This window comes from Xyrauchen texanus, chromosome 26, assembly GCF_025860055.1.
Source record: "Xyrauchen texanus isolate HMW12.3.18 chromosome 26, RBS_HiC_50CHRs, whole genome shotgun sequence".
In the NCBI taxonomy this organism is placed as follows: domain Eukaryota; kingdom Metazoa; phylum Chordata; class Actinopteri; order Cypriniformes; family Catostomidae; genus Xyrauchen; species Xyrauchen texanus.
In genome coordinates, this window is record NC_068301.1 from 32,539,004 (window position 1) to 32,683,182 (window position 144,179).

The 144,179-nt window shown below is 39.5% G+C and overlaps 4 protein-coding genes across 4 annotated transcripts; 1 reads left to right on the forward strand and 3 right to left on the reverse strand.

Moving 5' to 3' along the window:
* Window positions 1–204: 204 nt before the first annotated feature.
* si:dkeyp-92c9.2 (uncharacterized protein LOC571482 homolog) lies at window positions 205–9,850 on the reverse strand. The gene is made up of 2 exons (XM_052093424.1): window positions 9,320–9,850; window positions 205–6,663 (listed from the first exon to the last, which is right to left on the reverse strand). Exon 2 carries the CDS (start codon window positions 6,541–6,543, stop codon window positions 5,584–5,586), a length of 960 nt encoding a protein of 319 aa, XP_051949384.1. The 5' UTR covers window positions 6,544–6,663; window positions 9,320–9,850; the 3' UTR covers window positions 205–5,583.
* Window positions 9,851–15,491: 5,641 nt separating this feature from the next.
* On the reverse strand, window positions 15,492–50,073 carry thbs3b (thrombospondin 3b). The gene is made up of 23 exons (XM_052093419.1): window positions 49,767–50,073; window positions 43,767–43,973; window positions 42,902–43,155; window positions 40,939–41,041; window positions 38,395–38,421; window positions 38,203–38,285; window positions 37,725–37,776; window positions 36,403–36,551; window positions 36,087–36,224; window positions 35,616–35,690; window positions 34,335–34,487; window positions 34,016–34,126; window positions 33,105–33,212; window positions 32,808–32,967; window positions 32,605–32,723; window positions 30,482–30,534; window positions 30,046–30,239; window positions 29,629–29,807; window positions 29,435–29,483; window positions 17,636–17,832; window positions 16,876–17,048; window positions 16,558–16,697; window positions 15,492–16,274 (listed from the first exon to the last, which is right to left on the reverse strand). The coding sequence occupies exons 1-23, from the start codon at window positions 49,849–49,851 to the stop codon at window positions 16,219–16,221; spliced, it is 2,865 nt and encodes a 954-aa protein (XP_051949379.1). The 5' UTR covers window positions 49,852–50,073; the 3' UTR covers window positions 15,492–16,218.
* A 3,910-nt stretch (window positions 50,074–53,983) lies between these two features.
* mtx1b (metaxin 1b) lies at window positions 53,984–84,636 on the reverse strand. The gene is made up of 8 exons (XM_052092625.1): window positions 84,613–84,636; window positions 74,005–74,107; window positions 64,206–64,285; window positions 62,977–63,069; window positions 57,644–57,826; window positions 56,793–56,869; window positions 56,542–56,699; window positions 53,984–55,284 (listed from the first exon to the last, which is right to left on the reverse strand). Exons 1-8 carry the CDS (start codon window positions 84,634–84,636, stop codon window positions 55,076–55,078), a joined length of 927 nt encoding a protein of 308 aa, XP_051948585.1. The 3' UTR covers window positions 53,984–55,075.
* A 2,651-nt stretch (window positions 84,637–87,287) lies between these two features.
* Window positions 87,288–91,077, forward strand: txnipa (thioredoxin interacting protein a). Its single transcript, XM_052093423.1, has 6 exons — window positions 87,288–87,764; window positions 88,268–88,343; window positions 88,448–88,595; window positions 88,906–89,265; window positions 89,383–89,697; window positions 89,810–91,077. The coding sequence occupies exons 1-6, from the start codon at window positions 87,509–87,511 to the stop codon at window positions 89,855–89,857; spliced, it is 1,203 nt and encodes a 400-aa protein (XP_051949383.1). The 5' UTR covers window positions 87,288–87,508; the 3' UTR covers window positions 89,858–91,077.
* The last annotated feature ends 53,102 nt before the right edge of the window (window positions 91,078–144,179 follow it).

Here is a 144,179-nt window from a genome sequence, read left to right on the forward strand (position 1 = left end):
AATACATTTTTAAAATCAAAAGTTGTATGTTAACATTAGTTAATGGATTATAAACTAACATGAACTAACAATGACATTTCTTTTGAAATAAATTAAGATTTTCTAAGATCAATAAATATTTAGGCCTATATATATATATTGTTCATTGTTAGTTCATGATACCTAAAGCATAATTTCATAATTTTTCTTACAGGTTTTGTGAGGATCACCTAGTTTTCAAAAACTGAAAGACAAAATATAATTTGAATACCTTATTACATTTTTTTAAATCAACTGAAAAAATAATAATAATAAATTCTACCGTCAGAAGTCACATTTTGAACATTATTTTTTTCAAGTTGTCCAAACAACAACAGCATCACTCTGTGAGCTACAGTATATTCATGTGTACTATTTCACTGTGCCAACAGGAGTATGGGAGGTTTTCGAAACTACACCACTGACGGTGGTTTAAGAGGACAGTTTGGTATATACATGACCAGTCGTGAAGTTTTTGTGTCCAGTTAATGAGTTCCATCCTAAATAATCCAGATTGGCTTGCTCTTCAAAAGGCCCTCCACCAAAAGCCTTTTTGACTCAACAAATTGTTTGTCTGTGTTTTTGAAGATTACTCATGATGTCAATGAAACCCAATAGACTGAGGAAATGATTTAGCACCCGGTCTCAGAGAACAGAAAATAATCTAAGACCACTGCTGAATTAGAGGTAAGACAGTGGAAAAATTATTTTTGAGGCCGTCTCGCACATGATCAAATTGACAAATCTTAGTTATAGCTGATACTCTTCTCATACTTGCTCCCAATTGAATGTACAGAGACAACTATGAGTAAGTAAGCCATTCGTAGGCTGTGTAAACACTGTGGCCCTGTCAGTCATTGCTCTGATTGAGCAGCTCAACTCAACAGCATTGGCTCAACCAATGGTGTTAGTTTGGGGCTGGACTATCTATTTGTCTAACCAATGGAAAACTTTTGGGAAACTGTTTGGGAAATTTTTGGTTATATTCTCAATTCTGGTTGATGCCGCTATCCGTGCAGAAATTGCACATAGTGGATTTAAAGGTCTTAGTGAGTTTGTGTTTTGCTAAGCCATATTGAGTTAACCTATACTGCATGGGAATTACAAAGGAAATGACAATGGTGGTGGGTCACCAGTTATGCATGCAGCTACCTTAGTGTGAAGCCTTAGCGCTATAAATGCTCAATTTTTCATTTAATTTCAGTATTCAGAGACATTTACAATAATTGCCGACGTGCACAGAGCAAGCTGTCCCTGAAATAGAAATAAAGAGATACACTTTCTAATACTGTTTACATAAGATGTCCCAAACTTGGGAAGAGCAGATAATATCTTTCAGTAAAAATAATAATAACAATTATTAGAATTAAAACAATAAAATATCCATTTAACTTTAAACTGAAATACAAACTGAAGAAAATAACAATTAATAAAAAAGTGTTTGACACATACACCACTACAGTAGCAATTCCTGAATGATATACATGCAGTTTTCATATTGGTACAAACAGCATATTTACACCACACTGAGAGACTCTACTTGGAGTTCCTTTTGAATATTACATACATTTAGCAGCATAGAATACATTGAAAAGTCTTAGCAGCCATAACTCATAGAGTAATGGCAACTTGCAGTGTACAATGGAGTCTATTTAACATCCAGATCCTGAGTGACCAAAGTGTCTTAATTCAGTAGTTTAAAACATAAGTCTATCTCAACTCTCAAAACTGAGTGTCATTTGTCCCTTTTGCTTTGTGCTAAAGGTTCCACATCCAGAAGTTTATGTTTGTCTAAGGACAGAAATGGTCTTCATTGGAAAATCAATAAGCCCCCTGCCAGGCTTTGAGGTCTTTGTAAGTTTGTTGTGTCACATTAAAAGTATCTATATAAAGATCTATTAAATATTTGAGGTGTAGTGAGGATGGTTGTGCAAGCACATCCTTCAAAGTTGATTCAATGGTTTCAGGTCCTTTTGAAAATGATTGACTGTCAACAGAGTAAATGGCTCTGCTAAAAAAGTAGCATTGGTGGAGTTTATCATTTAAAAGGAAAATGGCTCATGAATTGGCTTATGATTATTCTACACAGCCTGAGTACATTACAAGTTCTGCCTCTATAACCACTACTTTTCATGGATTTCCTTGAGTTTCTACCAAGTGTGTGTATTTTCCTCAAAGGGCCACCAAATGTGGTTGCTACCAAAGCGATATTCAATATGTTGGGAATTTATAACCTGCGATGGACTGGCGACCTGTCCAGGGTGTCCCCCGCCTTTCGCCCAATGTTAGCTGGGATAGGCTCCAGCCCCCCGTGACCCTGTACACAGGATAAGCGGTTGACGATGGATGGATGGATGGATGGGAATTTATAACCAGATCAAGGCACAAGATAATTATCACCATTCTTTTATCACCATTCATCCCATATCTCAACCACATGTACATGAGGATACTTATGTTGCCTTAAGGAAAAAACTTATTTATGAGATAAGTGTGCATGATTGGCACAACAATTGAATTTACATTTCAAATTCTAAAAATAAGTTTAGTTACTGGTTTTCAATTAAGCTGGATTACTTTTAAGTAAATTACTTGAGGTACACATTTCGAAAATAGCATTATTTATGTATGTATGTCTCTTTGCGTTTGTATGACAGCTGAAGGGTGTACGCCCCCATGTGTGATGCCGAGTGAATGACTTCAGTGCAACAATGAACAAGGAGAAAATATACTGTAGATATTATTTTGAATTCGTTAACCAAAAAAAATTAAATACTGTTCTCTGAAAAGTGTTTTAGAAAGTAACTTATGTAGTGATGGGATTACTTTTTTGTGTATGTAATCAGAAAAGTAGTGATGGGATTACTTTTTTGTGTATGTAATCAGAAAAGTAATCTTATTACAATTTATTGAAGTAAATAGTAATTTGTAGTGGATTGCTTTTTTGAGTAACTTACCCACCAGTGTATTTCACCATGCAAATATGTAAAAGACAGCATGAAATAGTTCAAAAAAATAAAATGTTCTTTCCTGTGTTGATGTATTTCTTTTGTAACAGGAAATTGAGCTCTGACATTTCAAAGTGCTTGTCCTTTTTTTGCCCAAAGGCTTTTGCCAAGCCTTAAGTTTTAGTTGGACTCTGGCAAAACCATGATTTGTTATTGCAGCATTTTCAGCTCACTCTACCTGATTGGTGGTAAGGATCAAGAGAGGATTATCGCTTCTGTGTGTGGGAAAAGGTGTGTGCATATTCATGTACGTATCTGTGTGTTTATGATTACCAGCTTGAAAATGTATGCATGGTGGTTATTGGTGGATTTGAGTAAGCATGTGCACATATATGAGAGCATGTGTGGGCTGAAGTATGCGTTTAAAGTCGGCTTTTGCAGGGGAGCCGGAGTATGGCGCCAATGGCCCTGCTATAAAACTCTACAATAAGATTAACGAGTGATTGCCATGCCACATGCTGCTGTCGCCTCTATTGCGTCTGGGCTAGCTGAGCGGTGACACTTGAAACCCCAGATCCAGAGGGCATCTGTTGTGTTTGCATGTGTACGTGCAAGTGCTGCTATGTAGGTTTTAAATCTATTACAGTTAAAAGAACGGTTAATTTGCAGTTTTTGAAAATAGTCTGATCTCTCTTTTCACACCTTATTATGCAAGTAGAAGGTCAAAGATGAGAGATAACTATTAAGCTGAACAGACGGTGCTGTTTTGATTGGTCAATATTCAGAATATACAGTATGTGTCCTCCTCAAAGTCTATGGTGGTTAACGCCCGGGTAAATGGGGTCAATTTTGATTTCCAGTTGACTATAAAGGAATATTCTGGGAATAAATACAAGTTATGCTCAATTGATTGCATTTGTGATATAATGTTGATTACCACAAATAATAATTTAGACTCCTTCCGTTTCTTTAAAAAAAGTAAAAATGGAAGTTACATTGAGGCACTTACAATGGAAGTGAATGGGGCAAATTTTTGGAGGGTTTAAAGGCAGAAATGTGAAGCTTATAATTTTATAAAAGCACTTACATTAATTCTTCTGTTACAAATTGTGTATTATTTGAGCTGTAACTTTGTTTCAATTGTCATTTTTAAAGTTACGCCTAGTTATAATGTCGTCATGGCCACGAAGTTGTAAAATTGGCTATAAATTTACTCAGGTTTGTAAGTGATTTTATCACACTAAACACGTTAACACATATTATTTACATTTTGTGGCTATAGGTTACTATTTTAATGTTTACAGATTGGCCACACATCCATTGTAAGTGCCTATTGTAACCCAGATTTTTGCTTTTTTTTTTAAAGAAATGTAGGGACAAGTCAAAATAATTTTTGTGGTAATCAATATTATGCCAAAAATGACGTCAATTGAACTTAACTTGCATTGACCCCAGACTAATTCTTTCTAAAACAGAAGTCAGACATTTATTTCAAAGAAACTGATCTTCAAGATAATACTGGCCAGAATCTCCACAAACTTGCAATCATCTGAAAACACTAAAACTGTCTTTGTTAATATCCTTCATACTCATAGCACCCTAATTCAAACCTGACACTTACACTGTACTGCTGTGTAGATGACAAGAAACTCCGGACAGAACATATACTAGGACTGTGCATGGCCTACATGGATTAGCCACTCAAACTAAAAGGCTGGGGAGCAAGGAGAGGCACTGAGAACTGAGTGGGTGTGTCTATGTGTGCATGTGTGACACTAATCTGTTAATCTTGTTAATGCCACTGCAGCTGGTGTCCTAACGTCCAGCTCATGAAATAAAGGAAGGACAACTCAATAACCAACAGCTGTTTATCCTCAAAGATTGCCGTCTATCACATACACACTCCCACTTCAATTTTCTTTGTTGGATGGTTTCATTTGGGGTGTCAGACTAAATGAAAAAAGTTGGGAATTGTTTGCAAGGCAAAAAAAAATCTACTGAAAAGAGCTGATGCTGGAAGTCATGCTACTAACCAGATGCAATGCAACAAGTTCCCTGCGACAAGCAATTTGTCAATCCACGCTGAACACATAACTGCTGTGCAAAGTGATACAATCACAGCCAATCAGAAGATGTTTGATGTTTAATATACAGCTGTGAAGAGCAGGATTGTGGACCTGTGGGGTTTCACTTTAGGCGGGGCTACCCACCAATGCAGCAGAAATGGAAAACAAGCAACCAACAAAATTCAGATTTACATGGAAGAGGTGCTTTAGTCACTTGTCGCTTTGTTGCATCACATTGCATCTGGTTAGGACATGGTGTAACAGAAAAAACAAAACTGAGTGTTGCATTAATGTTTTAGCTACGATATTTGAATTAGAGGCAAAAGAATAACTTTGGGGAGAAAATTTGTTGTAAATGCAGTGCTATTTTTCCAATTCTACTCCATAGACTCTTATCCATGTTTGCATTTTTCAGTTTCTTTCAGAATTATCAGCAAAAGTCTCGTCACTAAGTGAAATGGCATATGGGGGCGCCAAAAAGATGGAATGATGGTAACATCAGGGGATGATGGTGGTTTAACGTAAGAACAGACAATCTGCAATTACTATTTTCATAAGTCCAAAACTCTAGCATAGTCTTGCAGTCCGCAACCTCCTTCACTCTTCAGATCAGCGAATATTTGCGTGAAGAAATGTGGGTCTGCATTGATGCGCAGCATCTTGGCACTGGTGACATCGATAATGGCCAGACAACGGTCCCAGAATGCCTCTTTACCTGCCTCCACGAGGAAGGGCTTGAGCGGATACGAGATCTCGTTGCCCATGTAGGAGTAAGACAAGTAGAGGCAGGTCAGTAGAATTGCTTGAAGCTCGTGCTCTGAAGACACAAGGTTACCATCCACCACATCACGACACAACATGTACACAAAGACCACATTGGCTGGAGTGACAAAGGCCTGGTCCTGCCAGCCCTGGAGCAAGAGCGAGCGGTCTACAGCTCGCAACCACAGAACCGGATCAACAGGGGAGAGATGCTTGAGCCGATAGCAGCGTCCACACAGAAACTCCCCCAGGCAACGAAGCAGCTCGCTGGTCGAGGCCTGGACGATCACACGTTTGGGTGAAGAAGTGCATGTAGGTGGAACCTTCTTTACGGAGGAGATCTGCTTAGATTTGCCATAGCCAACACTCCGACCCATGCCCAAGCCCAGACCTGCTGGACCGTCATAGCTGGTGAGGTTGGCACAGGAGAGTGACTTCTTCACATTCTCGTGGTTGAGGTGCAAAATCGGATCCTTCTGATAGATGTTATTGTTGTTTAGTGGAGCCCGGAGAGCTGCCTGCCCTCCAGGGTAACCTTTCTTGGTCTCGCCTCGCTTCTTTGTGGAGGCCACCAGCCGTTTCCATGTGAGAGCAGGGAGGAAGATGGAATGGCCACGTTTGAGACTGTGGTCCTTCTGAGTGTTCAAAGAGCGGCTGCTCAGGCTTGGATAATGGCTTAGGGAACCGGGCCGGTCATCATAGTAGCCAGATTTTCGGGGACCCGGCGAGAGGGACAGTACAGTACCCATGAGTCCACTGAGGTGCTCAAGCAGCCAGATGTGTGGGATTATGTACCTCAAAATTAAAGTGCTTGTTCTTCACTGTTCAGGAAGGTCAAGACTGGGGTGGTGAGGGGCATGGATGAGTTCCTGAGGAAATTATATGTAAATTACTTAAATTAGCATTATAATAAATAAAGGACACCTCCATATGAAGCTTAAAACATTTAAATTCATGTAAATAAAGTGGGAAGTCTCTGACATTATTTTCTGTACATACAGTGGGTTCAAAAATCTGAGACCTCTGAGACCTTTTTTTTTTTAATTTAAGGGAAATTTCACCCAAAAAAAAAATGTCATAATTGACTCACCTTCATGACATTCCAGGTGTGTATGACTTTCTTCTGCTGAACACAAGCAAAGAATATTAAAAGAATATTTCAGCTCTGTAGGTCCATACAATGCAAGTGAATGGTGACCAGAACTTTGTGGCTCCAAAAGCACAAAAGTAATCCATGAGACTCAAGTGGTTTAATCCAAGTCTTCAGAAGCGATCCAGTTGGTTTTGGGTGAGAAAAATACCAAATTATAACTCCTATTTCACAGTACATCTTGCATTTGCAGTCTCTAGGTATACGATCATGATTTCAAGCTTGATTCCTAGTGTTTGACGCATGCACAGAGCGCTAGATGGCGCTATAAAAAGTGTAATCAATCAATTTATAGTCAAAAATATGTGGTGTGCGGATTGGTGATGGCGTAGTGGGCTAAAGCACATAACTGGTCATCAGAAGGTTGCTGGTTCGATCCCTACAGCCACCACCATTATGTCCTTGAGCAAGGCACTTAACTCCAGGTTGCAGGGGATTGTCCCTGTAATAAGTGCACTGTAAGTCACTTTGGATAAAAGCATCTGCCAAATGCATAAATGTAAGTGTAAAAAAAGAGTTACATTTTGGTCAGTTCTCAGCCAAACTGGATCACTTCAAAAGACATTTATTAAACCTGGAGTCTTATGGATTACTTTTAAGATGACTTTATGCCCTTTTTGGAGCTTCAAAGACTTGATCACCATTCACTTGTATTATGGACATACAAAGCTCAAATATTCTTCTAAAAATCTTATTTTGTGTTCTGCAGAAGAACAAAGTCATACACATCTGGGATGGCATGAGTGTGAGTAAATGATTTTGGGTGAACTATCCCTTTAAATCTGGAAGTAAACAAAGTTTTGGGATTTTGCTACATTTAATATGGGCCTAATAGGGTAGCCTTAAAGGGTAGCCTTAAAGCCTAAAAGGACCTAAATAGCATTTATTTATTATAATTAGCATTATAATAAATAAATTACACCTTGAAATGATGGTTAATAAATGTAAATTCATGTAAATAAAGTGTTATTTTTTAAATAAAGTGTTATTCATAATATAAAAAAAAATTATATACAGTGGGTTCAAAGGTCTGAGACCACACTGAACATTTTTATTTTTAAAATTTGAACCTGAAAATATACAGAGTTTAAATACATTTTTTAGGTTCCCATGTTCTGATTCTTATGCTGATAATATCATTTGTAATGTAAAATGTTTTATGCTGTAAATTAGAAAAGAATGCAAACTTGAAGCATTTTCACTAGTGGTCTGGTCTCAGACTTTTGAAAATGTGCAGTTGTTACATTAAGAAGCAGTTTCTACCTGATCTGACCCATAACATTACTTTGTAGAAACTTTTGACAGTTTTGACTTGAATGAAACCAGTAGATGTTATAACATGAAACACATTTTTAGGTTACCTGACAAAACACGAATGTGTATGTACATGAATGTGAGAGTTTTAAATGCAAAAAAATTTACTGATATTGTAGCTAGGCATATCACTTTAAAACATAATAACCTCCAACTCTTACCTTAAATAGCTATTTCTACCTGCTCTTACCCTTAAAAATAGTTTGTTTGTGTAACCTAATGTATTTAGGTTGATTCAGTGATGATAAATAATATTATTGACATGAATCAAACAAGTTAATTTACAAGTTACCAAATGAAGCACATTTTTCAGGTGAACATTTTTCCCAGTTTATTTGTAGGTATTTTTTCTAAGGCCTTCTAATGAGTCTCATGAGAAAACAAGATGGAGTGTGACCTACTTTAACTAGATGGTCATTTGAACCACAGCAAACATATATATATATATATATATATATATATATATATGAATTATTTCTTTACACACACAAACACACACACACACACACACAGACACACACTCACACAAACTGTTTTTTATATAATTGTGGGGACTCTCCATAGACTTCCATGTATTTTATGGATTTTATCTAAGGATAATTTCTATCCCCTAACCTTACCCTCACAGAAACCTTTTTGCATTTTTACATTAAAAAAAACATTGTTAAGTATGTTTAATAAGTCATTTCCCTCATTGGGACAGACTGGGCCTCACAATATAGGTGATCTCAGGTTTTAACATAAGGTTGTATTTGTTAAAATTATTTAACATTATTTAACATGAACTTACAATGAACAATGCTCATTTCAACATTTACTAAAACATTTTTAAAATCAAATGTTGTATATGTTAACATTAGTTAATGCACTATGAACTAACAATGATTAATAGCATTTTTATTAACTAGCATTAACAAATATTAATAAAAACTGTAAAAAAAAAAATTAAAAAAAAAAAAAATGAGTTCATTGTTAGTTAATGATACCTAATGCATTAACTAATGTTAACGAATGCATCTTACTGTAAAGTGTAAGCGGCAAATGTTTAATGTGGCGCTCACCTGTACGGCGGACATCAGAGCACAGTTGTCCAATCATGCGACTCCGCTGCGTTCTGCACATCTTCTAAATGCGTTCAAACGCGCAACACATGCTTAATGCATCAATGTTGTTATTAAATATCCTTTGTGTAAAGCCAGTCTCATTACGATGATGAAGTTATCAAGAGCGCACACACCAGGAGCAGCAGTGTTCTCCCGACCTCCGCGCGTGCTTGGAATCCTTCACGTTCACCGATGTTGCTCCGTTTTAAATATGTATATTGTTCAGAATGACCTAAATTACGTAAAGAATCCACATTTGAACACGAATTAAATGCACAGAGAGCGCATTTAGATGATCAAACTTTCATGGAAGTGCAGTTCAATCCCTCATAGTCCGCTTTGTGCTGTTTGAACAACAGTTTATGAAGTGTCTGTTTGTGTCAGTCGCATAAAATCACAGAAATATATATGCAAAGAAGTATTTATGCATTTAAGAATGTATACAGCCTCCAGCTCTGGTGCTGAGAGCAGGATGACTTTGCGCCGTTGCTCTCCTCCAGTACTGCTCTGTGTAATAATGCGCTGCTCAGCACATCAAACTGTTTCGTTAGCGGAGGCTCCTCCTCGCGGCGCGCACGCCGTGTGACGCACCAATGGCATTGTGTTTACTGTCATATACATGAACACATCTATAGCATGCACGGGTCATTCCTTTTGTGCAGTACATTTCAGTGTCCCCATTATGTCTTAATATATTGGATAAAATATTAAACTCACAATTTTAGAGACATAAGTCAAATTAGGGGTTTCTTCTACAACTAAAGGGATAGTTCACTCCAAAATGATAATTGTCTCGTTATTTACTCACCCTCATGCCATCTCAAACTCCTATGACTTTCTTCTGCGGAACACAATGTTATTTTGAAGGACGTGTGAGGTGTTTTCAATTCAGTGGGGTTAACGACTTTCAGAAAAGAGCATAAAGGTAGCATAAAAGTGATCCAAGTGGTTTAATCCATGTCTGAAGCGATACAATCACTATGGGTGAGAAACAAAGCAAAAATGTGTTCCAGTTTACGCATCCTTGCACTTGACACAATGCTCACATGAGAACTGACGATATGCAATACAATCGTAAGTTCTCACATAAACATTTATTAAAATCGGCATGAAATAAAAATTCACCCTATCTATTTTTGAAATGCATGTTATTGATCTTATTGTGAACGATTCATCCATGCATTTGTTTTATTTTATGATATTTTTGACCTTGTGATCTTTAATCAAAATGTCATAACTCGATCTTCCGGTGAAACGTTGTGTGGCATATTCTCTCTGGTGACATATGCAGGACTTCTCCAATCCTTTAGCCCTAATGGCCCCTGCATGGGCCATTTACACTAAGTTTTCAACTAAAAACGGACGTTTTATTCGTTTTGGCTGTTCGTTTACACAAAAATGGTGGTATGGGGACTGAAAACGCAAACTTTTGAAAATGGGTTTCGAAGAACAAGTTTATGAGAACGATGCCTTTATCGTCTCCATGTAAACATACAAAAACGCGAATTAGTGAAAACAGTGATGTCATGCGCACGCAAATTACGTGTTCAGTCTATAGGTATGCGCGCGAGTACTTCAAAACAATGCGCGAGACATTCAAAACTACAATGGCGGACTGCAGGACTGTGTTTATGCTGCAAAAGATTTTATTGTTTATTGATGCTTCTCCAGTAAAATAATTGTAGTAATAAAGCAACCTCATCATCTGTCCATAAAAATTGCTCGATGCTTTCGCATCGCACAGTTTGTATTCACGGCTTTGTGGAGGAATGCTTATGTTCGCAGGTGCGTAGTGTTTCTTTACAAAGTTACATTGCCAACTAATGGCCTGGCAAGCATAATACAGCGCTTCTAGTTATTTTCGTGCATCCGTGTGAACGTGGATCGTTTTGACAATGTTGTCTTCTGTACGCGGAACTTCTCAAAAATGCAAACGAAAAACTATTCAGTTTTTAGTACATCATTGTTGAGTAAAAGTACTCTTAGTCCGCTTAAACCCCACCCCTTTCTTATAAATACCACAACCTTGCGTAGAGTTGAACGAAATGTCAATCGCGTTGTGTATCCGCTGTAAACTCACAATTAGATCTGCCTCCTTTCCGTTGTGCAATGCCCATATTTTCACAATCCAATCAACAACCAATGGATAAAATAAAATTTCCTGTTTAATAAACTGTTTCACTCGGAAATAGGTGATAATATAGAAGTCCGTCGCAGCTATTAATTTATTGACGGTAGCGCCATCTTTGATTTTTAATGATGACAACGAGACTGTGAGGAATACATTTACCATCTCTTCAATGGCACACACAGTATAAAGCTGTAAAAAGCTCTTAGATCACATCTGATGTTCCACTACTCATGTTGTTGTTTTTTTTGCTACTGTTCTTAGAAAGATATTTTTTCAATGTGTACTGACGCACAGTGGCTGCCGTCGCAGGTGGATGCTGCACACTAGTGGTGTTTGAAGAGAGTCCCGTTCACTGTGTAAAGCACTTTGAGTGTACTGTGAGAAAAGCGCTATATAAATGTAATGTTCATTCAATGTTTTATCCACGGAACGATTCAAAAACACTTTAAACTGCAATACAGTCCATTGAAGAGATAGTACGTCTATCCCTCACCACATTTGTCACTCCTTACAAATCAAAGATGGCAGTGCTGTGAATAAGGTCATTTGTCAGTGTATGTACTGCTGTTTGATGAAGGACGCACTTCTCGGCTGGTAAAACAGTAGGCCTACATTCTTTAGGTATACATGTTAATATGCTTAGATTCCAGACATACTCGAGGATGTGTGCATTCACCCTTACATAATGTAATAACAACAAGTAGAAAACGCATTTTGTAAAAAAAAAAAAAATAATAAAATAAATACAAATAAATGCCACTAAAAAATGAAAGTGATTCTTTGATATTACAGTTTTTCTCAGTCGATTTTATAAATTTCTCCAAACTATAAGTGCTCTCAAAACAATTCACACAGCGGTCGAAACAGGCACTCAAGTTTGCAGAACAATTCAATTTCACTGCAGAATGAAGCAACATATTCTTTCCTGATAATGCATTTATTAAAACTAAATACTAACATCAACACTATAGATGTGCTCTCTGTTGAATTCATAACATTTTCAGCTAGACACACAACTCTATGATTGAAATAACACATTTATCATAACAATACCCAATAAAAACCTTTTTCCATTTGTTTTCATAAAATGCTCACAAAAACAAACACAAAACAACAACAAAAATAGCAGTCTTGCTCAATTGTATGGACCTAAAGCAGCACTATAAGCACAGATGGTATACAGTAATTGTGGACACCTTTTCTTCCTCCAATTTCCTCTTTACCCATTCTCTTCTCATTTGGCACCTCTTTTTCGCATTGCTCTTCCTCTTCTTCCTCATTGTTTGTTTGCTCTGAATTTTCATATTTGACCCTTTAATAGATAGCAAAGTCATGACAGTTGTGTAAAAAAAAATGTAAATTACATTTTCTTATGAATTTTCTTATCAATATGAAGGCATTTGACAATCTGGCGTGCATTTGAGAGTATGACTTTAATTTAGTTGTTTGTGTTAACTGTTTTAAAAGCATGAATTTTAGATTTTAGAAATTTGTATATAGTGTTTCGAGAAAATGAAGAAAATCAAGAAAAATTCACAATCTGTTTAGGACAATTACAAAGTGTTCAGATGGCTGTGTTAACTGTTTTGAGAGTTTAGAGAAATTCATAACATTGATTGAGAAAAACTGGAAGACTTTGACTTCTTCTCTTCTTTGTACCTTTGAGTAAGACACTTAGCATCAGGTGGCTTTATGGTGGACTGTATTTGAACTAATCTATAAAGTGGATAAATATGAATGACTTTTGAATGAACAATCTCAAAGACCTGCAAAGTCTTTCCAGTCTCTACCAGAGAGAAAACTGCATAAGAAAACTAATGCGAAAGATCAAGATCACAGATTTGCGAATAAATCAAGATTATTTCTGATTAACATGGGGATAATGTGTAGGCTATTACAATTAATCATAATGAATATAATAGTATGTATAAGAATAAATATAGCCTATAATATAATCAATTATATGATATACTTTTATGCAATATAATTATTTTATATATTTATTCTGTTACAATTTTATGTCACAACACAAAAAAAAAAAAATCTAATTTTTTGCGGTTCTGTGACTTGCTGAAGAATATCACGCAAATGCAGAACAAATCGACATATTCAGATGTATGCTACCCTCCAGTGACAGTGATGGAAATTACATTTGAAACATTTTCAGAATGGCAGGCTCATTTTGCTTACTAAATTTAAGGCTAATTTTAAAGCTAGCGTGTGTAATCATAAATACACAAATTTTTTTGCATAATTAAAAATGTAACTTGTACACAATAATAAGAGAAATCTGTCCACAGGTGACATTTACCTTGATTTTTCTTATTTGTTTGGTTTTGGTCGTGGTGGAAATTACGCTGCAGTTAATATTGAAATTGTTTATGTTTACTTCACTCTTTGTTAAGATTATGAGTTTTTAAAATACAATATTTTTATGATGAATTTTCATATTTTAAGATTGACAGTGTCGGTCTGGGATTGTAAAATAATTACATATTCCTAGCTTTAATGTGACCATCATATAGCAAAAAGTATATCATCTTTTTCATATTAACCCATGACATAAAATGGCCGTGGATAAAATATATATATATATATATATATATATGAATTGTGTTGTAATTATATTGGTGATGTGGAACCGCATTGCGGTCAAGTCCTGGAACTACTTCATAGCCGTGTGTTTCCTTAAAATTAATTGCACGCGTTAGAACGTCCATCAACCAATCACAATCAAGCATTCAACACACCCGTGATATATATATAAATATATGCCAAGGCCATGAGCCTTTTTTCTGGTTATAGAGGTACAGTCAGTTTCTACTCAGTTATGACATTATATTGGAGGTAAAGCAGCTGCTAATCGTCTAGATTCACGGATTTCCGCAGGACTCTTGTTTGCTTTATGGCTGTCACTTAGATCACATCAGGGAGGACTTCGAATCAGGTCAAAGCAGATACACAAAAAATCAAAGACAACTACAAAACTTTGTGTAGAGTCTGAACAGCTCTAAGAAGAGATCAGAGATGCTGCTTCAGAGGATTCAGTAGTAGAGAAAGCTTTGCAAGATAACTCCAAAGATACTCAACAGGACGAGATTGTGTCATGGACATGAGTATGAGGATAAATCAATGTACAGACGAAGACAGTGAGGTATCCCACCTGAAAAAGGAATTTGTATCTTCGAAGAAGCAGGTCATCAGATCAAAACAGCAGATCCATAAGGGACCAAAATTTCCTACAACACCTCAGAGGCCTTATGTTGATACTGTGAACCGGCATGCTTACAAGCAAATGGAGGACCATCCAGTCATTTGCCAAAAACAAAAATTACAGTATTACTGTATGTCACGCCATGGTAGCTTCATCTCTTTAAATCTCCACAAAACTGCAGAAAATGCGCCGTGATGCGCTTTTCTTAAAGAGACAGTACCATATTAGCAGTGTCCATAACATTTATGCAGTTTCAAAAGAAACTACATACATAGAGAATTATGCTAGAAAAAATAAATAAAAAAAAAAAAACAGAATTGAATAAATACATGATATTTTGAGTCTTATGTGATTTGCTGTATTAACATGTAATAACAATGAATCAGTTATTTAACCAAATAACATTCTACTATTGAAATGAGTGTCACCCTCATCCTCCTGGTGGCTCTCTGGAACTTTGCCTTTAATTCCAGAGGCCTTCCATCTATTCCCTTCTATGTGTGGCGCACACATACTGTGTGAACAGTCCCTTAGACCTTTGTTTTTATACCTGCAAATACACTTCTATACATTCAAAGATAAAGGAAATAAAGTTATTGATGCAGACAATGCACTGTACTAAAATACTATGTTTCACACTCTCGTTCAGTTTTGACAGTTGGCATCCTCTTGACTTATGCTTTTTCTGTTGGTCAATGCTTACACCCCTGAATTGAATTTTTTGGTTTGTTTTTCCATGCGCAATGCATTAGGCACACATCAGTTATATTAGATGAGCACACTGAATACCCTTGCATTAAAAGTGCATAAATCACTATACATTGATCGTGGAAAAATATATTTGTATATTTCATGATAAACAAACATGGAATAGAATGCACATTTCTGGCTTGGACTTATTTTATTTTATTCTATTAATATATTTCAAGTGTAGCATACAAAAACGTAAAGATTTTAAATGTCACAGTCATACCTTACTGCCATGGCTCCTAAAAGCAAGCCATTTATAATTGTATAATGGCTTACATCTAGGCTAATTCAGGAATATATCTGTTAACCGTGTTTGTAAATGCCCTTCATCTGTTTTCTCCGCTAAATTCTGTGGCATGCTACATGGCTAACAAGAGCCTTGTCCATGGTGCTGAATTTACAAATCAGCCAATCTAGCTTATTCACTCAATCAACTAGCTTTCATTGACCACAATCTAGCTTTTACAGAACAGACAACACATTATGGGGGGTTGAAATTAAACACTACAGTGCAAATTTGTGGAGTACAAATGTATGTCCCTGAATACGGTTCAATTACATCAGGATTTATTATGCACACTGTTTGAAAGATGTTCAGTTATTTAGTCAGTTGTATGACTACCTTTAAGTCATAATTTCACAACATAAAAAAAAAAAAATATTTCAAAAACTCTCTTTTAACACATTCACATTTACCCAAACCAACAAATAAGGTAGACACAGTTTGTTGACATCTTGAGGTAAGGAGATGCTGAGTGAGGCTTATGTCCAGAGAATCAGCTGTTTCTGGAACAGCATGAAGTCATCAGGTATGGAATCTGAGAAAATACAAGAAGCAGAGGAAAAAATTTACTTTTATTTTATTAAACATTGACTATATTCAGCAAGCAATATAAAAAAATTAAAAAACACCACATGTTTAGTAAACAGTTGCTTTTTTGTTTAATAATTATTAGGAATAAACAATGTATTTGCACTCACAAGTGTACGTTAATAGTTATTTTAAAATGGCTTTGAAAATGGCTCATCCAATCCAAATTTAGAGTTTGAACTATACATTACATTTTATATTCAGAATGCCTCGCACATCGTGATACTTACCGTTGCATCGATAACCGAGATTAGACCATATGATGTTCTCTTGGGAGAAGCAGAATACACCCAGCCGCCCGCCTCTCATAGTGGTGTCTATCACAACTCCTGAATCTGCCACCAATGCTGTGCCCTCATACAATCTTAACCTGAACCGTGCATATAGAGAACCAAGTCACCCACTACAAAAAACATACTTATTTTATCACAAAAGCATACTTGTGTGAGTCATCATTCTGAGAAACAACTTTCCCCTCGAGTTTGTTCTAGAAAAATCTCTTGTAAGCCTTAGAAATTAAAATCAGATCAGACATAAAGAGCTCTCACCTTATGTAGCCCACCTGCGGGCGGTGACTGAGGTGCCAGCGATAGGACGTCCTATCTCTCCAACCCACATTTCTTGGGTCCTTCCATAGCAATTTAACTTCCCCAGGTGTGTCACCTGTGTGCCAGAGGGCATTACGCAGATACTCACCAGGGCCTGTACTGGACTTCACTGCCTAGAAGAGTGAGGAATGTATGTATTTTGGCAAAACACATTAACTGAATGTACAGTGTTTTAGGTATTCATTCATGTATATTTATAAATTTTTTGAAAAACTCACTGTTAAAGGATTATTATGCCATATGTGAATCTAAAAGACATATGCTGTATGGAAATGAAGCCTAAAAAAGCATTGCAAATAATTAAAGTAAATCAAATTTAGGCAAATATATTCTAAGTGCTTGCTGTTAGTGAAAGAGTAAAATATTTGACCAGGCTTGAATTTGTTTATGTGACTTTAAATCAGCAAATCACACTAAAGTTGGGCTACACAAGTGTTACTTGAATGACTTGAAGAATGAACAAAAATCATATCTGGAAAACTGCTCTTCAAATTATTTTCATATATACAGTAAATTCTTAAAAATCTTAAAATCTTAAATTCATTAATTTTGAGTTTTGTGCTATGGGCCCAAACAGTATTTGATCAAGTGTATGAACCCCCTTTTTTTTAAAATTATGTATAAAAAATAAAAAAAAATTATATATATATATTTATTTATTGGTATAGTAACTTTGTTATTTTTTCACGTCTCCGCTCACCTTAAGCTGTAGTCCAGGCTGTGCTGAGGCTTTGAAGGGTAAGTTCTGCCAGTACGTCTGTTCAGTCTGTTTCCACATCACCACATAGAAGCTTGAAGAGTCCTGATAGCCAAAGATGAAGCCCACGTAATCATCATCAGTGATGGTGTTCACATGGAGCGTGCCCTCAAAATCAACACCATTAAATGCTGTGTAGCCTAAATAAAGAATGAGGTTAATGGGTAGTTGGCATGACATGTGCAGCAGAGACATCAGTATCACACAGTGTGGCATAGCCATAGCCTACTTAATCTAAACTTAATCTAAATAGAAAACATTCTACTTCTGGTAAATTATTATTCATGCCGTTTAAACTCATATACTGTGCTCTGGTCAAAACTGACCGATAAATAATTTCTTTCTTTCTTCTGAGAACCGTAGCTTATTTCATTCAGTCGGAATAAAATTCTATGACTTTGTTCACACAGGGCATTTGAATATGCAAAAAATGCTTTAGATCATTTTCATACAATTTTATTGGTTTTATTTCACTTTGTTACACCTGTGGTGCTCCCAGTCTAAAGTAACCGGCCATTGGAAATTAATTACAGCAATATTACGTTTTCAGGAGCATCCCAATGATTTAGATGAGCACATATGTGGATGTGTGTTTGCACACACAATGTCCTTGGACACGTGCACACACACACAGACACGCACGCACACACACACAATGTGTGTTGAGAGCTCTTTTGCCAACGTCTTTCCATGTACACTCTATGAGGAATATTTCAAGATCTACTTATCATATTATGTTGTGTTTGGGCTCGTTTGAATCAGGATAGTCTGCTGTAAGTTACGATATGTCATTGTGTAAGTCAGGGGTATTCACTTAAAGTTTCAAAAGGTCCAGTCTTTACATTTCCTTCCCAGCAAAGGTTCGGAAAATAATAACTAGCACGATGTCAGTTGTCAGTATGGCTTTGAAATTATGTTCTTTTTTTAACTTTCCATGTTGGCAAAAATAAAAAATTAAACAGTCAAAATAATCTCTTCAATGCAGAGATGAGGACACTGGCCCAGAGACAAAGAAAAAGCAGCGGGTGTGAGGGATTTCATTAGTCAAGGGCACTTGGATATTAATATTACAAGATAAGATCAACATTTGTTTTCAAGCTGGGAGACAGCAGTCCAGTTTTTGTGATTTATATACATTCTGATCTTTTTTTTTTTTTACATTCAGATACCTATATATGGGACATAGGAGGAAATATAGGTTACTGTATAGGGGTTCAGTGGTAACCCCTGAGATAAATTTTAGAACATTTTTTATATTTTCCCAAAGTGAGAATCTAATAACAATAAACTTATAATTTACATCTTAAAAATACTGTTTGCTTAAGTTAAGCATAATTGGGCTGACTCTGAAATAATGGGAACATTATTATCAGAAGCAGAGAAGTCTAACAGGCTAACTAACCATTTCTATTGATTACAACTAATATTGACATCTCAAATTTATTCTCAGAAAATTAAACCAATAAACTGTTTGTCATGAAAGGCACATAACACACTAATTTATAAAGCTAAATTTAGATGGAAAAAGATGTTAGTCAAAAAGGTGGCACGTGAACTTGACCTGTCACAAACCTGCTTTAGTTGAACAGTCATTTATCAGACAGATGAAGAGTTTCACTTTGCTTTATTCTCGTTTTCTGCAGTGTGTTATAGCGAAAGATGCCAGTCTTCATCTACATTACTGCTCACCGTATCTCCGCGCTGTTGTGCTATGTAGCCTAATCAGGCTTTTTGGGACGCCTCGTGTATATCGGGAGTGAGAGAGGCAACAAGCACAGAGCAGTAATGAAGCATGTTCGGCGCTTGAGATTATATAGCTCTGATCGCACCTTTGTGCTTGTGGTGTTTATAGCTCCGTTGTTATGACGCAATGCTCACTAAAACAGTAGAAACATTAAGATAGGACAACCGTTATCATTACCATTGTCACAGTCTGGGGTTCGGACTCGTTTCAGCAAGTAATAAGGAAACAAACATGTGACAAAAAGACACTCCTTTTTATTGCATTTGTGGGAATTTCATACACTCATACTCACTGCAGTTTGGCCTCAGAGTGAAACAAATTTGATCATTGCATTTTACTAATAGAGAACTTTCCAATTATATATATATATATATATATATATATATATATATATATATATATATATATATATAAAACACATGTCTATCTCATCTTATTTATCTTTCTACCAACTCTCAAATTTTCAAATGATGAGAACAAAACAGTTATAATTTGTCAGCAAATTAAAATGCATTATACCACGGTTCTGATGAATGCTTGATTCTGATTGGTTCATGGAAATTCTAAGGTGTGCACTTATTTTTCAATTGAAGGCAGGGCTATAAAGTAGTTACAGGTCTTGACCACATAACGGTTCCATATCACTTTGCCAAATAGCCCTACAGGCTACCACAACAAAACAACCAATTAAAACAAAGACATTGATTAAAGTAAATCGGTTAAGATCATCAAACAATGTCTAAAATATCCAACATTTATTTCAATTTTGGTTAAAAAGAGCCCTTGCGCTCCCTCGTCTCCCCGCAATTACACACACTCATACACACATATGCACACACACACACTGAGAGACTCGAGTCCTGACCAACAAATAGAGCCGCACCCCAGCGACTTGATCAATACAACATTATTACTATTATAATTACTATTATCCGAAATATCTTTCACCCTAATCAGTCTCCACGACGCTTGTGCCAGGCTATGTGCACGTTAAGGCCACGTGAAGTGTCGAACGCCCGCTGGCAGGAGGTCACGGACAGATCCAACCGGTGACAGGGGTCGAATGACTGAGATGACTGGCTGATGCACCACCTGTGCCCCCTACTGTGCCAACTTGCTGTGCTTTAGCCACCCTGCGCTCTGCTCGTTGTTGTGAGCATCGCTCCTCTGCCCTCTGTTGTTGTTGGAGGGCGACTGCCTCCAACTGGCCAGCAGCATCCTTCACAAGCCTCCTCCAAAGAGGCCGATCTTGACACTGCTGGTACCAGTCGTCGGCAAGTCCACTCCGCTCCACATCCTCCTGTACCACATCACTCCATCTCTTCTCCAGCCTGTGCTGCGCCCGCTTAGCCCCCTCTATCCGGCCGAACAAAAACTGTTTAGGCTTGTTTTGGTTGGGCTGATGGTAAGGCCCCATCTCTTAGTGGCAAGCTCCAGGTTCATCAGCAGCGCCTCCAACTCCTCCTCTGTGTGAGCAGCAATCACCAGATCATCAGCATACATAATGTGGTTGACCAATAGGGAGCCATCCCTTGACCGCACCCGGGCATCGATCAACCTCCCATTATATCTGTACCAGATGGAAATTCCTCCAGTACAGCCATCGAAGGCTTCACGAACCACATGGTCGAAATAGATATTAAATAATGTGGGAGCCGGAGGACATCCCTGTCGCACTCCAAGGTGAACAGGGAATGGCTCCGACTCCCGACCACGTAGTTTTACCCAGGCCCGCTCGCCATCATGAAGGTCCTTAATGATCACGAGCAGTGGGTCCGGGACTCCGAAAGCACGAAGAACAACCCAGAGCCCAGGCCTACTGATGGTATCATAGGCCTTGACCAGGTCAATAAAGTAGAGATGTAGGTCTTGCTGGAATTCCCTACACCTCTGCTGTAGCAGACGGACAGAGAATATGGCATCTGTGCAAGACCGCCCCTTCCTGAAACCACACTGGGGCTCCGCAAGTCTCTCCTCAGCGTGCCTGGCAAGGCGATGTTGAATAATCCTTGCCAGAACCTTTCCCGGCACACTGAGGAGTGAGATGCCCCTACAGTTATTACAATCTGAGCGGTCCCCCTTTTTAAAGAGAGGGACCACCAGGGCATACTTCCAATCCTGCGGAACCCGCCCAGTGGTCCAGACTGTTGTTATGATGTCATGTAGGGCAGTCTGTGGACAAACACCTCCCTCCCTCAGCATTTCACTGGGGAGATCATCTCTGCCCGGTGCCTTTCCTGGCCTCAGGCTCTGGATCGCCTTCAGTACTTCCTCCAAAGATGGCACCTCAGCCAGCCACCCACAGGGAGCGACTTCTTCCTTCAATATTTGTGGCCAAATCCTGGACCGAGATCTTTGGACATTGACCAAACGGCTGATTTTGACATCCCAGCGAAGTATGTTGCTTTTACCGGCGCGGGAACTCGAGGTAATATTCCTCCAACAAACATGGTGATAACACCGTGCCTTAAACAGCAGCAGATGAAATTGTTTCAGACTGTAAATCATGCGAGCGTGTTGTGGGACGCAAAAACGAAGCCGAAAGGCATTTTTGGTGGTCATTTGAACATACGTAGCATTATCTCAAAGACCGAACAACTGGAACATTTACTAACGGACTCAAACATCGATTACTTATGCCTCACAGAGACTTGGTTAACCCCAACAACACCTTTATCTGTTTTTAATATCCCAGGGTATAATGTGTACAGACGGGACAGAAGGAAAGGGAAAGGGGGTGGAGTCCTGATATATGTGAAAGACAGCATTCAAAGTCAGCAAATTGTTTTTCCAGAAAACAATTTGGAATGCTTGGGGGTAAAAATTATATTATCTCCCCAAATGTATTTTGCTGTCTTTGCAGTCTACCGCCCTCCTACCGCCACAAATGAATTTTATGATTGTCTAAATGTTATACTTAAACAACATGGAAAAATGGAAGTTCCCCTTCTGTCGCTCTCTTACGTTGTGTCAGAGAACGACACTAGGGGTCTCTCTTGAGCGCCGATATTCACCTCTGTACTATGAAAAAAGGCCAATGAGAGTTGGCAGCCAGTATTTGCATGTCCCGCCCCCGGACATACGGGTATTTAAGCGGCGCAAATACGGGAGTTCATTCAGAAAATTTCTTCAGAGCCGATGGTCGTGTTTGCAGTTTGCTGCGTGACTACACACCGAGTTCCTGCTATCCTCTGCTGCATGCTGTTGGATTCTGCGGCGCACAACAGCGGCTTTCTCCTGGTTGCACGGCTGTGCACTTCCTGCCCCTGAGCGCATCGACAGTTGCAGAAATAAGAAAGATCTCTCACGAGTCTTTCTTTCATAAAAGAGTTATTTCCTTCTTCGTTCTCACGGCACTTTTGTTTCAGGCCTCAACAGTCCCGGCGCCCAGGATGCGGTGCTCCCGCCCTCAGCCCCACGACTGTTCCCCGGCCGGCCGGTTCAGATGAGTCCAGAGGACGCCGACATCAGACCTCCTCCTCTGTCACGAACCCGCCCCCTGCCGGGTGCGCGGAACAAGGTAAGTGCTTTGAGCTTATTCTCAGCGACCGGGCTCCTCAGAAAAATCCTGAATGAACTCCCGTATTTGCGCCGCTTAAATACCCGTATGTCCGGGGGCGGGACATGCAAATACTGGCTGCCAACTCTCATTGGCCTTTTTTCATAGTACAGAGGTGAATATCGGCGCTCAAGAGAGACCCCTAGTGTCGTTCTCTGACACAACGTCTCGTTCCCTCCATCGGGGAACTGAGGTTACATACGTAACCTAGACGTTATTCTTATGGGTGATTTGAATTTAAATTGGCAAGACAAAACACGTAGGAAAAAGCTTAAAGATATTGCCAAAACTTTTCAGATGACGCAGATAATCCATAAGCCTACAAGAATAACAAAATCTTCCCAAACACTTTTAGATGTAATTTTTACAAATAAACCAGATAGAATTAGAAAGATTTATAACCTCATCACTGGGCTATCAGATCATAATCTTACTCTGGTCTCCAGAAAACTGTCAAAAACACGCTTTAAAAATCAGAATTCAATGAAGGGGAAATCCATGCCTTTTATCGCTCCAAAGGACATGGCCTTCATTGAAAATGAGATAAAGCAAGTAAACTGGTATGACACAATTAGTAGTATGCCCTGTGAGCCAGCCTGTGCTGATTTAATGTCGACCATTAAAGACATTATATTAAAATACACCAGGAAAAGAGGCAAGAAAACAAATACAAAATATAATCTACCCTGGTTCAACACTAATCTCTGGGAAATAATGAAAAAAAGGGATGCTTCTTTGAAAAAGTTTTTAAAAACAAAATTAAATACTGATCACCTGATTTTTAAAAGTTTAAGAAATAAAGTTACACAACAACTTAGAAAGGCTAGAGCAAATTTCTTCCTCAATGTTATTAGTGAGGCAAAAGGAAACCCTAAAAAATTATGGAAGAGCATTGACAAATTACTTGGAAGGGGAAAATCAGCAAATAAACACTTAAAACTCGTGGTGGATGGCTGTATTCAGGATGATGATCAGATTATTGGGGAATGTTTTAATGATTATTTTATAAATTCAGTACAAGAATTGAGTCTAAGATTTCCAAAAATTCAACTTACACAAACTTTAACCTGTAGTGATTCTGCCTTCAAGTTCTCTTTAATCAACCCAGACAAAGTGGAAAATGTAATCTCACTTCTATCTAATAGTAAAGCTAAAGATATATATGGTTGTGATACAGCTTTTTTAAAACAACACAAGACATCTATTATGATACCTCTAGCGATGATTATAAACAAGTCTTTTAATGAAAATATCTTTCCCAGTGTGCTTAAATATGCCATTGTCACCCCTGTGCATAAATCTGGAGATACCCAAGTGGTCTCTAACTACCGACCCATCAGTATTCTCCCAGCTGCATCAAAGGTTATTGAAAAGGTTGTGGCAGAACAACTAATAGCACATCTGAACTCTAAGTCTTTTTTCCATCCGATGCAATTTGGTTTCAGGAAAAAACATTCCACTGAAACTGCATGCTGTTACTTCCTTGAGGAAATTAAAATTAGCTTAGATCAAGGAGGAGTGCTGGGAGCAGTCTTCTTAGATTTACGCAAAGCCTTTGATACAGTTAACCATGAGGTACTGATACACAAACTGGGCAAATACGATATTTCAACAAATGTCCAAAATTGGATAAAATCTTACTTGATAAATCGAAAACAATGTGTGCAAATAAATGGAACATTGCCAACGTCTCTTCACTCCACTGTGGGAGTACCACAAGGATCAATTTTAGGGCCTCTGTTGTTTTGCTTATATATTAATGACCTGCCTTTGGTCTGCAAGGGCATAAACATTGTTATGTATGCTGATGACACAGTTTTATATACCCATGGGAGAAGTGCAACAGAAGTAGCCAAAAAGTTATCAAGTGTTATGAGCAAGGTCAGTGACTGGTTATATGACTCATGCCTCACATTAAATGTTGAGAAAACTGTAAATTTGTTTTTCACAAACCGGTCTAAACTTAATATTTATCCGGAAATTTTATTAAGTGGCCAATATATAAAACATGTAGATACATTTAAATATCTGGGGGTAACTTTAGATTTGACACTTAGTTTTAAAGGTCATGTTAAAAATATGTGCAATAAATTGAAATTTAACTTAGTAAATTATAGATACATAAGAAACTCTCTCACTACTGTTGCATCCAGTACATATCTGAATGCAATGATCATTTCCCACCTTTTGTACTGTATTACATCCTGGTCTCAAGCATGTAAGACAGTCATACAACCCATAGAATCCCTGTATAAAAACTGCCTCAAGATTCATGATAAAAAAACACGTCATTATCATCACTGTCATATACTGGTCAAACATGATCTACTTAGTCTTGATAATCTAATAAAACACTCAAATACGTCTTTGATTCATAAAAGCATATATAGTGCTACTGCTCCCCCTCTGAAAAAGTTTGTAACACTTTGCTCCGAAAAAACAGTGCGAACAACTAGAAGTGTCACATGGGAGGAGTGTAGCATCCCACAACGTAAAACACAATTTGGGAGCTCCACCTTCTCATGTGTGGCCATGAGACAGTGGAATACCCTTCCCACAGAACATATCTTATGCACAGATTTTCACACTTTTTCGGGCTTGACAAAAAGTTGGTTGCTAAAGCTAAGCAGGTCGCCAGTGGCTGGCGGTGAAGTCGCTAGTGGGTGTTCCCACTACTGGTTGCCTAGTAACGTTTATAAATGACATTCACGGATGTCATTCCATTGCTGTTGACAGCTAATCTTTTTTCTTGCCACTAAAAACAAACATTTTGGAGGGAAAAGACTAAATATAAATGGGATCAGTACATAAAATGCTTTATATCAAAGATGAATGAGAAACAAGTCGTGCTGTTTGCCAGAGTGGCTGTTTATCTGTGGCGGAAACGCAAACGCCGGTCTGTCTGGGTCCATAAAATCCCCGCGATCTCAGATACACCTTTCCACGCAGTATTTTTCTTTAAAATGTCCTTGTACGTGGGAAGAGACATATCATAGAGCACTGGAAAATTTCTAACAGCAAGAATTAGCCTTTCATCCATCTTTCCGTTACTGCAGGAGCTGAGAGAAAGAGAGAAGGATCACGTGAGCTCTCCCGTCGTCTCTCCTATTGGCTGTCGCTTCTGTTAGTCGCTCCAAAGTTGAACTTTTCTCAACTTTGTCGCGTCGCTGGACACGCCCACATCTAGCGCCAACGGTCGCGACAGCTCGTGTCGCCGGAAGTCGCTGTGCTCGCATTGAAAATGAATGGTATTGAGTTGCTGTCGCGCGCGATGTCGCTGGCAGAGTGTACGCACCTTAAGTAAGCAAGTTTGCACACATCGTTAAGATAGTGTGTGTGTGTGTGTGTGTGTGAGTGAGTAAGTGAGTGTGTGTCTGTGTGTGTGTGTGTGTGTGTGTGTGTGTTGTGTTTGAATGAGTGTCTAGAGTTGGATTGTGCTATAATGTGCTTAAAATGCTGCTAAAACTTTTGTGTGTTTGTTGGGGAGGGGTGAAACAGAGAGTAAATAGGCTGATGGTCTCCCTGTTTCTGTATTGCTAACCTGTATATCTGTAATTACGATGGAAATCACTCTATCCATAATCCTGTGCAATTATTATTTTAAAATCATTTTAAAATTGTCATACCTGCCCAGGGACTACAGGTGGAAATTAGCAATTGTTGCTACAACCTGGCCCAAGACATATTCTCTTGTTTAACAAGTTTAATGTTTATTTGTGCATTGTCCCTGTTTCAAATAAAATAATTTCCATTCCATTCCATGGCACCGCAGCCCCAGCAGGGTCATCCCCACTTTGTCCCACAATGTTTTCCAGGCTCAGGGACTTCCCCTCCCTCAGGACCTCACAGAAATGCTCAGCAAATCTGTAAACCTGTTTCTGGGGGTCGGAGATTGGATCACCATTCTTTCCCCTAATGATGGTAATAGGTGTGGCGCTGCAAGTAACTTTTTTGATAGAATTAAAGAGCGATTTGTGATCGTGGGCCACTGAGGCAGACTCCATCTCCTCAGCAACCCGCGACCACCAACCATCCTTGCAGCGCCTCACGGCTCTCCGAACCTCCGAGAGAAGGCTGCGGTAATCCTCCTCATTCTCTGACGTGGGATGCTGTAGACGATGAGAGTGGGCCTGTCACTTTTTCTCAGCCAGCCTGAACACCTCCTCTGGTCTGGACCGTGTGCCCAAAACTGCCATTGCGGTTACATGAGCCACAGCCCTAAACCTCGCCCATTTTCCCTCGACATCCAGAGGAGTGGGGGACGATGCCAACCCCAGCTGCAAGTGATGCTGAAATTCTCGCATGCAACTTTCATCAGCTAGCCTAGACCAGGCCACTATGGGTTTGAAAGCGGTCCTGGGTTTACACCCACCACCGGAGTGGAAGAATGGCAGGCACATCTTACAGATGACAAGTCGATGGTCAGTGGGCAGATCAGCTCCACGGTAGGTCCTGGTGTCAAGGACATGGGCCCGTATCCGCTGCTCCGTCACTATGTAGGCCAGCAGATGTTCTTGCTTGGACCCGGCATGCATCCATGATGTTGTGTGGATGCGCCGATGACGGAACAGTGTGTTGGTAATTACAAGCCCATGGGCTGCACAAAAATCTAGCAGCCTCCTGCCGTTGTTATTGAGCTGATCAGGCCCATGTCTTCAAATCACTCCTGACCAGGTGCTAGTATCATGACCAACTCGGGCATTGAAATCACCCAACATGATGATTCTATCCCGAGGGGCCACTTTAGCCAACACCTGTGACAGGAGGTCATAGAAGGCATCTGACTCATCGGTCTTTCCCGCATCCCTCCACGGATGTTCATCTTCGGTGGCTACACACGACGACGAACATCCGTGGAGGGATGCGGGAAAGACCGATGAGTCAGATGCCTTCTATGACCTCCTGTCACAGGTGTTGGCTAAAGTGGCCCCTCGGGATAAAGACCGACCGGCCGGACGAGTGTAAAGCAGTCAATGGAAAGGAGGAGGTGAGAACCGGCTTGACAATATAAATAATAGTTTTAATGATAAACTTATCAGACAAACACACACAACGGACATGTCCGCAAACTATCTCTCTCTCCCGCACAATCCTCCGCAGTCGGCCTTTATCCCTCTCGGAGGCTTGATTAGCCTGATAAGCGACCGGGTGTGTAGAATCACGACCCGGCCCCGCCCTGTCACAAAGGGTAATCCCAGAAGCGAGATATCTAATTTTCTGAGTTTCTCTTTTTTGAAACCTCAAATACAAACGCACACACACACACACACACACACACACACACACACACAAACGCATCTTATTACTCCTGTAATCCTCCAGTAAAGCAGCGCAAGCCTCGTTATCCTCCGTTGCTATTTCTAACATGACGTTTTCGAATTAACAATGAAGGCTTGAGCTGTATTAAAGAAGAGATGAAGAAAATAGTTCCACTCATAAGAGCGTTTGTCTTGAGATAAAACCCTGAACCATGTCTTAATGTGTGGTAACTGTGGTATTAGTGGAAAAATTGATTCCGGCACGTTGAATTATTTAAAAATGATGCACACCCGAGGTGCAACGTTCTGCATTACCACCTCGAGTGTGAATTATTTTTCAACAATTCTACCTATTTAAAAATGGGTAGGATCAGTTATATGCATTGTAAATTTCAAATTCTAGGCTTTAAAATGACACCTATTTTGTTTAGATCAAGCAAGTGGTTATTAATTTATTACATAAATGGAAACGCAGCGTAGTTCTAGCGGGAAGACTAGCAGCTGTACATCATCGCACTATTAGCTGGGTAATTTACAGCCAATCGCATGTAAGCCGTTGCTTTATAAGTCTGCTCACAATCTATCACATTGCTGTTTCAGTGTGCTAACGCGGCAACCTCCACCACCCCACCACCACCAGTTGAGGGCCATCCTGCACGGGGTAGGCTCCTCGCCCCTGCCTCCTATCTCCGGCAGGATATGACGGTTCCGAGTACTACAACTTCGGACCGCCAGACGGGGCCAACGCCAAAGAGAGACATTACTTTTCTGTTTTATATTCATCAAATAAATGTCATCTTCAAATTCACTCAAGTCTGCGAGTCTTCCTGATAGAATTATTATTCTTTTTTTTCTGCAGGGAGTGCCCCCCACTAGCACGGTATGAGCTCAGTTCAATATCTTGTGATAATAGATGCAATATGAGAGATTTGTTAACAATCTTAGTGGGCCGGGTGGTCATTTTGACTGGGAACACAAAACAAGGGTTAATGACCTACAAGCTAGAAGGTGATAAAAAATGCTGAACAAAACTAGGCCAGGCACAGCACCTTATAACTACACTTGCTTTTATACATTCAGATATATTTTAATATTAAATCTTGATGTTGATTAAATACATGACTATTACTCTGTTGTTTGTGTTGATGTAGATATCAAGCATGGTAAATTTAAGTACATACCCACAGCCAAACCAGGGTCACTGTTCATGGTCTGCACAATCTCCATTCCCTACAAAAACCACCAGAAGGTTTGCTTTATATTACTTCACAGTCTTTTGACTTTGAGCAACAGCTTTGTAAAGGCTAAAAGACAAAAACACAGAACTGTAACACTGCATTAATGAAAAAGATACAAATGACTGGTTAATGATCACCTGATTTAGTACCACCCAGTTGGGGTCGATCTGAGCATCTCCCTCTGGGTCGAGAATTACTGTCTGGAACGCCCTGAAGTCTGTCATCGTGACCTCTGCACTTTCAGGACATGCATCCAACAAATCATTTACTTTATCGTTGTCAAAGTCAGTCTCACACACGTCACCAACTCCACTGGCTGATGAGAGAGAGGGTAAACAAATATGGTCATTCACAGACTGGGATGTTTAAATAAATGCTGTCATGTGATTATTTAAAGAAAAATGCATTTTCAATCCAATTGTGTCAAATATATTAACTCTCATTAACACTTAATTAGCAGTCCAATTAAATCATGACAAAAATGATGGTTGTAATTACATAGTGCACACAGTATACATAAGTTATACTGCCGAAATCTTAATAAAGAATCAGACCATCAGAGTCTTTCTGACTGGGGTTGGGAATAAGTCTGCAGTTATCCGGGCCGGGAGGAAGGATGTCTGGAATTCCATCGTTATCATCATCATCATCGCACTCGTCCCCGATGCCATCGTTATCTGAGTCCAGCTGAGAACTGTTGGGCACTTCAGGGCAGTTATCTCTTGAGTCTTGATAACCATCACCATCCCTAAACACAAAGAATCGTTTCCACTAGAACTACATACACTGAATGCAAAGCACACTTTCTGATGAATAAATCTCACTACAAAAGTAATATAAGCGCAACTGAATTACATAAGCATGTAACCAAATATTGCACCACACACTTTAAGAAGACAATCTATAGTAAACATTTTTTTTTTACCTGTTTATACTGTGTTTTAAGGTAAAATAAGCATTTGCTTATACTTTTGCCATGAGCAAACTTACATATCCTTGTTTGTATCACATACATCTCCCACCAAGTCATTATCCATATCCGACTGCAAAAAAGCAACAAAATGAAAATGTCATTATTGCTTTGCACACATAAAATCAGTCTCCACCAGAGCTCACAAATCATATTGCATAAATTGTATTTTGGCTTTGTTATAAACACACGCATAATTAAAATTAATTTAAACCACTGATCTCAGTTCAGGAGAATCTGTGCTGTCAGTAAAGGGTTAAAATTTCGATGCATGGAGTCATGTGATAAAACAACATAGTGCCGACCACAGCAGAGTTTGTTGAGAAATGCCAACAAAACTACATCTGGTAATAAACCTAATTAAGTGTTTACATTGAAACCTGTATGAGTCAAAAGATTACAGTCTCTAGTTTCATCCAATACCCCATTTTTTAAATCCGAGCGATTTATCGTGAAATGACACACTGCTAAACGCAATGTACTCTAATGCGTACTTGATTGCATTTTTTACTTAGAAATCTTATATTTACTGTGCATTATCACATTGACAATCTATGGGTTCATCCAAAAGCTGAAAAATGTTGCTTTCAGAGGCTTTATATGTAGTTAGGATGAAATTGAGGTGCATTTCGAACTGTTCTGAGACCAATGCAGACAGACAGCACACAGGAGGTTAAGCCATTCACTAAATAGGGAGCAAGGGAACATCTTTCTATGCAGCTTTAATCCAACCAAAAGTTCAGTTTCAGGCTGCAGATGATGTTTGGAACACTCAACATGTTTGGCAGACATGGGACAATGACAATCAATACATAGATTCAGAATATATAATGTATCATTTCATTTTAACATGCTTGGCAGTAATTGGATTATGCTGGCTATAAATTTGAATCAGAATTAATTATGCAAATTTCTGATGTAATGACTGTAAAGTCTCAAAAACATAAATAACCAACTCTCCTGGAAACATAATAAACAATCTGATAGCGGGAGCCTGTGTAGCTCAGCGAATATTGACGCTGACTACCACCCCTGGAGTCGCAAGTTCTAATACAGGGCATGCTGAGTGATTCCAGCCAGATCTCCTAAGCAACCAAATTGGCCATTGCTAGGGAGGGTATAGTCACATGGGGTAACCTCCTCGTGCTCGCTTTAATGTGGTTCTCGCTCTCTGTGGGGTGCATCGTGAGTTGTGCGTAGATGCAGTAGATAATAGCGTGGGCCTCCACACCTGCTACATCTCCGTGGTAATGCACTCAACAAGCCACGTGATAAAATGCAAGGATTGACTGTCTCAGACACGGAGGAAACTGATATTCGTCCTCCGCCACCCGGATTGAGGCGAGTCACTACGCCACCACGAGAACTTGGAGCGCATTGGGAATTGGGCATTCCAAATTGAGGGGAAAATGGGAGAACAAAATGAAAGAAAAAAAAACAATCTGATAAAGAAAATCTGACCTTAAGTTTCACAACTTAGTCCCACTGTCTACACTGGTTGACATCTCTTTTTGGGAAAACAATTTGCTCTAGAAAAAATATATCTTGTTTTTTGTGCAAGTTTATTTTTATTACATAGTTATTTATTTGAAAGTACATGACTGTATGGAAAAAGAAAAGGTGACAAATCATAAGGACAATAAGATTTGTACTGGATAAAAACTTCAGACGTATATGACGTCATTGATGACAAATGCAATTGGTTCTGTGTATTGTCAGTGAACATGGTACGCAAGTTTGAATATGTGGAATAGAGAAAGAGATTTTAAACTGCAGCAAAAAAACGAATATATACTATTAATAATGACTTGTTGGTTCATATGACTACTTAAGATGTGGAATATAGCACACAAAACATATGGACTACATTTATGGTACTTCTACAGTGGTTTTTTGTGCTATTTGGAGCTTGACTGCAGTGGTTGCTGTCACAACGACAAAGGATGAGCTGTCGTTTTATGCAAAAGAGGAGAAAAACTAAAAACACGTGTTTTGAGTGTAAGTAATGAGTTAACCCATTTTTGGGTAACCATCCCTCTAAATTCTTGCTGTATAAATGCCACCAGAAACATTTATATAGTATATCAGAATGTCCCTTGCACACTTTATTAAATTTGTCATTAGATTACTCCCTTTGCCTTACCTGCAAAAAGTCATTGACTTCAGGACAGCTGTCACACGCGTCCCCCACACCGTCTCCATCTCGGTCTGTCTGCATGGGGTTGGGCCTCTTAGGACAGTTATCCAAATCATTGGGGATACCTGTTAAGAGATACAGTAGTGAGAACAGAGAATGTGGTACAATACAGTAAAACCACAGAACAGTTAAAGGTGTGTTTACTGTACCATCTCCATCAATATCAGTGTCACAGATGTCTCCCTTGCCATTGCTATTAGTATCAAGCTGATCTCCATTGGGAACGTTGGGGCAGTTATCACAAGCATCACCATACGAGTCTGTGTCAGAGTTCTGCTGGTCCTTATTAGGCACTAGACGACAATTGTCCTGGATAAAAACATAATTAAAATAGCGACTGAAAAATTGGGTGTGAAGACTTCAGCCCATATAAAACCAATGTGATATCCAATAGTTATTCATATATTTTAGTATTTTATTGTTTAATCATTGTTCATCAGAGAAACCTCCACATTTTTAATTCCATCTCCATCTGCATCCTCATCACACTGATCACCAATCCCATCTCCATCAGTGTCTTCTTGTCCAGAGTTTGGGGTATTCACACAGTTATCCTGCACAGGGATATTCAGATTATTTATATGCATGTTATATAGCATAAATATGCTGAACATCAAAACAAAGATGAAAGTATACATTATAATGTTCCCCCTTTCATTTAATCCTGGACTTAAACAACATTTTAGGATTTAGACAAATTAAAGGGAGAACAAAATACACAAATAAAGAGACGTTTCGTGGGCTCAGCGAGTATTGACATTGACAAACACCCCAGAAGTCACGATCCAGGGTATGCTGAGTGACTCCAGCCAGGTCTCTTAAGCAACCAAATTGGCCCGGTTGCTAGTGAGGGTAGAGTCACCTGGGGTAACCTCCTTGTGGTTGCAATTAGGGGTTCTCGCTCTGAATAGGGTGCATGGTGAGTTGTGCGTGGATCACGGAGAGTAGCATGAGCCTCCACATGTTGTGAGTCTCCATGGTGTCATGCACAATGAGCCACATGATAAGATGCACGGATTGACTATCTCACAAGCAGAAGCAACTGAGACTTGTCCTCCACCACCCGGACTGAGTTGAGTAACCGCACCACCACAAGGACCTACTAAGTAGTGGGAATTGGGCTTTCCAAAATTGGTGAAAAAAGGCAATAAAATACAATAAAAAAAAAAAACTGATGTTTTGTAAATGAAAAATACATTTTTCAAATACTAAATATGTAACTTTTCACTTTAAATTGTTTATACAATTTGTAATGAAATATGTTGTATTAAATAATTAAATATGTAAGCAGAAAACCCTATTCGGAGGGTTGTAAAGGTTAAATAGGACACAATATGTTTGTGGAGTGAGTATGTACCACTCTACAGTGTTTGTCGTTGTCAATGCATGGAAGAGGTTCATCAGGGTAGCCATCAATGTCTGAGTCTGGACCACAGACATTCCCATTACCTGCCCATCCAACATTACACTGCAAGACACAAAAAAGGATCAGGCACTGGGCAAATCTGTGTTGTTCTTGATACATTTTTAAAAGAAGCAAAGATCTGATCAGAAACATTAAGATACAAAAATCTGGGTTCTGTAGATACAAAAATTGGGTTAAAATTTTCAAGTAGGAAATTATCTGATTTTAATATGGAAATTAGTTTTCTATGTAGAATGAGTCAGTATCTAACCACACATAAAATGTCACTGTTGCGCCCCATGAGACAGTGTGCGTTCACATCGCATGGGTTATAGCCCAGGGTAGCACACGTCTGCCTCGCAAAACAGCCAACAGTCTGATTACCCACAAATCCTGCTTTGCACTGGCCACACTTGAAAGATCCCTATGAAGAGAAAATGGTGGTATTAACGGCGGTTGATGAATTTGGTAGTTGTACTGTAACTGCCTTTTCACACTTATGGCCACTTTGGTTAAGCAGATAATATACACAAAAATGAAAATTCTGCCCTCATTTACCACACAGAACATAAAAGGAGATGTTAGGCAGAATGTTAGTCTCAGTCACCATTTAATTTCAAGGCATCCTTTTTTTTTTTTATTATGAAAGTAAATTGTATCCATGGAGGAAAGGAGTCATACAGGTTTGGAACAACATGAGTCAATGATGAAAGAATTGTAATTTTTTGGGTGAACTATGCCTTTAACTGAATTGTTCATAAAAAAAAAAATAAAAAAAAGAGAATTCTCTCATTGTTTACACTCTAATGCCATCTTAAATTCATACAGTATGAGTTTCTTTCTTCTACAGAACACAAACCAAGATATTTTGATGGAGATATGATGCTTTTATTTCCATACAATGCAAGTCAATGGGGTCCAACACTTCCAAGCTTCGAAAAGGACATTTACATTTGCAGACGCTTTTATCCAAAGCGACTTACAGAGCACTTATTACAGGGACAATCCCCCCGGAGCAACCTGGAGTTAAGTGCCTTGCTCAAGGGCCCAACAGTGGCATCGGGGAATGAACCCCCGACCTTCTGGTCAGTAACCCTGAGCCTGAACCACTGAGCCACCACTGCCTCATCCACATAAAGGCAGCATAAAGGTAATTCATAAAACTCAAGTGGTTTAAGCGATCTGTACACGTGCTCTGACATGTGTCAAGCTTCAGATCATGATCGCTCTAAGGAAAGTGGAGATGGGACAATTTATAGTAACCTAAAACTGATCCTATCGCTTCAGAAGACATGGATCAAACCACTCGAGTCTTCTGGATTACATATATGCTGCCTTTATATTCTAGTGCATTGGATTGCATTATATGGATATAGTCACATCACATCTCCATAAAAATATCTTTGTTTGTGTTACGATTTATAAATTTTTTAGTTGGAGAGAATTTTATGAGAGAATTAAATTATTTTGGGTGAACTTCTCCTAAAATTGTCTATTCAGGTGTTAATATTTTCTATGTCAGAACAAATGTTGATTTTGAAATGTTACTCACCACTGTATTGATACAGACTGAGTTGGGCACACAGGCCCTGGAGTGATCAGCACACTCATCAGTGTCGAAACACTCCTGAAATGAAGCACAATTAAACAACATTCACACACTGGCGTGGTTTGATGTGGTTGGGAGCAGACTCTCAAAAACAAACTTGATGCTATGATGGTATGACAATTCCTTATTTCGTAACGTACTGTATGTATGTGTAGGGGAGCATGATTAATTGTATTCATTTTGAATGTATGTGCAAATGTACATGTTAAAATTGACAGCCATAAAACAACTTTGTTCTGTCTGATACAAAATGTCTCCCCTTGTGTGAATAGGGCCATAGAAATGCATTGCTTTAAAAGTCATGTTTGCTGTGAATGTTCACAGAAGATTTGTGTGAATATGTATTCCATTTACATTATGCTTTAGTAGTTCTTGTTATTTCTGTTTGTATTTGGATTTTATCAAATTCTTTACCTGCTTGTGGCTTTTTGCAAACTCAAAACCGACCCCACTGAGTGTTGGACCAGTGTATCCAGAGGGACAGGGCTTACAGGTGAAGCCTTCAGCCGTGTTCACACACAACGTTGCAGAGAAACACGGCTGAGCAGCACACTATGAGAAGGAGAGATATTGTTGAGAGAAAATGAGGCAAAAGAAGAACTCATCTCATAACTGCATAAAAAAACACTAAATGTTTTTATTTTCTGCTGAAAAAAAAGTACATATCATATGCCTTAAGAAAGCATATGATATGTACTACAATTTTAAAATATGCAACTCTGAAAATAACCTCATCAATGTCCTGGCAGTGTGTTCCATTACCAGTCATTCCATTAGGGCAGGGGCCGCACTGATACCCTGGGTACATCATGCTCTCCATGCAGGCTACACCGCTATAGCAGGGGTTAGGCTGACAGCGCGACTGAGGCTCATGGAATCCTGACAAACAATAAGAGAGAGAGAGCTACAGTACAAACAGAGCTAACATGTTAAGGGGTTAACCCCTTAAACTCTGGTGGTCTCATTTTTCAGAAAAAAACCCAAATATAAAAAAGTCTCCAATTATTCATAAAAAATATTGTATGTGTTTATAATCTTATGATGGATATTATCCATTCATCCTCTACAGCCGCTTGTCCTGTAGGGTCACGGGTAGTCCTGGAGCCCATCCCAGCTGTCTCGGGCCGAAGGGAGGGAAACAGCCTAGACAGGTGGCCTGTCCATCACAGGGCTAACAGACACACACATTTACACTCTCACTCTCACCTATGGGCAATTTACAGTTTCCAATGAACTTGACCTTTTATTTTAAGTCCCAAATTTGTAAGCATACAATTCTGGTTCTGTTCACTCCATCTCACTTTGAAAAGTCTTATTTAATTTCACTAGATGGCAGCAAGCCTTAGAAAAAAAAAATTATCTATCACCTTCCATCACAATATACACATCTGAAATGTAGGTGGCACTCTAATGTATTTTAGCCCTCACAGATGTGCTCGTCCATAGACATTCAGTCTAATTTTCAGTTCATGCACCACCCTCATTATTTCATTGAATATCTCGGCCTCTGAGTGGACTAGAAGCTCAATATTTATGTGTTGTTCGGCAGCAGTGATCAACGCATAAATGTATTTGTAAAAATAATAAAGTTTGTATTTGATAACTTAAAAAAAACATATTTGACTTTGTGATTATTTTGAAAATCTTTCGAACTGTGATATTAGGGCAAAAAAACAAACAAATTATATAGTCACATTCCTAAGAATGAGAGCTTTCATTTGATATATGACTTGTACATTTAGGTGCCATGTGAAAGACATTAATATTTCAACCCATTACCTCTGGGGGTGCTAATTTGCGACACAAATTATTTCCGGCCTTATTTTGTTATTTGATGTAACATAAATGCAGATTGATATCTCTGAGAAGCTTTCAAATGATACCACTTATGCCTGATTTATGTACACAGAGACATTAACATTTTAAGAGTAAACTTTTTTGCGATATGGTGCTCCCTTTGGACCGTACATACCATGAAAATCTTTATAGATGCATTTAAAAACCTTATGTTTCATCAACCTTCTTTGTTCATTCTCTTTCCTCATAACTCACCACATACTTGGCATTCCAGGATGGTGTTCCTGATGAGAGACATCTCTTTAGTCTGGAAACATAATATAAAAAGAGAGAATATAATCAACGGGACAGTTCACCCTAAATTAAAATTCTTTCATCATCTAAGTCCAAACCCGTATCACTTTCTTTCTTACGCGAAACACAAAAATGGGATGTTAGGCTAAATGTTAAACTCAGTCCCCATTCACTTTCATTGAATGGAAGAAGTTGAACTGCCTAACATCTCTTGTGTTCCATTAAAGACATAAATTCACATGGGATTGAAACGACACAAGGATGAGTAAATAAAGACTGCATTTTCAGTTCTGGGAGGAAAGCCCCATGCCCTTCAGGAAGAAAGGGTATTAAAATGATATTTATGATGACACATTGATTGATTGATTCATTCATTCATTTACTTGTAAGTCTGTTTGTTCTTTCATTTAACCTCATTAATATGCTGTTTCTCTGTTACCTGTTCTCTGATATCCTCTCTCAGCTCTCCCATGATCTGGTTAAAGATGATGAGCTGGCCAATCAGAGCTTTGGTGTGATCACCTGACCATATGAGAGGGTGTGTGATTATGACAGAGTAGCATTACAAGCATGATGATAAAAAATTCATATTACATTCAGATATGATTTGGTAATCTTTGTTGGTATTTACCTAGTATGGCATTAATGTCACTGGCAACTGAAAAGACACAACAGTCACAAGTAAACATATTTTATGAGAATTTTACTAGTTCTGATAAAAGGGGTAATAAAAACAAAGAAACCATTTCAAAATTTCAAGATTCTCATAATTTTTTTAAGGTTTGAATTGTTTAAAGGAATATTCCACAGAAAATAATTTCAACCTTTTTATATATATGGAAATTAATTATTTTGCACTGCCACAAGAGGGCAATATAATAACTATATAACAGCTATGTTCAGAATGGTATACAAGCCTACATGTTTAGTGAATACTGCACAGTTAATACAGTATTGTGCTTATCATTTTGCTGTGAAACAATATGTGAAACAATATGCAACATTAAACATTTATACAGTAGTATGCAACACATTTGTCACATTACCTCATTATGTGCATGTTAATTGCAGAGAATGGCCTCCAATTATCATATTTGCAATAAATACATTATTATTATTTTGCCTTTTTAATCCAATTTTGTGATATTACTTCTGGTTCATTCCTCACACACAAAAATGAAAGGTTGTGAAGTATGTGTCTAGTGAGCACATTTGGCCAAATGTAGTACATAATTCAGGTATTCCGTGAATAGAGAATATTAGCATACTATACACAGTATGAATACTATATACTGCAGAAATTGTAAGAGTAGTATAAATGTATGCTATTCTGAACAAAGTCAAAGTTCGGTAACACTTTACAATAAGGTTCCATTTGTTAACATTACAATGTGTGCACAATTATTAGGCAAGTGTGTATTATAATTTCCATGCACATTATTCAACTCCAAAACATATAAACTTGAATGCTTATTGGATTCAATCATTTTCAGGTGGTATGTATTTGTGTAATGAGGGAGGGTGTGGCGAAAGTGAATAACACCTTATATCAAGGTGTGCATAATTATTAGGCAGCTTCATTATCTCAGGTAAAATGGGCCAAAAAAGAGATTTCACTGACACTGAAAAGTCAAATATTGTAAAAAGCCTTCCAGACGGATGCAACACTCTTCAAATAGCTAAACTATTGAGGCGTGACCACCAGACAATCAAAAGTTTTGTTGCGAATAGTCAACTAAGGCGCAAAAATGCATGGAGAAGACAAGGTTCAAATTAACTGCAAAAGACTTGAGAAGAATTAAACATGAAGCTACCAGGATCCCATTATCCTCCAATGCTACCATATTCCAGAACTGCAACCAACCTGGATTGTCCAGAAGTACAAGGTGCACAGTGCTCAGAGACACGGCCAAGGTCAAGAAGACTGAAACATGACCACCACTGAATATATTCACAAGTTGAAGCATCAAGACTGGGCAAAGAAATACATGAATACAGATGAGAGTGACTATTGATGGACCTGATGGATGAGCCCGTGACTGGATCACTAATGGAGACAGGGGACCACTTCGCGTCAGGCGCCAGCAAGGTGGAGGAGGGGTACTGTTATGGGCTACTATCATTAAAGATGAGGTAGTTGGACCTTTTCAAGTTGAAGATGGACTGAAACTCAACTCCTAAAGCTACTACCAGTTTCTGGAATGCACTTTCTTCAAGCAGTGGTATAGGAAGAATTCCTCAGCATTCTTAGAAGGCCATGATCTTTCTGCAGGACAATGCTCCAACACATGCATCCAAGTACTCCACTGCTTGGCTAGCCAGTAAGGGCCTCAAAGATGCCCAAATAATGACTTGGCCCCCTTCCTCACCTGACTTAAATCCTATTGAGAACATGTGGGCCCTAATCAAACGTGAGATTTACAGTGAGGGAAGACAATACACCTCTTTGAACAGCATTTGGGAGGCTGTGGTTGCTGCTTCAGCGAAAGTTGATCATGAACAGATCATGAAACTGACAGAATGCATGGATGGAAGGCTCATGGCAGTTATTGAAAAGAAGAATGGCTATATTGGTCACTGAATATTTTTGAAAGGCCAAAAAATTAATTTAATTGTCATTTTGTGTTACTTATTTGTTGCACCTACTCTAAAAATTTGAGAGTTGGGTGAAATTATTTTAGTAATTTAGTTGCCTAATAATTGTGCCCACTTATATATTCCCCTGAGAAAGACACAACTCACTTTTCCTTTGTAAAACATTCAGGTTTGATGTTCAATAACCTTTTGGATTGACTGAGATCATAATAAAATGTATCCTGAGGAGTACAATTTGCCTAATAATTGTGCACGCAGTGTAGTTAACAACATTAGTTCAAATGAACTAACAATGAACAATAGTTATTATGCATTTATTAATCTTAGTTCATGTAAATTTCATCATATAGTAATACATTTTTAAAATCAAAAGTTGCATATGTTTACATTAGTTATTGCAGTATGAACTAACAATGAACAATTTATTTTTATGAACATTAACAAAGATTACTCAATGATGTAAAATATATATATTGTTAATTCTTTGATTATGATACATGATGCTAAACTAATGTTAATGAATGGAACCTTATGTGTAAAGTTGCTCTGATGCTTCATTATCAGTGAGAACAGTCATTACCGGCATTGTTTATTGCTGAATCTCCTTGGAATGGACAGTGAATAAGAAGGCCAGCTGTAGCCAGAGAGCCGCCAAGAGCCACCTTAACAGACTCTACTGAGCCCTAAAATATTTAATAAACAGTTACAGTTTTATTTTGCACGTGCACACATTTACTCTAATGCATTTACACCATTTTTTACAAAAACTTTCTAAAAAATTATTTTCTCTCTAGAGTCTACACAAGACATTTTCCAGGCTTTACTGTTTAGCATACAGAATTTAATTTGTGTGCGCACAGGCAAATGAACAGCTATCACTCAAATATAGCACAGCAGAGACCAAGACTGGAATTCAGCCAGGTCTCAATGCAAACTGCGGTCAACCAAAAATGTTTGCATAACTTTACATATGAAGAATGTTAAACTATAAATGTAACTGACACTTGTCCCTGCAAGAGTTGCTGCCACAACGCTAATGTTTTAGGGTTGCCAATCATCCCGTATATTATGTAATCATCCCATATTTAAAGGAACAAAACTGCATTCGGTATGAATTTCATACAGGGCACCATTTGTCCAGTATTTTGCCATCTCACACCCAAACTGCTGAGAATGTTTCACAAACTGAGAGAAATGGACGTTATTTTGTAATATATCGGCTGTGGACACCACACTTGACAGAAGCGGTAGGGAGAAAGATCAATGACAATCAGCGCACATTTTCTGTGAGAAGTATAGTAGGAGAATTTTGTAAAACATTTAGTATTCCAGTCTATGATAGTTGTTTCTAGACGCATCATGACTAGAGGTAGACCAATATATCTGTAAGTATCATCATAGTAAGGAAAGGCTAAGACCTCTTTGATCGTTCTGTAAATCGATTTTTAAAAACGATTGGCCGATAAATCGGTTTTCAGACTTTTCCACCAAACTTAGCTACCAGTATCGGCAAAATCCACTATCGGTGGACCTCTAATTATGACATGACATAACATTGCATTGATATATCAGTGCTCGTTCTTGGAGTTTCAGCTAAATGACTGTGAGAAAAACTGCAACGCTTTAAATTCAACATTACCATACAGCACAGGTTTCGTTAAAACACTTAATGTGATTTTCTTACATTACCCTTGTGATAAACACTATTTACTGCCAAAACAACAACACTGTAATTCAAGGAGAAATACACTATTTTAATGCATTTATACATAAAACAGTACTTGTACTAAGACATTGGCCCTGTAAGTGATATATACTATTTTGTAAAACTGCAGTCATATACTGTCTACATACTGATGACCCCAATTTTAAAAGGAAAGCCATTTCTTTGAGTTTTAAAAATGGATAAGGTTTAAGCTTAATTATGGGGAAGAAAACGCTTGACAGAAAAAAATGTCTTTCTCCATTGATTGCAGCTTTGTACTTTTAGCAAAAAGTGTTTATTAAATGTAAAGATTTATCAAAATACGGTTCCTGGTCGTTGTATTACAGCAGTCATTTTAATAGTTTTAGGGGCTGTTAACATCGAACGCGTACTGTCTAGCACAGGAGCCCCACTGAATAAAAATGTCCCACATTTAGAGCTGGTATGTCCTGTATTGGCTGGTAGAAAGTTGGCAACCCTAGGTGTTGTGGGTAGTTACCAGTGTGTTGCTATGCGGTTGCTTAGGTGTTCTGAGTAGTTCTTAGCATGGTTGCTAGGGCATTACTATGTTGTTGCCTCTCCTCAATAAGCTATTTGATTTGAGGTATTATTTATGTACGTAGCACAAACTGTGCAGGATATTGTTAAAATTCTTAACTCAAAGAACGAGCAATAGTAATAGTTATGCTTGCCATACACCCCTATTATGGACTAATAAGTGCACTATTTTCAAAAGATAATTAAAGTTTGCTCTTAGTATAAAATTTACTGAAATTTTAACTGACTGCAAAATGCACAAAAAGAAAACATTAATTTGTTCTTGACGTAAATAAATCACCTGTATCCTGGCATAAGACTTATGTCCAGTTCGAACATCCACCATTTCTGCCTCTGATGGAAGCCCGGCAAATGAGGGAAGACCCTGAGCAGAATCGACCAACCGGCAGTTTGCGTACAATTCTAGGTTCATGTGACTCCGTTTAAGTCCGCCCACTCTGAGTATAAGTGACTGGGTGCGTCCATCAGCAAGAACAGGATTTTGTAAATTGACAGCATGGGCTTTCCCATCTGAGCGTAAGTATCGCACCAGTACTGAAAAGGACAAAAGGGAGCATTAAGCTTTCAAAAGACAGATCACACAAATTAAAAGACTCATTAGACCTACAGCGTTTTTTGCCGCTGAAGGTCACAGAGTTGCTGTATTGTTGTTTGTAGTGGGTGTTCTTACTGCTGGATGCCCTAATGTTATTCATTGAAAATAAATGTCTTACGGTCACTTTGTTGCAGCAAATCACAGTCTGTGTGAACCCTTTAAGCAACCAAAAGTGCTAACAATAACTATTGATTAATAAGGGGAAATGACCAGACTGGTTTCACTGTTAATTCTGAAACAGTAGATTGACTTTCTAAAATCAAAGCACTACCCCCAGTGGCTGAAGCGGGAAGTGTTTTTGAATGGAGGGGCCTTTGTGAGCTCCAGTTTCTGGGTGAAATGCCCACAGAGAGGCACCAAAAGCGATTCGTATAGAGAGTAGCGAGGATGAAATACAGTGAAGAGGAATGCATATTTGATTAACTCCACCCTCAAATCCAAAAACCCTAAATCTAAACCTAACCGTTAGTGGTGTAAAAATGTAAGTCAACTTCCCATGTGATCAGTGACATATGGAGAAATGTCTGTAAATGTATAAAATGACTCCTACATTTATTGATCTTCCCTATGACAGAAATCTCCAGGTACTTCTTGTTGTCCTCCTTGTCATAGAGGCCAAACAAAACACCTCCGAGTTTGGGTGGCAGCATGAAGGTGGAGGTGATGTACAGATCTCCTACTGTCTGCAGAGCTCCAGCAAGATTCTCTACAGCAGCAGCTGTCTGACGAGCATCATGTAGCTCCAACATATTAATCACTGAAAGAGAGAGAGAGAGAGAGAGAGAGAGAGAGAGAGAGAGAGAGAGAGAGAGAGAGAGAGAGAGAGTAATACAAGAGATAACAAGATTAAATTTATTGTGGTTTTATACATCAATATATCAAGAACAGTTGCCTAAACTGTCAACTTCAGTTTAGTCCTCTTAGCAGCATAATAAACAAAACTGTTATTCAAATTTAGATTGTAAAAATCATACACAGACACTAGCAACGACTTTGTCTGTGATTGATTACTATGCTCAAGCACTGCACAAATACATGTTAAATAGAAAATAAAACCAGATTTTGACACAACATGAGTGGACCTACATGGACTGCTATTATTGACACTTCTCATGATAAGATTGTAGCAGCTGTAATTGAAATCTTGATTATTTATTTGATTAATTGTGCAGTCCTAACTGGCAAACATTGTCGCTTATCACATTAGTTTCTGTGACATTTAGCAGCAGGCAGGGCTGGACTGGTAATCTGGCATACCGGGCAATTTCCTGGTGGGCCGACGCACTTTGGGGACGATCACGGGCGGACTAGCTATCGGGAGAACTGAGCGGGCCAGTGAGTCGGCCGCAAAATGGGCTGAATGGGCTGCGATAAGCTAAAATGAACCGCTGTGTAGTGCAGAACGGACAACAAAACGGCGCCGTGATATGCAGAAATGGACAACCCCCCCTCCCCTTTTGGGCCAGTTGCTATGTACAATCACAGGCCGATTTCTCTTCCCAGTCCAGACCACAACAATAGACTGGCATGCATAAAGGTGGTGGTCCACTTTGTGGTCTGATTTTTTGTTATCCAAAAGTACCAATGTTTGCAGAGATAACTCTGCAAACAATGCAGAAGATATAGTTGTTAAATTTGCCACAATGAACCCTGCAAATCTAGTAATTTTTCTAAAAATATTTTTTTTTTGCAACATGCATGGTCTTTGGGTGTGCAAATTGTAAGCAATTCTCTAAAATTTTGGTAAATTGCCACATGAAAAGACACATCGGTCAAAATGACAATGTGAACCAGTCTAGGGAACATATAGTGCAAGTCTAAGATCAGACAAACTTACCTATATTTAGAGTTACCCTTCTTCTTGCTGAATCCTACTGTTCATTAGGTTGCATCTGTTCTGGAGGAACAACCAAAGACCTACATAAGACACTACTCTAAACTCTAAAGAGTGTCCATGAAGCAGCTGAGGTGTCCATACCACTCTCCTTAAATATCAGCCTTCAAAGATTAAGCCTCTTCTTTTTGTCCTCGAGGTGTGCATGAAAGGGGATCACCTGGGGAGTCTGGCATTTGGAAAATATTGCAAACTTTCAATGGAAGGTGGTGTTTGCCAGAGGAGAAGTTGTGACACCATTGTGTTAATCCTACTACATTCCAGGGAAACCAGAGCACATTGAGATGATCCACTGTAGCCTGTATTTCTACAAGGAGCTCGTTCCTGGATTTTCCTCAGACAACACGTAACTCAGTCAGGTGCACAGCTTGACATGTTTGAAACAAAAAATTTAAACTGTGGAGGCTTGGGCAGGATTACTCTCGTTGACTTTACAAAAAACAGCATGGGCCAAAAGGCCAAGTCGTAGCGTGAATAACCCTGTGATTTTAACATAACTTCATTTAAGATTGTTTTCATTCTTGAAGGAAAATCGTATTATCTATCTTACACATTTCTCTTTGTAGATACAGTGAGTCTAATAAGCCCAATATCTCTCTCATATCTTACTGCAAATGAAAATATTGGAGAGAAAAAGTCAACATTAATCCAATATTTACTTTAAGACGTAGAAGAGACACCAAGCAAATGCTTTGCACATCACCCTCACAGATGTTCATTCTCTTTCATTCCTCTATGTCCATGATGGATATCCAGTGTACTATATGGACTGTTTTCTCTGGTTCATGTTATGATAATGATGGATGTGCAAAACATACCTATCTAACCTAAAACTTTAACCTAACCAATAGTGTTCAAAAACATAAATGAGAGGTGAACAAATCAGTCATCCTTACCCCAAACCAACACCTAAACCTAACCAATAGTGTTCAAAAAGATAAATGAGAGGTGAACAAAACAGACATCTTTACCCTAAACCAGCACCTAAACCTAACCAATAGTGTTCAAAAACATAAATGAGAGGTGAACAAATCAGTCATCCTTACCCCAAACCAACACCTAAACCTAACCAATAGTGTTCAAAAACATAAATGAGAGGTGAACAAATCAGTCATCCTTACCCCAAACCAACACCTAAACCTAACCAATAGTGTTCAAAAACATAAATGAGAGGTGAACAAATCAGTCATCCTTACCCCAAACCAACACCTAAACCTAACCAATAGTGTTCAAAAAGATAAATGAGAGGTGAACAAATCAGTCATCCTTACCCCAAACCAACACCTAAACCTAACCAATAGTGTTCAAAAACATAAATGAGATGTAGGGTTGGACGATGTCCCCTAAATTGGCAGTTGACGATGTTGACAGTAAAACATCGCGATGGACGATGATATCGTCGGTGGGGCGGAGCGGGGATTATATAATTTCATATAATTTTCAAAAATTATATGAAAAATTATAATTTTGTTATTTTACTAACCCAACTAATGACTCGTCGGCGCTTTATCAGTAGGTTGCACGACACGTGAAGCATTTTTTTTTTTTAGCTTTCACTTAAGAAGAGTTGTGCACTATTTATTTTAATATATCTCTTTACATAAATACTATTTTCCACTTAAAAACTATAATTTCGTTATTTTACTAAATTGATGAGCAAAAGGTCGAGGCAGAAATGACCATGTACCTGCAGGAAATGGCCATTGATGGGGAAGAGGACCCGCTGACTTGGTGGAAAACGAACGACAAAAGGTTTCCGTTCATGGCAAGATTAGCGCGGAAATATCTGTGCATATGTGCTACCAGTACTCCATCAGAGCGGGTCTTCAGCACAGCGGGTAGTGTAGTTACTCCAATCCGCAGCTTATTAAAACCAGATAAAGTGAATATGTTGGTATTTCTGGCCAGAAACATCGAAATTTAAACATGGTCTATGGTGAAAGATATTAGACTTCTTTACGCATTTTTCGCCATCCGTTGCGGAGCTATTCGATTTTGCATATTATTTTTTAAACGTTCATTTGTGTAGTTCATATGACCACTTTACAATATTTCAATAACATAATTTATTTTGTAGCCTGTGCTGAAGTTAATTGTGCTGCTAATTATAAGTGAAATGTTAATGCCGAGTTTCGGTCTGAGTGTTGTTCCGTTTTCTTGTTTTATTTGTTGTTCTTCTATGTTTTAATAAATGTGTGTTATTCATATTCACCTTGTTTCTTTCATTTGATTTGACATTATGGATTTATGGCCAAGGAAATTTTTCTTTAAAAGTATTAACCAGACAAAAGTTATTTGACGTTCGCTGGTCTGGGTTTATCTTAAACTGCCGCTTCAGTGTATATAAGAGCTATGTGACAATGAGCAAGATTTTCTGAGACACTACAACTACTAATAATTAATTAATAAAGGCTATTTTCTTGTAGCCTACAACATAAAATATTTTAATCTAAGTGTAAGACATGTAAAAAAAAAGACAAGACGCTAACAATGTCAAGATCAATATTTGTGTAGCCTGCCTGACACGGTATTTTCACAGACTAACACGTCACATCTCTGGCATATACCACAGTATTTAAAATAGCATATATGCATTAGTTATATTCTCAATTTAATTTACAGAGCAATCCCTGCAAAGTTTTTAGGTTAACTATAGAAGAGACTAGGATTAGTGAGTCACACTAGCAAGACTCGCAAAAGGGGGCGTGGCATCACGATGGTGGCTCTACATCGTGATGTTGGTCAGCCATCACGATGGACGATGATATCGTCCATCGGCACAACCCTAATGAGAGATGAACAAATCAGTCATCCTTACCCCAAACCAACACCTAAACCTAACCAATAGTGTTCAAAAACATAAATGAGAGGTGAACAAATCAGTCATCCTTACCCTAAACCTAACCGATAGTATTTAAAAGCAAATTTGTCAGGAAAAGCACATTTACTGAAGAAACCACATAATTTTGTGTCTCTTCTATGGCACTTTTGCTTTTCACTTTTTGTCAGGGATCCAGATTGTAATATGTGTGTATTGTTGAGTGGTGGTGGCATAGTGGGCTAAGTGCATAACTTGTAATCAGAAGGTCGCTGGTTCGATCCCCACAGCCACCAACATTGTGTTTTACTTGAGTAAGGCACTTAACTCTAGGTTGCTCCGGGGGGATTGTCCCTGTAATAAGGGCTCTGTAAGTTGCTTTGGATAAAAGCCTTTGCCAAATGCATAATTGTAAATGTAAATGTAGATGGGCCTGTAATACAAGCATTAAAATACATTGTTTTTAAAAGGATGCATTAGAGTAAAACTGTTCCGATATCATTACATACAAGGGTGTGAATAATAGAGTGAAAAATAAGTGTCTATAATGTCATAAGTATCCATGGTACCTGTGATTTGTGTGAAAGTGAATAAAACACACATTGTTGTAGCACCTCAGTTCATTTCATCAGGAATCTGCAGCAAACCTTAGAAAGCGGCACTTAAATATTTGTTTGCAAAAATTTAGTTACAGTAACGGCCATTCTCTGAGATTAGGTTGTCTGAAGCGATTTTGGGTGAGAACAAACCAAAATATAACTAATTTTACACTGTATCTATGGTATCTTACCATTGTAGTCTCTAGGTACAATCAAGATTTCAGTATACTCAAACTTGAATTCATGATCACAAGGAGAGTGCTGATGTCAAGATTTATAATGAAAACTTTGATACATATTGGTCTTTTCTCACCAAAAACTGACTAGATCACTGGAAGATATGGATAAAACCACTGGAGTCATATCGATTACGTTTATGCTGACTTTATGTCATTTTTGGAGCTTCAAAGTTGGTCACCATTCACTTGCATTATATGGACCTACAGAGCTGAGATATTATTCTAAAAATCTTAATTTGTTTTCAGCAGAACAAAGTAAGTCATACACATCTGAGATGGCATGAGGGTGGGTAGATTTGTAATTTTTGGGTGAACTATCCCTTTAATAAATGTTAGATCTACTTTAATGTGACAATACTCACCTCATGTTTTGCATGCCATAAACTGAATTTAAATGATCATGTTCTCTGTAGATAGAGTACTCAGAATGATTCTGCTGCTTGTGAGAGTAGAATATGTTTGTCTATGAAAAACACAATAGCCATCCTTCCTGCTTTTACTCTTTTAAGAATATTTTCTTTCCAGCAACATTACTTAATTGTTAAGATTGGAAATGGAAATAAAAGACTGGACTTTTCTAAATGGAATATAATGTACATCCCCAGTAGACACAAGTTAACATATTGTGATGTTACTTTTGACACGATCACTTGTACTTGGTAACGTTCGGTCATTTGCTTGACATTATCTCATGGATCTTTGGGCACTGGGTTTGGGTCACCTAGGGGTGAAAGCGTAAACAGAGACAATAGGACCATTTGGAGTCAAGAATGAACGATTTAACAGTACAACTATCCAATTGACCCACTTAAGTCACCAAGAATGTGAGGGCACTACGAGTTTAATAGATGTGCCCCACTGCCTAAACTTTACACGACCACTTGTAATTGTCAAAAGTAATTAAACTCAAAAAGAAACAGCACTTCGGTTATTCTCTCACACATTAGACATTACATTTAAAAGAATTCGTAAAAATGTATGTGATGCAGAATTAGCCCACCTTTCAATTCCGTCGATTTGGAGAAGTGGACAAAAAACGCAACATAAAGGACAAGCAGATTTGGCACAATTGTCCTCAACTCCATCCTTTACCACGAGCAAATGTGATTTTAATACAGCCGATTAGAATAAATCCCAGTTAAATTCCTTTGGTTTCCAAAGACACGAACAGCTCATGGGCTCCAAGATCTTCAGAAGATCACAATCCTCTGACCGCTTTCTTTGAGTGGTTTTGAACTGGGAACGGCCCGGGGTTCAAAGGGTGTGAGTCTGCGGGTGCACTGTTTCTTGAGACTGCACCGCTGAACACTTTCTGTCCCAAATGAGAAACAGCAGTTGAGCTGCAGGCCAGGCGACGACTGCAGGGGGAGTGATAACGAGCCTTGTCAATCAACTTACAAGTATTTATTGCGGGTCTCTCCCGCTGCGTCTGCAGCTCACCGCACGGAGCTCCAGAATGCAAATTAAAATATCTTTAAAACATCTTATATTTGTACAAGAGCACTAAAAGTATGCTAGCCGTTTAAATTAACCATGCATTTAGTGGAGGGAACAACTTAAAATGGCTTTCTGTGAATAATTTTGAGAGCCCAATCTGTTGAGGTTTATGTCACAAGAGCCTAATTGTTTTGGGCGCCTCAGTAAGCGAAACGTCATTTATATTTGACTTTTAAAGCAAAACACTGTGGGTTTTGATGTACTTGTAATATGTTAACATATTTTAAAGTGGAAAAAAATAATGACAGTGCTTATGTTTTATTGATGTTACTGAAAGCGCTTGACCATGCAGCAGGGAACTGTTGCTAACGGTCAACTCCTCAGACAAACAAATTTTTGTTTGCAAGTGTATTTGGCGCGAAAATACACCAGTGTTGACACACACGCACATATATATATATATATATACACACACACACACACACACACACACACACACACACACACACACATATATATATATTGCATATCCAGCAAGAAGATTGGAATATTGTACAGATTTTGCTGTTTTGGAAGGAAATTGGTACTTCAATTCATCATAGTGTCATTCAACTAGACAGGCCCCATTTCCAGCAGCCATCTCTCCAACACCTTATCCTTGAGTAATCGTGCTAAATTGATAATTTGGTACTAGAAAATCACTTGCCATTATATCAAACACAGTTGAAAGCTATTTAGTTCATTAAATGAAGCTTAACATTGTCTTTGTGTTTGAGTTGCCACCTTATGCAATAGACTGGCATGTCTTCAGATCAATATAAGGTCAAAAATTGCAAAAAAGAAACCGCTTACTCTAGAAACTCATACGTCAATAATTGTTTTGAGGAATTAAGGTTATGCAATGCTTGAAATTGCAAAAATAAAAAGATGATTTCTTAAAAAGTTGTCCACTACAGTCTTCAAAGACAAGGGACAACTGTCTCTAACAATGACAGAAAGAGATGTGGAAGGTCAGATGTACAAATAAACAAGAGTATAAGTACATCAGAGTCTCTAGTTTGAGAAATACACATCTTGCATGTCCTCAGCTGACAGCTTCATTGAATTCTACCTGCTCAACACCAGTTTCATGTACAACAGTAAAGAGAAGACTCAGGGGTGCAGCCTTATGGGAAGAATTGCAAAGAAAAAGACACTTTTGAAACAGAAAAACAAAAAGAAAAGGTTAGAGTGGGCAAAAAAACAAAGACATTGGTCAACAGATAATTGGAAAAGAGTGTTATGGATCTTAACTCCACTGAGCTTTTGTGGGATCAGCTAGACTGTAAGGTGCTTGAGAAGTGCCCGACAAGACAGACACATCTATGGCAAGTGCAACAGGAAGTGTGGGGTGAAATATCACCTGAGTATCTGGACAAACTAACAGCTGAAATGTCAAGAATCTGCAAAGCTGTCATTACTGCACATGGAGGATTTTTTTGATGAGAAGTCTTTGAAGTAGTTTAAGAAGTTAAAATTGTAATATACGTTTTCAGGTTTTTAATGTCCTGACTATATATTGTGATCAGTTGAATGACACTTTGTTACCAATTACTTTCCAAAAGAGCAAAATCTGTGCTTTATTCCAAACTTTTGGCCACCAATTTTAATGTAATAGTCTGATACGTAATAAGCCAGAAATGTAAAATTGAGTGTACTAAATCTGTAAACAAATTATTATTTTTGTTTCTAAGAACTAATTATATTTTTGTCTTATTTTTAGTAGAAGCTGTTCACAAATGTATATTGGCTGGCAGAGTAACCACGTCTAATTAATCGCCTTAAAGGAATATTCAGGATTCAATACAAGTTAAGCTTAATTGACGGCATTTGTGGAATAATGTTACCACAAAAATTTATTTGGACTCGTCACTCCTTTTCTTTAAAAAAGCACAAATCTGGGTTACAGGCACTTACAATGGAAGTAAATAGGGTCAATCCGTAAACGTTAAAACGCATTGTTTCAAAAGTATAGCCACACGACATAAACAATAACGTTAACATGAACTTAGTGTCATACGCTTACTAAACTTTTCTTTGTTAAGTTAGTCAATTTTACATGATGAACAAACCCTATAAAACGATTGTAAAATGATGATTTAAACAACATTACATCTTAAATAACACATGAGTTTAAACAGAAGATTTAAGATTTCTCACCTTTCTTAGGATCATTGAGACCACACGAGGTGAGATCTTGCATGGAGCCCCAGTCCGAGGGAGATTGACAGTCATGTTTAGCTTCTTCCATTTTCTAATGATTGCTCCAACAGTGGACCTTTTTTCACCAAGCTGCTTGGCAATTTCCCGTAGCCCTTTCCAGCCTTGTGGAGGTGTACAATTTTGTCTCTAGTGTCTTTGGACAGCTCTTTGGTCTTGGCCATGTTAGTAGTTGGATTCTTACTGATTGGATGGGGTGGACAGGTGTCTTTATGCAGCTAACGACCTCAAACAGATGCATCTAATTTAGGATAATAAATGGAGTGGAGGTGGACATTTTAAAGGCAGACTAACAGGTCTTTGAGGGTCAGAATTCTAGCTGATAGACAGGTGTTCAAATACTTATTTGCAGCTGTATCATACAAATAAATAGTTAAAAAATCATACATTGTGATTTCTGGATTTTTTTTTTTTAGATTATGTCTCTCACAGTGGACATGCACCTATGATGACAATTTCAGACCCCTCCATGATTTCCAAGTGGGAGAACTTGCAAAATAGCAGGGTGTTCAAATACTTATTTTCCTCACTGTAAGTGCTTTTAGAAAATTAAAAGCTTCACATTTTTGTCTTTAAACCCTCCAAAAATTGGCCCAATTCACTTCCATTGTAGGTGCCTCACTGTAAACTCAATTTTAGTTATTTATTTTTAAGGAGGGATGAGTCAAAATACATTTTTGTGGTAATCAACATTATGAAAGAAATACTGTTAATTGAGCTTAACTTGTATAAAACCCAGAATATTGATTTAACAATGGACATGTTCCACTATTCTTTTTTGATGACCAGAAAGTGGCCAAATACTTCATTTGGAAAACTTTTAAAAGTATATCTATTATTTATTTATTTTCCATTTAACACCAAATAAGCTTCTTTTGGTGAAATGCTTGTGCTATCTTTCTTTAAAATAAATTACACTTGTATTGATATTTTGTCATCAAATGCCATGACATTCACACATTTGGCGTAAGTACCCTAACACGCTTGGGGTGATTTTATGTATTAATAAGTATAATAGTGGATCAAATTGATGCAACAAATGTTAAAGCTCTTAAAAATAATTTCAGAAATTGCAAGACGTCAGCAATTCTATGGCACTCTCTGCCCTTGATCTGTTTAACCAAAATGAGAGTGGCCTGGGTTGACTCACTGTAGTCACTGGGTTGTTGAGTCTTTCTACTGACTTTTGAAACACTCTCACATTACATTCAAAACACAAACCCAGGGGACATGGACAGCAGCGATTTTCAAAAGGTTAAACTTAATACTTATTAGCACTAAAATGGAAACAATTCAACCAAAGGATACATTTAGCTTAGGCTATATCTTAATATTAGTAATACAAGTAAAAATGACTAAAAAAGTCAAGTTGATTAGCAATTCACAATCAACCAGTTAAATCAAACCCTTTCATCCTAAACCAATAATTAAAAATGCAGTGAAAATAAAACCGCATGACTTCATGCTGTGCGTGTACTTTGTCATTATAACCCTTTAATATAACTTCAAACTATACTCATGTTGATTTTATTGTTTATGGACCAGCAAAATATGAAAATGCACAGAAGTTTATTTACCAAAAAAACATTGTGTAAATAAATGCGGAATCATGTCATAACAAATACATTTCTATCAGTGAACTTAATATTTTTTGAGAGGGTCAACCCAGTGAGGTCCAGGCCAGGGTAGGTCTGGCCTCCATGCAACAAAATGGATGACTCCACTGTGCCTTGAGATTCCAGTGAACGATCGAGATGGAGCACCCCAGCTGTATAATGGCCACCGGGTCCAACTTCATTGCAGTGTTGGGCAAGACATAATAAAGATCTCCTCAGCAGTCCTCTGGAGAGCTCTAAAACCCACCTGATTGATTAAGCTTTGGGTCTGGAGTGACATTTAAAGAACTCCTAGATTGTTGGTTTTAGATAAGAAGTTTTTAGCAAGTTTAATCTGTAAGTTCTCTGCAATGTGTAGGAAAATGTCAATCATTTGACTCTACGTTTAGTCTGCAGTTCATCATATCACATCGCTGCACCAAATTAAAAGTAATATTTACAGTCCATCTACAAGTGATGAAGCATAACAGTGCAGCTGTTAATGTTAACAGGCTTCTTCTGTATTTCTATTTTGTAGTGTGTAACAGTGTACTTCTAAGACCATGTACTTACCCATTACTACACTTAAAAATATTGCATTCCATTCCATTCCAAGTGTCAGAGTTCCGAAAACGAAGTTAAGTTTTACAGATAGATCTATTTTCCATTTTCAGATAGATGCAAACAAACATGGAGTGTTTGACATTTTCTTAAGTAACAAGTTTTCTGCAAAGTAGACCACAAGATAAAACCAAAATCTGAATGCCTATGCAAGTCCTGAAAAAATTACAGTTCACAACACCAGAGAATCATAACTGATAACATTAATATTAACAATAATTACTATAAAAGAAAAAGCACCAATAAGAGGCTCACCTGAGGCTACGTCAGGTGAACGATTCTGGCAGAGCACACTCGTGCATAAAGGGAGACAATATATGTGCTCCGCTCTGAATGGCAGGTGAGCACTAAGGTACGCTCGTTGTCAATGGTGACATCTATCCCACATTTTCTCCATTTATTCCTCATCTTCTTCTTTATCATAATGGCTAGAATTCTTCAGCTCTGGCTGCTCATGGCTGATTTTAACAATCCCGGTGATGATAGCGTATCCAAGCATGGCTCCCACGGCGAACAGAACAGAAAGAATCAGGTTACAGCGCTTGTGGGGCTCATTTTCATAGTCGCCGCTGTCAGGCTGAACATGCGTCTTGCGACCTGGGGCCTCTGAAAGGGATAGTGGAGTTTAATTAGACTTTCAATGAAGAGGTTTAGGGTGTTTTCACACTTGGTCCATTTCAGGGATCTGAGAGTGGTTTGCATGAACTTTGGCTTATATGTGAATGTTTCAAATTAACCCTTTAAAGCAAACTGAATTTAGATCATCTCAAGAGGTGGCCAAGAACCAAACTCAGACTCTTAAAGTGAACCAAAAAGTTATAAGAGTAGAAGTTCTCTTTGCATTCACACTGTCCCTAATAGTGGGCTTCCATCTCATTGTGGTCCATTTTGGTTATGACTGGATCTTAGTCCACTTTTGTTTCACTATTATTTTTTGGAACTTGGTCCAGTTAAACCCTTCTGTGTAGCTTGTATTAGTTTTATTAAAAGGTGAATTGTGTAAGTTTTGTGCCACTAGCATCACCAAATGGAACTGCAAAAATAATGTCTGCTTTCGAAAAGCTTTCCATGACTGTTCATTTAAAAATATTTTAATTCAGATTCCATATTTTTGGAATTGATGAAAATCGAGCATTGCGTTGTGTCAAAAGCAAAAAGATCCTATTATAATTAATACACTGGAAGCATCCAATATGGCGCATTGCATCCCGCTGACAGTAAATCGATGTCCCGTTCCAAGCAATGGTGCTTCTACTGCCTACAAGACAAATAAACGGTTTATAAAGTTTGCTTCGACGCATCCAGTGTAAACAGGCTCAAGCCATTGCGGCACCCTCCATTGCCCAGAGTAGAAAGGATGTAAGAGTTGATTCCAGATTAATTTTCTCAACTCTTAATTAAAAAAAGGGGAGGCAAAGTGAAATCTTACAATAAACAATGCAATACAAAGCATTTATGACAAAGTTTGACAAAAGAGACCTCAGAATCGAAGAATTCGTTTTTTATTTGAATTGACTCCCAGCCCTACGTCTATCATTGGTTGAACAAAAAGATACTGTAGTCCTGCCCAACACTCAATGCATTGTGAAAATAAAGAAAACCTAGTATGTTTTGCTATACACAAACCATAAACTGAAATAGCCTCAGTTCGGTTTCCATTAAATGGGCCGGAATTTGTTTAGAGTGTTTACATATAAGTGAAAATTCATGCAAACTGCTCTCAGAACCCTGAAATGAACCCTTAAGCACTGAATATGGAAGCAATTTCAAAAGAGGATATGTTGTCCAATACGATAAAAGATTTGAACAGTCAAAAATCACAAAATAATCTTTTAATGCAGTGTATAAAGCAATAATATCCACCTTGTTCATCAGAAGGGAAGTAGAGTCCTAGGATGTTGGTACAGAACTGTTGCAGGTTGTTCAAAGAGATGAGGTGTTGCTGCAGCTTTCCATTTGGCAGCTTGATCTTCAACAGAGGAGCCAGGTGTGCAAACACATATGCATCCAATGATGAGGGACTGGAAGCACATGACGCATCATGGTCACATTCACATGCTCATTCCTTCACACACAAACAAATAATGCACTTACAAGCAAATGGTGTTGCTTACGTGTCGCCAAAGAACAACTTTTGTGAGCCTAGTCTCTGCGATAGGAGGGTCATACATTCAAACGCATCACGGTAACGCTACAGAGCAGAAAGAAATAGACAAAAATGTAAGAATTATCAATTAAAACTCCTGCCATGATTTGTAAAACGTGACATGTTTACTTGTGATTAAGAACATGTACATGCCTTCACTTATTACTCCACAAAAATACTGTACTGTCTTTTCCATAATCTTGAACTATACCCACAAAAGCAACGATAACACAAAGACATGTTGCTATGGTGATGAGCCATCTGACCAAACCTTTCTATGTTGTGTAACCACAATGATGAAGATCCAGTGGATTAGTCGGTGGGTTTCTTTGAAACAAAGGCAGACCAACAAGAGACACAGCGTACTTCACGTAGACCCTCTGTAAGATATCTTCACTTTTTACATAAGTAGCTTGTACTGAGATCGTATTTTATATACAATTGAAACTGCAAGATAATAAAGTCTTAATAACCTTTTGATCATTTTGGACAGGTATTTACTTCCTTTTTCCACTCAGCTATTCTTAGAGTTAACAGCAAATTGCATTCACATTCACTGCTATGCTTAAATATAGGACCTGGAATGTGTATTACTAAAGTAAAAAGGGTCATTTTTGATATCACATTGACTTTAAACTCCAATACTCTTCATATACATCCCATTCTTTCAGATATCTTACATTTTTACCCATTCCTTTCCCATAAAAAAATGTATGACAAGAGTTCGATCTTGATAATTTGATACCATTGATATATGCCAGATTTCTACAGCCAAATTAGAAATTAAAATCTTTGGTGTGGCCTCCCATTTTTCCCCACCTCTTTCTCCAGCTGTTCACCGGGTTCCAGGACTGGGTCACCCCTCACGAGTCTCAGTCCCTCAAGCTGCTGGCCATGCATGCGGTTGGGCAACAGGAAGTTGAGAGGGAAGGGGATGTTTTCCGCATACCAGCACCGTGTAACATCCACATAGTTTTTAGAGTCAATCCACAGTGTGTAAACCTAACCAGATATAAGAGTTAAGAATACATATGAAAAGTCAGAATGGGGTTTCTACTTGCAACTCCAATTAAGATGCTTTACAGCAAGCAACAAAGTCTTTATTATTCAGATTTCAACTGAAAAACAGGATGTGATGCACATCAGTAAACATGATAGATGTCCTCAAGGGGACAGTGAAAGTCAACCAGCAGCAAGCATTTCACAGTGCCATCATGCAGAGTTAAGTACATATACACACTCATACATTTAAACACTAGAAAGGGATTTTTAAGATATTCAGCTCTGAAAGAGAAACAGTTTTATGCAGAGCCTTGTGAATGGTCTACCGTCTCTATAGTTCAAGTGTGTTAAAATCTTCTTCTATCCCAGCTTAATCTGCCAGAGACAACTAAGTAAGCCATTCGTGGGTTAATTACACCAAAAATGTCAAATTTGTGGCATGGGTTTGGGGAGGGACTATCTGTTTACCAACCAATGGCATATGGATGAAACCTGAAAATCTGTCTGATTTTTACAATTCCATTTAGTTCTGCTAGTGGTGCAAAAATTACACACAATTACCTTTAACGATTTCAGCACATGGCTAAATTAAACTGGAATTGGTATTTCACTAAAGTACTTTATATACAGAGTGATGTAGCCTTCTTATCAAAACTAGTAAATAATGTGTGGCCACTGCTTAGTTTGGAGTTCTGAAGCAAAATACAAGATGTCAAGAATTAATCAACATGGGAATTAAATAAAGAATATCCAAGCCAGAGCCAATTATCAGGTAATTTGCCATTTTAAATTTAAACTGTGATCCAGATGAGAAATTGTTGTAATTGAGAGTGGAAGGTAACTGTACTTCAAGAAACTTAAAACTTGGTTTGGTGGAGATTTTTTTCCTGCTACAACAACAGTGTACTTCTAGCTCAGAGAGAGTGAAACAAATGCCGCAAACTCGCCACCGAGTATATTCACATGCAAATGAGCTTTGCGGCAAACTTGTGGGAAATTGACGATTGCTGCCAAAGGTTTGCTGCAGGTTCACCACTAGCGAAAAGCTGTAAACTTCTGGCAAACATTTGCTGTGAATCACAAGCTCATTTGCATGTGAAAATAATGAGTGGCAAATTTGCAGTATTTTTGTGGCAAGTTGGCGGCTAGTTTGCCATAAGACTTTTTTTGTAAGGGAAATTAAGAAAACCCTTAGTTATATTTTTAAGTGTGTTGTCGCCATGGGGTTTCATGCAGTGGGCTGCTAATCCCAATATGGATCCCATAGCACTGCAGATGTTTTCAGAATTTGAACATCCATCATTGACAAAACTATGTATATCACACCTTGCATGTTCATTTATTAGATATTTTGTTTAATTTGATGATTGCAACTAAGAATAAAATGCGCTGTATTTAAATCCCTTTTGCAGAACTTTATGGGCTCGTTTATTGCTTTAAATTATCGTCACCATATTTATATACTATACTTATTGAATTCTATAACACTATATTTTTGCCAAGTAATATAGCGGCTCTGTTAATGTTGACGGTTGCCAAGGAACGTTGAAACGCATCTCATTTATGGTGCATTCACGTCATGTCAGAATTACTATAATGAGAAAAGTTCACATCTTTGTAGAACTTGTAATACAGCGCAATAGTGCCCACCTTTTTCAGCCATTTAGGTATTTTTCCCATACATTTTTTCTATATGCTTTTCATAAAATCCTTCATAAGAGTTCTTAGACATGAACCAAATCAACCAGCTCCGAAGTAAATCACAACAGTAAAAACTTTTATTTGAAATAAAAAAGTATGTGAAAATCAGGCAAAAAAGACAAAGACAGTGTACTTATGTCTATCATGAGGGCAAGGACTATAATCCCATGAAGCATTGCACATGACGCAATCAAATATAAAAAAAAAATATAAAACTATTGATATTATGTCGTTGATTATAAGTATAGAAACAATACATTTCACGTTTACTGCTATATATATATATATATATATATATATATATATATATACACAGTGGGTACGGAAAGTATTCAGACCCCCTTAAATTTTTCACTCTTTGTTATATTGCAGCCATTTGCTAAAATCATTTAAGTTCATTTTTTTCCTCATTATTGTACACACAGCACCCCATATTGACAGAAAAACACAGAATTGTTGACATTTTTGCACATTTATTAAAAAAGAAAAACTGAAATATCACATGGTCCTAAGTATTCAGACCCTTTGCTGTGACACTCATATATTTAACTCAGGTGCTGTCCATTTTTTCTGATCATCCTTGAGATGGTTCTACACCTTCAATTGAGTCCAGCTGTGTTTGATTATACTGACTGGACTTGATTAGGAAAGCCACACACCTGTCTATATAAGACCTTACAGCTCACAGTGCATGTCAGAGCAAATGAGAATCATGAGGTCAAAGGAACTGCCTGAAGAGCTCAGAGACAGAATTGTGGCAAGGCACAGATCTGGCCAAGGTTACAAAAAAATTTCTGCTGCCCTTAAGGTTCATAAGAGCACAGTGGCCTCCATAATCCTTAAATGGAAGACGTTTGGGATGACCAGAACCCTTCCTTGAGCTGGCCGTCCGGCCAAACTGAGCTATCGGGGGAGAAGAGCCTTGGTGAGAGAGGTAAAGAAGAACCCAAAGATCACTGTGGCTGAGCTCCAGAGATGCAGTCGGGAGATGGGAGAAAGTTGTAGTAAGTCAACCTTCACTGCAGCCATCCACCAGTCGGGACTTTATGGCAGAGTGGCCTGACGGAAGCCTCTCAGTGCAAGACACATGAAAGAACACCTGAAGGACTCCAAGATGGTGATAAATAAGATTCTCTGGTCTGATGAGACCAAGATAGAACTTTCTGGCCTTAATTCTAAGCGGTATGTGTGGAGAAAACCAGGCACTGCTCATCAGCTGTCCAATACAGTCTCAACAGTGAAGCATGGTGGTGGCAGCATCATGCTGTGGGGGTGTTTTTCAGCTGCAGGGACAGGACGACTGGTTGCAATCGAGGGAAAGATGAATGCGGCCAAGTACAGGGATCTCCTGGACGAAAACCTTCTCCAGAGTGCTCTGGACCTCAGATTGGGCCGAAGGTTCACCTTCCACAAGACAATGACCCTAAGCACACCGCTAAAATAACGAAGGAGTGGCTTCACAACAACTCTGTGACTGTTCTTGAATGGCCCAGCCAGAGCCCTGACTTAAACCCAATTAAGCATCTCTGGAGAGACCTGAAAATGGCTGTCCACCAACGTTTACCATCCAACCTGACAGAACTGGAGAGGATCTGCAAGGAGGAATGGCAGAGGATACCCAAATCCAGATGTGAAAAACTTGTTGCATCTTTCCCAAAAAGACTCATGGCTGTATTAGATCAAAAGAGTGCTTCTACTAAATACTGAACAAAGGGTCTGAATACTTAGGACCATGTGATATTTCAGTTTTTCTTTTTTAATAAATGTGCAAAAATGTCAACAATTCTGTGTTTTTCTGTCAATATGGGGTGCTGTGTGTACAATAATGAGGAAAAAAATGAACTTAAATGATTTTAGCAAATGGCTGCAATATAACAAAGAGTGAAAAATGTAAGGGGGTCTGAATACTTTCCGTACCCACTGTATATTAGGGCTGTCAATCAATAAAAATGTTAATCTAATTAATTACACGGTGTCCTGATTAATTAATCGCATATACAAATATTTGCTGAGAAAGCCCCTCATATAACAATAATTCAATATATAATGATGAAATAATTATACATAGTTATCTTAAAACATATTATATATATATAATTATATATAAAATAAAAAATATTCATATAATTATAATGCATTACATTCTTGTAGCAGAAGAGTTAATCATTGATAAGACAATATGGCTTTAGAATACAATGTATTGTTTACTACCATATTATTGATCATAAGTCAATCATTGGCATACAGTTCACAGCAATCGATTTCACAAGTGAATTTGTCAATCAGTTGAAGATTTATTATGAGGGCTTGTTTAAGGACCCATCAATGACCATCAGCGTCAAACATGCTTGTGTAGCGTATCAGGTGCGTTGCATCATAAACATAACAATTTTAGGTCACAGTGTAAAGTTAAATATAGTTTAATACTTAGAACACATCTTGAGATCTCTTAGTTCAGATTTGCGCTCCAAGTGTTTTGAACGCAAGAACGTAACGCATGTCTGCTCAAGGGTGTTTTTCTTCACTGTATAAACTGCGTGTTGCCACACAACTGAAGTTTCACTTACTGCCCTCTGGATTAAATAGGTGGTATTATAAGCTTGCATTTTTCTTCCTTATTACAGTCCGGGGGCATTGCGATTAATTGCGTTTTTATTTTTTTATACGTTATTTTTAACAAAATTAATCGCTCTAAATTAAAGCATTAAATCGACAGCCCTAATATATAGTTTGAGTGTTTAGGGAGAGTGACTAGATTGAGTCATTCACAGTGCATCATGGAAGTGATTTGTTTTGCAGGCTTTGTTGGCATTCTGCTTTTGAACTTGATTTTTAAATAATGAAGTTGAAATGAAGCAGTATGAAGGCTTCAACAGTACTTCACAGTAGGTTTGTCTTCAAAGGTTTAAAAGTTTTTGTTGAAAATACATTTTGTCAATGGACAAAAAAAATAAATATCTAAAAGAATTTTACTTCCGGAACCAGACTGTTGCACTCTATTACAAGTTGTAAACTCGCAATTCTATGAAAGACCCAACTTGACTGTCGTAGCAGTGGCCTCAACAGTTAAGATTAGTTTACATATACTGTATATCTGTTTCATATGCCATTTTATACCCAGTGTTACCTGGAGGGCTTTGTTTGTTCTTAACAATTTGCAAGAATATATAAAAGTGAGTTAATGTAGTGATCGAATATATTGCTGTCATCAACAATAAAGAAGCATATGGATCCGTTTTAGCATTATGAGTGTTGCCCAACAATTTTAGAGCTCAAATCTCTGAATTGTCATCTGATTATTACAGATATTCTAACATGACGTGAACACAGCATAGAGTTTAACTGATATTGTTTACTGGATATTTTAAAACAGCTTTGAACATCTATTTTCCAATCACAATGTAATAACATCAGAACTATCCATCCGTCTTTAGCTTCTCTCTCCTCACCAGTGCTGGTAGCAATTTCTCCTCCAGTAGAGAGACAAAGGCAAGCGCATCTGCACCCTCTTTTACCGACAGGTCATAGTCTGCATTGTACTCCTGAAAGACAAAAGACAGACTTTATCTTTTAAGTGGCATGATCAAAAGTCAGCACTCATCCCATTTCCACATTATAATTGCACCTTGCCACTGCAGTCTGAGGAAATGATTTTCGACTTCTAAAAGTTCTTTCATTTGAGTAAGTCTGGCACGCTGTGAATGCTCTTAGTGTACTGTACCGCTAACAAGCTATAAAAGGTCATGTCATACTCAGGGCCTATTAAACCTTAACCAGAAGCTATTTTTGTAAAACCGCTGTGCTAACAGCTACAACTAACATGACCAAAAATGCAGAGTTCATTACAACTTACAAACTTTGCAAAATAAACAAAGTGGTGTAACATGTCAGTTACTTCTGCAAATGTCACATTTATATCTTATGGAACTCAAAATGTTAGGCCTCTTCTGCAATTTACATACTGCATTAAAGAAAAATGTATACAAGAATTTGGTGTGATTTTCTCAATTCCCAACATATTTAGTGAGAGAAACATAGCAACATCTATGCATTTCAGGTATTTTATAGGGGTGGTCAGTGAGGCTGCAGGATCTTGACACATAAAGAGTGTCAGAGGACTCTCCAGAGATGAGCATTTCCAAGTTTTAGCCTCCTAGCTTGATTGGAAGGCTTTGCAAGGGAGTCAAAGCACGTGTGTGTATACTTGCATAAAATGTTGTTGAAATTTTGCATACTTGAAAACTCATTTTGAAATTTGTGACATTTTTCCAAAATTGCCAATTTAATAACAACTTGATTCCTAAAAACAATTTCAAAGTTAACTGATCATTAATATTAAAAAAAAAGAAATATATCATCATTTTTATGCTCTGATATTTAATATAACAATTGTGCTATTGTGTGTTCTACATGCTTTATATATCTATCTCCAGATGTTATTAATCATAGCTTCACAACAGCTGTCTCCATATATACATCTAACATCACTCCTATTCTGATTGTCAGAACTCTACAAACACTTGCGGACGACTTTGAAGTTGCTCATAAAATGGTTCACATGGAAATCCTTCACCTGTTTTCTGAGGGTGCAGATCTTGATTTAGATACCGAGAAGCTTGAGGATCTAATCCTTACTTGTTGAGTGTGTGTGTAAAGGGGTTAGAGGGGACTCATTCACCTGTTTCCTGAGATGAATGATGATCTTACTGGTTTGGGAGATGCTTCCTTCTTCCCTGGTCTTCAGAGCAGGTAGAGTACCTGTTGGAAGAGCTAATGTTTAAGCCCTATGAAACAGTATTGGATCAAATTTAATATACATTTAAAAAGCCACAAAACAAAAGTTCTCCAATCAAAGGGTTGCAGAAGTCAGTGGATACTTGACCTATTCACCCATGACCTGTTGAACTCTGACCCTAACTGAAAGAGAATGTAATGAGAGGTCTTGTTCCCTCTTACAGCACATGTATTAAACTGTCATTGGGTCTCTTTTAGCAGCAGCTCACACTGACGGCTCAGGTGACCACTCGCAGCGATTTGTGAATACTGGTATAAAACAGGCTAATGTGTAGAAATACAAGGTTATGTACCAGGGAATTATGTTGGATCTGGTAAACATGTCTATGTTTTAGTGTAACCTCCTGATTCTTTTTTGTCATAAATTGTGGTGTTTGCTGTACTACAGCTCATTATTTTTCACATACAAAACATCACTTCAGAAATCATTTCAATGAATGAATGAATGAATGAATGAATGAATAGAAAATACAGGATGCTTCATATAGATTTTCAGCTCCATCTATTGAACTGTCAACAATGGCAGAAAAATCAGCAGCAATTATTGGGGTTCAAGCACCGCAGAGCTTTTAAGCCCTTATTCTGGACTATAATGGGCATTTCTCAAACATTATGCAACAAAGACAATGCACAAATTGCATACAAAATGTGAATTGGAACAGCAGCAATGTCGTTACATCCTCTTTAAATTTTGTCATTGTCCCATTTCTTTGTATGGTTGTCCTCAGAATGAGCCCTTACATAAGTGTGCCAAATTTAGTGACAATAACACATTCCATTTAAGAGTTATAGCTATTTAAGACATGTAAAATCGAAAGTTCAAAATTATTTGATAATTATTCATAAATAGACTCCATAGAATCTTGTGGCACTTGTTTCGTGGGGAAAAACAGACCTCTTAGGCCAAGAGTCAAATAGGTCCACCGAGTTTCATTCCGACCGACCTTTGTTAACCTTGTCTAATAGCTGCTGAAAGCTGATTGGCCGATGGCGGCCAAAGCATACGCAAATGTCCTGATAGACAGTGATGGCACCTGAGACACTGCATGCAAATCTGAAATCAACTGGACCAACGGTTCCATATTTACAGCCATTGGCATGTTTTTCCCTGTGATAGAACCACCATAAGTCTAGCACTTCGTGCTTGAACCCTAAATATCTGTTTTTGTGTAGTATAAAAGGTTATGTACCAAGGAATTATGTTGGATCGATATACACCGGTGAGCCAAAACATTATGACCACTCACAGGTGAAGCGAATAAAGTTGATAATCTCCTAACAAGGCCACATGTCAAGGTCTGGGTAGATTAGATGGTAAGGGAAACAATCAGTTATTGTAGTCAATGTGTTAATTGCAGGAGAAATGAGCAGGAGTAAAGAACTGAGCGAACTTGACAAGGGCCAAATTGTTATGGCTAGATGACTGGTTCAGAGCATCTCTGAAACTGCAAGGCTTGTGGATTGCTCCCAGTCAGCAGTGGATAATACCTACTGACAGTGGTCCGAGGAGAAACAAATTACAAACTGGTGACAGGGTGCTGGGTGCCAAAGGCTCGTCAATGCTTGAGGGCAATGAAGGCTATTCCGTCTGGTCCGAAAAGGTAAAGTCACAGAAGATTTTAATGATGGTTATGGAAGGATTGTGTCACAACAGTGCATTTCACCCTGCTGCATATGGGGCTGTAAAGCCACAGACTTGTCAGTGCGCCCATGATGATCCCTGTCTACCAACGAAAAATGAGTAAGCAAGTGTTGAAACTGGAGCAGTGGAAGGAGGTGGCCTGATCCAATGAATCCCATTTTCTTTTACATCATGTGTACATCTGTGTATGTGTGCGCCATTTACCTGGGGAAGGCACCAGGATGCACTGTGGGAAGACAAGCCAGTGGAGGGAGTGTGACGCTTTGGGCAATGTTCTGCTGGGAAACCCTGGGTCCGGCCACTCATGTGGACATCATTTTGACACGTACCACCTATCTAAACATCTTTGTAGGCCAGGTACACCCCTTCACGCCAATGGTATTCCCTGATGGTAGTGGCCTCTTTCAGCAAGATAATGCACCCTGTCACACTGCACACATTGTTTAGGAATGGTTTGCGGAACATGATGAAGTGTTCAAGATGTTGCCCAGCCTCCAAATTCCCCAGATCTCAATCCGTTTGAGCGTCTGTGGGATGTGCTGGACTAAAAAGTCTGATCCACTGCGGCTCAACCTCGCAACTTACAGGACTTTATGGATCTGCTGCTAATGTCTTGGTGCCAGATACCACAGGACACCTTCAGGGGTCTTGCAGAGTCCATGCCTCGGCGGGTCTTGAAGTGCACGTGGTGGTTCAACAGCATACTGTATTAGGCAGGTGGTCATAATGTTCATCAGTGAATATTGATTATCAATATATTTTAGGGGTAGTGAGTGATAATGCAATAGTTTATCATTTTCATAAGTCAGTAATAAGTTATAATAAATGTAAAAAAGTCAAATTTTGATCAATTAAATATAAATAATGGTACATTTGTTTATAAGGTGTGATAGCTATTTATTAATGCAATAATGTCATAACTTCAATCAATTAAAGAGAAATAATGGTACATTTGCTTAGTTGTAATAACTTTTAATTAATTTAGTTATCATCTCTGATTAATTTCAAGTTCTGTAGAAAGTTCTTGAGCAAACTCAGTCCGCACTTACTGAACTTCGAATCACTGCCCCCAGTGGCCGAAGCTGGAAGTGTTGTTGAACATACAGTATGGGTATGTGTCAACACCACAGAGTAACGTCAAATGCAAGTAAAGAGATATTTTGTTAACTGTACCACCTAACCATGTTTCGAAATTAACAGTTTTCATCATTGACTTTTTCCTGAATTGAAAATTCTAAGAATGTCATCGACTCTGAGCCGCTGCCAAAGCTAATTTAATGGTATTCTTGGCTCTCATAATAACTCACACGCATATCTGTGCGGGGCGAATGAAGCATGATTCAGTCAGGAACTCGATATCAAGATGGCCGGCTAAGACTACAAAGCTTAAGTGACCCATTTGAATTCTACAGAGAACATTCTATTTTAAAACTCTATATGGGAAGAGGTCAAACTGCTGGACCGCCCCTACATTAAAACAGCATTGTCGATGTAGAGAAAACAAATAGTACAAATGTTAATATTTTTTAAATAAACATCGAAAGGTCGTTTAAATAAACTTACGAAAAGGTTGTTGTTGTTTTTACTGCAGTAGCACTAACTGTATAACTTGTATAGATTAATATTATATATATTATGGCAAATATGTATGTATTTTACAGTACGGTCTCCAGTTAATTTATCACTTTTTGCAGTGGATTTTGGCTTGTGAAAACGTTGAGTGGCCAGTCACCTTATAAACTACTAGCCACAGTGGCCAGTGAGCCAAAAAGTTCATTTTAAACCCTGCCCCTTACCCAAACCTCAACCCTAATCCTAACTATCAGTGGAGTAAAAAAAAAAGTAATCTTAAAGAGGAAAATTCAACCTTTGAGTTGTGCTCGTCATTGATTTTGCAAATCAGAAACCCAGGTCTCTGAAGCTGCTGACGCAACACGCTATTAGTCATGCCACAGTAAAGGTAAACATGTTTGATTGTTGTCAGGGTACTGGAACATTCAGTAGCAACATGTCAATTTTCTGTGTGATCATGCAGTTCAAAGTCAAGATAAAGTTTTGCAAATGGATCATTGCTCTAATATGTGGTTCTGGCATTGCTAAATTTAGATTCTACACCCCAACACTTAGCTCCCCTGTAGGGCTTCTCCATGGGTTGGTAATTTTGTGAACTTTGAGGGGAGCGCCTGCAAACTTAGCATATGCCTGAGTTGGAAAAAGAGAGAGAAAACAGGGAAATAGTTTGCAGTTTTTTTATTCATGTGGAGTTGCAAATTATAATGGGTTTAAAAAAAAGAAAAAAAGAATATAAAGTCTGTCACAACTTCCTCAAAGCAGTGGAAATTCCATACGGTTGAGTTATTGTAGGGTTGGATTATCTCAGCATTGCTACATTGGGATTGAGACATTTCTGCGGGGCCCAACGGGCAAATTGCTAATTGTGCCGCTCAAAAATGTGCTTAGTTGAGTTAGTGTCTGGGAGGGTCTTGTGTGGCAAACCAGTGGGAGATCAAATTTTGAACTGACTCCAACCTCTGTTAGTAAACATAAAAATGTTGCTGTCAGCTGCATTAATTGAACACAGAGACGTCAGTCACAGCACAAGCACTCAATGGGATTCATGAGAGCTGCGAATGTGAGCAAAAACAGAGGTGGAGGAAAGATCCGATGAGTCCTTGTGAAGCATGAACATTTTATTTTCAAAGCAGTCACGAACGTGCCATTAAAGCACATCAAACAAATTGCTGCCCTGTAAATTCCACTGTGGTTTGGGGATCCTGACTGCCGTGCTGAGAAGGCAATTTAGCAGGAAATAAAATTCTTAATGTTATCTTTTTTTTTGAGATACTAAGCTGAAAACAAGAGCAATAACATGTCTATAGTAGACATAAATCAAGTAGCTATTCCACAATACAAGAATAAACATGACAATGAAGAACTGGAACAAGTAATATAATAAAAAGACCTCCATACAAGCATGGAGCTAAAAATTATGAGCAATACAGCTACAAACACCACTGGTAACCTGAGAAGGGCACTCAGGAAAGAGTCTGGCAGCAGTTAAAGTAATGCTCAACTTTTTCAATCTCACACACAATCCAGCTGTCCCACCCAATCGCCTGCTACTGGGGTTACATATGCAGACGATGTCAGAAAATTCTAAATGATGGCTATTTGTTGCAGTCAGAGTTAATGATGCTTTAAATGTTTTGCCATGTTCATTATAAAACTGTTATATTAAATGACAGACTACAATAACTGCAGGAACGTTACACCTAAATCTTAGTTATTCAAAATAAATACAAATCCGTAATCAAAATGCAATAACTTTCAGCTGATGTCACTGACCCTTCTTATTTTGCAACGCCTTCCCTCAAACCAGCTGTCATCAAGAGACAACTTTTCATAATCCAATCGATTCAGGATGGTAAAATGAGTTGTGAACTGTGAGCCTGTTAACACACACACCAATACCCTGATAACTCCCAAAAATCAGCTTATTATAAAAATCAGACAACGCAAGAAATGTGAAATAATCGATTTATTCTCTGCTTTTGAGGTCAAACCATGAAGAGATATGTACACAACACTTGTGCACATTGGATAAGCCTGTAAGAACTAGGGATGTGCACAAGTAGTCGATTAATCGAGTACTCGTTCAGCTTTACATATTCAAATAGTAAAAACACTACTTGAATATTGCAATTTGCCTGCAACTGAAACTGCTTCTCTCACCTTAATCTTGCCATTACAACTCAATGCATTGGTTGACGCTATGGATGTTAAAAGGAATACTTCACACAATAAGAAAATTCTGCCATTATTTAAATTGATTGAATCACTTTAGAAGACTTGGAAATGTGTGTTTCTATGCGTGTGCAAATTTGTATTTTTATTTATATGTATTTTTATAAAACTAGATGTTGTTTGTGCATAGTGCTCACTTTTAAATAAGACTAAATGGATTCAAAAGGTTGAAGTATAAACAAATTCTACATTTCAAGTAATTGATTACTTGTTTTCTTATGAATTAGAGAACCTGACAAAATTACTTGAAATGTGCATCCCTAGTAATAACGCAGGTTAAACAATCAATGGAAATGTTGTCGGCTTAAGCATAATCCATGTAAGAATGTGCATGTAAATGTTTCATGTGGACCTTAAAACAACACTATAAAACCAAGTACCCAGCATTCAGTGCACATTCAAGCAGGCGTTTTTATAATGTGGCTTTTTCGAACTGAAGGAATTTGTCAACTTGACTCTAAAAGCTGTTGTAAGCAAGTTATTACAAAATACCAAAATAAAACACTACCTGACAGATGTCCCAAAAATAGGTGATCTTTGAAACAACAATAATTTCTGGGACAGCCTTAAGGGGCGTTCACACTAGACTTTAAAGGAATAGTTCACCCAAAAATGAAAATTTGCAGATAATTTACTCAGGCTATCCCAGATGTACCCAGTTTCTTTCGTCATCAAAACAGAATTTAAGATTATTAGGATTTCATTTCAGGCCTCCCCTAAACAATGCAAGTGAATGTCCTCCATTTTTGTGATGGTCCAAAATGCATATTTAGGGTGCATCAAAATAATCCACACGACTCAAGTCCACAAATAAAGTTCTTCTGAACCCAAACAATTTATTATTTTCAGAAAAAGAAAAAAAAACAATACTTATATGTTAATATGTTTTTAACTACAAACGTTCACTTCCATACATCTCTGTGACACGTACTCATGAGAGGGATGACGTAAGCATGTTGGTAAGGTCACACTTCTCATGGAGGATGCATGAAGCACGTCATTGTTTACATGAGAAACTTGCACAGACCACAGTCCAAGCGCCGATCACAAACTAAAACAGTCCAAAACAATTTCAAAATAACATACTTTCATTTCCAGATAATAATAAAAATCATTACTGCAGAAACCATACTTTATTTCAGAGCAATGCCATTGCGTTATCTACTTGTGCTTTTTCTTTAGCAGAAATATATAAGACTGCCAGGAATTCAAGCCACACAAGTTGTAGTTAGTGAAACCAATTGCGAGAGCATTTACTGGGATTCACAGGATTTACAGGGTTTACACAGTGAGATCAATGGTACAGGTGTTATCACACGGAAGACTGAAGAAACTGAAAATGAAGAGGGGTTCACAGGGATTAAGGTCCACATAACTGAAGAAGAGGTAACAGGCAAAACAGCAGGGTAAGCACTAAACATATATTGACGAAGATCAAGAGCAAATACGGCCAGGTAAATAAACACTGTGTGAGAGCAATGCAGTCAATTCACTTGCATTGTATGGACATACAGGGCTGAAATATTCTTCTAAATATCTTCATTTGTGTTCTAAAGAAGAAAGAAAGTCATACACATCTGGGAATGCATGAGGGTGAGTAAATGATGAGAGAATTTTCATTTTTGGGTAAACTATCCCTTTAAAAGTTCCATTAAATACAATCATGCGGCTTCATCACTAGGTGGCAACAAAGAGAATCATGATGAAAATGAAGAGGAGAAATAGCTGTACAACGGTGTTGCTAGTAGGCTAATTGGCAAACAGTACGCTAAGCTAATAGGCTAACTGTTTAACTTGTGAGCAAATTGGAGAAAACAGAATGAGAAAACTTTATATCTTCTGTTTAATAATATGATATGTATGTGACAGAATTTAAAAGTAGGTCTTTGGCATATTTACATAGTTAAGACAACATGAATTATTGCAAAAATATTTCAGGCATATCCAAACCCTCCCATCTCATTGGGAATTATTACTCCTGTGCTTTCAAGGTAGACAGCCATCAGAGAATGACAGAGCAGTATAAATTAGTGTGCAAACACCACAATTTAAGCCAAAATCCAGGCTATTTGATAACAATTGATTTTTTTTTAACCAAATTTCCTCCAACAAAGCAATTTTCACTGTGATAGTCCATCTTAATGGTTTAAGAAATATAGCTCCCTTTCACGGCATCTTCTTCAAGAACTAAAGAAATGGTAACTGGATACGGAGTCCTCTATCATGACTGTTCTATAAACATAGAAACCATAAACCCCTCGTTCTCCATGAGAATGTTTAGGCTAGACGAGAGAGGAAAGACGTCACCATTGTAAAAACCTCTGTTGCCCACATAATTTATACTACCGAGCAGAAAAATTCTTGAGTGTTTAAAAAAACTCCCCTTTACAGAACAAAATAACAGTAGAAAAATGCATTAGCCATAGCCATCACAAATGTGAGATACTTGTATGAGAGAGTTTTGCATGGGATATCACCTCTCACTTTTTCTTCAGAAAAAATACAAATCTAGATCTTTTGTTTCTTGTGGAGCGGAGGGGGGCGGGGCCGGTCGGAATATCGCGCGCCCGGTCCCCAATCAGCCTGATGAGGCACGCGAGAGATAAAGGCGGCCGGTGACGATTGTTCGAGAGAGAGAGAATTACGGACATGTCCGTCATGTGTGTTTGTTTATGTGTTTTTGAGTTTCTCATTAAAATATAATTTATGTTGACAAGCCGGTTCTCGCCTCCTCCTTGCCCATCCTTCAACTGTGTTACATTGGTGCTGAAACCCGGGAAGGAGAGAGAGAATTACGGACATGTCCGTCATGTGTGTTTGTTTATGTGTTTTTGAGTTTCTCATTAAAATATAATTTATGTTGACAAGCCGGTTCTCGCCTCCTCCTTGCTCATCCTTCAACAGTGTTACATTTCTCTATAACAAAAAACATGGAACAATTAAAAATATAGCATAGTCAATGTGACAGCATGGTCATTCATGCTGAAAACAAGTGTAATTTCAATTACTTTCCCTTTCCTGGCATTCAGTTGTTCTTCCTGTCATTGTCTGGAAACATAAGACCCTCTTGGTTTCTGTTTGCTTTTTTGCTTGGGGAGTTTAGATACTTGTACTAAGGGACCCTTTGCTCCCCTGCGTACACACACTGCTGGCTGTTTAGACAGCTGTTCTGGAAAGCCAGATAATCCCCTCGTTCTCTACCTTTATCCACACTGGAGTATACACAAACAAAGTCAAGTGATAACAGACACACACGGACACTGCAAAGTATTATTGTTATATAGTAGATGCGGAAACTCAACATCTGGTTTTGGTGGCAGAATGTTAAACTGAATGTTATTCTCAGTCACCATTCACTTTCCATGTAAGGAAAAAATATGCAATGATGTAAATGGTGACTGCGGCTAATATACTGCCATATATATCATTCAAGTCCTGCAGGTTTGGAACAACATGAGGGTGCGTAAATGATGACAGAAGCGCTTGCCTTTGCTCTCCTTTTCGCCGAAATACCATAGTTACTAATATTACCAAAACTCTGGTAACTTGGTATCAGCCAACCCCATACATGCAGTGGGAGACCAGTAGTGAAAATGCTTCCATTTTGCATTTTTTATTGTTTCTTTTTATTATTATTATTATTATTATTATTATTATTATTTAAAGCATACCAATTTGAGTGAAAGTTTTAATTAAAAAATAAATAATAATAATAAATAAAAAAAAACAGAATTTAAGAATCGCTAAGTGTGTGATATGTGACATGTCCCCCTTTTGCTTTAATGACAGCATACACTCGAGCTGGCATGGACTACACAAATTTGATGATCAGCGTTATCCAGCATGTTTTGATAACGTTTCCTACATGAAAACAAAAATTACCACCACTGTGATACTAATTTTAAATCTTAGTATGGACATTTTTATTCATGTTACCAGCAGTGCAACTGACATAGTGTTATCTCATAAATAATGTTTACATTACTGACATTACTGAAATCCATCCACTGAAGCCGAGCGCTGAATATATGACAAAACGACATGCGGTGAATGAGTGTTTCAAGAACGACTCTATGCAAACATTAATGATTTTGACAGCATCAATCACGCGCGCTTTAAGTCACCTCCCACCTCTCTGGACAACCGACACACAAATCCAACACATTTACGACAATTACACAAAAGATAAAATAGATGAAACTGTTGTGATATCCAACCGACCGGGGGTTGTTCTTACCAGCACAGTTAAACAGTCGACATCTATTGAAGGTAATCCATAATCGCCTATCCAACTGTACAACTCCAAGGGGGCAGCCATATTTGAAAGAATTTTGAGTGACCTTTCAACTGGAAGTACTTCTTCTTGTTCTGTGGTTGCTATTGGTAATTGTCCAGCGTGTGGTACCGTAGAGTTGTTTAAGTGTTCATTCAGAAATATGTGCCTTTCTGTCCCTCATAAAAATGTGTAAACAATTACTTTATCAATTAATAACTGATGGAAGCTGCTACGACGTGTTATTTTAGTCAAACACATCAGAAAAAATACAATACATTTATTTTTAAATGTTTTAATTGGAAGCATAGAAATGTACAACATAGGCTACAATGGTGTTAATATAACCATGTTTCGTTTCAACACATTATATAATGCATATTAATTGCATACTCTTAAATATTTATAGACTGTATCATATAAAAAATTCAGAAAAGCATTAACCCTTTCAGAAAATTACAATTCTTACCTGCTCATCTGAAATGCTGCTTTCCTCAACATGAAAAACAACTGATAATTTCTATGGATGCCTTTAACATCTTCACTAACTTCACATATGACTTGTGATGTATTTACATTTTTCTAAATTCATACAAATGTTTTGTATGTGTTGCAGACTGAAATTGCACGTTGTCAGCCACTGACTGCCTTGTGAGTTTTTTTCCTGCAAGGGGAGCTTGACGCTATGAAAACCGAATCCTCTATGTATCCACATTTAATAGTGCACTCAGTAATACTAATCCAATACACTTTCTGTCAAATTCTGCAAATATCTCCTCACTGTCTGCTAGCTGTCCATTCTGTGGGTGGGCTGAGTATTTGTACACTCACTATTTGGCTCTTTAAATGGGACAAAAACAAAGTGGAACAGACTGATCAACACAACACTACTCCAGCCAATCAACAGCAGGGGGTGGTTCTTGCATGTGCACAGGATGGGGGGTGGGGGCAGAGCGAGAGGGAAATTCATTAGAAGAGCGACGGCAAATCTGACTGATGCAAACTTTCTAAACTCTAAGGAGGACAAATGGCTGAGAAACAGACCAAGAGAAAAAGCTCAGATGAATATAAACTAAAAAACAAGAATTATGATAAGTCAAGGGCTATGAGCCGCGTAGACATCCGTGAGGCTTTTCAGTGGTGGAGAGACCTCCGAGAGGTAAAAGGCTTGAAGACAGATGCATAAGTTGCTCTTTTTCTTCTCGATTGGTGGGTAACATAAATTTTGCTATGTTTCACAGAACCCAAATATGCTGCTGTTGTGATGTTAGATTGAGTAGCAGGAGAGTTGTGAGTGTCTGTAGCTGATGTGCGTAAAACCGGCGGAGCATCCAAAGGAGCACTGAAGGGAGTGATGTGTTTGTTTTGGCAGCTGAGTTCAAATATTAACAGTGTTTCTCAGGAATCACGAAGTGCACCTTTAAATCTAAGAACACTTTATATCCATTTGGAGACATTTTATACTGGATATTAATTTTTAATAAAAACTGATTATTGCAAGGATTTATACCTATGAATGAAAATCGACCTCAGCATTATCTATAAAAAAAAATGTATAGATAAAAACAGGTACCACGTGACACTGTCATCTAGGGCAATACCAACTTGTACAACAGAGGGGGGATTTCTGTTTTTTGTCTGAATATGACAATTGCAAGGTATCTCATACTAAATTATTTTCAGAGTTGCTAAAAATATATAAACAAGGACAGATGCATAATTGGGGCAGGGGACAAATCACCCCCTTCACAGCATTGGGGTATGACGTCTCCCCCAATTCTATGCCAATGCAATCAACACATTGCAGTTGCACCTATACTATGTGTTAGTGTTTAATTAGGGGGGCAAATATCATCTGCCTTAAAAAAAAAAAAAAAAAAAAAAAGAAATCGTCTTTCTTTTTGAGGATGCCTTTTGGCATGACCCAAGCCCTGAATTTCAAATTTACCATTTGGAATAAGCAAGTCTGCTTATTTTGTAAAAAAAATAAAATGGAAACATATGCTAGTATTTAGCATTTATATTCTCTATGTACACTATATTTTTTGTGTTTTTGTAACAAATCAGAGTCAGACACTGAAGGAAGATCCATGTGCAACATTTTAGCTCTGAATGCTCAGAAATTCAAAACAGCAAGGTGAATTGGCAAGACTTCCCAGGGAAGTGAAGCCTGAGCAGAGACTATATACACAGGGAGCTGATGAGTGAATGGAAAACAGGTGTGTGAGAAAATGGCGGGAGGAAAGAGATTCTGGGAAATGTAGTCCAGGAAGGGGTTAATACTCAGGGGAAAGGGATCTCAAGTGGACAGATCTGGAGGGTGTGACAGTTTTATTGAACATTGCAGATGTTCCTAAGTTATGTGTCAACCCTGTTAGCATTATAATTTACTAATTTAAATAATGTAGGGAAGACCGAGTTTGGTTGGCACACTTTTCATACTCTGTTAAATATCTCTAGTGGAACAAATATTAGGAGACCACAAGTAGGTGCAAAAGAAAGTCAGTGTCACCAAATATTTCTTGTTGTTTGTAAATAAATGATCAAATTGATGTTGTTGTGCCAAGCAACAGGTTGTAGGGTTGGCTGGCACAGCGTTTAAACACTATAGTTTTCAGAGAGAAGCAACATATGTAAAAACAAACAACAGTTTATTTTAAACCAGGACTTCTATCATTAATATGAGTATTGAATATGTAATAATCATATTTTATTCATGTGATATACATTTACAGTTTGTAATTGATATGAAGAATTTGTACTTGCATAAATATCCATCCATCCATCTATCCATTTTCTATAGCCTCTTGGTCGTGGGTCATGCTGAAGCCTATCCTAGCTGTCTCGGGCCGAAGGCAGGGAAACACCTTAGACAGGTGGCCAGTCCATCACAGGGCTAACACACACAGACATACACATACGCTCTAGCTTATAAGCAGAGATTTTAGGCTATTTTAGGCTAAGCTTGTAGGCTCCCCTATTAGAAGGGTTCTGTTATAAGTAAATATTATTCATGATTGTTTTGTCATCTTTACAATGCGTCATCGTTTATCAATCCTAAAGTTGAAAACCTGTCATAGCAATTCGCTAATTTGAGTAAATTTCACAAGTAAATAAAATAAGTATATTTTACTTAACTTTTTAAAGTTGGTGTTTCCAACATGCACCAGGCTTGAATAATTAATGAGCTTGCATGGTTTCTAGAAGGGATCCCTCTCTCATCAACTTCTCATACATGCACATTCTGTTAAGATGCTTTTGTCTGCACTTTTTGCTCGCATCTGAGCGTATTAATGATGGAAAGCATTAGAAACTTTCATAATATCAATAATATAACATGATTATTATTATTATCATTATCAAAGACTGATTTTTTGCACTAGGTGAAAATACCTGCCACATAGTGTGACTATTTGCACTGAAATATTCTGGTGAAATCAAAGAAATTAAAGACAAACTGCTCCTTGAGTGTCTCTGCAATGTCTTAGTGTGATAAGATGATGTGAATGTGCTTTTTCTATGCGGATGACCTGGGTTCTAATCCACCTTATGACCCAGTTTTCCCCATCCTGTTTCCTGTCTCCACTCTTAATATTTTTCTTTAAAATTACTTATAATAATAAATAAAATGTATATAAATTTGATTTCCTCACTGTGATTGGTTGGTGTTGGGTGTCTGTGGGGATATAAATAAACACACTGCAGTGATGCATTGTTAGCATTTAATTAGGGGTGCAAATATTATCTGTCTAACACTATTTACACTTTATTATCATTATTAAGAAATCCTTTTGTATTTCTGAAATCTCATATAGCATCTTGTGTTTCTTGGATACAGTCATATTTTGACACAAGTTCATGTTACTTTAAATCTTGGATTCTGTTATTGTGACGTAATTGACATTAATAGTAATTCATGAATTAAAAAGTCTTTGTGTTTAAATAAACTAGCTGCTATTTAAATATGTTTATCTCTTTTAGAACAAATCTTGTTTGTGTTCTGCAGTTTGCGCTCCTTTCCAGTCTAATGTGTCCCCACTCAAGATATACGTCCACTGAAGTGTGGATGCAATCTTTGTTTATTAAAATATAACATTGCATCTGAGTGGATTAAAACCTGTGACTTCTTATATTAGAAATGAATATTTTACCACTTGAACACCCAGTCAGACTCTCAACACCTGAACTGAGTGACGTTCTGTGACCAACAATATCTCATGACCGAATGTAACAGAGCTAAAGTTATCAAAATTATTATGTGAAATATTTATTTTAGAGTTTGAATTGTTCAACAAAACCGACTGTTCATATAAACAGATGATTTAAAGTCATTGTTTACGAGCTCTCCTCTTTGCTGTGCGGCTTCAAATTAACGGCGTGTAAAAATCTCGTGAGATTGCCGAGAGAGGGATCCCTTCTAGACACGACCTGGTTTAACTGTTTGCAAGAAGGAAACGGCATGGAAAATAGATTAACCCAAGCTAACACACAGGAAGATTCTGGGAAAGGAGTGAGCAGTCACAAGTGTAATATTGGTGCAGATGTGTTTGTTGTCAGTAAAGTTCACTTTATTGCATTTATTGCAGAAGTTATTAACTGCTCAGCTCAAACAAACAAAAGGACAGAAAACACAAATGTCATAATTTCTGCAGCCACCACCACTTGTGTATAATAGAAATATCAGCTGAGAAAATGCAGGCACTTCTAGGGCCAACTGAGGGTGCCATAGCTTTTCAGGAATTACTAGACAGGCATGAAGTTTGATGGTCAAGAATAAAAAAAAAATGGTACATGACTTATCAACTGTCCCAGACATAATATGTAATCCAGAGACTTAGCTTAAGCAGTGAATAGGGTAGAAATAAGTGGTGGAGGGTGTGCAACTTTTGTGAGGGATGATGTGGCATATAGAAAGATAAATATAGAAACACAGAGTGTTTGCAAGTGTGTTATGGTGGAGGTGAGGACATCAGCTGGAAGTGTGAGAATAATGAACTTTTAATCCATGTGCTCAGTTATCTACAGAAAAGTTCAATCAAATTTAGGGAAATGTTGAGGGTTCTGTGATGGGGATATTAACACACATAATGTTAAATGGAATTGTTATGGAAGAGTTTATGGAAGAGCATTTATTGGTTTGTTTAAATGATGGAAGTGGAACCAGAATTAACATTAGAGGTTCATTGTTCAAGTCTGGTCTCACATTAGTTTCAGGAACAATCGCATTAAAATGTCAATGGAAAGTATTAGATCATTCAAAAATAGGGAATGATCATTTCCCTATAGTTTCCTCAGTAGGAGTGGAAATGCATAGGAATATGTCAACAAAACAGTTAAGATGGGGATTCCACAAAACAGATTGGGAACAATTTAATAAAATATGCAAGGTGCAACAATTTAATTTAAATATTGATGAAGATATTGACAGCTGTGCAGATAAACTAAGCTCAGTTATAACTGGCGTAGCAATTACAATTGAATTAATTCCCAAATCTGAAGGTAATGGAAAGAAGAAGACAGTTCTGTGTTGGAATAAAGAATGCTCTAAGGCAGTTATAAACAGGAATTAAGATTTTATGGTACTAAAAAGAACATTAGTACCAGAATCAGCTAATATCCGAGGAAAAGAGCACAGGCAAGGAGAGTACAATAGTTAAGCAAGAAAAAAGAAATACTGCCAATCATACTGCTCTTCAATATGGCAGGAAACACAGCTGGGAGATGGATGGAGTACTTTAAAGAATATGATTGGAGTCTATAAAGCCAACAGTATTCCAGTATTAACAAAAAAAGGAAGAAAAGCTGTTACTGGGAAAGAAAAGCCAGAATTAATAGTAAACACCCTTCAAAAGGCCCACAGTACAGATAATTTAGATGACAAATATAGAATGAGAATGAGGACATTTTGGAACAACATCAAGATATTTATAATCAACCTGTTGGACAGGGATCCTTAGATGCTGCATTTGGAATATTTGAATTTAACAGAGTACTAGTTCGGGATGGGTGCCCTGTGCCAGGGAAAGATAGAATATGTTATGTTATGCTCAAGTATGCAGATGATATAGTGCTTAAAATAGTCCTAGAACTCGTTAATAAGGTTTGGGAAGAGGTAACTGCCAAGGGCATGGAGACATGCTATTATTATTCCCTTTGCCAAGCCAGGAAAAGAGTCTTCGATAGATGGGAATTATAGACCTATTGATTCTAGTACTGGGTTTTAAGTTTCTTATTTGGACAAACAATTCAAGGACAGGTGGGCAGTGAAATGTCACAAATAGAAAGTGAGGAGAACGGGACACCATAAGGAAGTATGACAAGCCCAATTTGACTTAATATCATGATTAATAATATATTTAAAGGAATACCATTATGCAGCATTATGCGCTGATGACGGTGCTTTGTGGAAAAGGTGATGAATTTGTACTTTCAAAATTAAATAAATTCAATAGGGATCGTTGAACTGTGGTCTTTAGAATGGAGGTTCAAAATCTCTAAAACTTGATGTCAGATTTTTACAAGAAAAAATAAAAGAAAACTTGCAATTAGTTACCCAAGGCTACAAATAACTGCAAATGTGGTTTGACAGTAAATTGATCAAATGGAAAGATCATATAGAATATATTGAAAAGAAAAGTGGTAGAGTGTTGAATCTAATGAGATGTGTTGCAGGACGGGGCGGGGGCGCTGATAAACAGTCACTGAAGGAGATATATTGTGCACTTCTTCAATTGGTTTTAGATTATGGATGCATAGTTTATGGATCGGCATCAGCTACCATGCTAAAGAGATTAGATATTACTCAGGCTAAGCACTAAGATATATTGCAGGGGCAATCAAATCAACACCAATAGCAGCATTACTGGTGGAAACATCAGAGATGCCACTAAATCAACTAAGGCAAAATTAGCGATGGCCTGCATGGTACTCAATAGGCGAACTCCGGTCCAGTTCCGGGCTCTAAATCTTTGTGCTAGTTATCTTACACCTGGGTAGTGATTGGGTAAGCGTGTGTATGCGCGTGGAGCAGGAATAAAGCGCATTCAGAGCCTGAAGGTGCGTACACACTGCCAGTGACTTTGTCACTGCAAGTCGCCAGTGGCTGGCGGTGAAGTCGCTAGTGGGTGTTCCCACTACTGGTTGCCTAGTAACGTTTATAAATGACATTCACGGATGTCATTCCATTGCTGTTGACAGCGAATCTCTTTTCTTGCCACTAAATACAAAGATTTTGGAGGGAAAAGACTAAATATAAATGGGATCAGTACATAAAATGCTTTATATCAAAGATGAATGAGAAACTAGGCGTGCTGTTTGCCATAGCGGCTGTTTATCTGCGGCGAAAATGCAAATGCCGGTCTGTCTGGGTACATAAAATCCCCGCGATCTCAGATACACCTTTCCACGCAGTATTTTTCTTAAAAATGTCCTTGTACATGGGAAGAAACATATCATAGAGCACTGGAAAATTTCTAACAGCAAGAATTAGCCTTTCATCCATCTTTCTGTTCCTGCAGGAGCTGAGAGAGAGAGAAGGATCACGTGAGCTCTCCCGTCGTCTCTCCTATTGGCTGTCGCTTCCGTTAGTCGCTCCAAAGTTGAACTTTTCTCAACTTTGTTGCGTCGCTGGACACGCCCACATCTAGCGCCAACGGCCGCAACAGCTCATGTCGCCGGAAGTCGCTGTGCTCGCATTGAAAATGAATGGTATTGAGTCGCTATCGCGCGCGATGTCACTGGCAGTGTGTACGCACCTTGAGAGAAACATTTCTCCGGACGCGATTTAATCCCGCTCCTCGCGTTTTACCTCTCTACCCTAATAATGAGACATCACATAAACCCTAATTTACCATACATTGAGTTGCAGGTGCGGTTATTTTTACAGAAGCAGAGATACTGGAATCTTTCGCTTAAACGTACTGCAGAAAACAAAAATGAAGCTATTAGTCAGCATAGATTCTGAATGTAAAAGATACACATAAACTGGACTGCTGTCATTCAGCTTCAAAATGAACTGCTGATATTAAATGTATGCAGTATAACATTGACATCAAGCGTTTAAAATGGGTACTGCAGTCCAAATTCAAAATATTGAAGATAGATTTCTACTCCGCCCAATCCTCCCGACTCTAAGCTCACGGGTTGCCAGGTTGAGGACACGCAACAGGAATGCGCAAACTGACAATGGCAAGCGACAAGGCCTGTGTTTGCCCGCTAACTTGTTTCAAATCTGGCAACCCGGTTTGTCGAAATATTATTGGTGAGTGGGCAGTGGGCGGGAAAACACAGGCCAAAACACTAACAGAAATTCCGGCCCTGAACAGACATTTCAAAGTAGAATATACAGCATTGATTTCGGAGAAGCTGTATATCAATTGAGCATGTTTACCAAATCTCTGATAATATATTATCATTTTATGCTTTAGTACAATAAATATATTCTACCTTTAATATTCATATCTAAGTGCCCTCGACTAGTGAAGTCTCTGTTAGCAATACATATTTTTATTATACAGATCTTTTCTGGTAAGGAAATGTAGACTGGACCTCTTGGAACTTTTATTGAGTACTCATGGCCTACTAGATTCATTTACAGGGTCAAAACAGTGAACAGTAAGAGAAATGTTTGAAGAGAGTTGGGAATCATCAAATACATCTGGTACAGGATTGGCATGGAAAACAAAGAAATGGGCTACTGCAATAGCATTAGACTCCATACAATTTGGTCCAGTAGTTTTAATTTTCCCAGTGTCCCCATGGCTTTTCATTCAACCTGAAATTGACTTATCATTGCAAGATAGAATACAAAAAAACAAAAACAAAAAAAACAAGTGTGGAAATAATATAATTATACAATGAAATATAATGGAACAGCTCACTATTCATTTCTTCAAGTGTACACTGATGGTTCAACCAACCCAGATACTGGGAGGACAGGTGCAGCTTTTTATGTTCCAGAATTTAAAAAAGGAAAATATGGGAAAAACAGATGTGTACACTGCTGGGATGATAGCAATACAAATGGCACAAATGGGTTGGGTAGATGAAGTGATGCCGGATAAAGTGGTAGTTTGTTCTGACTCAATGGTAGCACTTCTGAGCATTCAAACATTCTAGACACGTTGCAGTGATATTTTAAGGTTGGAAGTCTAGTTCATTTCATATAGGTACCAGCCCATGTTAGAAGTGAAGAAGTCGACAAAATGGCTAAAGATTCATTAAGGATGGACAATCCAAATATCAAAATCACACTTAGCAGAGCAGAAGGAAAGCATTTAATCTCAGAAGCATGTAACAACAAATGGCAGAAGTACTGGGATACATGTCAGACAGGATGACAGTTTCATAGGGTACAAAGGAACATTAAACAAAGCAAAATCCTTCATAATATCAGCAGAGAGAAACGGGTAATTCTTTCTCACTTGTGAATGGGACATTCAAAACTCAGTGGTACTCTACATATAATACAGGTTTATGTGATGCATGTCAGAAAGTTGAAACAGTAGAACATGTGTTAATGGCATGTCCTAAATACGAAAGAGAGTGGATTGAATTTAGGTAAGAATTAGAAATTTCAGGATGTCATGAATTTAAAATATCCAGCATCTTAAATAATTGTCCAGGAACAATAATAAAAAAACAGTTATGAAATTCATTAGGTTCAGCGGTCTTAAACATAGGATTGAGGGATTTACATTAAACACTTGAGTTCATTCTTTTCACACGTCAGTACAGTAGGTGGCAGTATCAAAGTCTTTCTAACAAGTCAGTCCACCGTCGGCCATCTTTAGAATGCTTTCGGGAGGTTATTTCCTGTCAGTACAGCCTATCTACTTGAATAAAGAAAGCCCAAATCTCAAAAACGGTTAATCAAAATTACAACCAAATAACATATTTCAAATAAGCAGTAAAGTCTGACAACACATGTATCATAAATTGTGCTTCTTTACATCAGATTACGCTAAACAACACAATTTTCTAGTCTTGTAGCTAATGTGCATGCGCGGTGTCGAGTTGATTGACAGGCGATGTCTAAATCTAAAAGGTGATTGGCTCTTTTACCAGTAAGGTGGGACTTCCTTTCTACATCAGTTGACCGTTGGCTGCAGTTGATCGTTCCGATTTCTCCCACTCATTCTAATAGAAGTGGCCCATCTCTGCTAAACACTCTCTGGCATTATGCACCTAATCAGCTTTTTTGCGACACACCAATAATCCCACCGAAGAAGCAGAAGAACTGTTTGCAAGTTGATTTAAACATGCATTTTTATTTATTTTGTTGTTACGTTTGGTAACTTAGTTTCCTTCTTTTTTTGTGAGCATGTATTTTATTTTCAAACTAGTTTATTTACAAAAAATTGCATGTTCATGAGAATTTCCAATTAAATACACCAAGAATTGCGTTTTGCCTTTACTTTCAAATATGATCAGTTAAATGTACTTGTGATTTCGACATGAAAATTGTTTCCTGGGTGTTTTTTTATTCGTTTTTTTAAGTAAACCCAATTCCAAGTATATTTTAAAGTCATATACATTGTGATATGTTCTGCACAACCCGGTGGGTCATTTTACCTGATCGCTGCCCATTCGGCCCATTTCGCAGCCGACCCACTTGCCCGCTCGATTCTCCAGATGGCCAGTCCGCCCCTGATTGGCCCCAAAGTGCGTCGGCCCACCGGGAAAATGCCCGGTATTACCAGTCCAGCCCTGATGTTGATGTTATGGTTTCGTTCTTCAAATACTACATGGAGTCAAAACCTTGCACACTGTTTAAGGATCTTTATAAAACCTCAAACTGGATTTATGGAGGTTCAGAGAAGCTATACATATGGATAAATATTTTATTTTTGTGATATCAGGATAACAACTACGTCAAGCAACACCTAAAACAAATAGCTGAGGTACAGATCAACAGAGTATTTCCTACTGTTTGTCGCTTGAGGGCGTTAGTATCCTCTCATTAACAAAGTGAAATTACATGCTCTCAATCAGCTCCCTAGCTCGTCAACATGAATTCGGGTACCAGTAAGGGAACTGATCCACTGAACACTGGCACACTGATGACGCAATAGCCCGCGACACGATAACGAGCTCGAGCATTGAAGCGCTGCTGTTATTAATCAGCACCATCGCTGTATAAGTGCTATCATTCATTTTCCTTGAAGATATTCAAACTTACAGTGTTATTATTATTACAGATAAATTACATAAATAAATACAAATATATAAGAGTGTATTTTAAACCTTCTTTTAACAACTCATATATTTAAGATTGTTTCACTTTCGATGGTAATTATGAATGAAAGACATTACAAACAACATATATTTTAAAGTGAAAATATGGCTTGTACTTAATAGTTTTACACTTGTGTTCGTCATCTAATGACTTAAGAGACTTCAGAAGACAAGACGACGTTTCAGGTAAGGGAGCATAGTGAGCAAAGATGCTCCCTAGTTTTTACAGTGCATTGTGGGGTTTTTTAGGGAGCGAACATTTCAGCGCACTGGAACGACTTTGCGATAGTCCGAGTTACTGAGCAGTACCATACTGAACGGACCTGATTGAGATGCACCCCATGGGCGATTTCCAATCAAAAGTGAACATCTATACCCTACTCACTCCACAAAGCTCTTGATGTGGGTACTCTGAAGAGAGCGTGTGTATACAGTTGAATACACTTCACAAAAGTCTTGTAAATAGGGCCCTTTGTGAAAAAAATAAACTTTCTTACTTTTGTTTGGAACAACACTTCGAGTGGCACCCCCTTCCCGAAGTGACCTTCAAGGGTGCAAAAATACTGTTTGAGTCATCACTTGGTGGCGATACACAATAATGCAGGGGCGGTGGCATGATATTTACATGGAGGCGGGCTGGGTACCTTGTGGATGTGGTGGCACTGAAACATACAGGTATGCTGATGTTATAGTTTCGTTCCTCAAACACTACATGGAGTCAGAACCTTGCACAATGTTTAAGGATCTTTTAAAAACCTCAAACTGGATTTATGGAGATCCAGAGAAGCTATACATATGGATGAATCTTTTATTTTTTGTGATATCAGGATAAAAACTACGTCAAACAACACCTAAAGCAAAGTGTTATATCGTCTGTGAGGCTTCTGTCAGGGGGTGCCCCACTCTAGAACTGCCCCTGCAATAGTGGGTTATTTTTAAAGATATAGAAATTTTCAACAATCGGAATTTATCTTAATTTGATTTAAAGCTCAATAGTGCATCATCATTTGTGAAAGCTGCGTGACTATAAAGCTGAATACAATGGAAGTCTTTCTAGCAAGTCAGTCCGTTGTCGGCCATCTTTGGAATACTCTCTGGATGCTATTTCAGTCATGACAGTGCAGCTCCTATCTACTTGAATGGGAAAAAGGTTGGTCAAGTTAACAATCAAAGAACATATTTCAAATCAGCAATAAAATCTGACAAAACTGGTATCATAAATTGTGCTTTATTACCTCATATTATGCTAAAAAAAAACAGCAATTTCCCTGGCTTTTATAGCTAATACAAAGAGTTGATTGACAGGAGTTTTCTGGGACTTCCTTTCTACATCCATTGAGTGTTCCAATTTCTCCCATTCATTTAAATAGATGTGGCCCATCTCTGCTAAATAATCTCTAGTATAATGCACTAGGGATACAATGGGCCTAGTGTAGGCCTGACAAACATGTTGATCAGTCTAAAAGTATGAGAACCAAATATTTACTGGAAAAACAAGTCCTAAATCTGACCAACCTAATATTGTAAACACATTCATTAATCATCTGACAACTCAGTTTCTACCAGCAGAGGCACCACTTTCCTTCAACAGCAAGAGCTGGGAATACCAGCCTGTACAACATGTTCCACATGAATGTACTCGCCAAGATTTACGCATTGCACGTAACACACTTTTGGGATGCAATCTCATTGGTTCTTCAAACTATCGGACATGCCTTTACAACACCCCGATCCTTTGTCATGACTCTTTGGCTACTCCTCCTCCAGCGCCCCCTCCCTTCATGCAGCTGCTGCGCACTCGCTCGGCGCTCTCAGCCACGAGGTGTCCACGCGCCGCTTCTAAACGTTGATTGGTCAGTGAAGACACAAACGCCGAATTCCGACCAATGGGAGCGCTGTGCATGCGCTGAGCCATGCGGTGCATACCACATCCACATGAACAGCTGAAGTGGTAAACAAGTCTAGTGAGTCTCAGGCAGAATCGTCGGAGTATAAAACCCTAGCCTAGCTGATTATGCACAAAGTGTCTACTAAACATGCGAGCAGGGAGTGTGTGATTTGTAAATTTGCATAAAGCATTAATTTGCTGCAATTCCATTACGAGCAAGGTTTTTAGCATTTAATATGAACATTTGATGCACTTTCGAAGGATTATTGACGTTCTGGCTGATTTTACCGAGTTTTAGTCGCAAAGTCTTCTTTTCTTTCTTCTGTGCATTTAATATTCATAACGATGGTTGCGATGACAAAAAGAGTGAAGATGTTCGAGATCGTTTTAAATGATCCAACCAAGACTTTCTACTGCAGTGGAGATAAAGTTGCTGGGAATATCCTTGTGGAGGTGTCGGAGGTGACCAGAGTGACGGCCATGAGGGTGTTCGGAGTCGGATGCGCCAAAGTGGAGTACGCAAAAGGCAAACAGAGATGCCGTGAAGAAGTTGACTATCTTAAGTATGAAGAAGTAGTCCACATGGATGACCATCCTGAAGGTGAGTTCAAATGGTTTAACTGCGCTCTTAAAGTTGACATCGATCTGGTTAATGCATGCACAGAGATGGTGCTGATGTGTACTGCGAATATACCACGATTACATGGCTTGTCCATAAACGTTTTTGTTTTTATGTAATCAACATCAAGATTTAAGGTTGAAATTTATATAAATGTATGGGGAAAGTGTACATTTGTACTTTAAGCACATACTGTGTACCGTTTCGCTTATAGTTGATCATTGTTTTGTCTTCATTAGTGCATTTTAAATGGTCCTGATGTGTGACACATACATTTTTAATCAGCAAAAGGCTGTTTAAAATAGTTTTAATCATAGTCACAATGTAAAACATGTCAATTTCCCAACAGTACTTCATGTAAGTCACTTAAAAGATGCAACGAAGCCAATGCATCTCATTTCTAAAGTGTAAAAATGTTACAGTCAAGTGTATCCCGTATTACCAATGCCATCCTTAACTAACATCATTATCATTTCCTTTCACAGACACAGATGGTTCAGTCATCCTCCGTCCAGGCAACAAGTATGAATACTCATTTGGCTTTGAGCTGCCTCAACAAGGGTGAGTTTCCCCTTTGGTGTTCTCCAGTGACTAATTGCCTGCTCTGAAGTCATGTTGTCAGAGATTCATCAAACAGATTAATACAATTAACATTTTCCCAACAGGCAACTGGTGTCTTCTTACAAGGGCAAGTTCGGGTATGTTCAGTACTATGTGAGGGCTCTGATGGAAATGCCCTCTCAGCCCACCCTCCAGTGCAAGAAACACTTTGAAGTTGAAGAGCCCCTGGATGTAAATACCCCAGACTTGCTGGTGAGTTTCACATTTTCCAGACTTTCAAAGCTGTAGGCCTCCGATCATGCCTAACCCTGCCATTGAATTGGGCTTTGTGATTTAGTAGGTTTTTCTATTTATTAAGGATTGAGAAGACTTATCTCATTGAAGTTTTGATCATTGACTTCCATTAATAGTTCCTGAGAGCATAGAAAAGGAAACTAATTGTTTAGGACTCTACTGATAAACTGTTATCTGAATATAACATCTGCTCCAAGTCAGTCATAAACATGTGTACATGAAGCTGGAGTGCAAGTTGATCATCTATTTTTTTTCCGTCCATCCACAGTCTCCAACTGGAGGCATGAAGGAGAAGAAAGTCACCTGCATGTTCATCCCTGATGGCCAAGTGTCTCTGAACGCCAAGATTGACAGGCGTGGCTTCTGTGAGGGGGAGGAAATCTGCATCGATGCAAAATTCGAGAACACCTGCTCCCGCATCGTGGTACCCAAAGCGGCCATCATTGCCAAGCACACCTACCAGGCTAATGGACGCACCAAGGTCTTGAAGCAGAAGCTCTCCTCGGTGCGCGGCAACCACATCATCTCGGGCATGTGCGACGCCTGGCAGGGGAAGAGCATTCGGGTGCCCAAGATCAAGCCCTCCATTTTGGGCTGCAACATTATTCGAGTGGAATATGCACTGATGGTGAGTGTTTGGCTGGTTGCGTTGTGCAGTTATCATAATCTTGCTGTATACTTGGGAAAAATGTTGCAGATTTAAAGTGGCCGCTTAATTAAAACTCTTATTTATCCTTATCTACAGATTTACATGCACATCCCTGGCAGCGATAAGTTGGTTCTGGAGCTCCCACTCGTCATTGGCACCGTGCCCTACAATGGTTTTGGCAGCCGCACCAACAGCATGAGCAGCCAGGATGGTTCTGTCAGCACAGCGTCGGCCAGTTGGGTGTCCTTACGGATGCCATCATCCGCCCCACCCAGCTACTGCGATGTCACTCGTGATTGCTGCATGGATCATCCTCTCACGCCTCTGCTGGATGACTATGATGATGGAGACAGTCCCATCTACATGAACACACCCCAGTTCCAGTTCCCCCCACTCCCTGCTTATTCAGAGGTAAGAGAAATCACATTATACACTGTCCTCAAAAAGTATTTCTTTATTTGAACATATTTTCCACATTTTAGAATAGTGATGTAATCTAACTCTTTGTTCTTTTGTCATTCAGGTGGAGGAAGAGTTTAACAGCAGTGTTCGTATGCTTTCTGTCTGTTGAACTGACCCAGCAGAGCTAGAACTGAACTGTTGCCCATTAAAAAGGGGCTTCTTTTACACTATAAGCACTTCAGGCTTTCACCATGCGAATCGGAGCTGGTTTGAGAAGTGTTGAATGGATGTGTGAAAGATGAGGTGGAGGACTTGGGGTCCGAGCGAACCCGTGCAAGATGAGCTAGTCAAAGTTGCGAGGAAGAAGTGCCTGCGTTGCCTGCGTTGCCGACAGCCTCTTATATCCTGCTCATTTTCCACTCATACAGACGCTGTTTCAGGTCCTGAAATGGCGCAAGGGCTGTTTGGCATGCTGTATTTCACTGTGTTTGAGCTACTCCTTCTTGACATGAGATTACTACTGTGCAAGGCAATTATACCACATTATAGCCATATAAGCACACCTTGACTTTCCCAAATGTTGGTCATATACTTTCCAATAGTCTCCAACATAACATTAATTTGCATTTAGCTACTTGATTGTGTTGACTTTTCATCATGTTCGTTACCATTCCATTTGCAATCCAATGTTTTTGGGAGGTTCTTCAACACATTTGCTTTTATGCGTAAGGTTAAGCAGATGTGCTAATCCAGGGACATTTTGTTGTAAGTTACTTAAATGTAAAATGAAATGTAGTATGTCAATAATTTAATTAAGGTATCAAGGGAAATTATGCAGTGTCCGTGTGTAATGTGCCAGTGTTTATCTAATTTTATGCACTTGAATGGATGCAAGATATGAGTTACTATCCACATGGAGTTTTTCTATGTTCTTTTTTTTTTTTTTTTTTTACTCGTCTTCCAAAATTGCTTTTATGTTGGATCTACACTGAGGAATCAGGTGTACCAAACTTCCATTCAAGAAAAACCTTGTACTACAAAGGGCTCCGTTGATGTGTTTTCTCTTCCACTTTGGACTTCATCATTAGGCCAAAATATAACTGGACACTTTCAAGTGGCAAAATGGTGTTTGGGCTTTGGGCCCTTACCGCGTTTATTTGTGAGACCAGAAGCTACACTGTGTGTAGCCGTATCGTAAAGACATTTACATTTTGATGAACATTTCACTTGTGGAGATCTTCCTAAACCTATTTTTGTGAGTACAAGATGAATGTTATTGTAAAATATGTGGCAATGCAAATTTGCAAATTATCCTTTTTGTAAGTTAAAGTTGTGTTTTTTTAATGAGAACTCTTTGGGTTAATTTTCAATAAAAACATTGAAATGTCAGTCTAATCTGCATCCTTTTGTTCATTCACAGTATACTCTTCAACCATATGTACATTTAAAGTTGTTGAATGCTCTTTATTAAAGGAATGTCCTGGGTTCAATACAAGTTAAGCACAATTGAAAGAATGTGTGGCACAATGCCGATTCGAACAAAGATTCATTTTGACTCGTCTCACATTTTCTTAAAAAAAAGAAGAAAAAGAAAATCTTTGTTCCAGTAAGGCACTTACAATGGAATTGAATGGAGCCAATCTTTAAACTTTGAAAAACCCTCTGTTTCAAAAGTATAACCAGAAGATGTAAACAATATAGAGTACTATGGACATGAATGACAACAAATTGTGACTTATTGAAGAGAGGCGTGCTATTACTTTTTTTAAGTAATAACTTTTTTTTTTTTTTTTTTTACTTATCTGACTTTTTGCCTGTAGGATAATAAAATTAGGAAATAAAATCCCTTACACTAGTGACCAGAAAAATCACCAGATTTTTACAGAAAATATAAAAATGTATACTGAAAACAAAATTTTTATTTCACAATTCATTTGTGGACATTATTTCCACACAATTAAAATGAGTTTCTGGAATATAAATTTAATGCGTAATCTCTTCTCAGTAATTTGTCTATCAGAAACTTATGGTGATGATTCCTTATGTGCTTAATAGGAAAAGCAACACCCATATGCTTAAATAAGTAATGTACCAACACCTAACCATTAGCTCCACTCTTCTGCAAAATGGTTACATAAAAAATAAATAATAATAATAATTAAACATGAAAGAAACTCCTCTAAATCCCAACATAACTGAACAATGAAACACTGGCATGTCTCCTACTTGGTTCATTTGTCATAGAAATACATTAAAATAACATACTCTTCCAATCCAGTCCCATGCAAAGCATGCAGGGAACTGGAAATCTCCTGCCCAGTTTCAGCAATACATTGATGCAAAATATATTATTCACATAGTTCCAACACAACTGGAATAAGTGAACATATATGTTCTATAGATTGTTTGTACACAATGAAATTAAGTTGAGATCAAATGCTAAATAGTTGTGCTGCATCTGCTCATTTTAAACAAGTTTATTGGGCAAGGAGTAAAAAACATGTTGTGAGAACACCATTTGTTTGAAGTCTGAATCCATTTGATCATTTCATAGCAATGTGTTCTTGTCACTTTCTAATGACTGTTGACTACACAATATTATTATGTTCTCATCTCAAACATTAAATTGATTTCAGGTGTTCAAGTTTAGTATGTTAGATAAATCTGCTTTCCCTTTTTTTATACAGTAAACAACGTTTTCTTTGAATCCAGCTGGACTGATAGAAAATTCCATCCTTTTGGCTTCTTTATCACAAGTCATGGTTTATTTTCATTGGTTAACTTTAGATAAGATTTGAATGTGGTATGAATTGTGGAGTGAATTGAAAATCAGAGTAGGGTAAACATACAACGTTGTTCATATTTGCAGTGTTCATGACAAACATCATCTGATAATTGGCAGAATGACCCACAGTGGTTTATGTTTAATGTTTTACTTGCTTATTGGGTATATGTCACGAAAACTGTTATGGACCATTAAGTTTTTTTTGTTTTGTTTTTTGTACTGTGACAAACATTCATGAATATGAAAAATTAAGCACAAGTCCTTCAGTTTCTCAGTAGCCTAATGTGATGCAAAAAAAACAAAAAAGAAGATAAATCTAGGCATATTCTGTCATATGAAACAACTATAACACATATTAGTATTTGTTATACTGAATTTATTAATGCTACTTTTAATTAAAAAATGTGTTTATTGTTGATGATTTTCAATACTGCATTAGCTACAGCTATTATATATATATATACATATTTGTTGTGCTTAATTGTCATTAATTAATTAATTGGAATCCTAATGGCCCTAAAGTAAGCTTTGTTTTCTTTATAAATAATAAAAAAAATAATAATTCTAAATATTTTACTATAATTTTAATTTTATAATTTTTAACTACTACTATAATTATTATTATTATTATTATTATTACAGTATATACTTTTTATTTTGGGTTAAACATGACGTTTCTGGTGGGCTGTTTATACAATTTACATTTTCGTGCTACAGAACTGAAAAATATAAATTAACAATGAAACACTTGACACTGTTCGTCAGAAATGAGACAGAATTTGGTCAAAAACCAATGACCCTTTTGTAACATCCTTCACATAAATCTTATTCAGAACCAACACTTACAGTGTATGTTGGTCTGTGCTTCAGACATCTTCCTTACAGTAGTCTTGTAGAACTGGACAGGGGTCAAGACATTTGCGTCAATTTTGTGCTGCTCAGTTTCTTGTACGCATGCACCATTTGTCGAGACGTGCCCTACTCTTGTAGCGCAGTATGCGATAATGACAAAATGTGTTTATCTCTGGCAAAACACTCTCTCTTTCTGCTCAATCTCCCACATTCTCTAACTATCTCGTCCCTGCCCTTACTCTCTAATCTTATCCTGCCTCAGGAAACCCTCTCGTGTTTAAGGCCCTACCCAAACCACAATCCCTCTGCCGGGACGGCTGCCCAAATGTATCATTTCAAATCTAAATCCTTCTCCTTCTTTTGTCTATCTGTTTGAAATATGTGGTTCACAGGAGGTGAATTATCTGTAATGACTTGCTCCTGTCCAAACATGGTCATACTGTCATTCTGTAATGCATCTTCTATCCTGGTACACTTCAGCATGCACAAGTATATTTTCTCTCCTTTATTGGATGTGTTCTCAATATTTTAGATACAGGAGCACTGAGCAATTACATTTAATATTTACAAGGAAGAAAAGCAATCAAATATTTAAACAGAGTAAACAGAATAAGCCTGTGTACATGTTTGTACACAGGCTTATTCTGTTTGTACAAACTTAAAGGAATAGTTCACCCAAAAATGAAAATATTCTGTCATATACTCACTCTCATGCCACTTTAAACCTGTATGATTTTTTTCTTCTGTGGAACACATAAGGAGAATTTTGAAGAATCGTCATGAACACGAATAGTGGATCTGGATCCTCAAGATTGAAAAACAGACAAAAACACCTGCTGTAAAACCTTTTCTTTTTAAATGGACAAGTCTTCTGAAGCCATGTGATCTTTGTGTGATGAACACACCAAAAAGTCATTATTGACTAGTATGCAGCTCCCAAATCAAATCTGTGGCCTATGGCACAGGCTGAGGATCAACCACATCAACGTCATTGATTCTTGAGTGTCTCATAACCAATGTTTGGTAATTTACTCAAAGCGGTAATCCACTTAAAATTATTTATTACTACTCTAAAAGTTTAATCAGATTACTTTACTTCATTAAAACGTAGTCACATTACTTAGTACTTCACTTTTAAGCAGTATAAGCAAATTATCAGGGCCAGCAAAGCCTTCTCTGCTGGCCTAACATGCCAAATAAATACATATTTTTCATCCTTTCATTCTCAATCACATTTTTGCCTATGTATTTTTAATCTCTTTCCACTCTTAATTAATCTACAAACAAATAGAGAAAAACTAAAAGTTTATCCAGTCAGAATGTATTCCTTGATGCTTTCAAGTGAAGTGTGACAACTGTTTCACAAATCACATGCCCAAAGCAGCGTGAGTTTGAGCTCCACCTCATCAGGCCTTCAGAATTTCCACAGAATCCCTCAACAGTGCAAATTTATGGGCAACTAAAGTCAGATTGTCAGATTCATCAGCCAATCAGATTAATTAATTTATTCTTGGTGGGTGTGATCTTTAGGATATGCGTGGTTGAGGACTTCTAGCTGGCCTTGAGTGACACTATCCCGCTTGAAGTGATTATGTAATTCAAGAGCGAAGAGCACGAGATCTTGCTGATGAGTCAGCTGTCATTACTGCCGCTATCGCCATTGAGAAAGAGATCCTTATGGATTTAAAAACACAAGATGTTCTGCATGACCATGTGATTGCATAATTTATTAAACAGGAAAGGAGGACTGATTTTCACTTCAAGTAAATTGGTAAGTGCTTTTTGCATTGCTATAGCAACATCAGGAGTTTTCTAAGTGTAAATTATGCTGCTTGAGCATTCAGAGTCAGATCAAGTTTTGAAAAGTAGCGCTGCGTTCCATTCAACTCTGAAAGTTTGATTTTCCAACTTCCTACTAGAAAAAGTGCAATGAATACATTTTTAAGTAAGAATTACAACTTGTTGGCTCGTGCAGAAATTCTCAACTCCGATTTCGCCGAGATGCAGGGGCATTATGTCACACAAACATGGTGACACTCAAATGATAACACTCACACTACTTTTAATAGTTTTATAGTGTTTTTATGGTGAGATAGATGATTTTTTTTCTGAGATTGACAGCCTCAATGTGACAAATTTCCCCTTTTGTATTCCACAGAAGAAATAAAGTCAAATGGGTTTGGAGGGGCATGAGGGTAAGTAACGACCGAATTTTTCTATTTGGGTGAATTACTATTTTAATTATGTGATTGTTCTTGTGTATGGCGATGTACAGTGTCAAGAAAAAGTATGTGAACCCTTTGGAATTTGCTGGTTTTCTGCATTACTTGGTCATAATATGTGATCTCATCTTTATCAAAGTCACAAGTGTAGACAAACACAATGTGCTTAAACTAACAACACATAAAAAAATTATAATATTTAATGTCTTATTACAGCCCATTAGACATTCGCAGTGTGTTGTAAAAAGTAAGTGAACCCTTGGATTTAATAACTGGTCGATCCTCCTTTGGTAGCAATAACCCCAACCAAGCGTTTCCAGTGGCTGCGGATTAGACCTGCACAGCGTTTAGATGGAAGTTCAGACCATTCTTTCTTACAGAACTGCTTCAGCTCAGCCATATTCTTATGATATCTGGTGTGAACATCTCTCTTGATGTAATTCCACAGCATCTCTATTGGGTTCAGTTCTGGGCTCTGACTGGGCCACTCCAAAAGTTGGATTTTCTTTTTTTGAAGCCATCCTGTAGTAGATTTACCTCAATGTTTAGGGACATTGTCCTGCTGCATCATCCAATGTCTTCTGAGCTTTAGCTGGCACACAGCCACCCTGGCTTTGAGTCAGAAGTTGGCAAACCTGTCATCCAATTAAATAAATTACATTGGAGGTGTGGGTTAGAGCTATTTTGACTTGTAAAAAGCACTCAAGCATTTTGAGATTGTTATTCACAAGAAACATCTGCTGATGTAAACCTTGCCTCACAAAAAAGAGATCTCAGAAAACCTACGATCAAGAATTGTTGCTTTGCATAACGCTGGAAAGGGTTACAAAATTATTTCGAAAACCTATTCATCTGTTCACAGTTAGACAAACTGTCTATAAATGGAGACGATTTAGAACTGTGTCTACTCTCCCTAGAAGTGGCCGTCCAGCCAAGATGACAGAAAAGGGCACACCTAAGAATGCTCAATGAAGTAAAAAAAAGAACCCTAAAGTGACATCTAAAGACTTGAAGGAATCATTGGAACTGGTTAACATCTCTTTTCATGAGTCTACTATACAGAAAACATTAAACAGGCATGGTGTCTATGGCAGGACACCACGAAGGAAACCGCTGCTTTCCAACAAAACTTGCTGCATGCCAGAGTTTGCCAAAGACCACCTTGACACTCCACAATTAGTTTTGTGGAACTAAGGTTGAATTGTTTGAGAAGAAACACACAGCACTATGTATGGTGTAAAAAGGGCACCACATACAGTACCTGCATAAAAACATCAACCCAACTGTGAAGTATGGTGGAGGAAGCATCATGGGGCTGCTTTGCTGCTTCGGGGCCTGGACTGCCATCATCGAGGGAGAATTTAATTACCAAGTTCATCAAGATATCCTACAGGATAATTTAGCTTTTGTGTACATTAAAGGCTATGGGTTCATTTACTTTTCCACAGCACTGTGAATCTTTAATAGTATGAGTTCAATAAAGACATGACAGATTATAATTGTTTTTGTGTTGTTAGCTTAAGCACATTGTGTTCTGTTTATACTTGTGACATTGATGAAGATGGGATAACATTTTATGACCAATTAATGCAGAAAACCAGCAAAGGTTCATATACATTTTTTGCCACTGTAGTTATGGGCCAGCAGGGTAACAGCAGTGGGCCTAGTACATAGCCTTGTGGTACACCAGTGTTATATATGGTGTGATGAAAAGTTCTGGTTTGGATTTTGATTACCTAATGCCTGTTGTTTCAGGACCAAGTTGCAGAGAGAGATAGAGAGAGAGAGAGAGAGAGAGAGAGAGAGAGAGAGAGAGAGAGAGAGACATGTTAAATTCAAGAGAAGACATATTGTTCATTAGGCTCTTTGTTATGATTGTGTTTAATGCTGAGCTGAAGTCAATAAAAATAATGGTGACATCCTCTATGAAGTGGCTTTGAATACCTTAAAGCAATATATGTTTTGAAACAGATCTCTGGTGTGCTACTGGATTTCTCCAAACATGCATAAAATCTGTTAAGTGAGTCGGGTAGGAAGGTGCCATTGATACAGGCAGGGTGGTTTCTCTTCCTGTGGTCAATGATATGCTGTTGACATGTCTTTGGGAAATGCTCAATATTATTTCACTAAAGTAGTCTTAAACAGCCTTGGTAACATAAAGTGCATGTGCTACGTGCTCAGAGGCATGCAGCCAAAATTAAGCATGCTCAAGAGATGCCTTTCTGACATGAAGATTCATTTTTACTGCTTCTTCTTAACATATGTAGACACCCACTACATTTAAACTTGCATGATACAGCAGCTATTAAAAGAAACCCTGTAACCAGCATGGTATTGCCCCTTCAGATGCCAGAAAATTTGACCACATTTGCACATTTTAATTATTATTATAAAAGCACAATTCAACTATTGTATAGCCAAAGAGCAAACAGGTTGTTAGTTGCATTATGGGAATATTTAGACAGACAGATCAGACATTCTTGACCCTTGACTTTAAACAAATATTTTCCTGACTTCTAGAAGAGAACAAGTTCTTTCTTGCCATCGAAAGCTCTATAAATGAGAAGCGAATGACCAAAACAAGTTTTTGCCAAAGTTGTTTTTTTGTTGTTGTTTTTTTTCAAGAATCTTTTAAACAATTAATCATCTGCTGATGGTAAAGAATCACTTCCTCTTTTTGTTCTTCTGAGATACATAACGTATTCAGGTCTTCAAATTTTAAAGTAACAAGAGGCTTACATAAGTTTTGAACATGGAAATGAAAATGAACATTTAACATTTAAGATTGTTATTAAGTGTGTTTAGGACAGTATTACAAACTAGATTTAAAGATTTTCTGAAGAAAACCTGAGTATTGCTTTTCCATTCAGAACCTGAGACATTATAATGTGAAGTTACAGCCCATTTGTATACAGATGAATGGGAGAAATCATAATGCTAAATACTGCGGAGGGTGTAATCCCTCGTTACAGTTAAAAGAGCCAATGGCCTGTTTGTTTAGTCAAGAACATGTATAGGTATGTGCTTTAGTAATTCAATTATTAAATATATAATGATTACATTATTCAAAATAATTATATTTAAATATTTATAGATATAATATATAATAAATATAATTCCAATAATTAAAATACATTACATTATTGTGGCAGATGAGTAAGGTATTGTTTAGGCAATACAAAAAGTGGCTTTAGAAGGCATAACATAAGAAGAACATTAGAACGTAAGCTTTAGCAGGCATCTACATGGAGGGGCCTTCTCTTGTGTCACTGTTAACTGTAGAAAACACAGCACTAAGTGTTTGACCATGCAAATTTATGTCGAATACAAGGGAAGCTATTTGCTGACTATGTGGAAAAATAGTTTATTGGACACAGCGTTGTCTAATTTTATCTAATAACTGACGAACAGTGTTATTATTGTTAATGAAATCAAAAACTAAATGAAACATTTTTATGACTTAAATAAAAATTAAATACATATTTGAAAAAACAGAAACTAAACAAAAATACATTTGCATGTTTTAAAAAGTAACAAAAATAAAACTGACTGTAATTAATTTAAGTTTTATTCTGTGTTGCACAGTATTATCACATTTGAATCATTTACAACCCTTCATTAAAATTATCAATAAAAATGCAAATGGCAGATAACATTTTGTTGAAATTCCTTCGGAGGAAACAAAGTTTGATTGAGCGTGCACTTTTAATTAAGTTTACGTGACGAGTTTGGCTTTCTGTGTCATTATTAACAGCTGTGTGCATCCATATGAGCAAAATAAGTTAATTGTTGTTGTTTTCTTTCACAATTACAATACATTATGCATATTTGAGAACACACTTGGAAAGGTACTGTAACATGCCTTTAATCGTGATCATTATTTGTCAATAATGTGTTATTGGCTTGCACCATTAAGTTGTTATTTCTATGATCCAGCTTGATTTAAAGTTACCAACACTGTAAATGATTTCTGTTGTTTTCACAGTAATATTGCTGTATTTTCAGTGAAAGTTTACTGTAGAAACAGTTTACAGTATGTTGCTGTCAATTTCATAGCTTTTACAGTATTATTGCTGTATTTCCAGCTTTGTCTACTGTAGAAACTATTTACAGGAAAGTTGCTGTCAATTTATGCTATTCTTTGAAAAAAAAACAGAGTTGGACAATAATAACAGTAATCCTTATATTACTGTTAAATTGATGACAGTATTATTTCAGACAAGCCCCGACAGAGGACGTTTTTTGGTTTATTGAGGTAATTTCAGCTTAGGAATTTTACAATACATTGTTTCATAAGGGAACCCATATATGAAGGCATTTAGTATATAGTTAAAAAAAAAGTTAAACATTTATGTGGGTGTTTTTTAATTGCGTGTCTATATGGTTGCCAGATTTTGTCACAGACCCAACTAATCTAATAGGTTTAGCCTACACTTTTTTGGGTGGGAGATGTGATTCCCATCCAATGATCAATAACATAGGTTATGCAAAATAGATAAAATCAATTCCCATGATTTTTTTATTATTAGTATTTTGCTTTCTAATTGCACACTTAATTACACAAAGAGTGAAATCGCAATGGGTATACCTGGCAACCAATCATCTAAACCGTCAGCCAGGTGAGATGTAAAATTCTATTTGTATTCAATATTTTAAAGATGTGTATTTCTAAACGTTTCACCCCAAATGTGAAGATATTCGTTTTACCATTAAATAATCGGTGGTGATTTTGATATAAAGATAACGTTAGCTTTGTAACGCAAACATTCTTGCCAGTTAGCCAAATACTAGTTATCACAAGGTTTGCTGTTAATGTTAGTTAATAATTTCAAGTTTAGAACAAAGTAAATCGAAATGTTATTTTTTCTGAACATTTGTGTGTAACGTTAACTTACACCGTGTGCGTGCGTGTGGCCTGTCACAATCAAGGCCTCATATGCGCCCGTTAACGTTACGTTACCCCTACAAGGCTATGTTCGAAATCGACCTATGTTATCCACGACTTGAAGGGACAACCACAGTGTTTTCAATTATATTATACATTTATAACGTGAGTACAACCGATGTACACTTAAAGTGAATTACACAGTCGGTGAAAGTCGCGCCGAATGAATTCCCGCGTCTCGGCATCCTTCAGACCAGACGTTCACAGGGTTCGATTTTGCTCACTCGTTTTCATTCACGTCAAGTACACTACCGTATATTAGTTTATTAATGTCTGGAAACAGCCACTGCCAACGGACTGAGGTTAATTTAGTTGTATATTTGATATTCGTTTGATATTCACGACAATGGTCATTATAATCTCCGTTTTTGTCACCTTGGGTGCTTCTCATTTCTTATTTGTGACAAATCAGGTTCTCCTCGAAATCGGGTCTCTGTCAGGACCCCAAGCGATCTCAAATTAGTTTTAATTGGTAGGTCTACTCTCTTTAGTGTCTAATTACAATTCCTACAAAATCATGTTATGATAAATCCTTTTGAACCACTTTAAAATGACCATTAATATCTGTAACTTATTATTTAGCATACTAGCACAGATACCGATTGGCCTGATAGCATACACGCATTTACACCTACTGTACATGTATTCAGTCATCTTTAATGCAATTATGTGTTAAAAAGATCAGGGTCATTAAGAAAGAGGATTCATTGTGAAACGAACATCTCCGTAGGTTTATGCAGTGTTGAATATGTTTTTCATCTCTTTCAGCATGTATGTAGTTGTTCGACATTGCAGCGGCTGATGAGTATCGCTCTTACGGTTAATACAGAGGTAAGTAATTTTCAGCTATTGAAGAACACATTCAAATACATCAAATTAGAGCGGTTTTAGCTTTTAACATGGATCGAGGAGATCAGGATCTTAGAATTTAGTTTAAAGGGATAGTACACCCAAAAATGTACTCACACTCACATAGTTTCATTCTCATTTAAAGGTATTAAGTTTTGGCTTATCTCCTGGTTCAATGTATTGTGGTTCCATATACTGTAAATTAAATGAAAGCTGTTTATCACATTGTCTGCCAAGCTGTAGTGCAACTAAATTTTTGTTTTGTTCTCTATAGGCAGCAAAAATCTGGGATCTGCATTGGCCCTTCGAAGTCTGGACTGGAGAATGTTTTTACAGTTTAATGAATTACATTTTAATAAAAGATTTAAAATGGACTTCTGAGTGTTGTCATAATTGATGTGACATCTTATAATTAGTAATATAACTGTGAAATATTTGTGCATACAAGTCTTTGTATTTCATTCTTTTTAAGCCTGTAACAGATTGTATTTAGTCATAATATGTATATATGTGAATATAAAAACTATAATATGTGAATATAAAAACTACCGTAATCAATTATACTGCATAGTAACTTTACAGTGTTTTAAAATACAGTGCAAAAACAAGAACTGTAATTAATTTTACAGTATAAATATACTGTAAGTTATTATACAGTATGCTGTGAACTACTGTAGTCAGATTTACAGTAATTTTACCGTGGAATAAAATACTGAAGCTTGCTGGATATTTGTTGCCAGTAAGTTACTGTTGATTTTACGTTAAATTTTTTACAGTGAATATAGGTGACAGACTGGGCATTAAAATTTTAGCATTGTTTAATTAAACGTTGTTGTAAAATTTAGTCATTGTGACTTATGATGGGGGAATGATTTCCATTTCATTTGAAATCAGCAAGATTCATTCACAGTGGTTAATATTTAATCTGTTGTTTATCTGTCTATTTAATCTGTCTATACACATCCTGCACTGCTGAAGTGACCCGTTTCATTCCAGGTGCATTCCGAAAATTACAATAATTTTATGTATGCCCAGCATAACACATCCGCACAAGTTTCATTATAAAACATTCAAAATTTGCCACCTCAAGCTTAATGACACGGGTTTGACATCAGAGACTCTGAGAGACTGAAAATACCAATGGCTCTCGCATGTCTTGTGACTGATTGTCAGGAGCTGAGGTACATTCTATTGGCTCTCGCATGTCTTGTGACCGATTGTCAGGAGCTGAGGTACATTCTATTGGCTCCCGTGTCTTGTGACCGATTGTCAGGACCTGAGGTACATTCTATTGGCTCCTGTGTGCCTTGTGACCGATTGTCAGGGGCTGAAGTACATTCTAGATGCTCCTGTGTGTCTTGTGACCGATTGTCAGGGGCTGAGGAACATTCTATTGGCTCCCGTGTGCCTTGTGACCGATTGTCAGGGGCTGAAGTACATTCTATATGCTCCAGTGTGTCTTGTGTCCGATTGTCAGGAGTTGAAGTACATTCTATTGGCTCCCGTGTGTCTTGTGTCCGATTGTCAGGAGCTGAAGTACATTCTATATGCTCCTGTGTGCCTTGTGTCCGATTGTCAGGAGCTGAGGTACATTCTATATGCTCCTGTGTGTCTTGTGTCCGATTGTCAGGAGCTGAAGTACATTCTATATGCTCCTGTGTGTCTTGTGACCGATTGTCGGGAGCTGAAGTACATTCTATTGGCTCTCGCGTGTCTTGTGACCGATTGTCGGGAGCTGAAGTACATTCTATATGCTCCTGTGTGTCTTGTGTCCGATTGTCAGGAGCTGAAGTACATTCTATTGGCTCCTGTGTGTCTTGTGTCTGATTGTCAGGAGCTGAAGTACATTCTATTGGCTCCCGTGTGTCTTGTGACCGATTGTCGGGAGCTGAAGTACATTCTATTGGCTCCTGTGTGTCTTGTGACCGATTGTCAGGAGCTGAGGTAAATTCTATTGGCTCCTGTGTGTCTTGTGACCGATTGTCAGGGGCTGAGGTACATTCTATTGGCTCCCGTGTGCCTTGTGACCGATTGTCAGGGGCTGAAGTACATTCTACATGCTCCTGTGTGTCTTGTGTCCGATTGTCAGGGGCTGAGGTACATTCTATTGGTTCTCGCATGTCTTGTGACCGATTGTCAGGAGCTGAGGTACATTCTATTGGCTCCCGTGTCTTGTGACCGATTGTCAGGAGCTGAGGTACATTCTATTGGCTCCTGTGTGTCTTGTGACCGATTGTCAGGGGCTGAGGTACATTCTATGAGCTCCCGTGTGCCTTGTGACCCGATTGTCAGGGGCTGAAGTACATTCTATTGGCTCCCGTGTGTCTTGTGTCCGATTGTCAGGAGCTGAAGTACATTCTATATGCTCCTGTGTGTCTTGTGTCCGATTGTCAGGAGCTGAGGTACATTCTATATGTTCCTGTGTGTCTTGTGACCGATTGTCAGGAGCTGAAGTACATTCTATTGGCTCTCGCGTGTCTTGTGACCGATTGTCGGGAGCTGAAGTACATTCTATATGCTCCTGTGTGTCTTGTGACCGATTGTCAGGAGCTGAAGTACATTCTATTGGCTCTCGCGTGTCTTGTGTCCGATTGTCAGGAGCTGAGGTACATTCTATATGCTCCTGTGTGTCTTGTGTCCGATTGTCAGGGGCTAAAGTACATTCTACATGCTCCTGTGTGTCTTGTGTCCGATTGTCAGGAGCTGAGGTACATTCTATATGCTCCTGTGTGTCTTGTGTCCGATTGTCAGGAGCTGAAGTACATTCTATATGCTCCTGTGTGTCTTGTGACCCGATTGTCGGGAGCTGAAGTACATTCTATTGGCTCTGCGTGTCTTGTGACCGATTGTCGGGAGCTGAAGTACATTCTATATGCTCCTGTGTGTCTTGTGTCCGATTGTCAGGAGCTGAAGTACATTCTATTGGCTCCCGTGTGTCTTGTGTCTGATTGTCAGGAGCTGAAGTACATTCTATTGGCTCCCGTGTGTCTTGTGACCGATTGTCGGGAGCTGAAGAACATTCTATTGGCTCCTGTGTGTCTTGTGACCCGATTGTCAGGAGCTGAGGTACATTCTGTTGGCTCCTGTGTGTCTTGTGACCCGATTGTCAGGGGCTGAGGTACATTCTATTGGCTCCCGTGTGTCTTGTGTCCGATTGTCAGGAGCTGAAGTACATTCTATTGGCTCCTGTGTGCCTTGTGACCCGATTGTCAGGGGCTGAAGTACATTCTACATGCTCCTGTGTGTCTTGTGTCCGATTGTCAGGGGCTGAGGTACATTCTATTGATTCTCGCATGTCTTGTGACCCGATTTTCAGGAGCTGAGGTACATTCTATTGGCTCCCGTGTCTTGTGACCGATTGTCAGTAGCTGAGGTACATTCTATTGGCTCCTGTGTGTCTTGTGACCGATTGTCAGGGGCTGAGGTACATTCTATGAGCTCCCGTGTGCCTTGTGACCCGATTGTCAGGGGCTGAAGTACATTCTATTGGCTCCCGTGTGTCTTGTGTCCGATTGTCAGGAGCTGAAGTACATTCTATATGCTCCTGTGTGTCTTGTGTCCGATTGTCAGGAGCTGAAGTACATTCTATATGCTCCTGTGTGTCTTGTGACCGATTGTCAGGAGCTGAAGTACATTCTATTGGCTCTCGCGTGTCTTGTGACCGATTGTCGGGAGCTGAAGTACATTCTATATGCTCCTGTGTGTCTTGTGACCGATTGTCAGGAGCTGAAGTACATTCTATTGGCTCTCGCGTGTCTTGTGTCCGATTGTCAGGAGCTGAGGTACATTCTATATGCTCCTGTGTGTCTTGTGTCCGATTGTCAGGGGCTGAAGTACATTCTACATGCTCCTGTGTGTCTTGTGTCCGATTGTCAGGAGCTGAGGTACATTCTATATGCTCCTGTGTGTCTTGTGTCCGATTGTCAGGAGCTGAAGTACATTCTATATGCTCCTGTGTGTCTTGTGACCGATTGTCAGGAGCTGAAGTACATTCTATTGGCTCTCACGTGTCTTGTGACCGATTGTCGGGAGCTGAAGTACATTCTATATGCTCCTGTGTGTCTTGTGTCCGATTGTCAGGAGCTGAAGTACATTCTATTGGCTCTGCGTGTCTTGTGACCCGATTGTCAGGAGCTGAGGTACATTCTATATGCTCCTGTGTGTCTTGTGTCCGATTGTCAGGAGCTGAAGTACATTCTATATGCTCCTGTGTGTCTTGTGTCCGATTGTCAGGAGCTGAAGTACATTCTATTGGCTCCCGTGTGTCTTGTGTCCGATTGTCAGGAGCTGAAGTACATTCTATATGCTCCTGTGTGTCTTGTGTCCGATTGTCAGGAGCTGAAGTACATTCTATTGGCTCCCGTGTGTCTTGTGACCGATTGTAGGGAGCTGAAGTACATTCTATATGCTCCTGTGTGTCTTATGTCCGATTGTCAGGGGCTGAAGTACATTCTACATGCTCCTGTGTGTCTTGTGTCCGATTGTCAGGGGCTGAGGTACATTCTATTGATTCTCGCATGTCTTGTGACCGATTTTCAGGAGCTGAGGTACATTCTATTGGCTCCCGTGTCTTGTGACCGATTGTCAGTAGCTGAGGTACATTCTATTGGCTCCTGTGTGTCTTGTGACCGATTGTCAGGGGCTGAAGTACATTCTATTGGCTCCCGTGTGTCTTGTGTCCGATTGTCAGGAGCTGAGGTACATTCTATTGGCTCTCTGCTGTGTCTTGTGACCGATTGTCAGGAGCTGAGGTACATTCTATATGGCTCCTGTGTGTCTTGTGTCCGATTGTCAGGAGCTGAAGTACATTCTATATGCTCCTGTGTGTCTTGTGTCCGATTGTCAGGAGCTGAGGTACATTCTATATGCTCCTGTGTGTCTTGTGTCCGATTGTCAGGAGCTGAAGTACATTCTATATGCTCCTGTGTGTCTTGTGACCGATTGTCAGGAGCTGAAGTACATTCTATTGGCTCTCACGTGTCTTGTGACCGATTGTCGGGAGCTGAAGTACATTCTATATGCTCCTGTGTGTCTTGTGTCCGATTGTCAGGAGCTGAAGTACATTCTATTGGCTCTCGCGTGTCTTGTGACCGATTGTCGGGAGCTGAAGTACATTCTATATGCTCCTGTGTGTCTTGTGACCGATTGTCAGGAGCTGAAGTACATTCTATTGGCTCTGCGTGTCTTGTGTCCGATTGTCAGGAGCTGAGGTACATTCTATATGCTCCTGTGTGTCTTGTGTCCGATTGTCAGGGGCTGAAGTACATTCTACATGCTCCTGTGTGTCTTGTGTCCGATTGTCAGGAGCTGAGGTACATTCTATATGCTCCTGTGTGTCTTGTGTCCGATTGTCAGGAGCTGAAGTACATTCTATATGCTCCTGTGTGTCTTGTGACCGATTGTCAGGAGCTGAAGTACATTCTATTGGCTCTCACGTGTCTTGTGACCGATTGTCGGGAGCTGAAGTACATTCTATATGCTCCTGTGTGTCTTGTGTCCGATTGTCAGGAGCTGAAGTACATTCTATTGGCTCTCGTGTGTCTTGTGACCGATTGTCAGGAGCTGAGGTACATTCTATATGCTCCTGTGTGTCTTGTGTCCGATTGTCAGGAGCTGAAGTACATTCTATATGCTCCTGTGTGTCTTGTGTCCGATTGTCAGGAGCTGAAGTACATTCTATTGGCTCCCGTGTGTCTTGTGTCCGATTGTCAGGAGCTGAAGTACATTCTATATGCTCCTGTGTGTCTTGTGTCCGATTGTCAGGAGCTGAAGTACATTCTATTGGCTCCCGTGTGTCTTGTGACCGATTGTAGGAGCTGAAGTACATTCTATATGCTCCTGTGTGTCTTATGTCCGATTGTCAGGGGCTGAAGTACATTCTACATGCTCCTGTGTGTCTTGTGTCCGATTGTCAGGAGCTGAGGTACATTCTATATGCTCCTGTGTGTCTTGTGTCCGATTGTCGGGAGCTGAAGTACATTCTATATGCTCCTGTGTGTCTTGTGACCGATTGTCAGGAGCTGAAGTACATTCTATTGGCTCTCACGTGTCTTGTGACCGATTGTCAGGAGCTGAAGTACATTCTATATGCTCCTGTGTGTCTTGTGTCCGATTGTCAGGAGCTGAAGTACATTCTATATGGCTCCTGTGTGTCTTGTGATCCGATTGTCAGGAGCTGAAGTACATTCTATTGGCTCCCGTGTGTCTTGTGTCCGATTGTCAGGAGCTGAAGTACATTCTATATGCTCCTGTGTGTCTTGTGTCCGATTGTCAGGAGCTGAAGTACATTCTATTGGCTCCTGTGTGTCTTGTGTCCGATTGTCAGGAGCTGAAGTACATTCTATATGCTCCTGTGTGTCTTGTGTCCGATTGTCAGGAGCTGAAGTACATTCTATTGGCTCCCGTGTGTCTTGTGACCGATTGTCGGGAGCTGAAGTACATTCTATTGGCTCCCGTGTGTCTTTTGACTGATTGTCAGGAGCTGAGGTACATTCTATTGGCTCCCGTGTGTCTTGTGTCTGATTGTCAGGAGCTGAGGTACATTCTATTGGCTCCCGTGTCTTGTGACCCGATTGTCAGTAGCTGAGGTACATTCTATTGGCTCCTGTGTGTCTTGTGACCGATTGTCAGGGGCTGAGGTACATTCTATGAGCTCCCGTGTGCCTTGTGACCGATTGTCAGGGGCTGAAGTACATTCTATTGGCTCCCGTGTGTGTCTTGTAGATCCTGATTGTCAGGGAGCTGAAGTACATTCTATTGGCTCCTGTGTGTCTTGTGACCGATTGTCAGGAGCTGAGGTAAATTCTATTGGCTCCTGTGTGTCTTGTGACCGATTGTCAGGGGCTGAGGTACATTCTATTGGCTCCCGTGTGCCTTGTGACCGATTGTCAGGGGCTGAAGTACATTCTACATGCTCCTGTGTGTCTTGTGTCCGATTGTCAGGGGCTGAGGTACATTCTATTGGTTCTCGCATGTCTTGTGACCGATTGTCAGGAGCTGAGGTACATTCTATTGGCTCCCGTGTCTTGTGACCGATTGTCAGGAGCTGAGGTACATTCTATTGGCTCCTGTGTGTCTTGTGACCGATTGTCAGGGGCTGAGGTACATTCTATGAGCTCCCGTGTGCCTTGTGACCGATTGTCAGGGGCTGAAGTACATTCTATTGGCTCCCGTGTGTCTTGTGTCCGATTGTCAGGAGCTGAAGTACATTCTATATGCTCCTGTGTGTCTTGTGTCCGATTGTCAGGAGCTGAGGTACATTCTATATGTTCCTGTGTGTCTTGTGACCGATTGTCAGGAGCTGAAGTACATTCTATTGGCTCTCGCGTGTCTTGTGACCGATTGTCGGGAGCTGAAGTACATTCTATATGCTCCTGTGTGTCTTGTGACCGATTGTCAGGAGCTGAAGTACATTCTATTGGCTCTCGCGTGTCTTGTGTCCGATTGTCAGGAGCTGAGGTACATTCTATATGCTCCTGTGTGTCTTGTGTCCGATTGTCAGGGGCTAAAGTACATTCTACATGCTCCTGTGTGTCTTGTGTCCGATTGTCAGGAGCTGAGGTACATTCTATATGCTCCTGTGTGTCTTGTGTCCGATTGTCAGGAGCTGAAGTACATTCTATATGCTCCTGTGTGTCTTGTGACCGATTGTCGGGAGCTGAAGTACATTCTATTGGCTCTCGCGTGTCTTGTGACCGATTGTCGGGAGCTGAAGTACATTCTATATGCTCCTGTGTGTCTTGTGTCCGATTGTCAGGAGCTGAAGTACATTCTATTGGCTCCCGTGTGTCTTGTGTCTGATTGTCAGGAGCTGAAGTACATTCTATTGGCTCCCGTGTGTCTTGTGACCGATTGTCGGGAGCTGAAGAACATTCTATTGGCTCCTGTGTGTCTTGTGACCGATTGTCAGGAGCTGAGGTACATTCTGTTGGCTCCTGTGTGTCTTGTGACCGATTGTCAGGGGCTGAGGTACATTCTATTGGCTCCCGTGTGTCTTGTGTCCGATTGTCAGGAGCTGAAGTACATTCTATTGGCTCCTGTGTGCCTTGTGACCGATTGTCAGGGGCTGAAGTACATTCTACATGCTCCTGTGTGTCTTGTGTCCGATTGTCAGGGGCTGAGGTACATTCTATTGATTCTCGCATGTCTTGTGACCGATTTTCAGGAGCTGAGGTACATTCTATTGGCTCCCGTGTCTTGTGACCGATTGTCAGTAGCTGAGGTACATTCTATTGGCTCCTGTGTGTCTTGTGACCGATTGTCAGGGGCTGAGGTACATTCTATGAGCTCCCGTGTGCCTTGTGACCGATTGTCAGGGGCTGAAGTACATTCTATTGGCTCCCGTGTGTCTTGTGTCCGATTGTCAGGAGCTGAAGTACATTCTATATGCTCCTGTGTGTCTTGTGTCCGATTGTCAGGAGCTGAAGTACATTCTATATGCTCCTGTGTGTCTTGTGACCGATTGTCAGGAGCTGAAGTACATTCTATTGGCTCTCGCGTGTCTTGTGACCGATTGTCGGGAGCTGAAGTACATTCTATATGCTCCTGTGTGTCTTGTGACCGATTGTCAGGAGCTGAAGTACATTCTATTGGCTCTCGCGTGTCTTGTGTCCGATTGTCAGGAGCTGAGGTACATTCTATATGCTCCTGTGTGTCTTGTGTCCGATTGTCAGGGGCTGAAGTACATTCTACATGCTCCTGTGTGTCTTGTGTCCGATTGTCAGGAGCTGAGGTACATTCTATATGCTCCTGTGTGTCTTGTGTCCGATTGTCAGGAGCTGAAGTACATTCTATATGCTCCTGTGTGTCTTGTGACCGATTGTCAGGAGCTGAAGTACATTCTATATGCTCCTGTGTGTCTTGTGTCCGATTGTCAGGAGCTGAAGTACATTCTATTGGCTCTCGCGTGTCTTGTGACCGATTGTCAGGAGCTGAGGTACATTCTATATGCTCCTGTGTGTCTTGTGTCCGATTGTCAGGAGCTGAAGTACATTCTATATGCTCCTGTGTGTCTTGTGTCCGATTGTCAGGAGCTGAAGTACATTCTATTGGCTCCCGTGTGTCTTGTGTCCGATTGTCAGGAGCTGAAGTACATTCTATATGCTCCTGTGTGTCTTGTGTCCGATTGTCAGGAGCTGAAGTACATTCTATTGGCTCCCGTGTGTCTTGTGACCGATTGTAGGGAACTGAAGTACATTCTATATGCTCCTGTGTGTCTTATGTCCGATTGTCAGGGGCTGAAGTACATTCTACATGCTCCTGTGTGTCTTGTGTCCGATTGTCAGGGGCTGAGGTACATTCTATTGATTCTCGTGTGTCTTGTGACCGATTTTCAGGAGCTGAGGTACATTCTATTGGCTCCCGTGTCTTGTGACCGATTGTCAGTAGCTGAGGTACATTCTATTGGCTCCTGTGTGTCTTGTGACCGATTGTCAGGGGCTGAAGTACATTCTACATGCTCCTGTGTGTCTTGTGTCCGATTGTCAGGGGCTGAGGTACATTCTATTGATTCTCGCATGTCTTGTGACCGATTTTCAGGAGCTGAGGTACATTCTATTGGCTCCCGTGTCTTGTGACCGATTGTCAGTAGCTGAGGTACATTCTATTGGCTCCTGTGTGTCTTGTGACCGATTGTCAGGGGCTGAGGTACATTCTATGAGCTCCCGTGTGCCTTGTGACCGATTGTCAGGGGCTGAAGTACATTCTATTGGCTCCCGTGTGTCTTGTGTCCGATTGTCAGGAGCTGAAGTACATTCTATATGCTCCTGTGTGTCTTGTGTCCGATTGTCAGGAGCTGAAGTACATTCTATATGCTCCTGTGTGTCTTGTGACCGATTGTCAGGAGCTGAAGTACATTCTATTGGCTCTCGCGTGTCTTGTGACCGATTGTCGGGAGCTGAAGTACATTCTATATGCTCCTGTGTGTCTTGTGACCGATTGTCAGGAGCTGAAGTACATTCTATTGGCTCTCGCGTGTCTTGTGTCCGATTGTCAGGAGCTGAGGTACATTCTATATGCTCCTGTGTGTCTTGTGTCCGATTGTCAGGGGCTGAAGTACATTCTACATGCTCCTGTGTGTCTTGTGTCCGATTGTCAGGAGCTGAGGTACATTCTATATGCTCCTGTGTGTCTTGTGTCCGATTGTCAGGAGCTGAAGTACATTCTATATGCTCCTGTGTGTCTTGTGACCGATTGTCAGGAGCTGAAGTACATTCTATTGGCTCTCACGTGTCTTGTGACCGATTGTCGGGAGCTGAAGTACATTCTATATGCTCCTGTGTGTCTTGTGTCCGATTGTCAGGAGCTGAAGTACATTCTATTGGCTCTCGCGTGTCTTGTGACCGATTGTCAGGAGCTGAGGTACATTCTATATGCTCCTGTGTGTCTTGTGTCCGATTGTCAGGAGCTGAAGTACATTCTATATGCTCCTGTGTGTCTTGTGTCCGATTGTCAGGAGCTGAAGTACATTCTATTGGCTCCCGTGTGTCTTGTGTCCGATTGTCAGGAGCTGAAGTACATTCTATATGCTCCTGTGTGTCTTGTGTCCGATTGTCAGGAGCTGAAGTACATTCTATTGGCTCCCGTGTGTCTTGTGACCGATTGTAGGGAGCTGAAGTACATTCTATATGCTCCTGTGTGTCTTATGTCCGATTGTCAGGGGCTGAAGTACATTCTACATGCTCCTGTGTGTCTTGTGTCCGATTGTCAGGAGCTGAGGTACATTCTATATGCTCCTGTGTGTCTTGTGTCCGATTGTCAGGAGCTGAAGTACATTCTATATGCTCCTGTGTGTCTTGTGACCGATTGTCAGGAGCTGAAGTACATTCTATTGGCTCTCACGTGTCTTGTGACCGATTGTCGGGAGCTGAAGTACATTCTATATGCTCCTGTGTGTCTTGTGTCCGATTGTCAGGAGCTGAAGTACATTCTATTGGCTCTCGCGTGTCTTGTGACCGATTGTCAGGAGCTGAGGTACATTCTATATGCTCCTGTGTGTCTTGTGTCCGATTGTCAGGAGCTGAAGTACATTCTATATGCTCCTGTGTGCCTTGTGTCCGATTGTCAGGAGCTGAAGTACATTCTATTGGCTCCCGTGTGTCTTGTGTCCGATTGTCAGGAGCTGAAGTACATTCTATATGCTCCTGTGTGTCTTGTGTCCGATTGTCAGGAGCTGAAGTACATTCTATTGGCTCCCGTGTGTCTTGTGTCCGATTGTCAGGAGCTGAAGTACATTCTATATGCTCCTGTGTGTCTTGTGTCCGATTGTCAGGAGCTGAAGTACATTCTATTGGCTCCCGTGTGTCTTGTGACCGATTGTCGGGAGCTGAAGTACATTCTATTGGCTCCCGTGTGTCTTTTGACTGATTGTCAGGAGCTGAGGTACATTCTATTGGCTCCCGTGTGTCTTGTGTCTGATTGTCAGGAGCTGAGGTACATTCTATTGGCTCCCGTGTCTTGTGACCGATTGTCAGTAGCTGAGGTACATTCTATTGGCTCCTGTGTGTCTTGTGACCGATTGTCAGGGGCTGAGGTACATTCTATGAGCTCCCGTGTGCCTTGTGACCGATTGTCAGGGGCTGAAGTACATTCTATTGGCTCCCGTGTGTCTTGTGTCCGATTGTCAGGAGCTGAAGTACATTCTATATGCTCCTGTGTGTCTTGTGTCCGATTGTCAGGAGCTGAAGTACATTCTATATGCTCCTGTGTGTCTTGTGACCGATTGTCAGGAGCTGAAGTACATTCTATTGGCTCTCGCGTGTCTTGTGACCGATTGTCGGGAGCTGAAGTACATTCTATATGCTCCTGTGTGTCTTGTGACCGATTGTCAGGAGCTGAAGTACATTCTATTGGCTCTCGCGTGTCTTGTGTCCGATTGTCAGGAGCTGAGGTACATTCTATATGCTCCTGTGTGTCTTGTGTCCGATTGTCAGGGGCTGAAGTACATTCTACATGCTCCTGTGTGTCTTGTGTCCGATTGTCAGGAGCTGAGGTACATTCTATATGCTCCTGTGTGTCTTGTGTCCGATTGTCAGGAGCTGAAGTACATTCTATATGCTCCTGTGTGTCTTGTGACCGATTGTCAGGAGCTGAAGTACATTCTATTGGTTCTCACGTGTCTTGTGACCGATTGTCGGGAGCTGAAGTACATTCTATATGCTCCTGTGTGTCTTGTGTCCGATTGTCAGGAGCTGAAGTACATTCTATTGGCTCTCGCGTGTCTTGTGACCGATTGTCAGGAGCTGAGGTACATTCTATATGCTCCTGTGTGTCTTGTGTCCGATTGTCAGGAGCTGAAGTACATTCTATATGCTCCTGTGTGTCTTGTGTCCGATTGTCAGGAGCTGAAGTACATTCTATTGGCTCCCGTGTGTCTTGTGTCCGATTGTCAGGAGCTGAAGTACATTCTATATGCTCCTGTGTGTCTTGTGTCCGATTGTCAGGAGCTGAAGTACATTCTATTGGCTCCCGTGTGTCTTGTGACCGATTGTAGGAGCTGAAGTACATTCTATATGCTCCTGTGTGTCTTATGTCCGATTGTCAGGGGCTGAAGTACATTCTACATGCTCCTGTGTGTCTTGTGTCCGATTGTCAGGGGCTGAGGTACATTCTATTGATTCTCGCATGTCTTGTGACCGATTTTCAGGAGCTGAGGTACATTCTATTGGCTCCCGTGTCTTGTGACCGATTGTCAGTAGCTGAGGTACATTCTATTGGCTCCTGTGTGTCTTGTGACCGATTGTCAGGGGCTGAAGTACATTCTACATGCTCCTGTGTGTCTTGTGTCCGATTGTCAGGGGCTGAGGTACATTCTATTGATTCTCGCATGTCTTGTGACCGATTTTCAGGAGCTGAGGTACATTCTATTGGCTCCCGTGTCTTGTGACCGATTGTCAGTAGCTGAGGTACATTCTATTGGCTCCTGTGTGTCTTGTGACCGATTGTCAGGGGCTGAGGTACATTCTATGAGCTCCCGTGTGCCTTGTGACCGATTGTCAGGGGCTGAAGTACATTCTATTGGCTCCCGTGTGTCTTGTGTCCGATTGTCAGGAGCTGAAGTACATTCTATATGCTCCTGTGTGTCTTGTGTCCGATTGTCAGGAGCTGAAGTACATTCTATATGCTCCTGTGTGTCTTGTGACCGATTGTCAGGAGCTGAAGTACATTCTATTGGCTCTCGCGTGTCTTGTGACCGATTGTCGGGAGCTGAAGTACATTCTATATGCTCCTGTGTGTCTTGTGACCGATTGTCAGGAGCTGAAGTACATTCTATTGGCTCTCGCGTGTCTTGTGTCCGATTGTCAGGAGCTGAGGTACATTCTATATGCTCCTGTGTGTCTTGTGTCCGATTGTCAGGGGCTGAAGTACATTCTACATGCTCCTGTGTGTCTTGTGTCCGATTGTCAGGAGCTGAGGTACATTCTATATGCTCCTGTGTGTCTTGTGTCCGATTGTCAGGAGCTGAAGTACATTCTATATGCTCCTGTGTGTCTTGTGACCCGATTGTCAGGAGCTGAAGTACATTCTATTGGCTCTCACGTGTCTTGTGACCGATTGTCGGGAGCTGAAGTACATTCTATATGCTCCTGTGTGTCTTGTGTCCGATTGTCAGGAGCTGAAGTACATTCTATTGGCTCTCGTGTCTTGTGACCGATTGTCAGGAGCTGAGGTACATTCTATATGCTCCTGTGTGTCTTGTGTCCGATTGTCAGGAGCTGAAGTACATTCTATATGCTCCTGTGTGTCTTGTGTCCGATTGTCAGGAGCTGAAGTACATTCTATTGGCTCCCGTGTGTCTTGTGTCCGATTGTCAGGAGCTGAAGTACATTCTATATGCTCCTGTGTGTCTTGTGTCCGATTGTCAGGAGCTGAAGTACATTCTATTGGCTCCCGTGTGTCTTGTGACCGATTGTCAGGAGCTGAAGTACATTCTATATGCTCCTGTGTGTCTTATGTCCGATTGTCAGGGGCTGAAGTACATTCTACATGCTCCTGTGTGTCTTGTGTCCGATTGTCAGGAGCTGAGGTACATTCTATATGCTCCTGTGTGTCTTGTGTCCGATTGTCAGGAGCTGAAGTACATTCTATATGCTCCTGTGTGTCTTGTGACCGATTGTCAGGAGCTGAAGTACATTCTATTGGCTCTCACGTGTCTTGTGACCCGATTGTCAGGAGCTGAAGTACATTCTATATGCTCCTGTGTGTCTTGTGTCCGATTGTCAGGAGCTGAAGTACATTCTATTGGCTCTCGCGTGTCTTGTGACCGATTGTCAGGAGCTGAGGTACATTCTATATGCTCCTGTGTGTCTTGTGTCCGATTGTCAGGAGCTGAAGTACATTCTATATGCTCCTGTGTGCCTTGTGTCCGATTGTCAGGAGCTGAAGTACATTCTATTGGCTCCCGTGTGTCTTGTGTCCGATTGTCAGGAACTGAAGTACATTCTATATGCTCCTGTGTGTCTTGTGTCCGATTGTCAGGAGCCGAAGTACATTCTATTGGCTCCTGTGTGTCTTGTGTCCGATTGTCAGGAGCTGAAGTACATTCTATATGCTCCTGTGTGTCTTGTGTCCGATTGTCAGGAGCTGAAGTACATTCTATTGGCTCCCGTGTGTCTTGTGACCGATTGTCGGGAGCTGAAGTACATTCTATTGGCTCCCGTGTGTCTTTTGACTGATTGTCAGGAGCTGAGGTACATTCTATTGGCTCCCGTGTGTCTTGTGTCTGATTGTCAGGAGCTGAGGTACATTCTATTGGCTCCCGTGTCTTGTGACCGATTGTCAGTAGCTGAGGTACATTCTATTGGCTCCTGTGTGTCTTGTGACCGATTGTCAGGGGCTGAGGTACATTCTATGAGCTCCCGTGTGCCTTGTGACCGATTGTCAGGGGCTGAAGTACATTCTATTGGCTCCCGTGTGTCTTGTGTCCGATTGTCAGGAGCTGAAGTACATTCTATATGCTCCTGTGTGTCTTGTGTCCGATTGTCAGGAGCTGAAGTACATTCTATATGCTCCTGTGTGTCTTGTGACCGATTGTCAGGAGCTGAAGTACATTCTATTGGCTCTCGCGTGTCTTGTGACCGATTGTCGGGAGCTGAAGTACATTCTATATGCTCCTGTGTGTCTTGTGACCGATTGTCAGGAGCTGAAGTACATTCTATTGGCTCTCGCGTGTCTTGTGTCCGATTGTCAGGAGCTGAGGTACATTCTACATGCTCCTGTGTGTCTTGTGTCCGATTGTCAGGGGCTGAAGTACATTCTACATGCTCCTGTGTGTCTTGTGTCCGAATATCAGGAGCTGAGGTACATTCTATATGCTCCTGTGTGTCTTGTGTCCGATTGTCAGGAGCTGAAGTACATTCTATATGCTCCTGTGTGTCTTGTGACCGATTGTCAGGAGCTGAAGTACATTCTATTGGCTCTCACGTGTCTTGTGACCGATTGTCGGGAGCTGAAGTACATTCTATATGTTCCTGTGTGTCTTGTGTCCGATTGTCAGGAGCTGAAGTACATTCTATTGGCTCTCGCGTGTCTTGTGACCGATTGTCAGGAGATGATGTACATTCTATATGCTCCTGTGTGTCTTGTGTCCGATTTTCAGGAGCTGAAGTACATTCTATATGCTCCTGTGTGTCTTGTGTCCGATTGTCAGGAGCTGAAGTACATTCTATTGGCTCCCGTGTGTATTGTGTCCGATTGTCAGGAGCTGAAGTACATTCTATATGCTCCTGTGTGTCTTGTGTCCGATTGTCAGGAGCTGAAGTACATTCTATTGGCTCCCGTGTGTCTTGTGACCGATTGTAGGGAGCTGAAGTACATTCTATATGCTCCTGTGTGTCTTATGTCCGATTGTCAGGGGCTGAAGTACATTCTACATGCTCCTGTGTGTCTTGTGTCCGATTGTCAGGAGCTGAGGTACATTCTATATGCTCCTGTGTGTCTTGTGTCCGATTGTCGGGAGCTGAAGTACATTCTATATGCTCCTGTGTGTCTTGTGACCGATTGTCAGGAGCTGAAGTACATTCTATTAGCTCTCACGTGTCTTGTGACCGATTGTCGGGAGCTGAAGTACATTCTATATGCTCCTGTGTGTCTTGTGTCCGATTGTCAGGAGCTGAAGTACATTCTATTGGCTCTCGCGTGTCTTGTGACCGATTGTCAGGAGCTGAGGTACATTCTATATGCTCCTGTGTGTCTTGTGTCCGATTGTCAGGAGCTGAAGTACATTCTATATGCTCCTGTGTGCCTTGTGTCCGATTGTCAGGAGCTGAAGTACATTCTATTGGCTCCCGTGTGTCTTGTGTCCGATTGTCAGGAACTGAAGTACATTCTATATGCTCCTGTGTGTCTTGTGTCCGATTGTCAGGAGCTGAAGTACATTCTATTGGCTCCCGTGTGTCTTGTGACCGATTGTCGGGAGCTGAAGTACATTCTATTGGCTCCCGTGTGTCTTTTGACTGATTGTCAGGAGCTGAGGTACATTCTATTGGCTCCCGTGTGTCTTGTGTCTGATTGTCAGGAGCTGAGGTACATTCTATTGGCTCCCGTGTGTCTTGTGACCGATTGTCAGGAGCTGAGGTACATTCTATTGGCTCCTGTGTGTCTTGTGACCGATTGTCAGGGGCTGAAGTACATTCTATATGCTCCTGTGTGTCTTGTGTCCGATTGTCAGGAGCTGAAGTACATTCTATTGGCTCCCGTGTGTCTTGTGACCGATTGTCTGGAGCTGAAGTACATTCTATATGCTCCTGTGTGTCTTGTGTCCGATTGTCAGGAGCTGAGGTACATTCTATATGCTCCTGTGTGTCTTGTGTCCGATTGTCAGGAGCTGAAGTACATTCTATATGCTCCTGTGTGTCTTGTGACCGATTGTCGGGAGCTGAAGTACATTCTATTGGCTCTCGCGTGTCTTGTGACCGATTGTCAGGAGCTGAGGTAGATTCTATTGGCTCCTGTGTGTCTTGTGACTTATTGTCAGGAGCTGAAGTATATTCTATTGGCTCCCATGTGCCTTGTGACCGATTGTCAGGGGCTGAAGTACATTCTACATGCTCCTGTGTGTCTTGTGTCCGATTGTCAGGGGCTGAGGTACATTCTATTGGTTCTCGCATGTCTTGTGACCGATTGTCAGGAGCTGAGATACATTCTATTGGCTCCCGTGTCTTGTGACCGATTCTCAGGAGCTGAGGTACATTCTATTGGCTCCTGTGTATCTTGTGAACGATTGTCAGGGGCTGAGGTACATTCTATTGGTTCTCGCATGTCTTGTGACCGATTGTCAGGAGCTGAGGTACATTCTATTGGCTCCCGTGTCTTGTGACCGATTGTCAGGAGCTGAAGTACATTCTATTGGCTCTCACGTGTCTTGTGTCCGATTGTCAGGAGCTGAGGTACATTCTATATGCTCCTGTGTGTCTTGTGTCCGATTGTCAGGGGCTGAAGTACATTCTACATGCTCCTGTGTGTCTTGTGTCCGATTGTCAGGAGCTGAGGTACATTCTATATGCTCCTGTGTGTCTTGTGTCCGATTGTCAGGCGCTGAAGTACATTCTATATACTCCTTTGTGTCTTGTGACCGATTGTCAGGAGCTGAAGTACATTCTATTGGCTCTCGCGTGTCTTGTGACCGATTGTCGGGAGCTGAAGTACATTCTATATGCTCCTGTGTGTCTTGTGTCCGATTGTCAGGGGCTGAGGTACATTCTATTGGTTCTCGCATGTCTTGTGACCGATTGTCAGGAGCTGAGGTACATTCTATTGGCTCCCGTGTCTTGTGACCGATTCTCAGGAGCTGAAGTACATTCTATTGGCTCCCGTGTGCCTTGCGACCGATTGTCAGGGGCTGAAGTACATTCTACATGCTCCTGTGTGTCTTGTGTCCGATTGTCAGGAGCTGAAGTACATTCTATTGGCTCCCGTGTGTCTTGTGTCCGATTGTTGGGAGCTGAAGTACATTCTATATACTCCTGTGTGTCTTGTGTCCGATTGTCAGGAGCTGAAGTACATTCTATTGGCTCCCGTGTGTCTTGTGTCCAATTGTCAGGATCTGAAGTACATTCTATATGCTCCTGTGTGTCTTGTGTCCGATTGTCAGGAGCTGAAGTACATTCTATTGGCTCCCGTGTGTCTTGTGTCCGATTGTTGGGAGCTGAAGTACATTCTATATACTCCTGTGTGTCTTGTGTCCGATTGTCAGGAGCTGAAGTACATTCTATTGGCTCCCGTGTGTCTTGTGTCCAATTGTCAGGATCTGAAGTACATTCTATATGCTCCTGTGTGTCTTGTGACCGATTGTCAGGAGCTGAAGTACATTCTATTGGCTCTTGCGTGTCTTGTGACCGATTGTCGGGAGCTGAAGTACATTCTATATGCTCCTGTGTGTCTTGTGACTGATTGTCAGGAGCTGAGGTACATTCTATTGGCTCCTGTGTGTCTTGTGTCCGATTGTCAGGAGCTGAAGTACATTCTATTGGCTCCCGTGTGTCTTGTGTCCGATTGTTGGGAGCTGAAGTACATTCTATATACTCCTGTGTGTCTTGTGTCTGATTGTCAGGAGCTGAAGTACATTCTATTGTCTCCCGTGTGTCTTGTGACCGATTGTCAGGATCTGAAGTACATTCTATTGGCTCCTGTGTGTCTTGTGTCTGATTGTCAGGAGCTGAAGTACATTCTATTGGCTCTCGCGTGTCTTGTGTCCGATTGTCAGGAGCTGAGGTACATTCTATATGCTCCTGTGTGTCTTGTGTCCGATTGTCAGGGGCTGAAGTACATTCTACATGCTCCTGTGTGTCTTGTGTCCGATTGTCAGGAGCTGAGGTACATTCTATATGCTCCTGTGTGTCTTGTGTCCGATTGTCAGGCGCTGAAGTACATTCTATATACTCCTTTGTGTCTTGTGACCGATTGTCAGGAGCTGAAGTACATTCTATTGGCTCTCGCGTGTCTTGTGACCGATTGTCGGGAGCTGAAGTACATTCTATATGCTCCTGTGTGTCTTGTGTCCGATTGTCAGGGGCTGAGGTACATTCTATTGGTTCTCGCATGTCTTGTGACCGATTGTCAGGAGCTGAGGTACATTCTATTGGCTCCCGTGTCTTGTGACCGATTCTCAGGAGCTGAAGTACATTCTATTGGCTCCCGTGTGCCTTGTGACCGATTGTCAGGGGCTGAAGTACATTCTACATGCTCCTGTGTGTCTTGTGTCCGATTGTCAGGAGCTGAAGTACATTCTATTGGCTCCCGTGTGTCTTGTGTCCGATTGTTGGGAGCTGAAGTACATTCTATATACTCCTGTGTGTCTTGTGTCCGATTGTCAGGAGCTGAAGTACATTCTATTGGCTCCCGTGTGTCTTGTGTCCAATTGTCAGGATCTGAAGTACATTCTATATGCTCCTGTGTGTCTTGTGTCCGATTGTCAGGAGCTGAAGTACATTCTATTGGCTCCCGTGTGTCTTGTGTCCGATTGTTGGGAGCTGAAGTACATTCTATATACTCCTGTGTGTCTTGTGACCGATTGTCAGGAGCTGAAGTACATTCTATTGGCTCTTGCGTGTCTTGTGACCGATTGTCGGGAGCTGAAGTACATTCTATATGCTCCTGTGTGTCTTGTGACTGATTGTCAGGAGCTGAGGTACATTCTATTGGCTCCTGTGTGTCTTGTGTCCGATTGTCAGGAGCTGAAGTACATTCTATTGGCTCCCGTGTGTCTTGTGTCCGATTGTTGGGAGCTGAAGTACATTCTATATACTCCTGTGTGTCTTGTGTCTGATTGTCAGGAGCTGAAGTACATTCTATTGTCTCCCGTGTGTCTTGTGACCGATTGTCAGGATCTGAAGTACATTCTATTGGCTCCTGTGTGTCTTGTGTCCGATTGTCAGGAGCTGAAGTACATTCTATTGGCTCTCGCGTGTCTTGTGTCCGATTGTCAGGAGCTGAGGTACATTCTATATGCTCCTGTGTGTCTTGTGTCCGATTGTCAGGGGCTGAAGTACATTCTACATGCTCCTGTGTGTCTTTTGTCCGATTGTCAGGAGCTGAGGTACATTCTATATGCTCCTGTGTGTCTTGTGTCCGATTGTCAGAGCTGAAGTACATTCTATATACTCCTTTGTGTCTTGTGACCGATTGTCAGGAGCTGAAGTACATTCTATTGGCTCTCGCGTGTCTTGTGACCGATTGTCGGGAGCTGAAGTACATTCTATATGCTCCTGTGTGTCTTGTGTCCGATTGTCAGGGGCTGAGGTACATTCTATTGGTTCTCGCATGTCTTGTGACCGATTGTCAGGAGCTGAGGTACATTCTATTGGCTCCCGTGTCTTGTGACCGATTCTCAGGAGCTGAAGTACATTCTATTGGCTCCCGTGTGCCTTGTGACCGATTGTCAGGGGCTGAAGTACATTCTACATGCTCCTGTGTGTCTTGTGTCCGATTGTCAGGAGCTGAAGTACATTCTATTGGCTCCCGTGTGTCTTGTGTCCGATTGTTGGGAGCTGAAGTACATTCTATATACTCCTGTGTGTCTTGTGTCCGATTGTCAGGAGCTGAAGTACATTCTATTGGCTCCCGTGTGTCTTGTGTCCAATTGTCAGGATCTGAAGTACATTCTATATGCTCCTGTGTGTCTTGTGTCCGATTGTCAGGAGCTGAAGTACATTCTATTGGCTCCCGTGTGTCTTGTGTCCGATTGTTGGGAGCTGAAGTACATTCTATATACTCCTGTGTGTCTTGTGTCCGATTGTCAGGAGCTGAAGTACATTCTATTGGCTCCCGTGTGTCTTGTGTCCAATTGTCAGGATCTGAAGTACATTCTGTATGCTCCTGTGTGTCTTGTGACCGATTGTCAGGAGCTGAAGTACATTCTATTGGCTCTCGCGTGTCTTGTGACCGATTGTCGGGAGCTGAAGTACATTCTATATGCTCCTGTGTGTCTTGTGACTGATTGTCAGGAGCTGAGGTACATTCTATTGGCTCCTGTGTGTCTTGTGTCCGATTGTCAGGAGCTGAAGTACATTCTATTGGCTCCCGTGTGTCTTGTGTCCGATTGTTGGGAGCTGAAGTACATTCTATATACTCCTGTGTGTCTTGTGTCTGATTGTCAGGAGCTGAAGTACATTCTATTGGCTCCCGTGTGTCTTGTGACCGATTGTCAGGATCTGAAGTACATTCTATTGGCTCCTGTGTGTCTTGTGTCCGATTGTCAGGAGCTGAAGTACATTCTATTGGCTCTCGTGTGTCTTGTGACCGATTGTCAGGAACTGAAGTACATTCTATTGGCTCCCTTGTGTCTTGTGACCGATTGTTGGGAGCTGAAGTACATTCTATTGGCTCCCGTGTGTCTTGTGACCGATTGTTGGGAGCTGAAGTACATTCTATTGGCTCTCGCGTGTCTTGTGACCGATTGTTGGGAGCTGAAGTACATTCTATTGGCTCCTGTCTGTCTTGTGACCGATTGTTGGGAGCTGAAGTACATTCTATTGGCTCTCGCGTGTCTTGTGACCCGATTGTTAGGAGCTGAAGTACATTCTATTGGCTCTCACCTGTCTTGTGACCGATTGTTGGGAGCTGAAGTACATTCTATTGGCTCCCGTGTGTCTTGTGACCGATTGTTGGGAGCTGAAGTACATTCTATTGGCTCCTGTCTGTCTTGTGACCGATTGTTGGGAGCTGAAGTACATTCTATTGGCTCCTGTCTGTCTTGTGACCGATTGTTGGGAGCTGAAGTACATTCTATTGGCTCTCGCGTGTCTTGTGACCGATTGTTGGGAGCTGAAGTACATTCTATTGGCTCTCGCGTGTCTTGTGTCCGATTGTTGGGAGCTGAAGTACATTCTATATACTCCTGTGTGTCTTGTGTCCGATTGTCAGGAGCTGAAGTACATTCTATTGGCTCCCGTGTGTCTTGTGTCCAATTGTCAGGATCTGAAGTACATTCTATATGCTCCTGTGTGTCTTGTGTCCGATTGTCAGGAGCTGAAGTACATTCTATTGGCTCCCGTGTGTCTTGTGTCCGATTGTTGGGAGCTGAAGTACATTCTATATACTCCTGTGTGTCTTGTGTCCGATTGTCAGGAGCTGAAGTACATTCTATTGGCTCCCGTGTGTCTTGTGTCCAATTGTCAGGATCTGAAGTACATTCTGTATGCTCCTGTGTGTCTTGTGACCGATTGTCAGGAGCTGAAGTACATTCTATTGGCTCTCGCGTGTCTTGTGACCGATTGTCGGGAGCTGAAGTACATTCTATATGCTCCTGTGTGTCTTGTGACTGATTGTCAGGAGCTGAGGTACATTCTATTGGCTCCTGTGTGTCTTGTGTCCGATTGTCAGGAGCTGAAGTACATTCTATTGGCTCCCGTGTGTCTTGTGTCCGATTGTTGGGAGCTGAAGTACATTCTATATACTCCTGTGTGTCTTGTGTCTGATTGTCAGGAGCTGAAGTACATTCTATTGGCTCCCGTGTGTCTTGTGACCGATTGTCAGGATCTGAAGTACATTCTATTGGCTCCTGTGTGTCTTGTGTCCGATTGTCAGGAGCTGAAGTACATTCTATTGGCTCTCGTGTGTCTTGTGACCGATTGTCAGGAGCTGAAGTACATTCTATTGGCTCCCTTGTGTCTTGTGACCGATTGTTGGGAGCTGAAGTACATTCTATTGGCTCCCGTGTGTCTTGTGACCGATTGTTGGGAGCTGAAGTACATTCTATTGGCTCTCGCGTGTCTTGTGACCGATTGTTGGGAGCTGAAGTACATTCTATTGGCTCCTGTCTGTCTTGTGACCGATTGTTGGGAGCTGAAGTACATTCTATTGGCTCTCGCGTGTCTTGTGACCGATTGTTAGGAGCTGAAGTACATTCTATTGGCTCTCACCTGTCTTGTGACCGATTGTTGGGAGCTGAAGTACATTCTATTGGCTCCCGTGTGTCTTGTGACCGATTGTTGGGAGCTGAAGTACATTCTATTGGCTCCTGTCTGTCTTGTGACCGATTGTTGGGAGCTGAAGTACATTCTATTGGCTCCTGTCTGTCTTGTGACCGATTGTTGGGAGCTGAAGTACATTCTATTGGCTCTCGCGTGTCTTGTGACCGATTGTTGGGAGCTGAAGTACATTCTATTGGCTCTCGCGTGTCTTGTGACCGATTGTTGGGAGCTGAAGTACATTCTATTGGCTCTCGCGTGTCTTGTGACCGATTGTTGGGAGCTGAAGTACATTCTATTGGCTCCCGTGTGGGGGAATATTTTTACAGATTAAAACCTTCAGTTTCACTGATTTGGAATGGTTTGGAATATTATTATAGTGCATTTTTAAAAATAAAGGATTGTGACTGTTCTTCCAGTCATCCTTAATGGAATTCCACTCGAAGAAGTGCAGCCCTTCACCTACTTGGGAAGCATTACAGACCAGCTGGGAGGTACAGACGCACACATCAAGGCAAGGATCGGCAAAGCAAGAATGGATTTCATACAGCTCAAAAACATTTGGAGCTCATAAGAGCTGTCTTTGAAAACAAAGATTCGCTGTTCAGCTCTAATGTAATGTCAGTACTGCTTTATGGGGCTGAAACCTGGAGATCGAGAAAAAAACACCATCAAAAGAATCCAGACATTTATCAATAGCTGCCTTAGGATCCTACAGATCCGCTGGCCAGACACTATCAGCAATACCAGTCTCTGGGATAAAACCAGCCAACTTCCTGCAGAGAAAGAAATTCAGAAGAGAAGATGGAGATGTATAGGGCACACCCTGCACAAACCACCAAACAACATTACTAGGCAGGCTTTGCGATGGAACCTCCAAGGAAAGTGGAAGAAAGGCCCTCCAAGAAACATGACCTTGAGGCACACATCACCAAGATGGGATACAACTGGAGTCAACTGGAAAGAATGGCCCAGAACAGAAACCTCTGGTGATCTAGTGCTGGTGGCCTATACCCCGAAAGGGGTGAGAGGGCATAAGAAAAAGTACTTTATCTGCTTGTTACATCTTTTCTATTGTTGAGAATTGGTTAGGTTTACGCATAAATGTGTGGTTGTGTGCTTAAAAATATCTATAAATAGTGTAATGTATATTAAATTATGTATGTCAAAGTGTTTCTTCCATGCTTTATATTGATGATCATCAGTTAGGTTTAGAAATGGGGTTGGGTTAGGGGATGTAAATATGAAATATGACTGTATAATGTAACATCAGACTAATATACTTATAAGTATAATAAAACATTCAGGTTAAACACATAAAATAATATTCAAAGATTGATAACTGACAAAAACGTTTGCACGTTGAAAACAATGAGGTTTCTCACCACGACAATGAGAGGACGCCAGGGGCACCGTTGGCGTCATCATGCAGAAGAAGGACGAGAACCTCAAGCTCAACTGGAGTGAGGACAATGATCCAAAGCAAAATCCAAAGTCTCAATGGCTGAAAATCAGCTAAATTAAAGTTTTGGAGTGGCCTAGTCAAAATTCTTACTTCAACCCGATTGAGATGCTGTGGCAGGGCCTTAAACTGGCAGTTCATGCTTGAAAATCCTCCAATGTGGCTTAATTGTAAAAGACTGTTTTCCAGTTATCAAAAGCGTTTGGTTGCAGTTTAAGACGGCAATTAGTTTTTCACATGGATGATATAGGTGTTGGATAACTTTTTCACTTCAAATGTATATATACAGTACTGTGCAAAAGTCTTAGGCACATAAGATGTTTCACTAAAGCATTTGTCTTAAGATGGTTATTTATATTTTCAGCTTTAGTGTGTCAGTAGGAAATATGAATGTTAGACTCCCAAACATTACTTTTGCATATAGAAAAAATTTGAATAGAAGAACAGGGAGCCCTGCAACAGATGTCATGGCCCCCACAGAGCCCCCTACTGAACATTGTGTCAGTCTGAGACAGCCTAAATAGATAGAAGAACTGTGGCGAATTCTCCAAGAAGCTTGGAACATCCTATCTGCCAACATCCAAGAAAAACTGTGTTTTGGCCGAGGACCAGGCTACGGTGTATCGGAGAACCGCCGAGTAAATTATTTATTTTTTTCTCTCTCTCTCTCCTCTCTCTCTCTCTCCCATTTGCACTCTGCGTTGGCCTTTCCCTCTCTTTTTAAATATTAGTATTGTGTTTTTGTTTAGTATCATCACCGTTACATGTACAAGTACAGCATTTTTGTTTCCCTACCCGGGTCCCCTCCCAGATTCCGGAAAAGAGGGTGGGGATGTACGTCATAAAAAACGAGGCAGGAAAGTGGCAGGGCGGAGGGCAGGGCCGGGCCGGGCCGGGCCGTGATTCTGCACACCCAGCCCCTAATCAGGCTGATCAAGCCCAAGAGGGATAAAGGCGACCAGAGATGGAGGTTCGAGAGAGAGAGAGTGTTACGGGCAGCTGCCCGGCATGTGTTTGTCTTTTTGTTTAAGTTAATCATTAAACTATTATTTATATAGTTTATATAACTATATATATATAACTATATATATCAATGGAAAGCCTCCTCCTTTCCATTGAACTACGTTACAAGGTGCCTTTGATCATTTGATCACTGACAAGCATTTTTAACCTTTTGGTTTTTTTACATTTAAAACGGAGCTAGAAACATAATTACTCCTACTTTCAATTCGATTGCTATGTTCACTCGCAAATTATACTCCACTTTAAATGTGTGCTTAATTACTCAGTACAAAACATATTAAAGAAAAGATACATAAACCAATAAAAAATAACACAAAAAACAACAAATATCATTCAAATGTTTTATTATTATCAAAATAAGTATTATTTTGAATGAAATCTTGGTTTCATTGAATCCTATCCGGTTTTGATGAGTATATTAACAAATGCATTCTACACTGTAAAAATGTCTTGTCAGGTGTGTTAAGATCTAAATGAACGGAATCTATTCATATATAAAAAAAAGATATATTATTTCAAATGACTGAACCAACCTGACTTAGATGTTAAGGGCTAGATCAAGTTGAAATAACTAATTATGTTAACAACTGCAGGTATTCACGTTTTACAGTGTAGCTTAACACTGATGGCCCACAGGTTTATGAAGAGACTTAAAAGTGATAGATTCCTCATAAAGTCATTGATATATGATCACATGCTCACATCTCTCTCTTTTAGTCTGTTTCTCAAGAGAAATCTAAGCTTTCTATTGACATGTTTGTCAGCTGCTTCAGAAACAGGAAGCCACATTTGAGAGCCTCAAAACCGTTCTCTTCCGTTGACCTTTCCCCTCATTCTTACTGCCTCATAGCTAATTCTTAATGTATTGCTCACAGGAACCACCAATGAGCGGAAAATTCGAACTCGAGAAATTGAAGTCCAAAAACATCTGAAAACATCCCAGCTGAATTAAATGTAGACCCCATCAAATGGCGAAGCATCTGTGTCCCCTGCTACATGAAGTTGGGCCATGAAGCAAGTACTGGAGTGTTGGAATACAGGTGTGATTGTAACGATTTCTATGAAGGGAAACTTGAGCAAATAAAAGGACTGGAGGTGCATCCCATTGTTGAAAACAATAGGGAAGCTGTTGCCATTATTGTACACAACAGAGTTATGACTGCTCTCAGTGAACTGCTGTGTCCCGAACAAGCTAGTTTTTGCAAAGGAAGATCTTGCCCTGACCAAGTCAATATCTTGTGGATAATTGCTAAGCAATCAGTAGAATGCTTAGCAACTTTTCCTCCTCTTTGTTGACTTTGAAAGAGTATTAGATACTGTGAACTGGAATGCCATTTTGGAGTGCAATGGAAAACCTTGGAGGTTCGGACAACATCATTGCTATCATCCGCGAATTGTAAAGGGATGCCAAGTGTAAAGTCAGGTACTCACTGAGTTTGGTAGACAGAGAAAACAAGCTGTTTGAGATCCATAAAGGTGTACAACAGGGGTGTGTGTTGCCACCCTTGCTATTCCCTATTGTGCTCTAAAATGTGAGGAAGCGCACCAACAGCAAGTCCCCCAATTACATCCAATGACAATTAACATCTTGTTTGCATGACCTCGGATACGTGGACGACGAATGTTTGATAAGTTATCCTTTCAAGGCCATCCAAGCTAAACTGGAATGCCTTAAATACAATGCAGCCAAAGTTGGACTGAAGCTTAACATTAAGAAGACCAAACTGTTGCGGATAGGCACAAATGACAGCCAGCCATTGCTCCTAGATGGAAGTCATCAAAGACATTGAAAAATTATATTACCACGTCTGCAAAGTGACCAAAAAATGGTGGAACTGTCTGACATTGGCAATCGCATCAACAGAGCTTGTCAAGCCTACTTCATGCTGAGCAAGGTACATTTACATTTATGCATTTGGCAGACGCTTTTATCCAAAGCGACTTACAGTGCACTTATTACAGGGACAATCCCCCTGTAATAAGCAACCTGGAGTTAAGTGCCTTGCTCAAGGACACAATTGTGGTGACAGTGGGGATTGAACCAGCAACCTTCTGATGAACAGTTATGTGATTTAGCCCACTACGCCACCACCACCCCCATATGGGTGAACAAGGTATGGCCTCCCCAAGACATCAGCAGAAATGCGCACAATTGTAACCCTCAAGGCAATCAAAGACCAAGCAACACATGGCGCCGAAGGTTGCTGTGACGAGGAGGAGGGTGGGGCCAGGCCGTGACAACGCCCAGGCCCCAATCGGGAATGCTCCACAGGCCACCCCCAATCGGGCAGGGGCTTATCAGAGTAAAAGGGGATAAACATCAAGCTTTGGTGGATACGGGTTGTTTTAAAAACCCTATTAACCAATGCTTGGTGCAAGGCGGGGCATTGGATAGGAATAAAAGGGTGAGGCGTGTGCATGGTGACATTCACAAGTATCCAGTGGTTAACACTGAGATACGATTCAGGGGAAAAAGACACAGAACACAAACGCACACATTGCAGCTGCATGTTGCTCTCTCTCTCTCGGACTGCCGCTGTACTTATTCCTCTCCTCGGGGTGTGAATACACGTGCATGCCCGGCCGTGCCCTTCTCCTCGTCACAGTAGCAAAAGATGCCAAAGGCAATGGCAAAACATGGCAACAAGTCAAGGTGCTGGCGAACAACTGTGAGGCATAGACAGTAGCGGTTCTAGCTTCTTTATTCTTTATAACTTTCCTTTTCTGTTTTATAAAATAACTTATTTGTAATTTGGGATACAAACTGTTGTATGCTGTAGTGATTGGACAATGAAACATTCAAGTGTTGAGGTTTATTGTGAGGGTGTATTTACCTACAGCATGTAAAGGGCCCATGAGGTGCTTATTTTTGCCCAATTAAAATTTTCAGTAGCATTTGACAGAGGCTGGCTCCTGGCTGATACAGATGAACAGCAGTAGAAACAGTGCTAGGTTGGCATCTCTGTCTTAATGTCACATTATGCAGGCTTGGCATCGTGCCATATGGATCAAAGGTAAGTGCAAGAGCTGTTCTCTATTGTCCCTCTGTAATGGAAACTCATTACTCATTCCAGTTAGGAAATGGTACATCAGCTGTCACGTTCCTCTGCTTGCTTGTTCCTCATAATAGCATTTATTTTGTTTTGGAACATTTCTTTACAAGCATACAAGGTCAGACACTTTCATCATGCAACAGCTGAGGTCTCCTTATGTTTAAGTGCAATGCCTTAAACATGTTTGAATAATGCAAAGAAGCCAGACCTATAGACTCTGTTCCAAAACATAGTGAGCTGCCTACATAGGCAGGATTTTAAGGCATCATATAGGTGAAGACGAAAAAGTTAATTCTAGAAAGCGGCAAGTGAAAAGTAAATTTGGCTATGTAATCCAATATTTATGTATCATATGTACTTTCTGAAAACAGCACCAACATAGCCCGTTAAATATGAAACATAATCTTTAATGTTTGACACATGTTTAACTAATTGTAAGTAGTTTAACCATTTTCAAAATATTTGAAGATTTGGTTAAAGTCTGGTTTATTACTGTTTGATACATGCTTTTGTAATTTTGCACATTTTTGTCAACTAAAATATGCTATATTTGTTGACTAAAATGATATGCCATTTTAGAGTAAAATTAACTCAAATGAATGAATATGACACAATGAAATATTAATTACAGTGCATTTTACCTTTTCAACATTTCTGATGGGAATGAAAATGAGACTGTTAGATTAGACATTTTGGGGTGAACTGTTACTGGAAGTTCATTTGTGTTCTGTTTAAGAACATTTCTAGCATTGAACTAAAAAAGCACTACAGAGCATTGTAACAGTTATATATATATATGTTTGTACTAATATTGTTAAACCAGACAGTCTGTCTGTTAATTAAATGCTGAATTCTTAAAAACGATCTTCCATTTCCAATTGGTAAGTTGTATTTGAAACTATATCTTTATATATGCTTCCTGTAGCCAGTGAAGGTTCAATTTGTACAGGTGTGTCTTCATTACGTAACATCACACCTGAAAGTTTGTCATCTCATACGAGCTTCTGACTAAATCTACAGTAAGTTTTTGCAATAGGTTGAAAGTAAACATGTGAGTATAGAGTGCATGTCCGCCCATGTGAACACTCATTTAAACCAATAATAATGTGAATACCTGTGTCCTCCAGCCAATCAGGGAAGATTAGTCAGTCGTGTGGTAAGAACTACATAGTTCCTGAATAGAGGGCATGTGAGTAGACATTTTACTCACAAATTCTCCCATTTAAAGAAACCGTCTTAACGCCTATAGTTTCAGGTCATCCATTATGACAACTTTATAGCTACAGAAACTATACATATCGATGACCACCATATTTGACTGTGGAAAACCAAGTGCTCTACAAGTGCTTTGTTTTTCCATATACACTGTAATATTTTGGCCACAGAGCTTAGCATTTAGTTTACCTAACACATTACTCATATACATTCTTTCATATAAATCTTGTTTTAAGAGGATGTAAAGAAATTTTTACTGGAAAACAAGACAAAAACACTACTTTTTTGTTTATTTGGATTTTTTGCTGTGTATATTAAAATGAACGTGTCAGACCAGGTTTGACATCGATGATCCCAAACGTGACCGGTTCTCATTTGTCAAATAATGTGTGAATTGAAGCACCAAATCTGAATGTATTCACATTAATTTGAATGAATGAGATGTCAGAGCTACAGTGGAGGGGAAGATTTTCAATGAATAATGACTTCAATTTGGTCTGTTTCTCACATGAACAATCTTCTTGGCTGTTATGGTACTTCCATGGTGCTTAGTTTTTGTTGTCATTTTTAGAGCTTAACACCTGGTCACCATTCATTTTCATAATATAAAAAACAGCAGTTAGAACATTCTGCCAAACATCTACTTTTGTAATTAATAGCAGAAAGAAAATCACGTGGATTTGGAATGACATGAGGTTGACAGAATTGCAATTTTGGGATTACCCATCCCTTTAAATTTAGACAAGACAACACACATTTGGAACTGACTTCTGAGCAAATGTATTTATGTTTTCATAATGTAAGCATTATGAAGGTTGTATCTCAGAGGCCTAATGGCAAATTATATGATATTTTCCATTTTTAAATATTTTTCCATCCGGCAGCCTGTCCAGGCCAAATATGGCTTCTTCCCAGGATTTAAACTCAACAGGGCTCTGGTATGCTTGAACTCTGGGTTTACTTGGCATTGTTTCAGACAGACAGCTCCACTGTTCAGATATTTGGAATGATTTCCAGGAAAAGGGGAAAAGGTTTGTAATGAGACTAACACTAGGGGCTGCGAAGAGCAATGTGTATGTTATTTGATTCATAAAAATAAACCTTTACAATCACAATTTCATCTTCAGTTTCACCACTCTTCTTTAACGTATGTCTGTCTTCCTGCTCTAAATTTATGACTAAACTTGTGTGGGAATTCTTAGTACTCTTCAGACTACTCATTTAAAGTTTGTTTGCTCTGTGATCTCATTTATTGCAAGACTAAAAATCCCCCTACGAAACTTGTGTTCACCTTAAAAAAATTCCCTCATTATGTTACTGCTGTACACTCATAACTTTCTTGGCTAACTGCTTAGTATAACTGTGCCTCCATTTGATTGGCTAAAATACATGACCATGCATGTTTTCATTGGTTGAGGGCAGTGTTCACGCGGCTTTCATTCACCTAATGCATGCTCATGATATCTTTTGCTTCTTTTTACTTTCATTCTCAATGCTGTTTTCCCCCCTTTTGTAAATATGATGTTAGATAACAAAGGCTTCACATTTACAGCCTTCTGAAATATCATCCTCACACATATGTCACTGTTTGTGTAAGCTGTTTCTCTTGTTTTGAACACATTATTATTAGAATATTGTGCAATTTAAAATGCATTCCTGCAATTTGAACACATTGCAAATAGATAACAAATAGATAGCACAAATATTTGGAGTCACACTTGGAACATTTCAGCCACTCTTAATTAGATAAAATATATCAAACTGTGTGGCATTTGTTTAAAGGAAGATAGAGCAAGCACATTTTTCAAGCAAAATATTTCACAAAAAGAATATGGTAATATACTGTATATGGTAACATTTCACAATGAGGTTCAATTTGTTAACATTAGTTAATGCATTAGGTACCAGTGGCGGGCCGTGCATTTAAAGTCTAGGCCTTCAGTGTGATTCCTACCATTAAGAAAACACAGTTTCACAATGAATAAGACACCTTATGCTTTGGGCATCTTATATTATTTCGTAGATCACTAGTAATACCAATTGACATATTAAAAACACGTCCACGCATGAAAGCCAGAACTTTAAAGGACATTTAATGCTCAAGCAATCCTAATTTTAACTGGAGCATGACTGTTTTGTGAAATGAACATCTCCCGAACAGAACAGAATTTTTCATATTTCTGAGGTCTGTAATACTGAAAAAATCTATCTAATAATATTTGTGATTTAAATGTTGCTTTTTTGATTCGGGCATGTAATTTGTGAAACAGTTGTCACACTTCACTTGAAAGCATCAAGGAACAAATTCTGACTGGATAAACTTTTAGTTTTTCTCTATTTGTTTGTAGATTAATTAAGAGTGGAAAGTGATAAAAAATACATAGGCAAAAATGTGATTGAGAATGAAAGGATGAAAAATATGTATTTATTTGGCATGTTAGGCCAGCAGAGAATTCGCCATTGTTATATCATGAATTAACAATGCTTGTTGACAGTATTTATTTTGGCTAATATTAATTCATAAGTTCATAACGTTTTAAAATATTAACATATAGGCCTACAACGTTTAATGTTAAAATGTATTATTATATGTTGGAATCAACATTAACCATAATAAGTGTAACTGCCTCACATTTTTTAGTTAAGTTTGTTACCGTTTTTGGTTCCTACCTGAAAATAATAGGAGATCCTAGAGGCGGAACTAATTAGCGCCGATCTTGTGTTCCGCATGTAATTCAAAGGCACAACACCTGCAAGCAAAGTGCTAAAATCATAGCATGGCAAGAGCTCTCCAAGCTAAGTAAATATGAAGAATATAAATACATCTGGATATAGATTACCTGAGAAGAAAGAAGACTAGGAAGAAGAATTTTAGATTTAGCCCCTCTTAAGTAGAAAGCAGCCTACGAGGTATGTTTCATTTGTATCCGGGTTTCTGTGATATATTTCAAGTGCATAGTTTTAGTGGCACAACTGTGAATTCCAGACATACGTACATGCATTTTTGTATCCTATTATTGTATCCTTTTATTTTTTTCTCTTTTTCCACCCAGTTCTCACGGGTTGACATGATATGTTGTAGAAATAAACCCCGTTTTTTAAACAAGACCTCGTGCTTCGTGTTGACTACTGGAAGGAGCTACAATAAGCACTGGAAAAATGTTGTACATTGTTAGTTCATGTTAGTTCATTTTAACTAATAATGGCATCTGACTGCAGAGGAAAAAGGTTATAGGTAACACTCTACATTAATGCTTCTTTTGTTAAGGATTTATAAATGGGTTCATTAATGACTAATAATTAATTTACAAATGCATTATAAATCATTGATATGTGGTTATATCAACATGCTTAAAAGGGTGACTTTTATGCAATACCTGCCAAATAGTGCGCCATCTTATCTGACAGGATGTACACTCATTTAAGATTAGTTACCTATGTACCTTAACGTAAAGTGGACACATAAAAGATTGATAAAAGATATGTACTGGAATACTGTTGTTCAATATTTTAATGTTAATGTTAATAATGTTAATGAACCTCATTGTAAAGTGTTACTATATATATATATATATATATATATATATATATATATATATATATATATATACACTTATGAGCCAAAACATCATGACGACACAGGTGAAGCGAATCAAGTTGATCATCTCCAAACAATGCCACATGTCAAGGTCTGGGTAGATTAGATGGTAAGCAAACAATCAGTTCTTGTAGTCAACGTGTTAAATGCAGGTGAAATGAGCAGGAGTAAAGAACTGAGTGACATTGACAAGGGCCAAATTGTTATGGCCAGATGACTGAGTCAGAGAATATCAGAAACATCAAAGTTTGTGGGGTGTTCCCAGTCAGCAGTGCTGAGTACCTACCGACAGTGGTCCGAGGAAGGACAAACCACAAACCGGCGACAGGGCGCCGGACACCGGGCAACCAAGTCTCAGCGATGCGCGAGGGCAACGAAGGCTATCCCGTCTGGTCTGAACCAACAGAAGGTCTACTGTGGCACAAGTCACAGAAATTTGAATGATGGTTATGGAAGGAATGTGTCACAACACACAATTTGACACCCTGCTGCGTATGGGGCTTTGTAGCCACAGACCGGTCAGAGTGCCTATGATTACTCCTGTCCAACATTGAAAGTACCTACAATGGGCACTTCAGCATAGGAACTGGATCTCGGAGCAGTGGAAGAAGGTCGTCTGGTCCGATGAGTGCTGTTTTCTTTTACATCACGTGGATGGCCGTGTACGTGTGCGCTGTTTACCTGGGGAAATGATGGCACCAGGATGCACTGTGGGAAGACGACAAGCCAGTGGAGGGAGTGTGATGCTCTTGGCAATGTTCTGCTGGGAAACCCTGGGTCCAGCTATTCATGTGGATGTCAATTTGACATGTGCCGCTTACCTAAACATCGTTGCAGACCAGGTACACCCCTTCATGCCAATGGTATTCCCTGATGGTAGTGGCCTCTTTCAGCAGGATAATGCACCCTGCCACTCTGCGCACATTGTTCGGGAATGGTTTGAGGAACATGATGAAAAGTTCAAGGTGTTTCCCTGGCCTCCGAATTCCAATGTGAGAATTTGTGCAATGTGCTGGACCAATAAGTCCATGGTGGTTCCCCCTCACTGCAAATGTCTTGATGCCAGATACCACAGGACAACTTCAGGGGTTTTGTAGAGTCCATGCCTCTGCTGGTCGACGCTGTTTTGGCAGCACGCAAAGGATCAACAGCATATTAGGCAGGTGGTCATAATGTTTTGGCTCATCAGTGTATATATATATACAGTCTATAATGTGATGAATTTCTGTGTGAACTTGAGGGGAACTGACTACATACATACATTTACTTTTATATAAAAAATATTTTAATTTGAACTGTTCTACTTCACATTGTGATTTAGTGAACGGTAAAGCATCAGAGATTTTAGATTTAGATTTACAGAAAATGTACAGACCAGGCATAATTTGTACTCATACGTATGCGGTCACAATTCTGGCCCATGCGCTTTTGTACAAACTCACAAATTCCACAAAATGCTCCTTGTTTTCAATCTCACACTTCCTCTGTTCTGCCTAGTGGCCGTTTTTTACCCCAGCCACGTCATTCCTCCCTATAGTGTGAGACAGAGAACACTGCTTCCCCCAGATTTGTTCATGCTCAGTCTCAACAGCAGGAAATGCCTCTGAAGTTTCATTGGTGGTTGAATGTGATCACGCTCCACCCCATTGGCTGGATGGCTTTAGCATGCTGTGATCATGCTGTGAACGCATGCTAGCATCCCCTGTTGGCTCCTGTGCTTGACTCTTCCTATTCTCTGCCAAATGCTGTTCAGTTCATTGTTGAATAATTGATTTTTAATGACAGTGATGATTTCTCTGGTTCATTTTGGTACACTCTTTATAATAAAGCACCTACCTGTCTCTCTCTCTCTCTCTTTAAAAAAATAAAGCAACCATTATAACATGAAAGGAATGTAATAGTAATGACTTCAGCAACCTACAATAACCTCGAGACAACACACATGTGAACATATAATTGAAGTGTATTTAGAAAAAGAACATACCATGGACATACCATGATGTTCCCCTTCTGTCACTCACTCGACGTTGTGTCGATTGTAGTGACACAAGGGGTCCCACTTCAAAACGGCATGCACTACTTGTGTTATGTGACTGCCGAGCCAGGTGCAAGCAGGCTGCTGCGTGCTAGAAGCAGCTGGGTCAGCTGCACGTAACCCTCCCCAACGCCCCCAATGAAATGTGTCATATACCGCTCCACGTACGGGAACAGGCAACATGACTTGTACGGGAGCCGTCCGGCCAGCTGCACCTTTTCTCTCTCGATGTTTCTCATCATAGAGTTAAAAAGCGCCAGGGGCTATCTTAACGCAATAGATGCGTCGGGGAAGGCATCATTTTCCGTTCATATTCCTAGGGGAAAAAGGCCCTGCGGAGACCACAACCTGCCTAGAATGGGGGGAAGTAACTTGTGGCTAATACACATGGGGGTTGTCAAGCCACCCCTGGACATGGAGCAGTGGTAGATCCTGCCTGACAAGGGAGGAGTTGCTACAGACACGGCGACCGGGGGGCAGCGAGGACTGCCCAAGGGAGCTGAAGCGGGAACTATGCCTGTGGAGCCCAAGCCCAACACGGAGCACTCAAATCTGTCCTCTGCTGAATTAAATCTGTCCTCTTCCTAGCCCTCCCCAGAGGGCTAGGAAGGAAGAGCAACCAGGAAGCGAGAGCTTAGTGGCTAACCTGGGAAAGAAGGCGCACTGGATCAACTTGGTCAAGGGCACAAGGTGCATGCGGAACCCGCAGTCGGCTGTTCCATATTACTGAGCAAGGAGTACAGCCAACAACTCGAGGCAGTTGATGTGCCAATGCAGGCGGGGCCCCATCCAGGAGCCAGCGGCTGCGTGCCCGTAGCACACGCCGCCACAACCCAGTTGAGAGGAACTACACAGAGGCGGAAGGGCATCTTGAAAAAGACGCGTCCTGAAAAGGACTTTCAACGCCTGCTTTCATGAGTGGAAACTCAATCTCTTAGAGGAAATAAACTCTTTTAGGCAATGAAAGCGCTGTCAAAGCGCCCAGGGGCATGGATTGTACAGCGTGCAGAGAGGAGAAAGCTGCTGGAATGCGCCGTAGATCCAACAGCAGCGCTTATCGCAAGTAGAGGTGAGTGGAACAGTGGTGAACTCAGCTTTGCTGTTGCACAACTGCTTGGCTCCGAGGAAAACATTTGCTCGCCTGCTCCCCTTTATACCCGTATGTCCGGGGGCGAGGCATGCAAATTCTGTCTGCCAACTTGACATTGGCCTTTTCTCAAGTTCAGAGGTACGCGAGGCTTTCAGAAGAGACCCCGTTTGTCACTACAATCGACAAGGGGAACTTATACTTTTATCACATATTAATAATAATAATAATAATATTATAAGATTATTATATTACTACTACTAACAATAATGTTTTATTATTATTATTATTATACAATAGGCCTAGTATTTCATTCTGCCTCACTTAAAAAGTTAAATCAAGTTACAATTTAGGCCAGTTCTGTGTCTAAAACCTAACCATTGTCCTGCATAGCAGTGCAAAGAAATGGGAAGCTGTAGAATGGCTTACATGAGGAATTGAAGACCACGTAACAACATGATGATGGTAAATTTAAAGAGCTGGATCAAAAAATTCAGACAGAGACAGCTAAAAAAAGAACAAAATTATTAAAGAGTATTAGCACATTAGCAAATAAGCACATTCAGTGTTGTTTTTTTAAACACCACATTGACTGTGCATCAGGACACTGACTTTGGCATCTTTAATTAAGATAGAAACAAGTCCAATAAAGGTTATGATCTCATTTTAGTTTTTGACACTTCTTGAATTTCATGCCACATTAGCATATCAGTTGAGGAGGGGAACCCTAAAACCTCCCCTTTCAAATTTCAAGTGTCATCAAAACAACCTCAGGGCTTGGCATGAGCAGCAGAAATGGACACAGACATGTAATTGCTTGTGTGTATCTGTGGTGTTGAGGACGTCTGCTGGCTTGCAAAGCAACAATAACAGACACGCTCCTCCCACACTGACACTCAATGAGATCGGAATGTTCTGTTTACAGTGAAAGAGAAAAACATTTGAGAAATAGGAAATATCCCTTCACCTAACCTTGACCTGGACTGTATTGCACAAAGATTTCATATTGTCAGTGTTTTGTTATGGAGAAACAGAAAAGGCATAGAAACAATGTTGACAAACTTTATATTAAAATTCACATATGAATTATCTTTTTTTCTGAAAGCACAACCCTTTCAGAAATCAGCTTATCATATTGATGCTGACTACCACCCCAAATTTGTCCGGTTGCTAGGGAGGGTAGAGTCACATGAGGTAACCTCCTCGTGGTCACTATAATGCGGTTCTTGCTCTTGGTGGTGTGTGTGTGTTGAGTTGTGCGTGGATGCCTTGGAGAATATCGTGAAGCCTCCACACACGCTATGTCTCTGTGGTAACACTCTCAACAAGCCACGTGATAAGATGCGCGGATTGACTGTCTCAGATGCGGAGGCAACTGAGATTTGTCCTCCGACACCCGGATTGAGGTGAGTCACTATGCCACCACGAGGAGTTAGAGCGCATTGGGAATAGGACATTCCAAATTGGGGTGAAAAGGGGAGAAAATGAAAAAGATCAACAACAATAAAATTATCTTATCATGAAAAAGACAATTCAGCAGACAACATTAGATATAACCAGAGCTGGGTAACAGATTACATGTAATGTGAATTACGTAATAAGATTACACAAATCAAGTACTTGTAATTGGATTAAATTACACTTTAAAAATACTCATAATAGGACTACAGTTACTTTTTATAGATTACATGATTACATATTAACAAGGCAATGGCAGTAAATTGCTTCTTTTACATTGCAACAGTAAGATATGCACCTCTTTTGAGGAATAGGTGATGGACTATTACTAAGTAGTAAAGGTTAAAAGTGTGTCAGAGTTTTGAGCTGTTAGCTTTGATCTCAAAAATATCATTGCTGTTGATTTCAGGATGTTCATGTAATGTTTCTATTGGTTTATGCACTTAAATCTAGATGTTTTTAAAAATAAGTCTATTATTTATTACTACATCACCAATGGTGTGCAGCTTAATGGCTTCAAAGGATCTATTGGATGCCATCTTTAAGGGTCCTGCCCACAGGTTACATAATAGCTCAACTGCAAAAAATGCAGCAATATGGAAAAAAGCACACTGCTGTACACTTGCTGCTGATGCATTAGAGTACACTACATGAAACTTGACATAAAACTTGACATTATTGTTCCTTGTGGAACTCAGATGTTTTAAAATATTCTGCTTTTTACAATATTCTTGCTGTTCAAAAGATATTATCTTGCACCTCAGCTTTGGAATAGCCAATGGACTTTCAGTAGGCAGTGAGAGTTAAAAGTGTTTCAGTGTTTTAGATGAAAGCTTTGACCATAGAAATGGTGTTGCTGTTGATTTTATTGTAATGCTGATATTTTTATGCACTTAAAATGAACTTAATATCTCAGTGTTTGAATAATAAACTTTGGCCATGCTCTGTCATTGCTGTTAGATTTAATATTTATTTCATTCATGTAATGTTAAATGTACTTTTTAAAAATGTCACAAGGAGCTTTTTTTGTGAGGCTCTTTTTGTTAGTGATAAAGAACGGAATACATTTTCTTCCTCTGTGTACTTTTATGTTAAAATGATAATCCTACTCAAATGCGTGTGACATAAAATAATATAGAATTAGTTTGAAAGTAATTGGATTAGATTACCCCAAAAATTTTATCAATGAAATTACGTTACTGATCTAATTTTTTTGTCATGTAAATTGTAATCAGTACCTGATTGTACAATTCACAAGTAATCCACCCAGCACTGGTCATAACAAGTAGGCATCTTCAGGCAACATAATTTAGGGATTCCAAATCAAGAGTTTGTGAGCCCCTAGTGGTTTATGACGGAAATGCAGATGCCATGCCATTGTTGATGCCAAATCCAATTAAACAAAAAAAAAAAAAAAAAATACAATTAGTCAAAAGCATAAGCTTACCAACTGATTCTTTCATTTTACTAGTTTCAACATTTTAGAATAATAGCATAAAAATAATTGGAAGTATGGGAAATATGCAATGACCAAAAACTGATAAATAAATAAACTACCACACTTTGTCTTGACTCTGCACACTCTGTAAATTCTCTCAACCAACTTAATTAGTTACCACCTGTTATGCTTTTTACACTATAAAATTGTGGTCTTTCTACTCAGGCTCTTTCTCTCTACTTTCTATTACTTTTATTTCTAAAGAGACAAACCAATCAACAAACAGAATTTCAAATCTATACAATATAGGCATCACATTTTAGCTAGCACACTTTATTTTAAGAATGAGATGTCTGTGAATAAATTTGGTTTCTCACAATATATAGAATAAAATGTGGCTAAAGACACACCTTAAATGTAATGCAGCCTAGTTCTAGCGGGAAGACTAGCAGCTGTACATCATCGCACCAGTGGCGGCTGCTGGTCTTTCAAAGAGGGGAAGCTCATTTTTGGCCTATATTATAAACTTATTTACCCTATTTTTTGCACTAAATCAATCTTAGGTGTTGATCTGCCCTGCTGTTTAATTCAAATGTTTTCCTCGTAAGGAAGACTTTCAAATGGCTTCGCCAAAATCAGGTCGACAATATTAGCACCGTCTGCCATCGTGCGCAGTTTCACCCGTACGACGCTAGCCTAGCCTACTGTATGAATGAATGAATGAACAAACGAACGAACGAACGCACGCTCTAAAACAAAATATATTAAACTTGGTAAAACTGAAACAAGGAATGTGGTGTATAATTGTGTGAAATGTATTATGCAAATTGACTAGCAATTTCGGCAAACAAATATAAAGAAATAGGTTGCAGCAGTTTGTCTTTCGACTACACTTGAGAAATCCGCGATGGGATTGAGCGCGAAATAGCTTCAGTGACTTCTTATAGTACAGATTCGCTGTCAATCAAAAGGAGATGCAGTCTTTCGACAGATCGTCCAATCATCACGCGGAAGCCCGGAGTCCGGGCCAGCCCACTCCTCATTCACCCCCAGAGACGCTGAGCGTCCGTGGGCGGGACATAATCGCAGCATTTATCCAATGACCGCCTATTTTCGTAGCACTGAAAAAACTGTTCAGAGCAGCCCCATTGAAGTCAATGGACGCTCGGCTTCAACAGGGAAATGCACTGACGCTACGGGAATGTATGAGAAGTAAATCGAGTCAGCCGACCTGCTATATGTAATGTAGCTGATTCTGAACGAACTCGTCTTCGAGATGAACGTGTTCTAACGCATTTTTAGTCAATAAATTGTTTACACAATAGTACATATTTGACCATTATTTTTTTGACATTATAGGGGAAGCTGAGCTTCCCTTGCAGTCTTAAAGAAATCCCCACTGCATCGCACTATTAGCTGCGTAATTTCCAGGCAATTGCTTTGTGAGAAAGCCCTAACCACGCCCCCTGAGTGATTTGTATTACATAGAGCGCTCAGCCAGGTGTGGAAATGCAAATCGGCATCTGAGTTAAAAATTAGGCCGGCTGGTCTGTTATTCAGCGACGTATATGTTTTTTCTCCGTGCGTAAATGATTATGGGTGAGTTTTCATATATATTTCCCCTTTGGTGTTAATATCATTGTTCTGAATGTCGAGATTTGCTCGTAAAATGAATGCAATTTAAACTGCGTCACAAAGTGAAACCGAACCGTTTTCATATTGGACTTAGAGCTTGAAAATGATTGTCATTGTATTATGTTATAAGATATTATATTCTCTTCCTAGTTACTGATCACCTGGTTTGTTCAGTATTGTTTGAACATGTTGATTTGATGACATGTTATATGTTTACTGCTGCTGTAATATTGAGCACATGCAATGAGCGTGCTATCTGCGTGTCATTGTTTAATTTATTATTTTATTATAATTGGCACGCAGTTAATCCATTTGTTAATTTATATATTATTTAATAACTGAATGTTTTTATAATTTACTGATATAATTACAACTGTTTTTCTTTGTTTCTATTTTGTTTATTACAGACCACACATTTGTGAATGAACATATACAAAACTCCTTTGAATAAATAAGTTAAACTGGGATTCCATTGCGTGTTTCGGAAACACACACCATTGTGCACCATCTTGACTGCATTAATGCTGAACCCCTTGAGCGTCCCATACGCTCGTATATGGTCCTTCGAGCCGGATAGCCTCAAGATGGATTCTGAAAATCCTAGTGCAACTGAACCCGTCGTCCGACCTCGCCCTCTAAGAGAGAGACATCTTCCTGCCCATCTGGCCGATTATGACGTCCAGCTCCCGCCTAACCTACACTTGGACCCACTTCCTGCTGATTCGTCTTCACAGAGACCATCCAGGTCATCAAGACATGCGTCTAGATCCATTTCTTCTGGTACGGTTTCCAGTACTTCATCCAGATCCAATCGCCAGGCACAACGCAGATCTCCCAAACATGGACTCTCCGATCTTCACGCTGCCATGTTGGAGGAAAGGCTAAAGACTCTGGACTTGGAAGAACTTCAACAGCAGATCGAAGAGGACGCCATTGTAGATAAAGAGTGTGAGAGACTTGATGCTCAGGCTAGAGAAGCGCAGTATAGACAGGAACAAGCCACTAAGGCTAGAGAGTTGCTAGCTAAGCAGGTAGAGACCCGTCGGCGCCTTAAAAAGGTTCGAAATGAGCTTGAGGTTGCTAAATATGTTTGTGGACTTATTATACAGGAATCTCAAGATGTTAATGCTTCTGATTCACAGTTCAGCCATGTTGTTGACCCATTGTCAGAGGTAAGCAAACAACACATAGTCGCTGTTACCAATGATCTTAAGTCATCTGTCGAATTAATGCATCGTCATTCTACCCCGTGCCCTGTTAATTTTATACCTGTGTCATCAGTTATGCCTCACCCTGACCACCCGCTGTACACATTACTGCTTCAGTAGCTGAACCCCCATTCAGTTCCGTCATCTCAGCTGCTGAGGTAACCCAGCCCACCATGGTTACAAGGTCATCTGCTTCGTTAGTTACAGCACAGCCCACATTAATGTTTAGGCCAGATAATGATGTTCCCCTAACCTTTAACCCGGCTGTGGTGGCTAGGCCGCACCATTACTCAGATACCTCTGTCACTTATAGTCAAACACCTTCTGTCAGTGTCCTGCCTATAGTCCCACCTACAGTTCCTGAAACATTAAGGGCTCCCTTACATACTCAGACTTATCAAGCTATGAATCATAGCCCTTATTGGACAGCACTATCGCACCCTGTTCCCCCACCTGACGCCCATCATAGTCGAGCAGTATTGTACCCTGCCCCAGCCCAACCACCTGGTCTGGAAATGTTAGCTGCCTCAGCTTGTGGTGTCCCAAAGCCAGCTATCTCAAACTTCGACACTGGCCGGGAAAGTGACGTTGCACTACTGAAAATGGCCTTAGACAACGTAATGAATAACCAACCTCATTTAAGTGAACATTACAAATACCAGGTCCTTTTAAGTCACTTAAAACTCCCCAGTGCTCTTCAGTTGGCCAAAGCATATATGCAC

Excerpts from the sequence above, each read along its gene's own strand:
- txnipa (XM_052093423.1), top strand. The coding sequence starts at position 87,509 with ATGGTTGCGATGACAAAAAGAGTGAAGATGTTCGAGATCGTTTTAAAT. Across the intron at positions 87,765-88,267 it reads CATGGATGACCATCCTGAAG|ACACAGATGGTTCAGTCATC; the intron begins GTGAGTTCAAAT and ends TTCCTTTCACAG. Across the intron at positions 88,344-88,447 it reads TTTGAGCTGCCTCAACAAGG|GCAACTGGTGTCTTCTTACA; the intron begins GTGAGTTTCCCC and ends TTTTCCCAACAG.
- si:dkeyp-92c9.2 (XM_052093424.1), bottom strand. The coding sequence starts at position 6,543 with ATGGGTACTGTACTGTCCCTCTCGCCGGGTCCCCGAAAATCTGGCTAC.
- mtx1b (XM_052092625.1), bottom strand. The coding sequence starts at position 84,636 with ATGGGCCGAATGGGCAGCGATCAG. Across the intron at positions 64,286-74,004 it reads TCGACTGTTTAACTGTGCTG|GTACTCTACCTGCTCTGAAG; the intron begins GTAAGAACAACC and ends CTCTTCCAACAG. Across the intron at positions 63,070-64,205 it reads TCATTCATCTCAGGAAACAG|GAGTACAATGCAGACTATGA; the intron begins GTGAATGAGTCC and ends TTTGTCTTTCAG.
- thbs3b (XM_052093419.1), bottom strand. The coding sequence starts at position 49,851 with ATGGAGTTGAGGACAATTGTGCCAAATCTGCTTGTCCTTTATGTTGCG. Across the intron at positions 34,488-35,615 it reads CAGTCTGTATCAATACAGTG|GGATCTTTCAAGTGTGGCCA; the intron begins GTGAGTAACATT and ends TTCTCTTCATAG. Across the intron at positions 16,275-16,557 it reads TCTCGGTTATCGATGCAACG|ATTCCATACCTGATGACTTC; the intron begins GTAAGTATCACG and ends GTATTTTCTCAG.